The sequence below is a fragment of the Onychostoma macrolepis genome, chromosome 16, assembly GCF_012432095.1.
Source record: "Onychostoma macrolepis isolate SWU-2019 chromosome 16, ASM1243209v1, whole genome shotgun sequence".
NCBI lineage: Eukaryota > Metazoa > Chordata > Actinopteri > Cypriniformes > Cyprinidae > Onychostoma > Onychostoma macrolepis.
In genome coordinates, this window is record NC_081170.1 from 470073 (window position 1) to 611931 (window position 141859).

Below are 141859 nucleotides of genomic sequence, written 5' to 3' on the forward strand. Positions count from 1 at the left end.
AGACTCGTGGCATGTAAACGCCCACATTGCCTCCGCGTAAACAAACAAGTTCATCCCGGCTACTTTTTGTTTCTGGAAGGAGATGCGCTGAGAGGAATAACCCAGAATTTTACCTTAAAAGAAGAAGAAGAAGAACACAACGTGATGCGTCGCGCAGCTTGATCCAGTGGAGGATATCGTTCTGATGAGTAGCCTAAGATTACTTGCATCTGTTGTTATGATGTTATTGTGACATAACTTGTGCACATTTAACTATTTAGACTTTTCCCAAACTATAATTCCTAACTACATGAATGAAATCAAGTGAAACATTTTGAATATGTGACATTTCATTGTCTAAATGTCTCACAGTGCCAGGATGTTTGTGTAATACCTATAAAACCACAAGATATAAAATTAGTGTGAGTGTTAACACTATGAATGAATGTTTGACACAAAGGTGTTTTACTGCTCAAGTCTCAATGTACAGATCAGTGTGTTTGTTATGGTGCTGACGAGACATGAGACGTGCCGATCCATATGCAGACTTTTATTGACAAGAGATGTGGTCATAACAGTGAAGGAGTGGATGCTGAGCTGCCATATCCTTCATATTGATATTAATTATATTATTATATTATTTCTTGTTTGACTATTAATCAAGTTATAGCAAGAGTGAAATGTGTAACCTTATGTGCGCTTATGAGATATTAAAGAATCCTGCTTTATGCTGTACTTCTACTCTCTAAGATGATGACTTCATAGTGTGTAACGAAGGCAAGGCAGCCTTGAAGTTCTGATAAGTGCTCTGTGTGTATGTATGTGTGCTGGTAGCTCTCTCTCTGTGTGTTAGAAGACTGTCTCTGTCAGCTGCCGCCATCCTGACCAAAAATAGGTGTCCGGAAGACATCTATCTTGTATGATCCCTGATCGCTGACGTCTGCCCGATCTGATGGAGATATGTTTGAAGCGTTTACGTCCATATGTGGAGATTGTCTAAGTTTATCTAGGTTTTAGAACCTATCAGAATTTTGATGACATACACATTGACGCAATAAGCAACGTCTGTTAGGGTATAATTGCTGGTGTTTTTGAATTTTATGCAGAGCGGCCTACGAACTCGATTGTGAGTCTTGAAGCTGACTTCTGCTGATGAAACTGCAAACTATCTTCAGTAAATTTTCTTCATTTTTGATCGAATCTCTTGACTTCTGGTCTTCATTCAACACACCTGGTCCGAGGGTCTTTACTGTAAATTTCCCTACAACAGGCAGGGTCGAACAGTGGTAAACAGGTATAACAAGGGGCGAGACAAAGAGTAAACGAAGACAAGCCTGGGTCGGCGATCGGCGAACAGTATCCAAAGGGGCTAGACAGGAGAGGTAATCCAAAACGTAAGCGATAGTCCAGGCAGGGGAAAACACAATCCGACAAAGGCAAGGCGAGGCCAGGCGAGGCCAGGCCAGGTCAGGCCAGGCAAGACTAGGGAAACTAACAGGGGCTCTGTAGGGCAGTGATAAATGCATATCAAATACTCGGCAGAAAGGCTTATAAAGAGTGTCTGATTGGATACAGCTGTGTGCGTGTGATCAGGTGAGCGTGTGATTAGTGAGATGGCTGATGGGAAATGCAGTCCATTGTGATGTGTGGTGTGAAAGTCAATATGATGGCAGGGCGACCTCTTGTGGCAGTCGGACAGAAGAGCAGGCCCAGGATTCGTAACAGTGTTCAATCATGTGTCCTTGACCTTCACTGTGTATATTTTTATTATACTGTTTTGCAAATAAAATACAAATAATAATTAGTTGCCCTAATGTAAAGCTAATTCTTGAATCCAGAGTTAACTGTATAGTATTAGTAAACCTTTATAAAAGTGACTTATTGCCTTTATTTGACCCAATATTTAATAGGCTACAATTAGTCTATAATAATTTTTGTGACATTAATAATAAATGTCATTAATGCAATTTCTACAGTGTCAGTAACTGCATGTTAAATAGCCTTGGTGTGGTGCTGTGGATTATCAGCCAGATGCACGTAAAAATGCATGCTCTCTTATTTCAATGTTGTTGTTAATTAAGTTATTTTAGCTCTGTACATTTAGTTTAACTGCACTGTTAAAGAGGGCGATTTTTTATTTTTTTTAGACACTTACATTGTTCTTGCTCCATATCCATGCAATAACTGTGCTTCTAGCAACCAAGATTTCTATTTACTTATACTGCTGTGTGCTCTGGTAATATCGACGGTATGACCCATTTCAGGAGCTGACAAAATTACGATTTAAATACCTCACATTCATTAAAATATTGAAACGCTATGCTGATTCAAAACGCCAACACCAGTGATTGACAGTCAAAGCAAAGCGCGGGTTGAAAAAAGCTTTTGTTGTGAATAATTTTATCAATATTAAACAAAATTTTAAACAAATTTGCACCGTTTATCACACTAGTGTACTTTAATGTTTTATCAGGAAATTTGTTTTGAAATTTTGAACTTTTTTTCATACAATGGCAAAAAGTCACACTTGTGGTGTTCCCGGTCAAAAAATGACCGGCCAACAGAAATTGCTTAAAAATCTCCCATTATGCTACATTATCACCAAATACTGGATTCTATCTTTTTGTCAGTTTGTTTTCTTTCATTTAGGATTGGTTTTGTGTTTTTTATTTTTTGGTCATATTGGTCGTATGCCCCAGTTTTTGAAGGAAAAAAGTTTTTTGTGAATAAATTTGTCAGTATTAAAGGTAATTTGAAAAATATTTGCACTAGTGTGCTTCAATCTTTAAACAGGAAGTTAATTTTGAAATGGTGTTCCCTGTCAAAAATGACTGGCATACAAAAAAATTGCTTATAAATCTCTCATTATGCTACATTATCACCAAGTATTGGATTAAATTCTTTTTCAGCTTGTTTTTCTTCATTTAGGCCTGGTTTGAAATTTCTTTTTACAAATGATTAATTGCAGGTCTCATTAATCTGAGCATATGCAAGATATAATGTGGGATGAATGAAAAGATACTGGATGCAGTTCAGTGTAGAATGAAAAACAAAACATGTAATACTCCAAATAGTTTGTGTACATGAGTGTTAGAGAGAGAGAGAGAGAGAGAGAGAGAGAGTTAACATTAAACATTAAACATTTCTCCCCAGATTTGAAGCATTGATTCCATCATTTACTGAACTTAGTGATACTGAGAAAATACTCTTCTTACTCGGAGAAGATGATAACAGCTGCACTCGCTGCTAAATATGCATTAACCATTCACAATGTTAGATGTTAAACATGATTAACTGACTTACTTTATCTTTTCATTTATTTAGATGGATTTTATTTATTATTATTTATGTTGTTTTTTTATGTTGTTGTTATATATATATGTTAATGCTTTGGCAACATTGTGCTGCTACTCAGTCATGCTAATAAAGCTGAATTGAATTGAAAAAATTGAGAGAGAGTTATCGTTATTAGAATTATTGCTCATTTATTGTGCACTTTATTACTTTGTTGATGTAATTAATATTCTGTATTTTACACATACTTAAAATACGTTGGCAATACTATAACACAATTTGTTACACAAATGTCATGCCAATAAAACAACTTGAACTTGAGAGAGAGAGAGATAATGTGGGATGAATGAAAAGATATTGGATATAGTTCAGGGTACATTTGTTTTACCAGGAACACCACAAGTGTAACAACGTGAAATAAATCCCTCAAGAAAATTTTTAAATTATCCAAAAAATTTGAGAAGTAGTTATACCATGTGTGACCAAAGTCAGTAAGTTTCAGTCCAGTGTGATAACATAGTATTTTCAGGAAAAAGATCATTTTGACCCGAACACATTAAGAGATTATTTACTACTACTATTCTTATTATTATTGTCATTATTATTATTTTCACTCTTCAAGTAGCATCACAGCAACGGGATTGTACTTGTTAAATCAGCAGTACAATTATTTAAATAGAAAAAGAAAGGTTTTGTTTGGGTCATACTTGTCAAAGTAGTTTCAATAATCGTTTTAATAAACAGTTGGTAGACTACAGTACAAAGTGAGAAGAAACAACATTCTTCCAGTACAATCATACATTAACATGTATTAATACAAGATTAGACAAAATAATTCACTAGAACATAAAATGGCGAAGCTATAGGCTACGTTTATGAACATTAATGCAGAAAAACAACACAGTACAGTGAGAAACAGACCAGTACACAGAGCTAAATGTGTTATACATGCAAAGACACTGTTAAATAATAAATCCTGATCGTAGCCTACAATAAATATTGTGATTAAAAAAATTTGATTAAATAGCTTATTAATTTTAATGACGATGAAAAGCAGGTTTAATGGGAAGAGCATTGTGAGATAATAAAGTTCATGCAGTTAATCATTCCAGTGTAAAATTTGCAGTTTTACTTTGGAAATTTTCCATCCTTTAGCTGCTTGTAGGGCTGTAGCTATCGAATATTTTAGTAATCGAGTATTCTACCGAAAATTCTATCGATTAATCGAGTAATCGGATGAGAATAACTTTTTCTTTATTAAAGAGCAATACTAAATATACAAGAGAAAATAAGACAGGTCTCTTAAAATGAACAAGTAATTTTTATTGCTGAAATTGCATATATTAATAACTGTGAAAACTAAACAGTGCATTTAATTTCCATTTTACAATCAAAATGCAAATACAAATATATCAAAATATAAAAATCAATTTCAAATTACTTTAATAAAGGTAAACATAGTGCAACCTAAAACTAAGACCTGAATCAAAATAATAGTAATAAAATAGTAATAATAAAACCTAAACATTGTGAAACTAACTTTCAAGTTTCAGCCTAACTACATCTCAGCCTTTACTGTCTTCTGAGAAGGCTTTGTGGCTTTTGTAAGAGGCAAACATTAATCCATACACATAACATTTATTAACACATTTTTCAGCAACATGAATTTAAAGTTATTTGGAGAATAAACCCTCTTAAATGGTTCTCTGGATACTGGTGTGTGTGTAATCCTTTAAAGGAGCATGTGGTTGCAAACACAGTGCTCTGTATGTAGTCACAGTAAATGGTAGGGATGCACCGAAATGAAAATTCTGGGCCAAAACCGAGAATTCTGGATGTGCTTGGTCGAAAACCGAAACTGCTTTGTAATAATTATTTATTTTATTCAATAATATAAAGTAGTTTTGTAAGACTTTTTAATTTAACTCAATTTTAATGACAGGGAATTTAAAAAACACAAGCCAATAAAAGAACCACACTTTTATTGAAAGAAAATTGGACAGAAAATATATTAATATTAAATATCAATGTATTATTTTTATTCAGTTCTATGCAACAGAATCAGACATAACTGTTGTCGTTTTTGACTAATTATTCAAATAATGTATAGTCCTGCAAACAGGGTTTTTCCTTCACCTTTCTATTTTTCCTGGTTATCAAATGAAGGCATAAAATATGAATTTTATTTAAATTATGCGTTGAGCATGAACGGTAATTGAGCAGATTGTACATTAACAGAGTGGAATATTGATCGTCACATGGCGCAGTGATGAGAGTGAAACCTGAACACTGTGTCTGCCCTCCTAAGTTCCTGTTTTCCCTTATTTGGTTTAGTTCCGGTTCTTATTAGTTAATCATCATTCATTGTCCCCACCTGATTTGCATTATCTTGTTTGCTCTTTTGTTCTCATTCCGTTATAAGTCCTCAGTTTTCCCCTTGTCTTTGTCTGAGCTACTTGTTTAATAAATGGATATGTGTGTTGATGCTACTTCGTTCTCCTGGCCTTCTTTAAGTTCAACTACAACCACGAACCCGTGACAGCGGTGCGGCATATTTTTTCGGCGGCCGAAAATTCAGTGCATCCCTAGTAAATTCTCTTTATGAAAAATAAAGTGTAGTGAAGTTGAATACTTTAGTTTTATTCTACTCAAGTAAAAGTACCACAATTTAATTATACTCACGAAAGTAGAAAAAATTTAAAAATATACTCAAGTACTGTAACGAAAGTATTTGTAATTAGTTACTTTCCACCTCTGTAAATAAGAAGTGTCTGTATAATGTGTTTTTAATTAGCTTATCATCATCGATCAATTGACTGTGGTTTCAGTTTGATACGCGATCAAAGCGTGTGCAACGTGAAAACACCACCACATTACGGTCTCCTCATCATATGACTGTACAACTCCATTAACATTCTCTGAATAAGATTTAATCGCTCACCAATTAACAACAATGCATTTGCCACCAATCTCTGTTCCACGCGTTGTTCTCGTACATCCTCTGAGATGTACATCCTCATGCTTAGTGCACCAGCAACAATGTCCTCTGCTTCAGGGTAAGATGGTGGCTGTCCAGCCAAGTTGAAAAGTCTCTCAAAGTACCGATTAACATGGCTCAACATATTATAATCAAGCCTTCTGTTTAAATTGTGATCACGGAACAGTTCCCGAGGGATTTCATGAGGTAATTCACTCTCTGGATTGCTGAAGGATACCTGATCCGATGCATGAACCAGTGAATCAGACCACGCTGTTAGTCCTTCCTCATCGTAGTCTTGTTCTGTAAAAATAATAATAGTAATCATTTGTTAATTTATTAAATAAAGTCAAACATAAAACATAATAATGAGATTTTCTGCTTTAATACATACCGTTATTCTCTGAAGTCCTTAAACGCCTGGTGCTTGGTGAATCATCCACTTCGTCTTCTTCGGGTAATCTCCTTCGTTTTACACCCTGTCCTCCTGTGCACTGGGGACTGGTTGCGAGCGATGTGTTAGTCCCTTCCTCCAAAGATGGACCGTGGGAGGGTCGTGTGACGTTGTCTGGTTCGTGACGTGATTCCGTTCCCACCACATCCTCTTGCAACGTCTCCTCTGCAGGTAATGTTATCACCTGGCTGTCAGAACCGTTGTGCTCACCTGCCAAATTTTGTAAACACACTTTTATAAGGAACTGAAACTTTTAACACGTTAAAAAAAAAAAAGGAATGTCTGTATAATGTACTGTTATTAACTCCACCGTCATCACTGTAGGCAAGCAGTTCCGCTTCGTCAACTGGATAAATAAATGATAACGAATGTTATTATTATTATTATTGTTATTAGATGTTAAATGACTTAGAAAAAGAGAAAAGACTTACAGAACTCTTGAAGGATCTGCTCCAGTGTTACGGAAGGAACAGAGGAAGCGTTCGGATCCATCTGCAAAGCTTTATTCAGAGACGTGGTCGATAAACAGGTAAGTTTCAGACAATGGCAAACAGATATATAGAGGGCAAGGCAAGAGAAGTATCCTAAACAGGCGTGGTCAATCGTTGGCTAACAATATCCAGAGGGCTTAGACAAAAGAGGTAATCTGTAAACATAAGCAATGGTCTTGGCTGGGGCAAACAATATCCAAACGGCAAGGCAAAGGGTAAATCTAAGATAAACAAGCAATAATCCAAACACAGGCCCACCAGGGCGGAGTAGAAGATCACCAGGGCGGAGCAGACAAGACTGGAGCCCACCAGGGCGGAGCAGTGACCCCTGGCCGAGACTGGGACCTAGGGAACACTAATACACACGAGACAGACAGAGCATTTATGGCCCCAAGGGCCAAGGCAGGGAACACAAAAAGTTCAATAGTTTCCTGGGCTGACAGTTTACACTCAGGCACATTAGTAGAGACTGGACAGACAGATAAATCAGAATCAGCTTTGACTGGAGAATTTAAACCAACAGACAGTTCACAATTGGGTGCATTGCCTGTGTATACTGGCCTGGCTGAGAGTTCAGTGACTGAAGCTGGATGGGCATATAGTTCATAAATAAAAGCATTGACTAGAACAGGGTAGACAGAGAGTTCGGACATATTATTTGACATAGAACAGACGGATGGCTCAACATTAGACTTACGAACTGAAACAGGAATGGCAGAAAATTCTAAATCTGGGGCATAGACAGAGACTGAAGCAGACAGTTCATTATCAGGCTCTTTGGTCGAAACGGGACAGACAGATAATTCGGGAGTAAACACATTAACTGGAAGGGGACAGACAGACTGTACACTAATGGTTTCTTTGGCAATGACAGGGTTAACAGGACAGATATGGGGTGCATTTATAGTTTCTGAGCTCAATACAGACAGTTCAGGTTTAGATTCCTTGACAGAGTCAGGCAAGACAGACAGTTCGAAATCAGACACATTAGTTAAGACGAGACGGACAGACAGTTCACAATCAGCCACCATGGCTGGTTCAGAACAGGGCGAGAGTTCAGAGAGAGCCTCCTCGGCCGGTTCAGAGTAGGGCAAATGTTCAAAAGCGGCCTCCGTGGCTGTGACAGGAAAGGACAAGGATTTGCAGACGGCCTTCATAGCCGTGACAGGACAGAGCGAGAGTTCACAGATGGATACCACTGACACCTCTGGAGGTTCTGCAGCGGATGCCGCCACCTCTAGAGGTTCTACAACAGTCTTTACCGTCCGGAGGTTCAACAAATGCAGAGAGTTTAGCAATTGTACCTTCGACCGGGACATGACAGGCTGCGAGTGCATTACTGGGCGCAACTACCATGCAAGGAACTGAAGAGAGCACCGCCGCTTCAAGAGGTTCTGCAGCATCAGCCACCACCTCCGGAGAAACTGCAGCGGGCGTCGCCTCGGAGAACTCGGCAGCGCGTGCCACTACACCAGGAGGTTCCGCAGCATCAGCCGCCACCTCTGGAGACATCCTAGTGGGCGTTGCAATTTTTAAAGTTTGCGTGGTGGTATACGCAGCCCAAACACACCAAAAAGCAAGCCCCATCATAGGCAGCACATTAGACAGGGGAATCAGTTCAGGAGCAGAAGGGTCAGAATAAATAGGTTTGGGGATACCAGCTGCACGTGCAGACACCAGCGGTGCATCCCTTGCACTGGATACCAGATTGGGAAGTCGTGAAGTGACTCTGGATGATCAGCGAGACGTGAAGTGTCTCTGGATGATCAGTGGAGACGTGAAGTGACTCTGGATGATCAGCGAAACGTGAAGTGACTCTGGACGAACAGCTGAACATCAACTGTGACTTGACTTGGCTCTTTAAGATCAACTGTGACTTGACTTGGCTCTTTATGATCAACTGTGACTTGACTTGGCTCTTTAAGATCAACTGTGACTTGACTTGGCTCTTTATGATCAACTGTGACTTGACTTGGCTCTTTATCATCAACTGTGGCTTGACTTGGCTCATGACTGGCAGCAATGACATGACGGGGTGTTGTTGCGGCCGCCATTTTGTGAACGGGCTCTGCTGTCGCTGCAATTTTGTGAGTGTGCTCTAGCGCAGCTGCGATCACACAATTGAGTGCAGTGTCGCGTTCCTCCGCGACACCCACAGTAAACGCTGAACCAACAGTCACTAAAGCATAGTCCATAAAGTCACTTAGAGACGAACGGGGACCTTCAAGGGTTAACCGGAAGTGTTATTGAGCACATGCTGAGACTGTTGTTACTGCGTGTTTTGAGTTTGAGCTCCGTCAAGTTAATTCCTTATCGTCTATTTTCTATCTTAAGATCAGTTTTACTACCATTTTCATTTCTATAACGTGTGAATATATCCCCTATAGCATTCTACAACAAAAGCGATCAGAGCGCCTTGTTATCACTAGTTTTATTTTGATTTCCCGAGTCTGCTATTAGCTTATAGCCAGTTAGCATCGCCAGCGTGGTTGCTGCTAATCTCACTTACATTGCTAATACTCTATTACACACATTACCATTGTTTCACTGTTACTTGCTTAAATGGCAGATTTGTGTCTACCCCTGAGTGCAGGTGAGGACACGTTCGAGCTGCATTCGGTGCAGCTGGAGCTGGAGGCCGTGGAGAAGCAGATTCGCAACCTGGTGGAGAAGCAGGCCCAGCTGAGAGAGCGGAGAGCCGCGCTGGAAATGTGATACACACAATGTACACAATTCTTTATTTTCTTCTGATTATTTGTATTGTTTTAAGTTCATTGATCATATTATTTCCTAATGCAGTGTTTATGTGGAAATTAACAATTGTATATTGATCTACATGGAGAGATAAAAGGGGACTCTTATTTTGACATTCTGATTGGAGAGTCGCAAACAGAACGATGAACTGCGCATGCGTCCTCAGATCAGCAGAGGAGCTGTAAAAGAGCAGACGCGACTCTCCCGTTCTTCTGATATTATTCCTGTTTTACAGGTAACAGTAATCTGTCTGCGGGGTCTCTGAAGGCGGGGCCTGCAACAGATTCTTGGGGGCTCGTCCGGGATCGGCTGAAGTACGAGGAGGCTGATCCAAAGATTCCAGGACCGTGGGACCAGGTGACGCTGGGTCTAGAGGGTGGCGGCTGCTGCGTCAATGGTGACAACGAGGCACACAGAGGGTTGGACAGACTGCCTGTCTTCATCCTGAGGTTAAGGAGTTTCCAGAAAGGATGACGGAGAATAACGTCATGGCGGATTGTACAAAGAAACGCTTGGTGTGGGACATCCGAAAAGAGCTGATCACACTACCAGCTGATGAACTGTTCCACATTGTCAAGGCCATCGGGCCTGTACAAGGTAAAGATTCATCTGAACTGGACCTGGAGGACAGTGAAGGTTGTTTCGAGTACATCAATGCCTTCATGTCAAGTGAATCCTTGCTTGAGACTGAGGATCATAGTATGAGTGGACTGTTGTCGTTGCAAGAGACTGTAAAATCAGCAAAACAGATTTGCACTGCTATATGTACATCTGATGTTGATACAAACACTCACCTTACACATGTGTCACATCCAATCACCACTGATGAACAGACACTGACTACTAATGGCACTTACCTGACACCACCTCATGCTGCAACTGATTTAAGGGGTGTTAAGGGGGCTGAACCTAGAATAAACACAGATATAAGTAAAATGATTGCAGAGTATGAAACACTTAGCAGGAAAATACACCAGTACATGACAACACCCACACAGCACACTAACCTGGCCCAACCTGCGGTACAGGGGGGTGCTGCCACACCACATCTGGACAAGACAGAACAACCCAGACACGTAACTGATGACTTTGCTTTCCCCTTGGGGGGACTCCCATGTATCCAGCCACATAAGTTCAAGATACACGGTGGCCAGATTGGTGACCACTCGTCGGACATCACGTATAATAATGTATGCAAACAGATGGATGCTGGCCTCAGAGAGAACTTCAGCGATACCGACATTGTCAGAGGTGTGCTAAGAATCATTAAGCCCGGCATCTTCAAGGACATGCTGATAAATAAAGACGACATGACGGTAAACGAGTTAAAAGGGTTCCTACAGTCACACCTGGGAGATCGGAGCAGCACAGAACTATTTTAAGAATTGATGTGCACCAAATAAAGTGACCACGAGACCCCTCAACAGTTCTTATACCGTGTAATGGGGTTGAAACGGAAAATACTTTTTGCAGCGAGTATAGTGCAGCCACTGTACAAGACGTGTTTTTACACACAGTGTACCAGGGCCTAAGTCACCGATGCAAAGACATTCGCAGCGAATTGAAGCCACTGCTTGCTGACAGTAATGTGACCGATGATGCCATCCTCAGACACGTAATGAAAGTCACAAGCGATGAAAATGAGAGACTGCGACGGCTGGGCCCGCCGACCAGAACTAAACCATCCACAGCAAGTAGCGCTCAAGTCCACAGTGAACCTGGCAGTGACGAGGGGGGAAGGACAGAGGCTGCTGTGAAAAAAAGCCAAAATGACCCAATCAAACAACTGACCGCGAGAACTGATTCAGGGGCAACCCGAACAGCTCATGCAAACACTCACCGCTCTATTAGCTGGAGTTATTGATGTCCCAAACGAGAAGGCACAAACCCTAATTGAAATTATACGGACTGCAGAAGATGATGAATGTGGTCGTCTGAAGGCCGTTCAGAGAGGAGTCATCATTCCAGCAGGGCAGATTGCCTGGGTTCAATGCCGGATCACGCCAAAGTTAGCACAGTTGAGAGGTTCAGTTGAGAGGTTCAATTGGACCTTGTTACAAATGTTAAGAACACTGGTGGACAAGGAAAAGGAGAGGTGGAAAGATCACTTACCTCAAATTGTGCATGCTTACAACTGTACACGGCACGAGTTGACAGGATACTCACCCTTTTTCCTGTTGTACGGGCGGCATCCTCGCCTTCCAGTTGATCTGATCTTCGGCCTTGTGGAACCAACAGAAGAAATCACACCGAAGGGATATGCAAAGCAGTGGACACACAGAATGAGTGAAGCATACCAGATCGCGGAAAGCCACAGTCGACAGTCAAGTGCGAGAGGAAAAGCACAGTATGACCGGAAAGTGAGGGGGGTTGTGCTGAAGGCAGGAGACAGAGTGTTGGTCAGGAACCTTGGGGAGCGAGGAGGCCCAGGAAAGCTACGGTCCTATTGGGAAAAAGCTGTATATGTGGTGAAGGAACAAGTATCAAACAACCCTGCGTATGTCATATATCCTGAGAACATTGACCGTGGAAAGACCAGGACACTACATCGGAACCTGTTGCTACTGGTGAACGACCTACCTGTAGAAGCTCCAGCGACGACACCCGGATCCACGAGACATGAAAGACAGAAAAGGACAGTGAGACACACAAGCAATGACAATATGGATGACAGAGAGAGTGACCTGGCCAGCTCTGATGCAGAGAGTAGTGCAGGAGGATACTGGTTAAGAGCTCCAGTCAACTGGCCGACATTAGGAAGTGACCGACCCCCAGAGCAAGTCCCTGTAAGGGAAAACATTCAGGTTATGCCGAGAAGGGAAAGCTCAGGGCAGATTCAAGACAGAGAAGTGCAAAGAACAAGTGAGAGTCCAGTAGAGAGAAGGGCAGCTACTTACCTTGAGGCAGTGCATCCAGTTGACGCTGGCGAAGGAGACGGAGCAAATACAGAAAGTGAGCTGGATTTTGTTGACAGAGCTGAGCTCAGTTACTGCTTACTCCATCCCACACATGCCTATTTGGGGTTTACAAAACTACACCACACCTATTACTTATCCTCACTGGTACTCACCTTCAGTCCACACACCTTATGGGGTTACAACAGCTGTTTATTAAGAATGGTTAAAGTGTTTGGTAATGGGAAATGAATGGTTGATCACTGGAGCTTTTCTTATTTTGTCAGGGAGAGTGTGATACACACAAAGTATGTACACAATTGTGTTATGTTTGCTTTATTTTCCTCTGATTATTTGTATTGTTTTAGGTTCATTGATCAAATTATTTCCTAATGCAGTGTTTATGTGGTAATTAACAACTGTATATTGATTTACATGGAGAGAAAAAATGGGACTCTTATTTTGACATTCTGATTGGAGAGTCGCGGACAGAACGATGAACTGCGCATGCGTCCTCAGATCAGCAGAGGAGCTGTAAAAGAGCAGACACGACTCTCCCGTTCTTTTGATATTATTCCTGTTTTACAGGTAAAGACTCAGATTAAAAGAGAAACCTATATTGGTAGTACTGCGGTTGCATTATTACAATGTAGGGCGAAGGTAAAGTGTTAATTGTGATGCAGTTTGAGAATTGGTTGTCCGTGTACAGGGCTTAAAGTTCTCCGGCATCGTGCCGGATCTCCGGCGTGCAGCGTTTGGCTGCGCAAAAAAAAAAAAAAAAAAAAATCCTACATTTAAAAAAAAACTTGTTTATCACTTTTGAGTCCATGAGTTCGCCTACCAATGGTATGAGAGGAGCACTGCTTTCACTCTCAACCAAACTAACATTACTAGCCAATCAGAATTGTTTTCTCTTATAAACACGAGACGCGCATAATAGTATCCAGTAGCAGAGTCGCAGCCCTGATGAATGGAGAAGCGCGACACGTTGAAAAAGCTGCGAGGCGCAATGATCAAAGATGTCCATCTAGCACATATTTACCATAGACTGTAAAAAACATGGAAAAATTAGAAAGCAGCAGATCTTTGTAAATAGCTCAGAGCAATCATGTCATCTCCATAAGAACGATGTGATTGCCAGAATATATTTACCGGGATAAAAAAAACAAAAACATAAAATGTTCAATAAAACCATGCAATATCAAAAGAAAGGAAATCCAAGGCACTCTTCTTCAAAACTATTTAAAAAGTCTTTATTATACTGACTATTTCATGATAGAAAATTTAAAAACACGGGAAGAAGCAACCCGCGCGTAGCGGCGCAAACCGCCTTCTTCAGGGTGTAAAAACCATGCAGTTACTTGGTTTTGATATTTTATTTGAGCCAATTATTATTGCCTCATCATTAGTTTATATACAGGTGCTGGTCATATACCGGTAATTAGAATATCATCAAAAAGTTGATTTATTTCACTAATTCCATTCAAAAAGTGAAACTTGTATATTATATTCATTCATTACACACAGACTGATATATTTCAAATGTTTATTTCTTTTAATTTTGATGATTATAACTGACAACTAAGGAAAATCCCAAATTGAAAATGAAAAGTATGAGCATGTACAGCACTCAATACTTAGTTGGGGCTCCTTTTGCCTGAATTACTGCAGCAATGCGGCGTGGCATGGAGTCGATCAGTCTGTGGCACTGCTCAGGTGTTATGAGAGCCCAGGCTGCTCTGATAGTGGCCTTCAGCTCTTCTGCATTGTTGGGTCTGGTGTCTCATCTTCCTCTTGACAATACCCCATAGATTTTCTGTGGGGTTAAGGTCAGGCGAGTTTGCTGGCCAATTAAGAACAGGGATACCATGGTCCTTAAACCAGATACTGGTTGCTTTGGCACTGTGTGCAGGTGCCAAGTCCTGTTGGAAAATGAAATCTGCATCTCCATAAAGTTGGTCAGCAGCAGGAAGCATGAAGTGCTCTAAAACTTCCCGGTATACGGCTGCATTGACCTTGGACCTCAGAAAACACAGTGGACCAACACCAGCAGATGACATGGCACCCCAAACCATCACTGACTGTGGAAACTTTACACTGGACAATCTATACAGACTGTGTCTGTTCCCCGAATAGTGAGGTCAACATATAAATTTAATGCAGGATCTAGAAAAAATTTGATCGTGATTAAACCTGAAAAATGCAAAATAAATGAACAAAAACTATTTCTAAAGCTTGGGCTCCTAAACATTAGATCACTCGCACCCAAAGCAGTTATTGTAAATGAAATTATCTCAGATAATAGTTTTGATTATACTCTGTTTGACTGAAACCTGGCTTAAACCAAATGAATATTTTGGTCTAAATGAGTCTACTCCACCAAGCTACTGTTATAAACATGAACCCCGTCAGACTGGTCGTGGCGGTGGTGTCGCAACAATATACTGTATAGTGATATTCTCAATGTTACTCAGAAAACAGGATACAGGTTTAACTCATTCGAAATACTTATGCTTAATGTTACACTGTCAGATATGCAAAAGAAATCTCTCCTATCTCTTGCTCTGGCTAATGTGTATAGACCACCAGGGCCATGTACAGAATTCATAAAAGAATTTGCAGATTTCCTCTCAGATCTATTGGTTAATGTTGATAAAGCGCTAATTGTCGGAGATGTTAACATTCACGTTGATAATACGAGTGATGCGTTAGGACTTGCGTTTACTGACCTAATAAACTCTTTTGGAGTCAAGCAAAACGTCACCGGGCCCACTCATCGTTTCAATCATACGCTAGATTTAATTATATCGCATGGAATTGATCTTACTGATATAGATATCGTACCTCAAAGTGATGATGTTACTGATCATTTCCTTGTATCATGCATGCTGCATATTACCGATATTAACTATATGGCTCTGCGTTATCGTCTGGGCAGAACTATTGTTCCAGCCACCAAAGACAGATTCACAAATAACCTGCCTGATTTATCTCAACTACTCTGTGTACCCATAAATACACATGAACTAGACAAGATGACTAGCAACATGGGCACTATCTTCTCTAATACATTAGAAGCTGTTGCCCCCCTCAATTTAAAAAAGGTTAGAGAAAAACGTACTGCGCCATGGTACAACAGTTATACCCATTCTCTCAAGAAAGAAACTCGTAATCTTGAGCGCAAATGGAGAAAAACTAACTTGGAAGTTTTTAGAATTGCGTGAAAAACAGTATGTCCAGCTATAGACAGGCTCTAAAAGCTGCCAGGGCAGAGCATATCCACAAACTCATAGATAATAACCAAAACAATCCAAGGTTTTTATTTAGCACAGTGGCTAGATTAACAAATAAACAGACGCCACCCGATCTAAATATTCCCTCACAGTTTAATAGTAATGACTTTATGAATTTCTTCACTGATATAATAGATAACATTAGAAATACAATAACAAATGTAGGTTCTACACCGTCTAGTACTTCAGTTTCATTCACCGCTCCCAAAGAAAAACTGCAGTGCTTTACAACTCTAGGACAGGAAGAACTAAATAAACTTATCACTGCATCTAAACCAACAATGTTTATTAGATCCTGTACCCACTAAACTACTGAAAGAGTTGCTACCTGTAGCAGAAGAACCGCTTCTCAATATTATTAACTCATCGTTATCTTTAGTTCTGTCAGGACCACTATCGTCAAAAGATAGATACTTAGCATAAGGTTTTGGTTTGGCGGTATGGTTCTGTTCTGTGCAAAAACTCCCTGCCCATCCATACAGCCTGTCATGAATGAGCAGGGAGAGCAACAATAATAACCCCCCTAGGGTAAACAGAACAGAACAAGCAGATATCATTAAATGTACATAATGATATTTAAGTGTATTTAAGTATGATTCAGCAAGGAATATCAGAAGACAAGTCCTGACTGCGAAAGGAGGAGTTGGGGATGGAGAAGGGTGATTTGCTCATGAGCAAGCGGAAAAAGCTGCTGATTGATACGGAAGAGAGCTTATATAGGAATGCCGCGATAGGTGTTGTATTCCTATAGGTAGATACGATCAGCTGGGAATCAGCTGATGCAAGCTTGACTCACGTGACCTGCCAGAACTAACGCTAATGCTTCATTTCTGTCAGGACCACTATCGTCAAAAGATAGATACTTAGCATAAGGTTTTGGTTTGGCGGTATGGTTCTGTTCTGTGCAAAAACTCCCTGCCCATCCATACAGCCTGTCATGAATGAGCAGGGAGAGCAACAATAATAACCCCCCCAACACAAACGATAGGCCAGAACCACCCAAACCACAACTGATGGCATCCTGAAAGAAGCATATCCTTCTGAAAATAGCAGAGACTGGGGCAGCAGCCCCTTACGGAGAAGGCAGTGAAGGGGTGCTCTTCTTTATAAGCAGCCAAGAAGAGCAGCAAGCCCCTTTTATGCAATACCTGAAAAAGATGCAGAAAAATTGACAGCTAGTTGACTCACTAAAAATGACAGCCTAATTTGCAGCAAACACATGTACTGCAGCCATAGAAGCGAGCAATGAACGGTTCAGAGAGAGACTGCATATTCTACCTGGCCTAAAAGCTTAAGCATCCATTTAAAAACTCTATAGAAACAACATATAACTCAAATCACTCATCAGTTTACAGGTTGTCGTCTCCCATTGACATTGTGCTCGTTATGTTACGTGTCTTCAATCTGACAACCCACGTGAGTGAAGACAGAAATCCTTACCAATGCACTCGATTGCTTTGCAACAGGCATGTTGCAGTAGTCAGAGAAACTTAAGGAAATAGCAGTCCCAATAACTAGATGAGCCATAAGCAGCAAGCGTATTTCGAGAACAATCAGATGGCCTAACAACAGGTTAAATATTAGCTTATTGCTGTTGTGAATTTACCAAGTACCAGTACTTGCAATACAACCAATAGCTTAAAGAAACAAGCTGGTCTAGCAACAAACATGATACTGAGCACTGGATAAGCCCTAAAAGCAAGCAAAATCCCAATACCCTAACAGCTTTAAAGCAAAGACCTTCTGAAATAACGTAGACTGCGGCAGCATGCCCTTTAATACGAAGAGAAGCAGCGAAGGGGTGCTCTTCTTTAATCAGCAGCTGAGAAGAGCAGCATGCCCCTTTAATGCAGTACAGCATATGGTCAATACCCGACGTTTAGGCAACCCATGTTGCCCTTATCCAGATAATCGTTATCATTATAACCTTTGGTAGCAAGATCTACATACTGCCTGTTAAGTATCAAGCACGTTACAGGTACACTGATTAAAGCAAAAGCATATCAAATAGAAATAAAAATAGATAAGTTTAATGAAACAGAATTCCCAATACTAGATGAGTCTTAAGCAGCAACCTGTTTCATATCAGACAGCCTTAAACAACATTAAAAACAAGCCTCGCTGTGGTAGGTTTACTGGGTAATGTTACCAGCGTGACAAAATACAACCAATGAGCCTAAAGCAGCAGCATGCCTAGCAAACAAACATGTTACTGAACAACTGCCTTAACAACGAGCCATATTTGACGATAGCATAATGCCAACGTAGCATAAGGCAATGAGAATGAAATAAGAACTTAGCTTAGCTTCGTGAAGACATTCAGAGATGAATAAAGGGTTAAATGTTCATTTTACGTGGATGCTTTAACCCTCCTTGATATCTTTACTTCTACCAGCGGGGAAGCAGATCTCGTGTAAAAGCATTGTTGATGCAGTCACATTAGCACAACTTCAGCGATGATTTGCGGGCATTGCAGGCGAAGAGTCTATGTCAGTGATATAACGTTATGAGAAGCAGTACTTAAGAAGCTTATATCGATCGCGGCGAATTCGCGTTCAAGTTCACAAACTTGTTGAATCTGGTGAGAACCCCGTGGGAACGAACCCCTGAAAATTCCTGACTGAAAGCTTTCCTGTAGAGATGGAATTCGCCGTCTGATTTGCTCCTGAGCAAGCGGAAAAGCTGCTGATTGATACGGAAGAGAGCTTATATAGGAATGCCGCGATAGGTGTTGTATTCCTATAGGTAGATACGATCAGCTGGGAATCAGCTGATGCAAGCTTGACTCACGTGACCTGCCAGAACTAACGCTAACGCTTCATGTCACGTCCCAAAACCATTCAAGATGGCGGTTATTAAGCCTCTTATTAAGAAACCACAACTAGATTCTAGTGAACTGGCAAATTACAGACCCATTTCAAATCTGCCGTTTATGTCTAAAATTTTAGAAAAAGTTGTGTCTGCTCAATTGTGCTGCTTCTTGCAAAAAAATTATCTCTATGAAGAATTTCAGTCAGGTTTCAGGCCACACCATAGCACAGAAACTGCACTTGTTAAAATTACAAATGACTTGCCTCTTGCGTCAGACCAAGGCTGCACCTCATTGCTAGTTTTACTTGATCTTAGTGCTGCATTTGACACTATAGACCATGACATACTCATAGATCGATTACAAAACTATACGGGTATTCAAGGGCAGGCTTTAAGATGGTTTAGATCCTACCCATCCGATCACTACCACTTTGTTTTTTTAAACGGGGAGTCATCTCAACTATCACCAGTAAAGTATGGAGTGCCACAAGAGTAGTTGTATCCTATACTGTACGTCAATAATGATTTATGACCATGATTTATGACCGGATTTATGGGCACCATGTCAGCGTTGATTGACAGGTTGTCATATGTCAAATGTATACATGGATAGATTTCTGACCTGATTTATGGGTATATGACCCCTCTGTCACCCTGCCTGTCACGTCACCGGGGTCCTGTCAGCCCTAACTGACGTGACAGTAGGTGTTTGTAAATCAAAAGATCTAAACAGATGACATTTGTTGGATTTATGAGTGGATTTATGATGTTTTTATCACTCACCTGGTGCCATGGGGTTTTTATGGCGTTCCTTCCAGGTCTGTAGCTAACGGTCAGTCTGGAGGTGTTGGGGGTCTTCTTGATTGTGGAAAATTGGCTGAGCAAAGGATGTGTATTGCCACCTTATGTTTGTTTGATCTGTATGTTATATGTTAATGCCTAGTCAGGGGGGTCTTCCTGGTTGTGGAAAAAGTGGCTGAGTAATGGGTGATGTGGTGGCTCCTTAAGAGGACCAATGTTTGTTTGATTTGTATGGCATATGTTATTGCCTAGTCACCAATTTGTTCCTACCGGCTTGTCTACATCGGCTTCTGAATAAGGAAGGTTGTCAGGATGTCTACCTTTCCAGGTTGGGGGTAAAAAAAAAAAAGGTGTCATGTTTGAGGGTTGTTCTTTGTTTTTGGGGGGATGGAAGGCATCCAAACACGTGTCTAACGTCAAACCCCTAAACGGTTCAGTTCTGCTTGATCTATAGGCTAAATGTTGATAGCTAAGACATCGCTGTTTTGATTGTATGAAAACTGAAACATAGAATTAAAGAATTCACCAATTGATGAAAATTTCTATATGCGTCTGAAAAAGGTGCTATGTCTGGGCAAGTTTTTCTTTATCATCTCAGCGTGTGTATGCTAACACCTCTGTAGGATCAGAACAACCTAATCTGTAGGTTGAATAGATAAACTTATGAGAAGCAGTCTTAAGTTAAAAATTATTCAAACCACCAACTATCCATTTACTTCTGACAGTGAAGGTGATTGTGGGGTCTAACTGACAGCGGACGACAGTATCCTCGTTGTGCTCATATAGATGTGCACAGAATCATGCTTGAGTTCAGTTCAGTTCATTTTATTTATAAAGCCCAATAAAACAACAATGGTTGACCATTGTGCTAAACGACATTGTTTAAATGAAAAGTACATAACATGATATGACAAGACAAACAAATAAACATTTTAAATAAGCCCTGCTTTAGACAAATAATCAACACTTTGGCTGATTATTTGGACTCTCTCACACACACACACACAAATCTGAGTATACTAAATTTTAAGTATGAGCAAAAATGTTGTTTTTACTTTTTGTTATTTAATAAATGTTTTCATTTTAATCTAGCCCATAGATAGTATGTGTACTTTAAAAGAACAAATATACATTTCACTTAAAACTTCTCAGTAAAACAATTACACCTACGGTTTTAAACATGTTTAAAAAGTTTTAAACACATTGTCACTAAAGCAAGTCATGCTGTCTATTGTCTTTAAATTAAACTTTAGTTTTTTATTTCTTTAAAACAGCCTGATGATAATGCACCCAAGTGCTTTTCTCACAAGAATAGAAAACTCTTTGGATGTGTTTGTGACAAACACACAATTTTTTACTTCAGAAAAGTTTTTTATTTTTATTTTTTGTAAATGTATGACTGAACCTCTCTCATTTGACAGACCTACGTTTTCAAATGATTTATTATTTCAAATTATGTTTAACAGCCACAGGGAATACATGTTTTTTTCTAATGTTCAGGAAAACTTTATTGGTGTAAATTTCTCACCTAGAACACAAAACTTGGTTTACTAAACACTAAATGGTTTACTAAAAGATTAAAGCACCAGCATCTGTGATTTGCAAAATGAAAGGGATATAAAATATAAGGATGTTTCAACTATTATCATCATTTCCTTTTGACCCTAATAAACTGGTAATGAATTTACTATGACAACCGATACAATGTAGGCTACAGTTCTCATACTATGTGTGTAAATAGCTGTGCTAAAACATTTATGAGTATTTTTGCACGCCAACAGATTGTGTCAGGTATGCGTCTCATCTAAGAAGTGTTTTGTAAATAACATTTTGTTTTAATTTTTTTTACATTACTAGATTTAGACATATTATCAAGATTTCAGATGGCCGTTCACAATTTTTGTTGGACTGTGTATGTTTTTAGGTGAAGACACCTCTTTGTGAGCTGTCATCATAACAGGAATAAATGAAAATTAAGAAATTAAGTAACAGTAACAGTAATTAAGTAACTTTTCTTTTTGAGAAATTTCTTTTAGTGCAACTTTGTGTCTGTCCATGATGTGCGAACACACGAAACATCAACATGAAAATTAAGTCTTGCTGTTTTACCCTTAAAACTATTACAACTGAAACAAATCAAACTATTGCCCTGAAAGCTGCACATTCATTTAAGTTTGAGCATGTTTCCACACTCTTGTATTGATAAATTTAATCCATAACCTTTCATACACTCAAGAGACCAAATCTCTAAGAAAGCGTGTATAGCAAGACAAGAAAATGTTTATAATGCATATAGAATTCGGAAAATCTGTTTCATAAACAATTGTGAAAGCATAACTGAATTTAGTCATCTTGCTCAGATAGCAGATGACACAATTCATATTTCGTATGTTTGGCTGTATTTGTTTTAAGACTCCTCTGCAAGCTCATGCTAATCCATGCATGGGAAAGAGAGCATGACGAGCACATACTTATTCATTTAAGAAAATGATTGAACATTTGACTGAACTTTTTATTATTTTGACAAACCTCCATTTCAAATTATTTCCCTCAAGGTGTTTATCCACAGAATCTTTTTCAACACAACGACATTAAACATTAAAGAATGTCATCAGTCACTGTCACCATCTTCTTTGACTCAAATAAAGCAACATCTCAGGTGTACGTAAGCATCTACAATGTGTGCATGTGCTAAACATCTTTGTTTCTCCACTTCTGTCATATTTATTTGATGTAATGCAAACATATTTTGAGAACTACGATGTTCCACGCTTTTGTAAATGTTATAGAAATAATTCAAACATAATCTATACATAGGAATTATCTTTGCAAAGCAAATTGACTAAAAATCATTGAATTACAAAATGCAAAATGTATACATCATTTAAGAAAAATTGCTATAATGCATACAGAATACAGAAATCCTCCTCTTGATCTATTGTGACTGACATTTTACTAAGTCAGACGGTCAGGATTATGGACGACACGGCTCACATTTTGTTTGTTGGACTGTAAGTGTCACTACTATGACTGTACTGTAGATGAGGCCTTCTCTCTGAGACCCATCAGCATTCAGTGTTTACAGAAATAAATGAAAATTAAGAAAATTTCTTGAGAGTGTTTGACTAAGTCGGTATTTCTTTTAGCTCGATTATTCATCTATTTGATGTGAGACCCCATTAAGTATCGACACAAAAATTAAGGCGTGCTGTTTTACACTTACGACTGAATTGACATATCTTACCATTGTGCTTAAAGCTACACATTCAGTAAAGTTTGAGGTCGTACACAGTCTTGAAAAGGTATATTGATCATGATCATCTGGGTATATTTTTGTAAATGTTGTTTTAAATTACTTTTTTCTTACGCCACTACATCTAGAGCTCTTGTTCAGATGTGCACATTTTATTTGTCGTACTCGTTTCAACATTTCAGCTTGAGATTAAAGCGTAGGTAATGTGACCGCAATTAAGAACCATGACATTATACTACATTCCCTTTGAAAAGGTTATAGACATAGTCGTTTATACAGGAAATATGTTTGCACAACAGAAATATGTATCAGTATAACAAATACCTAATACTGAAATCCTCTCTTCTAAATTTGTTGAAGTTTTTAATGCCGATTTTGATGGCCTACCTGATACCACGCTATACTTTTTCATTGTTTTTAGAGGAAGACTATTCTCAGAATCTGGTCAATCATGTCGCGAGTGTTTGCAGGAAAATATGAACAAATACATTAAGAAAATAAAAGCATAGTCCTTCTACAAGAGATTGTTTAAACCGAGATTGTGATGTACTGTAGAGCTTTTTCTGGTCCGTCTTCGAAGTGGCCACGAGACACACAGATCTTACAGTTTCTCTGTTACATGTACATCTATTTCATTTAGAACTAGAAGTTGCACATTACAAGTTGAAGACAGTGTGGAAACACTATTTTCTTTGTACGCGTCTCTAAACATGACTTTAATAAATAAATCACAGATGTCATGTAGTTAATTCATTGAAAGGTGCATGTTTTTGACCATTTTAGATGGACCGCACCAGCACACAGACACATGTTTTAGGTATTTATCTGACCAAAAGGTTTGATCCTGGGGAAACACGCACAACAGCAGCTGTGTTGTCTTTATAACTGATCCACTTTTATTAAAACAATGCGGCATGAAGTTACTGTATCCAACAGCACAGTTCCTTGAAATATTGTAGTATATATATATTATTTTCCCTTCTAAATATCATGTATTTAGCTTAAATATTAGTTGTTAAGTGTTTACAAAGTTGTCATGCCTGTTGTTGAATTTTATAACATACATTTCACCAAACCTAAAGGACTGAAAAATAGGTTTAGCTTAAGTCTGCATTTCAGCTGTTAGCCTGAAAATGCAAGTGAACTGAGATTTCATACCGAGATAATCTACAGAACGTAAAACAAGCTCACAGTTTTGGATTCTAGTTTATGTTGAATATTGTTTGTTACAGTTTCACAGGTTTAACACCTCATTACTTGAAGACACGTACTGTATAAATCACAAAGTTTTTCACTGCAGTAGGCCGACTCTGAAACCAGGCCAAAAAAAAAAAAATTTGCTTGAGACTTAGCTGTATGAGAATTGTTGTGTTTTTTCTTTCTATGATTTGTTCGTGTTCATCATATTTATCAATATTTATGTGGATTTCCATGATTTAATAAAATATTTAACAAAATGTTTGGGTAATGTGTGTGAGTATAGAATGTGGCACAAGGATCTTTGAAAAATTTGTATCCTAAAATATCAATGTAACACTCGGAATCATTTAAGATTGAGAATAATAATACAATTAACACATTAACATTTTACAGGAGATGTGAATGTGAGTTCTTGGCTGATTTGTACATTATTAAATTAAAATAAATCTATTAGAAATTGTCATGAACTGAAGGTGTAAACAAAAACACTGTGCATTTAACAGCGAGATACTTTTAACGCCTTGTTCGCAAGAAAAACATAAGATTGTTGTGAGATATAAACCGCAAATTTTTTCATAGCGTTACGCTTTGAAACCAGAACCGTTTTTTTACGTTTCCATGACTTTGTTCGCTCTTTCTGTTTGAATTTGTGTACCGTGGTTTCACCATCCTTATCTTATTTTCCCACCTAATTGTAATTGTCAGGCCTTACGCTTTGTCTCGTTAGCTCCTCTTTGTTCTCATAAGTCAATATTTCTACGAATTTGGTTGATTTAATAAAATATTGCGTCTTCATTCGAGACATTTACGTTATATTATCATATCATCCTAGTTTATATCAGATATACAAGATTGTTTCTTATTAAATATTATTAAACTTGCTATCTGTACTGTGGAAATCGTTACATTTAAATATTTTAAATAAAGACGTTTTTATGAAGTCAGAGAACAGAATAACAAGTTAGGTGAGTCAACCTTTTATTTCAACAATAATTGTACAATCGTACATTGAGTGAAGAAAATGATCAAATTTACAAACAAACAGTAGTAACGACATTAAACCGGTGGTCTAGCCAGAAAAGGAAATCTCTGCAGACAAATATGTTTTGCTCAAATATAAAATCAACCAGCGATGCAACAATTTCGCATGTCATAGAATCACAATTTTTAACAGCCAACAACATGCATAGATCTGTCACAGACGTACACAGACAGAGAACCTCATTAATGTCCATCTCATCCTCACATTCAGACATCACATCCAAAATTTTTCTGGTAATTAGACAGACCGGTGTTCCGGAGAATTCAGTTCCCCTGTTTCCCCCTCACAGCGCATGCGCAACTTCAGTACGAAAATCAGTCAGCGGTTTTGTCTTTTTGCAAGCACAAGGTTCATTTCACCATGTTCATTAGAAAATTTATAATTAAATACATATATTAATGTACGTAACGTCCTGTTCAATCGCTACATAGAGTCGATAATTCTAACATTTTGGCCTGCCCTGTTTTATGAAGTGTAACGTCATATATTAGGCTACGATAAATCCCTTCATCATGCTTTTGTTCGGACGCCCATTTCCATTTTGTTGTTGTTGGTGTGTGTGTGTGTTTCTGTCAAACAACTTAAGCCTTGTTGAAATAATAACAAATAGATTATGTTGCACAATGGGTAGTCTCTTTTATTATTGTTGGTAACTCAGAGTGATGATCCAGATTATTTTTAATGTCATAATTAAATACTTAGAAACAAAATTAAATACAAGTGCAATTTGAGAAGAAAAACAAAAAACAAAAACAGTATACAGACTCAACACATACACATTGGGCAATAATAGTCTTCATTCACTGGTGGGTTGCCAACACATGACTGGTGGTACCACCTGTCACATCCATCACAGGCAATCTGAAAGATCATACAATGTTAAATCACCATAATGGATTATATTAAAACAATGTGTAACAACTTCTGCCAGTTTAGCAAGGACCAAACATAAGATAGTACTACGTTTGATTAAAAGCAAAAATAAATAAAATAAAGTCCCCAATTGCCCATGCAAGTGTTACGTCTGAATCACTTTGGTCATTGCGTAGTCCATAAAAATGACAGAGACTGTTTAAATCTTCTATAAAAGAGTATATAAATAACATTGTCACATTTATTATTTAACTCGCAGTAATATAGAAACAAAATCCTCTTAAACATACGGAACAAGAATAATTGAACTTTGTTAATATAACACACTGCTTAAACAGTTGTAAAATTAACAATTTTGCAGTAACTGTAATCCTGATTCCTGAGTATTTACCTGATTCCTGCACAAGGGTGTCTTTTATTTCTTGTCTTATGATTGCAATTCCTTCTCTGAATTGGAGAAGGTGATTGCTTCATTCCTCAAGATTTTATTTCTGCAAACTAAAAAGTGCCATTTTCAAACTAAAACAATTCAAATTAAGGGCCTCATTTTTCCCTATACCTTGCATACAAAAACACCACAAGATGTGCCGTCTTGTTGCAGTGGATAAGGAACTTTAGCACAGGTCCACCTTGAAACTTTGCAGCCTTTACTCCTCATAAAAGCTCTAAAAGGAAAAGAAATATTAATTCATGTTCCACATTGCCATTTTAGCTTTAATACTACAAATTCTTTCCATGTCTTACCTTGCTTTTTCCAGGCACTTCTTTACTTTTGTCGGAGACTCTCCCAATGCATCCAAAAAAATTGTTTTTTTTTTTTTTTTGAAGGAAAATTATTTAAAAATTAAATAATTCAAAAACTGTATGATAGTGACTACATATTGAAAAAGGAGTTACACGCCCAAGTTTTGTGTAATTATTTTTTTAAAAACCCTCTACTTAAATGACAAATTAATATTGACACAAAATAACAAACAAACAAACACTGCATCCAGGTAAATATGTTATGTAAAAAAAAAAACACTGTTCTGTAGATGAAAGTGGTTGCACATAATTATGACATCGAAAACATCACCAGCATGACTGTATTGTTTTGTAATTTAAATACTCAGAAGGTAATATACAGGGAGGAACCACTTTCCTTTAGGTCTCTGAAAAATTGTGTTCCCCCTGTGTTTTAAATGTAAAGACACTGTTCTGCAGCTAAAACTGGTTAGACGTAATTATGGCATTAAAATCATCACGAGCATCAGTTACCTAAAATAATAAAAGAGACTACTCATTGTGCAGCGCAATATAGTTTATTTGTTATTATTTCGACAAGGCATAAAAGTGCACTCGCATACACTACACACACACTAACACAAACAACAACAATAACAATAAAATGGAAAATGGGCGTACGAACAAAAGAATGAAGGAATTTAACTGTCTAATCGTAATGCATCAGGTCACAGTTAATAAAACAGGCAAAAGGTAGAATTAGCAGGGAAATCTGACTTTGTAGCGATTGAAAATGACATTATGTGCATTAATACATGTATTTAATCACAACTTGTCTAATGCACATGGTGAAATGAACCTTGCTCGTTTGCGAAAAGACAGCAAAAGCACTCTCTTCGCCTGGGCGAAATCATGACGTCATGATTTTCGTACTGAATCAGGGTTGCCAAGTTTTCACAACAAAACTCGCCCAATTGCTACTCAAAACCACGAAATCTCTCTACGAAAACCGGCAACACTTGGCAACACTGCTGAAGTTGCGCATGCGCTATGAGGGGGAAACAGGGGAACTGAATTCTCCGGAACACCGGCTCCCTGCTGGTAAGAAACATGTTAGTCAAATCAGGCCATGGATATTTCAGGCTTCTTACAATTTTCATTTCGTTCTTGAGGGTTGTTTCGCGTTTGGTATCTTCCGTACAATCGTGATTTGGATCGCACGCCGTCGCGATGATCTTACGCATCAGGTCGATCATTTGTCCTCCGTAATGTGGTTTAAACGTGGGGTCTACGACGTCTTTTACAAAACACGTTTTCCCCGTACCGCAGTCGCAGTCCAGTTGCTCATCTGCAGCATACCCAGAACTCCGGTCACGATCCATTAGCTTTTGCGCGGCGTCAGACATCCTTTTCAGAATTCAATTCTCTCCAGGAGATAAACTTTGTCCCCTAATCGATATAGAATGTTTTCGCCGTTTCCTAGAATCTGGACCGACTGTTTTAATCCATGACGGCACTGTGGAATTTCGCTTTCAGTTTCAATTTCCGGTTCATGGTTCAGATCCGCCGGAGAGTTATTAGTAGAAAAATTGCAGAGCGAGTCAGGCACAGGCGATTTGGTTTCTTGAAGGTGATTCTGTCGATCCATGTAAATAACATTTGACAAGACCTTACAGTAGCTCACCGTCTGCGCTTTCAAACCTGGTAGCGACGCCGTAACTGAGTTTATCGGGGTCGGTCGTCGTTGGTTTTAGCGTACGGACCCACCCTCAACTTGTTGCGTGGTGTACAGGGGTGGGGTTGTCATCAGGAAAGCCATAAACGCTGGTCAGGCCTAAGATACTTTTTTGTTTGTTGTTAGCAATTTAATAATATTTAATAAGAAACAATCTTGTATATCTGATATAAACTAGGATGATATGATAATATAACGTAAATGTCTCGAATGAAGACGCAATATTTTATTAAATCAACCAAATTCGTAGAAATATTGACTTATGAGAACAAAGAGGAGCTAACGAGACAAAGCGTAAGGCCTGACAATTACAATTAGGTGGGAAAATAAGATAAGGATGGTGAAACCACGGTACACAAATTCAAACAGAAAGAGCGAACAAAGTCATGGAAACGTAAAAAAACGGTTCTGGTTTCAAAGCGTAACGCTATGAAAAAATTTGCGGTTTATATCTCACAACAATCTTATGTTTTTCTTGCGAACAAGACGTTAAAAGTATCTCGCTGTTAAATGCACAGTGTTTTTGTTTACACCTTCAGTTCATGAAAATTTCTAATAGATTTATTTTAATTTAATAATGTACAAATCAGCCAAGAACTCACATTCACATCTCCTGTAAAATGTTAATGTGTTAATTGTATTATTATTATTCTCAATCTTAAATGATTCCGAGTGTTACATGGATATTTTAGGATACAAATTTTTCAAAGATCCTTGTGCCTCATTCTATACTCACACACATTACCCAAACATTTTGTTAAATATTTTATTAAATCATGGAAATCCACATAAATATTGATAAATATGATGAACACGAACAAATCATAGAAAGAAAAAACACAACAATTCTCATACAGCTAAATCTCAAGCAAATTTTTTTTTTTTCGGCCTGGTTTCAGAGTCGGCCTACTGCAGTGAAAAATTTTGTGATTTATACAGTACGTGTCTTCATGTAATGAGGTGTTAAACCTGTGAAACTGTAACAAACAATATTCAACATAAACTAGAATCCAAAACTGTGAGCTTGTTTTACGTTCTGTAGATTATCTCAGTATGAAATCTCAGTTCACTTGCATTTTCAGGCTAACAGCTGAAATGCGGGCTTAAGCTAAACCTATTTTTCAGTCCTTTAGGTTTGGTGAAATGTATGTTATAAAATTCAACAACAGGCATGACAACTTTGTAAACACTTAACAACTAATATTTAAGCTAAATACATGATATTTAGAAGGGAAAAAAATATATATATACTACAATATTTCAAGGAACTGTGCTGTTGGATACAGTAACTTCATGCCGCATTGTTTTAATAAAAGTGGATCAGTTATAAAGACAACACAGCTGCTGTTGTGCGTGTTTCCCCAGGATCAAACCTTTTGGTCAGATAAATACCTAAAACATGTGTCTGTGTGCTGGTGCGGTCCATCTAAAATGGTCAAAAACATGCACCTTTCAATGAATTAACTACATGACATCTGTGATTTATTTATTAAAGTCATGTTTAGAGACGCGTACAAAGAAAATAGTGTTTCCACACTGTCTTCAACTTGTAATGTGCAACTTCTAGTTCTAAATGAAATAGATGTACATGTAACAGAGAAACTGTAAGATCTGTGTGTCTCGTGGCCACTTCGAAGACGGACCAGAAAAAGCTCTACAGTACATCACAATCTCGGTTTAAACAATCTCTTGTAGAAGGACTATGCTTTTATTTTCTTATAATGTATTTGTTCATATTTTCCTGCAAACACTGCGACATGATTGACCAGATTCTGAGAATAGTCTTCCTCTAAAAACAATGAAAAGTATAGCGTGGTATCAGGTAGGCCATCAAAATCGGCATTAAAAACTTCAACAAATTTAGAAGAGAGGATTTCAGTATTAGGTATTTGTTATACTGATACATATTTCTGTTGTGCAAACATATTTCCTGTATAAACGACTATGTCTATAACCTTTTCAAAAGGGAATGTAGTATAATGTCATGGTTCTTAATTGCGGTCACATTACCTACGCTTTAATCTCAAGCTGAAATGTTGAAACGAGTACGACAAATAAAATGTGCACATCTGAACAAGAGCTCTAGATGTAGTGGCGTAAGAAAAAAGTAATTTAAAACAACATTTACAAAAATATACCCAGATGATCATGATCAATATACCTTTTCAAGACTGTGTACGACCTCAAACTTTACTGAATGTGTAGCTTTAAGCACAATGGTAAGATATGTCAATTCAGTCGTAAGTGTAAAACAGCACGCCTTAATTTTTGTGTCGATACTTAATGGGGTCTCACATCAAATAGATGAATAATCGAGCTAAAAAGAAATACCGACTTAGTCAAACACTCTCAAGAAATTTTCTTAATTTTCATTTATTTCTGTAAACACTGAATGCTGATGGCTCTCAGAGAGAAGGCCTCATCTACAGTACAGTCATAGTAGTGACACTTACAGTCCAACAAACAAAATGTGAGCCGTGTCGTCCATAATCCTGACCGTCTGACTTAGTAAAATGTCAGTCACAATAGATCAAGAGGAGGATTTCTGTATTCTGTATGCATTATAGCAATTTTTCTTAAATGATGTATACATTTTTGCATTTTGTAATTCAATGATTTTTAGTCAATTTGCTTTGCGCAAAGATAATTCCTATGTATAGATTATGTTTGAATTATTTCTATAACATTTACAAAAGCGTGGAACATCGTAGTTCTCAAAATATGTTTGCATTACATCAAATAAATATGACAGAAGTGGAGAAACAAAGATGTTTAGCACATGCACACATTGTAGATGCTTACGTACACCTGAGATGTTGCTTTATTTGAGTCAAAGAAGATGGTGACAGTGACTGATGACATTCTTTAATGTTTAATGTCGTTGTGTTGAAAAAGATTCTGTGGATAAACACCTTGAGGGAAATAATTTGAAATGGAGGTTTGTCAAAATAATAAAAAGTTCAGTCAAATGTTCAATCATTTTCTTAAATGAATAAGTATGTGCTCGTCATGCTCTGTTTCCCATGCATGGATTAGCATGAGCTTGCAGAGGAGTCTTAAAACAAATACAGCCAAACATACGAAATATGAATTGTGTCATCTGCTATCTGAGCAAGATGACTAAATTCAGTTATCCTTTCACAATTGTTTATGAAACAGATTTTCCGAATTCTATATGCATTATAAACATTTTCTTGTCTTGCTATACACGCTTTCTTAGAGATTTGGTCTCTTGAGTGTATGAAAGGTTATGGATTAAATTTATCAATACAAGAGTGTGGAAACATGCTCAAACTTAAATGAATGTGCAGCTTTCAGGGCAATAGTTTGATTTGTTTCAGTTGTAATAGTTTTAAGGGTAAAACAGCAAGACTTAATTTTCATGTTGATGTTTCGTGTGTTCGCACATCATGGACAGACACAAAGTTGCACTAAAAGAAATTTCTCAAAAAGAAAAGTTACTTAATTACTGTTACTGTTACTTAATTTCTTAATTTTCATTTATTCCTGTTATGATGACAGCTCACAAAGAGGTGTCTTCACCTAAAAACATACACAGTCCAACAAAAATTGTGAACGGCCATCTGAAATCTTGATAATATGTCTAAATCTAGTAATGTAAAAAAATTAAAACAAAATGTTATTTACAAAACACTTCTTAGATGAGACGTATACCTGACACAATCTGTTGGCGTGCAAAAATACTCATAAATGTTTTAGCACAGCTATTTACACACATAGTATGAGAACTGTAGCCTACATTGTATCGGTTGTCATAGTAAATTCATTACCAGTTTATTAGGGTCAAAAGGAAATGATGATAATAGTTGAAACATCCTTATATTTTATATCCCTTTCATTTTGCAAATCACAGATGCTGGTGCTTTAATCTTTTAGTAAACCATTTAGTGTTTAGTAAACCAAGTTTTGTGTTCTAGGTGAGAAATTTACACCAATAAAGTTTTCCTGAACATTAGAAAAAAACATGTATTCCCTGTGGCTGTTAAACATAATTTGAAATAATAAATAATTTGAAAACGTAGGTCTGTCAAATGAGAGAGGTTCAGTCATACATTTACAAAAAATAAAAAACTTTTCTGAAGTAAAAAATTGTGTGTTTGTCACAAACACATCCAAAGAGTTTTCTACTCGTGTGAGAAAAGCACTTGGGTGCATTATCATCAGGCTGTTTTAAAGAAATAAAAAACTAAAGTTTAATTTAAAGACAATAGACAGCATGACTTGCTTTAGTGACAATGTGTTTAAAACTTTTTAAACATGTTTAAAACCGTAGGTGTAATTGTTTTACTGAGAAGTTTTAAGTGAAATGTATATTTGTTCTTTTAAAGTACACATACTATCTATGGGCTAGATTAAAATGAAAACATTTATTAAATAACAAAAGTAAAACAACATTTTTGCTCATACTTAAAATTTAGTATACTCAGATTTGTGTGTGTGTGTGTGTGTGTGTGTGTGTGTGTGAGAGAGTCCAAATAATCAGCCAAAGTGTTGATTATTTGTCTAAAGCAGGGCTTATTTAAAATGTTTATTTGTTTGTCTTGTCATATCATGTTATGTACTTTTCATTTAAACAATGTCGTTTAGCACAATGGTCAACCATTGTTGTTTTATTGGGCTTTATAAATAAAATGAACTGAACTGAACTCAAGCATGATTCTGTGCACATCTATATGAGCGAATGCTGTAAAGCCATTAACACAAGCACAAAGAGGATACTGTCGTCCGCTGTCAGTTAGACCCCACAATCACCTTCACTGTCAGAAGTAAATGGATAGTTGGTGGTTTGAATAATTTTTAACTTAAGACTGCTTCTCATAAGTTTATCTATTCAAGCTACAGATTAGGTTGTTCTGATCCTACAGAGGTGTTAGCATACACACGCTGAGATGATAAAGAAAAACTTGCCCAGACATAGCACCTTTTTCAGACGCATTTAGAAATTTTCATCAATTGGTGAATTCTTTAATTCTATGTTTCAGTTTTCATACAATCAAAACAGCGATGTCTTAGCTATCAACATTTAGCCTATAGATCAAGCAGAACTGAACCGTTTAGGGGTTTGACGTTAGACACGTGTTTGGATGCCTTCCATCCCCCCAAAAACAAAGAACAACCCTCAAACATGACACCTTTTTTTTTTTTTACCCCCAACCTGGAAAGGTAGACATCCTGACAACCTTCCTTATTCAGAAGCCGATGTAGACAAGCCGGTAGGAACAAATTGGTGACTAGGCAATAACATATGCCATACAAATCAAACAAGCATTGGTCCTCTTAAGGAGCCACCACATCACCCATTACTCAGCCACTTTTTCCACAACCAGGAAGACCCCCCTGACTAGGCATTAACATATAACATACAGATCAAACAAACATAAGGTGGCAATACACATCCTTTGCTCAGCCAATTTTCCACAATCAAGAAGACCCCCAACACCTCCAGACTGACCGTTAGCTACAGACCTGGAAGGAACGCCATAAAAACCCCATGGCACCAGGTGAGTGATAAAAACATCATAAATCCACTCATAAATCCAACAAATGTCATCTGTTTAGATCTTTTGATTTACAAACACCTACTGTCACGTCAGTTAGGGCTGACAGGACCCCGGTGACGTGACAGGCAGGGTGACAGAGGGGTCATATACCCATAAATCAGGTCAGAAATCTATCCATGTATACATTTGACATATGACAACCTGTCAATCAACGCTGACATGGTGCCCATAAATCCGGTCATAAATCATGGTCATAAATCATTATTGACGTACAGTATAGGATACAACTACTCACAAGGATCTGTCCTAGGTCCTCTGCTATTTTCAATATACATGTTGCCCCTTGGTGATATTATTAGAAAATATGGGATTAGTTTTCATTGTTATGCTGATGATACTCAACTATATATCTTGTTAGATTTTGCTGTATTTGGTTGAGCAGTAGTTTAGGTGGCTCGCCAATGTACTAGATTTCTCTAATACATAAAATAAGTAAGCTTGACCAAAGTTCTTGTGGGGAGAAGAATTTATTGAAGGTAGCAGTGTAGCAGTTCTTCAGCAGTGATGTTAGCATGTCATCCTTCAAACAATCTTAACCCAAGGTACTGCTGTGAGACCAGACCTTTATACCTGGTAACAAATGTGCTACAAACAACACAATAACACCCCATGGAGAGCCAATGATAGTGTAACCTCATGATGTCCTGACAGGATGGGCCATTTGGTTCACACTTTAGAACAGTTCATACACAGTCAAATACATTTGACTAAAGTTAATTAAAAACAAATAATCTTTCTGGTTCAAAGTTTGTTTTTTATTATTTTTAACAACATAAATCACATTCACAATCCCCCACCCCTTAGGTCAGCGTCCATACTGTCCGTTAAATCCAACAAAATATACATACAAACATGCTCACATACATTAACCTCCAACCAAATACATCAAATACATACTTACATAAAGAATAATAATAAAAAATAATAATAACAATAATAAAAATAAAATAAATAAATAAAATAAAATAAATAAATAAAAATAAATAAAAAGTCCATAGTAAAGGCATTGATTAACCAGATTTATCAACATAGTCAATAAAAGAGCGCCACAGCTTAAAAAATTGTTTTTCCGACCCTCTTAGCGAATACCTAATTTTTTCAAGGCTGAGACAAGACATCATATCTTTGATCCATTGAGTGTGAGTGGGTGGCAAGGGGTCTTTCCACTTTAATAATATTGCTCTACGTGCGATCAGGGAAGAGAAAGCAAGGACCTTACACATTGATGCTGACAACCATATCTCCTCTGGAGCGACTCCAAATAATGCCACCAGAGGTTCTGGCTCTAATCTGTGCGGAAGGACCGCAGACAGGGTGAGAAATACGGATCGCCAGTAATGCTCTAATTTGGGACATGTCCAAAACATGTGAATTAACGTTCCCTCAGCACATTGACATCTATTACACACAGGATTAGTACCACGAAACATTTGAGCTAGTTTAACTTTGGATATATGAGCTCTGTGTACTACTTTGAACTGTATAAGCGAATGCCGAGCACATATTGAAGATGAGTGGACCTGTTTAAGAACAGAGTTCCATGTGTCTTCGGAGAGTGGTCTATCAAGGTCTTCCTCCCAAGCTCTTTTAATGTTATCCAGAGATGAAGATGCCAAATTCATCATTAAATTATAAATAATAGCAATTGAGCCTTTAGCTATTACATTACATGAAAGGAAACTATCCAAAGGATTTTCAGGAGGCATCAGTGGAAAGTCTGGTAAAAGTGACTTAACGTACTGTCTTACTTGCAAGAATCTAAAAAAATTTGACTTAGTAAGACCAAAATGTAATACCAATTCCTCAAAAGAAGCGAATACATTATTCACAAATAAATCTTTGAAACATTTTATCCCCTTGTTAGACCAACTCTTGAATGTACCATCCTGCATTGAAGGTGAAAAAAAATGATTACGGAACACAGGGCTAAGAAGAGAGGGATCCCTAAAACCAAATGATCTCCTGAATTGGATCCAAATCCTCAACGAGTGTTTTACCACTGGGCAGTCGACAGAAGTATAAGAGGCTGACTGTAGATTATATGCAAGAAGTGCTGGAAGGGAAATTAGCTTACAAGCATTTATTTCCATGTCCACCCAGGACGGTCTATTGGGCAAAAGGTGATAATGCCACCAATAAAGTGTATTTCGTATGTTAGCTGCCCAGTAATAAAACTTAAAATTAGGTAAGGACATACCACCATTGCATCTAGGCCTCTGAAGGTATGCTTTGCGTAGACGAGGGTGCTTACCATTCCAAATGAAAGAGGAGATAACAGAGTCCAAAGATTTAAAAAAAGACAGGGGAAGAAATAAAGGTAAACACTGAAAAAGATAAAGAAATTTAGGAAGCACCACCATTTTAATGGAATTAATGCGTCCAATGAGGGAAATCTTTAAAGGTGACCATTTAGAAAGATCTTTCTTAATCCGTTCAAGAAGCATGCCAAAATTATGTTTAAAAAGATGCTTATGATGGCGAGTGATACAGACCCCAAGATAAGTGAACTTATTCTTGACTAGTTTCAGTGGTATGTTGGAATATTGTAATTGCATATCTACCTTGTTAATTGGAAAAAGTTCACTCTTGTGCAGATTAAGCCTGTAACCGGAAAACCGACCAAAATCCTCAAGCAAAGATAGAGCTGCGGGTAAAGAAGTTTGTGGATTTGATACAAAAAGCAGTAGATCGTCTGCATATAGAGTTACCTTATGTACAGTCTCACCTCTGGTAATTCCAGTGATCTGCTGACTCTGGCGTAGGGCGATTGCCAAAGGCTCAATAGCTAAAGCAAATAGTAGTGGGCTTAGCGGACAGCCCTGCCGGGTTCCGCGATGCAAATTAAATGGCATAGAGTACAAACCATTGCTTAGGACTACTGCAGAGGGAGCACTATAAAGTAATTTAATCCAAGAAAGAAAGACTGGGCCAAATCCAAATTTTTCTAAAACTAAAAAAAGGTACTCCCACTCAACCCTGTCGAACGCCTTCTCTGCGTCTAAAGAGACAACACATTCTGGAACGGCCTGATGCTGAGAGTATACCACATTAAGTAAACGGCGGATATTAAAAAAAGATTGACGATTTTTTATAAACCCTGTTTGATCAGGAAAGATGATAGTGGGAAGAACATCTTCGAGTCTTGAGGCAAGTACCTTCGCTAAGATTTTAACGTCGCAGTTAAGCAAAGAAATGGGCCTATATGACGCACAGTCTAAGGGGTCTTTATCCTTTTTCAGTAACAAAGAGATACAGGCTTGATTTAACGTTGGGGGAAGAGTCCTAGTCCTAAGAGACTCAGAGAAAACAGATGTCAAAAAAGGAGCGAGTTGTACTGAGAATTTTTTATAGAATTCTGACGGAAAACCGTCAGGTCCTGGGGTTTTACCAGATTGTAGAGAAGAGATAGCAGCCGCCACTTCCTCCTGAGAAATTGGTGCCTCTAAAAGGTTGCAAACATCTAAGGATAAAGTAGGGAGATTTAATCGGCCAAGAAAATCTTCGATATCCCCCTGCGAAGAGGGTTCAGATGTATACAAAGTAGAATAAAAATCTCTGAACTTGTCGTTAATAGTATTTTGATCAGTTGTGACCTCCCCGTTATCTAGACGAAGACCACTTATAATTTGTTTAGCACGTAGCCCTCGCAGCTGATTAGCTAAAACTTTTCCGGATTTTTCCCCACTTTCATAAAAAACGCTCCTGGTTTTCCTCAAAAGGTCCTCTATATCGTTGGTTGAAAGCAAATCGAGCTCTGATTTAAGTTTAAGACGTTTCTTATACAAATCTGATGTGGGAAACCTAGCATATTGTTCATCTATTTTTGAAATATCATTAGCGAGTGAAATTTGCTTTTCTTTAGAGAGCTTTCTTGTATTAGCACCGTATGAAATAATTTGGCCTCTAATATATGCCTTAAGGGCCTCCCATACTGTTGAGTCTGAAACTTCCGCTGATTTATTAACGCTCAAGAAAAAAGGAATTTGGTCAGCAACAAAGGAAATAAAATTATCATCTGCCAAGAGTGAAGTATTAAAACGCCAGTTCCTCCTAGGTGGAGGCAAATTTGAAAAGGTCAGATCAAGAGTAAGAGGAGCATGGTCTGATATAATAATACTTTCATATGCACAAGACTGAACTTTAGAAATTAAACCATTATCCAGAACAAAGTAATCAATTCGAGTAAGAGTGATGAACATTTGAAAAAAAAGAATACTCTCTTTTTTTCGGGTACAAACGCCGCCATACATCTGATAGACCATATTCAGAAAAATAATTATTTAGAAAAATGGATGATTTATTTGCAGCGCATGGTCTAGATGATGACCGGTCAAGCAGTGGGTCAAGGACACAATTAAAGTCTCCCCCAAGTATAAGAGAGTGTGAGTTTAGATCAGGAATAAGAGAGAGAGAATGTTTAAAAAAACTGACATCATCAAAATTAGGAGCATAAAAGTTAGCTAAAGTTATATTCCTATTGCATAGCGTGCCTACAACAATTATATAGCGGCCATTCTTATCTGATATAATGTCTTTTGGTATAAAGGGTACATTCGTATTAATCAAAATAGCTACACCTCTTGCCTTTGCTTGGAAAGAAGAATGAAAAATCTGCCCCTTCCAACCACGATTGAGGTGATTATGATCTACGGTGCGTAAATGGGTTTCTTGCAAGAAAGCAACCTCTGCTTTGAGCTGTCGAAGATGAGCAAGAACTCTATTTCTCTTAACTGGATGGTTTAAGCCCTTGACATTCCAACTCAAAAATCTCAACTCTCTACCCATTAGAGTATCTATCAGAAGTCTGTGATCGGAAAATGAAAATAAAATAATTGCAAAAAACAAAAGGACAAAACAGCAAAAAAAGAACAGCAAACATAAAAGTCGTAAGGTCAGCATGACACCATCCCATACAGAAACCCAACCCGCCCACAAAATCAACCCAACCCTCAAAGAACTTTATAGTGACAGTAAAATTACCCACTAGAAAAATAACTAAGTATCCTGAACACTTCCTTATTTCCCCTTACCTTATATAAACCTCAATCCCTTAAAGTATCCTCATTATGCAACACATAGATAACACAACAGTATCAAATAGTATGCTTAACAGGAGCAGACCCATGGTATAACGATCCTTGGATCAAACTTAAACATTTGACCAATGTATTGATCACAGGGCAAATCAAAAAAAAAAAAAAAAAAAAAAAAAAAAAAGGAAAAAGAGATACATCATACGACAAATCTAACTCAACGATGGTATCAGATTAAATACTACAGCACCAATCAGTCATTAGAAACGTAGAAACGACCGCATGATGTACAACACTTTCAATGAACAGTGAGTCGTTTATGTATAATGTCAAAGAGCTCAGGAGAGTCTGGCGTAGTTAAGTCAATGTTGTACAGCGGGCTCCCTCGAGACATAAAAAGTAAATAAAGTCAAGCTCGACCGATCGCGTTTATTGGACGGCCGTCATAGAACTAAGAGGCACTACGGTGAGCCGCCAAAAATTCCTTGGCCTCATCCACCGATGCAAACATCTTTTGCTCACCTTCCTTAGTCAGGATCCTCAGCCTTGCAGGGAAAAGAAGGGAAGGTTTAAATCCAAGATTGTAAAGCTCTGCCATTGCTTCACGATATTGAGCGCGCTGTTCCAGAACCTCCGGACTGTAGTCATCGTAAATGGCGATCGGGTTACCACGGTACTGCAATGATCCTCTCCTTTTACAGGCCTCACGTATCACCGCATCCTTGATCTGATACCGATGAAAACGGACTATTACCGCTCTCGGCCTCCCTCCCTGTTTCATCTTAGCGACCAAAGCCCGATGAGCCCTGTCAAGTTCAGGAGGAGACGGCAAAATCTGCTTGCCCATAATCTCCGACAGCATTTCAGAAAAGAACACTGTGGGCCGAGGACCCTCAACAGACTCCGGTAGACCAATGATCCTGATATTATTACGCCGACTGCGGCCCTCCAGGTCTGCTGTTTTGGCCTTGAGTTTAGCGTAGTTCTCAGTCAGATCGGTACACACCGCTTCCAGAGAGTGAATTCGCTCGCTGAGGTCGTCTGCGTTGGATTCCAATGATGTTATTCGTGGTCCGTGGTCTGACACCGCAGCCTGGACGAGGTCAAGTTTAGCCTCTAAAGACGTCAAAGCGGTTTTGAAATCGGAAGAGAGAGCGGCTCTGTGTTCCTCCAATAAGCTAGTCAAGGCTGACATGCTAACCTCGCCATGAGCCGCGATCGCGTCGTCTTTACATGTGTCTTTTTTCGCATGCTTGGTTGATTTGGATGCCATTTTCTGCTTCCGTGTGTATTAAACTTGTTATCTCATTACATTCGGAAAAAATTAATCGGTAGAGGATTATAAACTGATAAAGTAGAAGATGTGTGCAGGGAGCACGAGGTAGACGCGTCTACTCCATTCGCGTCCAAAACCGGAAGTCAAAACAAATAATCTTTCAATCCCCCCTTTGATCATTTTTGATCACACATAATAAAAAGAACATAAAAACAAATAGTTATCATTTTAGTAATCGTGTACACATGCTGTATACAGGTCCCTGCTTGCAATAAAAGTAACAATAATTCATGACAATTGATGCTAGGTCATCACAAACTGTATAATACATGGCTTAGATTAGATGTGCTGCTGATGTTCTATCAATAGCCTGTGCTTTATCCTTCTTAGCTGTACTGCAAATTAATGATTTTCATTCCTTTAATCAGTAAGGTGAACAGAGTCAACCCAATTAAGCCTAAGAAAATGTACTCAACTGCTGTTTTTCCTAGGTCTCCTACATATTTTGTTATCCAATTGAAGAAGCCAGAACTTGAAATTGTTGATATTTCGTGTACTACCCTGGAGACATTATGAATGTTAGAAATCACTTTTTGCAAATCTTCATTATTATTTGGAATGTAAGAACAGCACTTTATTCCAATAATTTTGCAGGTCCCACCTTGTGCAGATAGTAGATAATCCAGTGCTGCTCTGTTTTGCAAGGCAATTAATCTAACAGAGGTTAATTCTTCTGATATCTTGCTTAAGCCCAATGCTGTGTTATTAGCTAGTATTTCTACTTCTTTGGAGAGGTCACCAATTTGGTCCAAGGCTGACATTACTCCATAAGTGGGAAGAAGAGTGCCAAGTGCTCTCTTCCACATAGACTGATGGTGAGTTCCAAAAAGACCTGTTGATATTTGATACCTGATTCTGTCAGGCAAACTTGAAACAATCCTCATGGCTGGAACTAGATGGCCTAGTGCACAGACGCCCGACCATATGCTAGGAAGTTGAGAATATGCATTGTTACCACACATCCAATAAACTCCCACAGCAGTATGATACACTTCTGGAAGGGTTTGATTGTCTATAACCTTATGACAATCCACAGTCTCTCCAACAAAAACAGAGCCATTTTGTTTAACACACCAGGGATATGGCCCAAGGGACAGAACAATGTTTACAGGTTGATCATCTAGCCTCTGGTTAGACCTGACAATGATTTCATTAGTTCCAGAATTTTCACCGTTATACTTGGGAGTGACAGGTACAGACATCATAGGAAAACCATGTGCAGCAGAATGTGGTATTAGTCCACAGATATAACAACCAGTCCTGTTAGCATGTTTGGCTGTCATCTGTACCAGCTGCATGTAAATGTTTTTGTTATCCACAACATTCATTTTGGCACTCAAAACACTATTGATTAATGAAAGTAATATTGCTTGCATGGTGAGTGATGCCATTCAGGGCTCGCAAAATGTCAAAATCCCTGGTAGCCCTTCGGGCAGGTACTCTTCAGATTTTGGTAGCCTGAAAATGAATTTAACTAGCCCGAATTAAAAAATTACTATTTTATTTTATTTATTTTTATCTTTTTTAAATATAGAAAATCAGATAGGAGTTTAAATGTCAATCAAAAATATTTTCAATACACAAATATCAACAAATATGAAGGAAGGAATTTTATTTCACTATTTACAGGGTATCTGCAGAATTTTAAAAAATATATTTAAGGCAATTTATGACCCATTTTAAGAGCTGCACAAGTAAAATGAACACAGAATGAGCGGCGTTGGACAATGTCTATAGTAACATACCGTTTTGAGCCATAAAATTACATGATTTGCAGTTCAGATACAGGTTTTCACAAAAACAAAAATCTTATACAACAGCGTTTCAGGCTATAGACCGTTTTTATGAAAAGGGATCAATCAAGCATATAAATTATTATGTTAATTTAAAACGTATAAATATTACTGTCTTAATTGTTTAGATTTTTAGAAGGCACATCAACTTCTTTCTCATTTACAACTCTATGTGTTTGCTGCGTAAAAACATGAGTTGATATTTGCATTGATCTGACCATAAACAGCAAGAAAGGTTTATTGGAAATGCAGATTCACTCTCTGCCAGGAGGTGGCGCTTTAGGAGCGCTGAAATATTGCGGTTTCCCCGGAAACGCTGTACACAAAACAGCTCAGCGCTCATAAACGCTGCTTTATCAGGAATTATAGGTAAAATGAAATTAAAATGCCAACGACACGTTTCTGAGGACAGTCGGTTCCCTTCAGATACATTCACATAAAGACATCCGCGCCGCGTTTTGACTTGAAACGTGCAGCGTTCATATTTATTCAATGACATCATTGCCTTTTGAAGTTTAATCCTGCCGTATCGCGCGACTCTTGTCTTTCCGTCCCCAACTGTAAGACCTCTTGAAATTATAATTAAGACATTTCTTATACCATTTAACGTATTTAAAACTTTTTATGGCCTTAATTTTGATACAACTCACTTTCAGAGTTTATAAGGACCCGCGGGAGATCTGTATTTAAGGAGCCCGTCGGGCAGGCAGTGATACATTTTGGTAGCCTGACTGGAAAACACAATAGCCCCGGGACGTCGGGCTAGCGATTTTGCGAGCCCTGCCATTCTCTGAGGTGTCTTGGGGTATGGTCTTGTGATAGCATTCACTTAACAGGTGAATTTGTGTTATCCCAATCTTGCAGCAGGTGCCAGCTTAAAGACATGTGCGGAATGGTGTAGATCCTTAGGACCACTGAAGACCTGCAACACACAAGAAGGAAAGAAAAACATATCTTGCCATAGCACTTAGATTTGAGCAATTACTTCTTTCTAAAAGAGTGGAATCAAATAACTTTGTATGGACTCTGATAAACACCACTGCCACCTATCCCTCTCCTCTAGGTGGATTAGCTAATTTGCAATGGTTCACATGAATCCATTTATTCTTTCCAGATACTTTAACTGCTGCATTAGTTACTAAAAGAACCTGAAATGGACCTTCCCACCTTGTTTCCAATGGTAATCTCTGAGGTTTGTGAATCATTACCCATTGACCAGGAATTAGACTATGCCCCCCTTCTGGAGGAGGCTCCCATGCTTCCCGAACTTGCTTCTCGGTACCCTGTACTGCCAGGCTTTCACAGTATTGGACCAGGCTGTCAGATATCAAGTGTACATCGGCCTTTCGTAAATCTATGGTTCCAGGTAAAGACATGGGACGGCCTGTGATGATTTCAAAGGGGCTTAATCCAGTTTCCTTGTTGTGTGTTGCCCGAATGCTGCAGAGCACAGTGGGTAGGGCAACCGGCCAGGCAATTCCTTCCTGATGACATTTTGATAATCGTTCCTTTATGATTCGATTCATCCTCTCTGTTTGTCCTGAGGCTTGTGGTTTGTAAGGGCAATGTAATGACCATTGAATGTTCAACATTCTACACACTTCCTTGCACACTGCAGCTGTAAAGTGTGTTCCTTGGTCAGAATCTATACATTCTGGTAGACCCCACCTTGGAATAATGTCCTTGACTAGTCTTTTGGCTGTGTGTGTTGATGTGCCATGTTTTGTTGGGAATGCTTCAACCCATCTTGAAAATGTATCTATTATGACCAGCACATCCTGAAATCTCCCACACCTAGGAAGTGTTATGTAGTCCATCTGAAGGTGTCTGAATGGACCAGGTGGAGCTGGTGTTGCCACAGCTGGAGTCTGGATTCTGGCTCCTGGATTGTTTTTTTCACATGTGATGCAGTTTCTAGTGACATGACGTGCTTGTATGCGGAACTTGGGATTCCACCACACTTGATTGAATCTGTAGATCATTTTGTCATCACCTACATGGCCCAATGAATGAATTTGGGTGGCTAAATAGGGCAAAAGACATTCAGGAGCAACGGTTCATGTATCATATCGCCAAATATTATCATTATGTAGTTTTGCTCCATTTTCCATCCATGACCATATTTCTTCTCTTGGGGATTTACTCTGCATTTCTTTGATGTCTGAAACAGTTTGTCTATCTTTTCCCATGTGTCTTAATAATACTGTCTCCAAACTCCTCTCTTTTGAGGCATGTTTAGCAGCATAGTCTGCTAGGGCATTGCCATTGGCTTCAGTTGTTGTGTCTTTTGTGTGTGCTTTTACCTTAAGAATAGTGATTTCATTTGGTAACTGAAGAGCTTCTAGAAGTTCTTTAACAAGTTGTCCATTTTTTACAGGTGTCCCAGCTGCAGTCATGAATCCTCTTTGTCTCCACAACTGTCCAAAATCATGAACAACGCAGAATCCATATCTAGAATCTGTGTATATGTTTGCTGTTTTATCTTGGGCTAGTTTGCATGCTTCAATCAGGGCCTTAAGTTCTGCTTGTTGAGCTGATGTTCCTGGAGGCATTGATCCTTTTGCCAAAACTTCAGTGTCTGATGTTACAGCCCATCCAGTTTTTCTCACCCCCATCTCACAAGTTGATGATCCATCAGTGAAGAGAACCAAGTCAGGGTTTTGCAGTGGAGTTTCTTTGATATGTTTATCAGTTTCCAAAGTGGTGACAATCTCTTCACACTTGTGATCATCTTCATTAATCTCTGTCGCCATCATCATGGTGGAGGGATTAGAGACACTGGCTTTCTAAATTACAATGTTACTTGCTTCTAGTACTGCCAGCCAATTTCCCCATCGGCTTGCTGTTACTTGTGAAGCTCTGTGCATTGTTAGTAGAACATGTACTGTATGTGGACATTTGACAATCAATTTCTGATGAAGTGTCAGACTGGTAACTAGTCCAACTGCCAGGTAAACTGCTTGCACTGCTCTCAGACAGGGTCCAAAGCCTAAAGCTACATTATCCAATTTTGCTGAGTAGTAACCCACTGGTCTCTGCTCACCCCCATGTTCTTGTGTTAACATGGCTGTCATATATCCATCTTTCTCATTCACAAACATGGTGAAAGGTCTACCTGTGTCAGGTATTCCGATGGCAGGTGCTTCGCTTAAAGCATTTTTTAGCTTCTGAAAGGCTGTACATGCTTCTTCAGTGAGGGTGATGTTTTCTTTGGAATGTGGATTTCCCTTTAGCAAGTCATAAAGAGGCTAGGCAATTTCTGTATATGAGTCTACCCAAGATCTGTTGTAGTTACAGAGTCCTAAAAACTTTCTTAGTTCTTGAACCGTTGTAGGTTCAGGGGTTTCTTTAATTGCCTTAGTTCTATCTTGGGTTTTTGTTCTTTCACACTTGGATATCTTCTGTCCTAAATAGATCACTTCTTTCTGCATAATCTGAGCCTTTTCTAAACTTGCTTTATGACCTTTAGAGCTTAGATGATCCAAAAGAGCTCTGACATCCTTCTCATGTTCTTGTGCAGTCTCTGAGGCAATGAGTACATCATCCACATACTGTATGACCTCCGATGTCACATTTGGCATTTCTGGAGATGTTAAATGTGTTCTGGGAGCTTGATGGTAGACAGTAGGGCTGTTGTGGAACCCTTGTGGAAGATGTGTCCATTGATATTGTTGTCCATCAACAGTAAAAGCATGCCAGGGCTGACACTCTGCTGCCAAAGGCACTGACCAAAAGCCATTAGCCATGTCAATCACCGTGAACCATTTATGTTCTGGTTTCAAGGTGTTAAAAGTGGTAGCAGGGTTAGCTACTAGAGGTGTCAGTTTATCTACACATTTGTTAGCTTCTCTGTAGTCTACTGTCAGTCTCCATGTGCCATTAGCTTTTCTTACAGGCCAAGTTGGGCTGTTGGATGCACTTTGAGTTTTCTTCAAAATGCCACGTTTCTCTAGCTGTTGAACAATTGGAAGAATTCCCTGGATAGATTCTTTGCTGACAGGGTATTGTTTTGTGCTTGGTGGTGTCCTCCCAGTGAATGATACTGGTGTCATTTGTAGCAATCCACAGTCATCTTTATCTTCTGACCAGATACTATATGCAAATCAGTCTTTTCAAGCCTCCTCAAGTTCCATGTTACTTTGCCGTCTTCAAAAGTTAGAGATGAGTTGAATTTCAACAATACATCAAGCCTTAATAAAGGCTGTGTAGTTTGTCCTACCCAAATTTTGGTTTCCACTTCATGAGGCACAATGCATAGAATAATGGGTTCTGTTTTTCTTAGAGTGATATCCACCCCCCCCCTGCTCCATTTGCGATGATGTGCTCCTGACTCAGTGAAAGTTCAGTCTTGCTGGCCAAAGATGTAGGTATGACCGTTAACTCTGCTCCAGTATCCAGTAAAAAATGGATATCAGAATCATTTATTTTTGCACATACATAAAGTCCATCAGATTTTTGATGAACTGCCACTAGCGGGTACTGCAGAGAGGGGTATTTTAGTTTCCCTGTGGTTCAACCGCATTTAGGAGGGATTGTTTTTGTTCTTGAGTAAGCTGCTGAAATCTCTTGTCCAGGTCATTCACATCTTTATTTTCATCTCTCAGTCTTATTTTGCATTCACGAAACCAGTGTCCTTCTTTGTTGCAATAATTACATCTTCCTTGTCGTTATGGTTTTGTCTGTGTGTATCTCCATCCTCCTTTTTCTTGAAGATCATTCTCTGTGCTCTTGTAACTGTATGTTGAGGGTCTAGATTGCAGAGCTCTGAGTTTGACTTCATATGTCCTTTAAATTTTTACTGACCACTCAACAATCTGATTGAAAGCTGTTCCAATGCCGTCCCAGTCATCATATCGGATTTTTAGGGCTTTTGAAGTTTCAGATTTCAGTCCATTTACAAAAGCAGTTTTTAGAGGCATGTTAGTATCCTTGTCCAGATCCTCATTGCCATTTAAACCAGCATGTTCCAACCAAATCTGTCTGAATCGTTCTTCATATTCTACAACACTCTCTCCTGTTTTCTGCATACAGGAAGTAATTTTAGCCCAATTAACTTCTGCAGGTTTCAGTTCGAACAAAAAGGTTTGTACAGCTTCCCATCCAGCCTCAGTGTTTTCCCGAGACTCGCCTAACCTTGGTTTCAACACTTTTTGTCAACCTTTTTTGATCATTGTCCCTTAGATTGATATTAATTATCATTGCCCCGTCTAATGGATGCAAGGTGTAGATTTTCTGCAGGCGTTGTATAACTTGCCAGACTCTTCGTGGTTGTTTGTACACATCTGGCAATTCCTTTGACCACTTGTCAACTTGCTCCGATGTAGCTGGCTGGTATGTCTTACATGGAACATATTTCTTAACAGTTTTTTTTACAATTCGGGTTCGTCTCTCACCATTCTCCTCATACTCTTCTTCATTTTCAACATCAATTTCAGTCCTTCTGTTCTTGACAATTACAGGAGCAAGTCTAACCTTTACCTTATCCTTAGTGACATGAGCGTGTGTGTCAAGTTCAACATCACTGTCATCAGGACTCCCAGTTGAACTGCTGTCACTTCCTCCTACCAGATTATAACGTTGTTGTTCCTCAATCTTCTTGAGCTCTTTAAATGGGTAAAGAGACTGTTTCTGTGCCTCTTGGACAGATTTTATGGGTGGAGTCTTTAGCCCAGAACAGTCATTTGATTCCACTCTTTTGGAAAGCAAATTCAGCTACTTGTCATTATCATTTAGCAGTCTTTCTTTGTCCTTTTTTTCATTCTGCAATTGTTTGGCTAGTGCTCAAACTTTTGCCTTTTCTGCATTGATCTCTCGTTGTAATTTGTCAGTTTCACACTTCTGCAAGTGTTGTCGGATTTGTTTGCCCAAAATCACAGATAATCCATCTCTCTTAGTATTTACCCTTAGACGATTTGTCTTTCCATAAGCCTTTTTAATGTCCTGCAAGTCCCATAATCCACTGTTAGATTGTTTAATTCCATATTTCTGGCACATATCATCATGGCACTTTCTCAGTCCCAGCCTTTTGTTCAAATATTCAGACATCATCTCATCAATGGTTACATTTGGAGGTTCTATTCCATGTTTTTCTGTGGTTGGCCTCTGTGCAGGGTCCTTATTTTTGACTTGTGTAGACTCAGCCATGGCAGTACAGCAGATGTGCCCTCAAATGTAGAGAAGCAGAACAAAAGCTGTTAAGAGTCGTTAAATGTGCTTATTCAGATTTAGATTAACAGCAGTCTTTGAGACTGACCATTTCAGTTACACAGACAAATCATTAGTTTGATAACTCAGCGTAGTTATCAAAACTATATTTTAAACAAGACATTCACATTCAGGTTTGTTTTCGTTGTTTAATTTCTGAAAATTTCTGAGTGATAAAACTTGTTCAATTCATTTTGAGTCTTTACTCAAAAGGCTGAATTAGTTTTTCAAATTTGTCCCTCAGACAGTTTACTTTAGAGCTTTCTGTATCATTTAACAGAAGGCAAATAACTTAGTTCATCACTTTATGCCATATTCTTCTAACCTAGTTAGAACATATATTTCAAATCTAAAATAGTGGCTACTGAATTAGCACCCAGTCAAGAATTCACAATTCTTACAGCAACATCAGTCCCAATTATTTCCAAGGCTCCTACAGTCAATGGACGAATGGACTAAATTGTTTTTTTATACAATTCCTACAGACAAAAAGAGAAAGGACCAAGCCTCTGCTTCTACAATCTCTTGATGAACGGGCTAAATTGTTTCTTAAACAATTCCTACAGACTCCAGAGAACAGGACTAAGCCTATAATTACACATCTATAGCTCCTACAGTCTCATGAGAACAGACTAAACCTCTTTCTTAAGTAATTCTTACATACTCAAGAGAACAGGACCAAGCTATAAACACTTTTTCTATAGCTCCTACAGTCTCAGGAGAATTAACTAAATCACTTAAAAGGTTCCTACAGACTCAAGAGAAAGGCCTAAGCCAAAATTTCTTAAACAGCGCTACACTGGTTATTATGGTTACACTACATACATCAAATGATCTGCTTACTTATGAAAGAGTGTTCTTTAAGTTCTTTTAGAGAGCTGATAGTTTCACTCACCAAATTAGGATCTTTGAGACAGGATCCAGTTGATTCAAATAACTTATGTCCACAGGTGCGGTCTGTTGATCTTCAACACAAAAACTGTAGAATCTCCAAAACTCTTTTGTTCACTTCTTGTTGCAGTTAGTGAGTTCTCTTCTTGTCAGTCTCTCCTGGCTCGCTCGCCAAATTGTTAGATTTTGCTGTATTTGGTTGAGCAGTAGTTTAGGTGGCTCGCCAATGTACTAGATTTCTCTAATACATAAAATAAGTAAGCTTGACCAAAGTTCTTGTGGGGAGAAGAATTTATTGAAGGTAGCAGTGTAGCAGTTCTTCAGCAGTGATGTTAGCATGTCATCCTTCAAACAATCTTAACCCAAGGTACTGCTGTGAGACCAGACCTTTATACCTGGTAACAAATGTGCTACAAACAACACAATAACACCCCATGGAGAGCCAATGATAGTGTAACCTTATGATGTCCTGACAGGATGGGCCATTTGGTTCACACTTTTAGGCTAATTATATGGGCCATTTGGTTCACACTTTAGAACAGTTCATACAGCTGGCTACAGTTGATTCAAATACATTTGACTAAAGTTAATTAAAAACAAATAATCTTTCAATCTCAACAAGACCAGATGAAACTTCTGAACTATCTAAGCTAATAGATTGTGTTAAAAATGTAAAAGATTGGATGACCAATAATTTCCTCCTATTAAATTCGGATAAGACAGAGATATTACTTATTGGACCAAAAAACAGTACTCAGAATCTCTTGGATTACAATTTGCAACTAGACGGATATACTGTTACTTCCTCTAAAGTCAAAAATCTGGGTGTTATATTAGACAGCAACTTAGAAACATTGCCAAGCTTCGAAACATGCTACCTGTTTCAGATGCAGAAAAGCTAATTCATGCATTCATGACCTCTAGACTGGACTATTGTAATGCACTGTTAGGTGGTTGTCCTGCATCTTCAATAAACATGCTACAGATAGTCCAAAATGCAGCGGCTAGAGTCCTTACCAGCTCAAGAAAATATGATCATATTACCCCAATTTTACAGTCTCTGCACTGGCTACCTATTAAGTTCCGGATCAGTTACAAAATATTATTACTTGCCTATAAGGCCCTAAATGGTTTATCTCCTGCGTACCTAACTAGTCTTCTACATTACAATCCAACCCGCTCCCTAAGGTCGCAAAACTCTGGACTTTTGGTAGTACCTAGGATAGCAAAGTCCACTAAAGGAGGTTGAGCTTTTTCACATTTGGCTCCCAAACTCTGGAATAACGTTCCTGATAACGTTCTGTCACAGATCGGCCAGGCTCCCCCCTCCGTCAATCACAACGATCCGCATCACCTGACTTCTAATCATGCTCACCTGCAACTCATCACCAAGATCATCTCACCCAGTATTTAAGCACACGTCACTGATCACTCCCTGTCCGATCTCGTAAAGACGAAGTGGACTCTATGCCTACGACTATCCTACTGAGTATAACTCTAAATATACTTACCCATAGTGTCTTACCTCCTGTTTCTCCTGTTTGTGTGCTCCTCTCCCGCCAGAGTGTTGGTCTCCGTGGTCCGTGTGCTCCTTTGGATTCGCCCACATCATCAGTCATCCGTATCTGTGGACAATAGGACATACTCATTCATACTCCAACCCTGCTTCGGTGCTTGCCTCCTAAGTTCTCCGTTCATCTCTAACCTTTGCCCAGTTAAATAAACTTTGGTTCCTTTTAATATCCTTTGTGTCTGGTGGAATCTGTTACAGAAGATCGGACCGAATACATACCGACGGACAGGATGAGTTCTCCAGACCCCTTTCAGGAGCTAGTAGACTCACTGAAGAAGGTTTTACTCCATCCACCTTCACCGCCGGCACCGCCCGCTCCAGCACCTCCACCTACCGCTACAACAACCAGCACTCCTTCTCCGATCGTCTTCCCCAGTCCCATGACCCGACCAGCGCACTTCTCTGGTTCGGCGGAGGAGTGCAATGGCTTCCTTCTCCAATGTACTCTCAACATCAATTTACATCCACAGATGTTTCCCACAGATCAGTCAAAAATCGCCTTTGTGATCACTTCCCTTACAGGCCCCGCACTTCAGTGGGCGGAGACTATCATGAATCAGGCCAGCCCAGCCACCCAGTCATTCTCCAACTTCCTAGCTCACTTTCGGGAAGTATTCAGTAGTTCGCCAGGGGATTCTTTCAAAGGGGAACAACTGTATCGGTTGCGACAGGGCTCAATGTCGATTCACCAATATTCCCTCAAGTTCCGAACCCTTTCGGCTGTCAGCGGCTGCAATGAGCCGTCCCTCATTACGGCGTTCCGTCAGGGTCTTAATCCGCGCCTTTTCCTTCACCTCGCTGCCTACAATGACACATTTGGTCTGGAACGATTTATTCAACTAGCCATCCGCTGCTCCAACCGTATACAGTCTTGCCCAACGGACTCCGCAATAGCCATTGCCATTCCTCCTACTTACCAACCAGAGACCAGTGACCCTCCAGAAGCCATGCAAATGGACTTCACCCGCCTAACACCCGTGGAAAGACGGAGACGACTCCTCGGGCCTTGGTGAGTACCATAAAACCCTCTCTTCCCAAACTGAATCCTCTTTCCACCTGTGCTCAACTTACTGCCGGCCATTGTGTGATTTCAGTTACCATCCTCCTCGACTCTGGTTCTGCGAGGAACTTCATCGCCGGAGGTCTCTGCCGGCAGCTCAGACTCCCGACCACGAACACGGAAACCACTTACGAAGCCCAGTCCATAACGGGCAAACCCCTCACTCGACATCATATCAAGCACAAGGTGGGACCCTTACAACTGCAAATAGGACAATTACATCAAGAAAAACTTCATCTGTTGGTTCTGGAGGGTTCCACTGTGGACATCATTCTGGGCCGTCCCTGGCTGGTGCAGCACGACCCACACCTATCCTGCAGCACAGGAGAAGTCCTAAAGTGGGGTGAGAGCTGTTTTCCTCGTTGCTTCCCGCAGCTGCCACGGCCTCTTCCTGCGGTTCCCGTCCAGCTCCCGGTTCACTCCACATCCATTGAGAGCCCTATTGATAATCTACTGATATCCCATCCTGTTACTCCCACTTCAGTGACATCTTCTGCCCCAAGAAAGCTGCCCAGTTACCACCACATCGGCCATGGGACTGTGCGATCGATCTTATACCGGGTGAGCCAGTACCTCATGGACGAATTTACCCTCTTTCACTCCCCGAACAGAAGGCCATGGAGGAGTATTGTATTAGAGACTGTATGAATGCGTTGGTTGCTGTTACGGTACTAAATCACCTTAGAAGGCCGGATACCCAATTAATGTCCAGGGACCAAGAGAGGAGTAAAGAGCCAGAGCCTTTGAATTAGAATTCACTCAATGTATTGTTCACCAAACAGAAAATGTAATGATTACTCACACTTGAAAAATGCCCATATATAAATTCACATCCGTATTGATTAAAATACAAACTGCGTAGGCCTGCGCAAACAATAAGCAATCAATATAAAGAAATAATATACAGAGAAAGGATTCAAAGATACAGAGATACTTAGATCTTGCAATGAGATAGTTCTTAGTTCTGATAAGTCCCAATAGTTCCAGGGAAAAGTCTACTTGAAAGGAGGGATAGGTGCAGACAGATGTTAGGACTCGGTGTAATCTTCACACGGAGACTTGAACAGGCGGATGTCCGTAGATATGTCCTCGTCTGTGTAGTGATGTACTGGATGTGTGATGTGCTGACAATTCTTGTATAATTCGTGAGATGTGTGTGGTTCTAGAGTAAATAGATAAAGTGCAATTAGTTTCTAATGCGATCGGTGTAACAGGTACCGAGTCATTATAGCTTCACATGACTAAACACGTGAGAGAAAGTAAACAAAGATACACGAAAATGTTGCAGCATTTCTTTCATAATTGAAGAAATGTGTCAAGACATCTGATAACATATCAGATCACAATATTAAGATGAATAACAAATAAACAACACTTACAATCGCCAATGACGACACGGAAAACCCAACGGGTAATACCAACGAACTCGAAGCAAATCACAGCATCAGCCGACCATCCGCGTGGAAAACTTCAGTCAGTGTACAATCTGTATACTTATGTCCCATCCCCTACGCGAAGGCGTCAAGTCAACCTCATTTTTATCATTTCGGACAACAATTGCAAGTTATCGTCTTCTCTCTGCAGCTGCATCTGATCTCTCAATCTCTCTGAACTCGCGAGACTCTCTCTAACCACGCCTACTCAGCTGACGCAGTAACTAGAATAAACTGATTGCGATAGAACTATTATAATAAAATAAATTGAAATTAAGCATGTCCTTTTGCACAAGTATATTGAGGAGGCGTTAAAACAAGGCTACATTGTTCCATCTACATCCCCTGCTGCTTCCAGTTTCTTCTTCGTGGCCAAGGACGGAGGCCTGAGACCCTGTATAGATTATCGTAAACTCAGATTACCGTCAAGTTCCGGTACCCTCTTCCCCTTGTCCCAACAGCCCTGGAACAACTGCGTGGTGCCACCATATTCACCAAGTTGGACCTCCGCAGCACCTACAACATCATCCGCATCCGTGAAGGGGATGAATGGAAAACGGCTTTTGTAACACCCACTGGCCACTATGAGTACCGGGTAATGCCGTACGGGCTAGTCAATGCCCCTTCAGTTTTCCAAGGTTTTATGCATGAGGTAGAGCCCTGCACGGGCCTAAAATTTAGGCCCTAGCCCGGCCCTGGCCCGAGACGCTCAGGCCCTAGCCCGGCCCGTGTCCGACAGCTTATCAGAATTCTCGGCCCGAGTCCGACCCGAGCCCGTCTTTTTTCCCCCTTCTCCCAAAACAGCTTATCTACTACCGTTTCAGCTATTAAAATAGTTCAGTTTTTTATGAAATGGCAAAGTGATTGTAATTCGTTTAGTTATTTTATTAAGTTAATTTAGAAAAACGTTTGGAGCATTTTTTTTATTCGTTAAATGTAAGTTTTGTTTTTAAAGTTACGATCAAGCGGCCAGCGGCAGACAGCGAGTTGATCATTGCCTACGTTTGATAAATTTAGCTTTCTCAAATCATCACGACTTCTCTAAAATTAAATCTATAATTATAAAACAGCTCCACAATGTTAGTTTAAACGCTTGAGCTAGATAAATGTGCACTGATGCATATCCAGTAGTTTGTGCGGAGAGTGGAAGCTGAAGCGCGCTTTAGAGGACGCGCAAGAATGATCACTTGCATTGGAAACATTTCAAAATACGCTGTCATTTTTGCTCATAAAGGTAAGAGTAAAAGGCTACGTTGTTCGGAACCGTAAAGGGTCTACTTTTATTTGCGTGCACTCACAATATCAACAAAACGTGCTTTCATAAAAATAAAAAAATAAAAAAGTTTTGGTTTTGAGCAAGCGGAGCGTTTCTGAAAAACCGAAACACAGCATATAGCCTACTTGCCTCACTGACTTGATAAATATAGTATCTATAGAAAGCTTTGAATTACTACTTTAAAACGAAATAATTTGAATCGAAAACAAAAACTCTTTCATTATAAAATCCCTAAAGATGCATTTCTCTCTAAAGGCGCATCCAGTGAGGAGATGGCGTGGATCATCATAAAATGCATGGCTGATCAAAAATGCAGCTTTTCCCGAAGCATTGGGAACTTTTTGTAATTCCACGCTCCATGCTAATGTGTGCGTATGCGTTGCGTATTGCTTAGGCGATGTATAATATTTATAAAATAATCAGTATTTAATTAGCCATGTGTGCTCTGCGCGTAAATGGGCACAATAAAAGGAGAGAAGCTAAATGAGCCCGAGCCCGACCCGAGCCCGATCTGTAAAAAAAAAAAATGGCCCGAGCCCGGCCCGAATGGACTCGGCGTGTCGGGCCCCGTCGGGACCCGACGGGCTTGCAGACCTCTAGCATGAGGTGCTCTGGGAGTTCCTCCATCGGTTCGTCATCGTCTACATCGACGACATCCTCATCTACTCCCGGAGCCTGGCCGAACATCGCCAGCACGTTGCGGAGGTCCTCCAACGTTTAAGAGAATTCCACCTATACCTCAAAGCCGAGAAATGCACCTTCCACCAATCCACAGTCCACTTCCTCGGATACATCATAACCAGTGGTGGCATTCGCATGGACAAGGGGAAGGTAGAGGCTATCACTTCCTGGCCCCTTCCCTCCAACATCAAAGAACTCCAAAGATTCCTAGGATTCTACAATTTTTACCGTCGTTTCATCTCCAATTACAGCACAATCACCAGTCCCCTCACAGACCTACTCAAAGGTAAAACAAAATCCCTGACCTGGAACCCTAATGCTGTGGAAGCATTCAATAAACTCAAACACGCTTTTACCAGTGCACCTCTCCTGGTTCACCCCAATCCCAGATTGCCCTTCGTCGTGGAAGTGGATGCCTCAACAACAGGGGTCGGAGCCGTACTGTCTCAGCAGCAGGGGACGCCTCCCAAACTCCATCCAATGCGCCTACTTTTCCCGTAAGCTCAGCCCGGCTGAAAGGAACCATGATATAGGCAATCGAGAACTCTTGGCCATCAAGCTTGCCTTAGAGGAATGGAGGCACTGGCTAGAGGCAGTAGCACACCCCTTCCTGGTACTAACGGACCACAAAAACCTGCAATATTTCCGTGAGGCCAAAAGGTTAAATTCACGTCAAGCTAGATGGGCTCTGTTCTTTACCCGTTTCCAATTTAAGATCTCTTATCGCCCAGGCCCCAGAAACGTTAAGGCTGATGCTCTTTCCCGCATCCACGCTCCGGAGGAAGGTACGGAAGAACCAGAAAAGATACTACCAACCGAAATCATCACCAGTCCCATCCAATGGACCTCTCCACCAGCCGCCGCTACCAATCCACCAACCAATCTGCCGGGCTGTCCCCCAGGTCGCCAATACGTTCCTAGAACTCAGCGCACTCCTCTCATCCACTCCACTCACACCTCCCTTGGTACTGGCCACCCAGGGCCAACGCCACTAAGAGAGTGGCGTTGGCCCTGGGTGGCCAGTACCAAGGAGGTGTGAGTGGAGTGGATGAGAGGAGTGCGCTGAGTTCTAGGAACGTATTGGCGACAGGGGTCTTTTGCAAGAGGCTGCTGCAAAATCACTTCTGGTGGCCCAATATGGCCAGGGACCTGAGAAGGTTTGTGCAAGGCTGCCCCGACTGCGCCATTTCCAAAAGTTCCCGTCACCTCCCTGCTGGCAAACTCTTTCCATTACCCATACCTCACCGTCCTTGGTCACACCTAGGGGTGGATTTCATTACGGACCTACCTGCCTCTAATGGTAATACATGTATCCTAGTAATCATCGACCGTTTCTCCAAGTTCTGTCACCTCATACCCCTTGCAGGCCTTCCCACAGCACTTCAGACTGCTGAGCTCCTCTTCAATCAAATTTTTCGTTATTATGGTATCCCAGAAGACATCGTGTCAGACAGAGGCCCACAATTCATCTCCCGAATCTGGAAAGCCTTCTTCTCACTCCTAGGTGTGACCGTGAGCCTCTCCTCTGGTTACCACCTGCAATCAAATGGGCAGACCGAGCGCAAGATCCAGGAAGTAGGGCGCTTCCTGAGAACCTTCTGCCATAACCGCCAGAACTCTTGGAATCAGTTCCTTGGCTGGGCCGAGTACGCACAGAATTCCCTGTGTCAGAGCTCAACTGGACTCACTCCCTTCCAGTGCGAGGAGATCCTGGAATCCCGGCGCCGTGGTGGTAAACTGGAATACCTTTTGGACTGGGAAGGGTATGGTCCGGAGGAACGCTCATGGGTTCCCAGAGGTGACATTTTGGATCCAACACTCCTGGAGGAATTCCACTCGACTCACCCAGATCGTCCAGCACCCCGGGGTCGGGGTAGACCACGATGCCGGAGTTGGCCCTCTGGAGCGGGCCGTGGAGAGGGGGGTACTGTCACAGATCGGCCAGGCTCCCCCCTCCGTCAATCACAACGATCCGCATCACCTGACTTCTAATCATGCTCTCCTGCAACTCATCACCAAGATCATCTCACCCAGTATTTAAGCACACATCACTGATCACTCCCTGTCCGATCTCGTAAAGACGAAGTGGACTCTACGCCTACGCCTATCCTACTGAGAATAACTCTAAATATACTTACCCATAGTGTCTTACCTCCTGTTTCTCCTGTTTGTGTGCTCCTCTCCCGCCAGAGTGTTGGTCTCCATGGTCCGTGTGCTCCTTTGGATTCGCCCGCATCATCAGTCATCTGTATCTGTGGACAATAGGACATACTCATTCATCCTCCAACCCTGCTTCGGTGCTCGCCTCCCAAGTTCTCCGTTCATCTCTAACCTTTGCCCAGTTAAATAAACTTTGGTTCCTTTTAATATCCTTTGTGTCCGGTGGAATCTGTTATGCCGAGTTCACACTGCACGATTTTCAAACTCGTCGGATCGCTGTTGTTTTCACACTGCGCGACTATCTGGGGTAGCATTCAGTCGCTGCTGTGTTCACACTGCACGATGGATCGGCGACAGGGGCTTTCACATTGCACGATTTCACAATAGGAAGAATCGCCGACAACTCTGTCTGATCCGCAAACCACGTTTCACAACAAAACAGGAGGGAGATGCAGGGAACAGGGATTGTGTTCTGCAAAGAGTGGTAAACAATAATTTTGCAGTAACTGTTATGCTGATGTTGCGGCTGGTCAAGCGTTTGTGCTTGTTTCTGTATGATATAATTGTACATATTAAAATACTGATATGGTCTATAACTCCTCACCGAGCTTCCCTCTGCCCTGTATCTTTGTCTCTCATTGGCTGAAGGTCATCGTGATGTAGTTTTCAGTCAGAAATCATTGCACACAGCGTGATTGTGAATTGCAGACAGCTCCAGATATTTAGCATGCCAAATATTTCGCGGGCGTCGGCGATTCTCTCTGATCGCGTCTTTGATAATTCACACTGCGCGATTGTCACTCGCGTGAACGAGCTCCGATTTGCCTCCAATGTCGGGCGAGTGAAAAATCGGGCTAAAATCGTGCAGTGTGAACTCGGCATTACACGTTCGGGGTTCAGACACAGTCTCTCTGTTTAAATCTAGATTAAAGACACATCTCTTTAGCCAAGTGTTACAGCCCTGCCCTTTTCTTTCATTTGTTTTTTTTTGCTGTGAGCTTGCAGGAACAGAGGCTCCTCCCTGATGGGCGGGACTCTAGAGCTGATCATGGGCCACACCTGTGACACACTATTTAAGAGGCTCATGGATTCTGTCTCTCTCTCTCATTTTATTTTGTGTTCTTGTTTGAAGAGTGGGTTCTTGAGATTGTGTGTTCCCATATTTTTCCACAAGCTCCACAAACCCCATTTCCAACAGTTATTTGATTTGTTGTTCTTTTTAGATTATTCTTTATTATCTTGACCCTAGACATCATTTGTTAAATTTAAATAAACTTATATTCTTTTTGTTGAAACTAATTCTGTGAAGTGTCCTCTTTATGTTGTGACTTTGAGCCGGGTCGTAACACCAAGCATTCACATAATGCATCTTATAATCTTGTACTGCATTTATATTTGATCAAATGTACATTATAATTCTTTAGCTTGGGTTGGAGAAATCATTTTTGCTTGAATAGAACAGCAGCTATGCTAATTATGTCTCTATCTGTTTCTCTGATTCTGCCGTAACTAGAAATTACTGAAGCGTCAGTCTGGATCCAACCCTTAAAAAGATCTGAGATGACCAAACACCTGAGAAGAGATGATGGCAACCCTCAGAGGACCACGGAGGATGCCAACCCTCAGACAACATACAGAATTACCAAGTTAAGTTTGTCATAACTTAAATATATTGGGTTTCTGCTGTGTGTATGTGTATATACAGGGCTTGACATTAAGCATTCTTATGTGGTTGTCCTGCGGACAAGTAAATTTGTCATTTACTTGTCCGAGTATAAAAGTTACTTGCCCGGAGAGAAATAATTAAGTTAAATTGAGTTATAAATATAATTATTTATTGTAGTTATACAAAACACATTTAGTTTATTTAGATTTTTCTTTTTAAATGAAATAATGAACAAAATAATAAAGTGTGATAATACTATTATATTTTAAAATAAAAAGTTAGAATTAAATACAAATACAATTATTTTATAGTAAACTTAAAAATAAAATGCTAATATTTACTTATTAGCTTTAACCTGCAGTTACAAATGAATAAATAATGTTTTGATACATAAAACGTTGAATACTGATATTTGAAATAATTTTTTTTTTTTTTTTTAAATACTGTAAATGTGAAATTAAAACCACCAGTAGGTGGCATCAAGTCACTGTTAATAAGTGAGTCATTGCGACTGAACCGAATCATTTAAACGGTTGATTCATTCAGGCACAAAACACCTTCATGTTGCTCAGAGCCGCAAAACAGCACTGTGGCTGTGTTTGGAGTTATTTTTGTTGGTGAATAGAGCAAAAACAGGCAATATGGTGTCTAAAACGTAAGTCTCTTAATGTTAACTTGTTTATTGAACTGTTATCACATTTGTAATCATGATGATTTTTGAAGCAAAAAAAAAAAACGGCGTTCGATCTTCATGTGATATTAACTATATGAAATGATATAAATGCATTCATTTTCCTCCCCCATATCTTGAATTTTCTGATCATTCTTCATGCATTGTAATTGTAATACTGAATCATGCAGTGAAAGAATGCATGTGAGCTAGTCTAACCTAGATGACTTTACGTAATTATGCGTGCACTCTTTGTTTGATTCTTGCAATATACTCGTTAAAACAACAATTACGAAATTATCGCAAACGATATATAATCGCACACCCCTATAACAAAGGCTATATCACAAATAAAGGCAGTTATTATTGTTTTTGGTATTGACTTTTTCAAGTTACTTGTCCGATTGGGCAAGTAAATTTCTCTTTCACTTGCCCGTCCAAAACATTCACTTGACAAGCAGACAAGCGTTAATGTCGAGCCCTGATATATATGTGTGTGTGTGCGTATGTATGTGTGTGTGTATATATATATATATATATATATATATATGTGTGTGTGTATACACACATATAGTAGAAACTTAAATTTCCTGTAAAGCTGCTTTGCAACGATTGTATTGTAAAAAGCGATATACAAATAAACTTGACTTGAATTGAATTGAATTAATCGTGATTTGAGTGGCTGGTTAATGCCCTCACAAAAAAAATCAATGAGCACACAGTCAGGCAAATCAGAATAGTTAGCGATCTCTAAATATTCTAGAATATAGCTCTCGAGTGATCGAGTGTCCTGCTTGAGAGCTAACAGCAGTTTTTCTGTGTCCATACCTGGCCAGTGTCCATCTGAAAAGCTGCTGGATCCTTTTGTGGCCGAGTATTCTGTTACGGAAGGAACAAAGGAAGCGTTCTGATCCATCTGCAAAGCTTTATTCAGAGATGTGGTCGATAAACAGGCAAGTTTCAGACAATGGCAAACAGGTATATAGAGGGCAAGGCAAGAGAAGTATCCTAAACAGGCGTGGTCATTCGTCGGCTAACAATATCCAGAGGGCTTAGACAAAAGAGGTAATCCGTAAACATAAGCAATGGTCCGGGCTGGGGCAAACAATATCCAAACGGCAAGGCAAAGGGTAAATCTAAGATAAACCAGCAATAATCCAAACACGGGTAAACAGGCTAGGCAAGACTAAGACTAAGAAACTAGGAAACTAGGAAAGGCTCTGTAAGGTAGCTATCAGCAATGACTGTGATAAACGTTAAACAATACTCGGCAAAGAGGAAGAGGAAGTCCATGGTTTATGTAGGGTGTGTGATCAGTGTGATCAACTGTGTGTGTTGTCAGTGCAATGGCTGATGGGAATTGTAGTGCAAGATATTGTGAAACAGTCTGTGTAGTGTGAGAGTCAATATGATGGAAGGGTGACCTCTGGTGACAATCAGACGGAGTGATTCGGATTCGTAACATCCAGCCTCTTGCTAAACTCGAGATTCCCAAAAGTACCTAGAGATAATAAGGACATTGTGTTAACTCCGATGAAAAACACATCGAACCATCGTAATTGTCGGCCATTGTTCCGTTGATTGATGAGGTATATCAGTGTTGCACGACAGGAAGATAGAGTTTACAGGTAATGAACGTTGTACAACTTTTGCTTTTTAACGTTTCGGGGTGGCTCCTGAAAACACTTTGTAAAATCCGATAACTAGCAGCCTAATACCACAAATCTTTAGTACACTATACATGGTATAACATTAATTTGTGAAGTAGTACGGTTAAAAATTGTGAAATTCATGTTTAAACAATAATAAATATTCTATAAATAACACAATCATTCATACATGATATGATTGCATAAATTATTTTTTTACACACTTTTATTATTTTAAGCTTTAAATACCAGTTTCGCATCTGTTTACCATAATTTACCTAACGGCGTGATAAAGATCTGCAATACGTTTGTTAAAAACAAAAACTCTGGATGTATTATCAAGTCAAGTCAAGTTGAGCTTTATTGTCATTCCGCTACATGCGGGGGCATACAGTGGAACGAAATGTTGTGCCTCACAGGAAATACAGGCATACAGCAATGAAGTAAAACAATATAAATCTATACGCAACTATCCTACTGATAGATTTTGACTATAAATATACTATATATAAAAAACATTTTTTACCTATACATAAACTAAAAAGTACAAACTATACGAGTGCTTCAGATAAATATTGTACATGTGCGAAGAGAAACATTGTGAGTCAGCAGCTGGCTGGGGAACAGTGCAGGATGATTTGTAGTGCATGAGCATGTAAACATACGTGTATTACTGAGTCTTTTTGTGGGATTTGTATACACAGCAGTGTGTGTGTGAAAAGTGACTAGTGCGCATAGAGGAGGAGAGTGTGCTACTACAGGTGGTTTGTACAGGCCCACTCACCTGCGTGTAGCACACTTCAATTGCACAAAAAAAAAGTTCCATAAGTTTCAGATGGTCCATGTTTCAGGAGGTAGGGGGTTTTGTATGGGGTTTCAGAGAGGGGCGGGGTGATTTGAGTTCAGGGCTCTCACAGCCTGGGGGAAAAAGCTGTTGAGCAGTCTGGCAGAGCGGGCTCTGATGCTCCGGTACCGTCTTCCTGATGGTAGGAGCTGGAAGAGACTGTGGGAGGGATGTGTGGAGTCCTTCACGATACTGTTGGCTTTGCTGGAGCATCGTGTGAGGAAAATGTCCAGGATGGAGGGGAGAGGGGCACTGATGATCTTTGCAGCTGTGTTCACTGTCCGCTGGAGGGTCTTGCGGTCTGCTGCGGTACAGTTCCCGTACCAGACAGTGATGCAGGTGGTCAGCACACTCTCAATGGTGCCCCTGTAGAAAGTGGTGAGGATGGGTGGAGGGAGAGTTACTCTTTTCAGCCGGCGGAGAAAGTGTAGGCGCTGTTGTGCCTTCTTGGAGAGTGACATGGTGTTGGTGGTCCAGGTGAGATCCTCTGTGATGTGCACCCCCAGGAATTTAGTGCTGCTGACTCTCTCCACAGGCGAGCCGTCAATGGTCAGTGGGGGGTGATCAACAGAGTTTCTTCTGAAGTCCATCACAACCTCCTTTGTCTTACTCACATTGAGGGACAGGTTGTTAGCACCACACCATTCAGCCAGCTGTGCCACTTCCTCTCTGTAGTGCGCTTCATCATTGTTGCTGATGAGACCTACCACTGTTGTGTCGTCAGCAAACTTGATGATGTAGTTGGAGCTGGACTTGGCAGTGCAGTCGTGGGTCAGCAGCGTGAAGAGCAGCGGGCTGAGCACACAGCCTTGTGGGGCACCTGTGCTCAGTGTGGTAGTGCTCGAGGTGTTGTGGCCGACACGGACTGACTGAGGTCTTCCGGTTAGGAAGTCCAGAATCCAATTACAGAGGGAGTTGTTAAGGCCCAGCAGGTTTAGTTTGTTGACGAGCTGTTGTGGGATTATTGTGTTGAATGCTGAGCTGAAGTCAATGAACAGCATTCTAACATAAGAATCTTTGTTTTCTAGGTGGGTAAGAGCCAGGCGGAGGGTGGAGGAGATTGCATCATCCGTAGAGCGGTTCGGACGGTATGCAAACTGGAGCGGATCGAGTGTGTTGGGGAGGCTGGTTTTGATGTTGTGCATGACTAACCTCTCAAAGCACTTCATTATGATTGGAGTCAGTGCTATGGGACGGTAGTCATTTAGACAGGACACAGGTGATTTCTTTGGTACCGGTATGATTGTTGTGGATTTGAGACATGTGGGGACGACTGCCTGGCTCAGCGAGGTGTTGAAGATATCTGTTAGGACATCTGTCAGCTGTTCAGCACAGTCTTTCAGTACACGGCCAGGTATGTTGTCGGGACCCACAGCCTTGCGTGGGTTGATCCTAGATAGGGTCTCTTCCTTACGTCGGCTGGAGACAGACAGAGCGCCTGGTCATTGGGAGGTGTGGGCAGTTTTTGTGCAGGTGTGTAATTCTGCATTTCAAACCGTGAGTAAAAGTGGTTGAGTGTATCTGGGAGGGATGTGTCATCATCACAGGCCTGTGGCGGGGGCTTGTAGTCTGTGATAGTCTGAATGGCTTGCCACAGACTCCGTGTGTCTCTGCTGTCTGTGAAGTGGTTGTTGATTTTTTTGAGCATATGACCGTTTTCCATTTTTGATGCTGCGGGACAGATTGGCTCTTGCTGTTTTGAGGGCTGCTTTATCTCCTGATCTGAAAGCTTCATCTCTGGTCTTTAGCAGCCCACGAACCTCTGCTGTCATCCATGGCTTCTGGTTGGCGCGTGTGGTGATGGTCTTGGTGACTGTCACATCATCAGTGCACTTTTTGATGCAAGCAGTCACAGTTTCAGTGTACTCCTGCAGGTCTGTGTGGTTGTTGTAGGTGGCCGCCTCTTTAAACATGTTCCAGTCTGTGTCCTGGAAGCAGTCCTGCAGTGCTGAGGTAGCATTTTCTGGCCATACCGTGATCTGCATTAGAACCGGTCTGGCAAGTTTGAGAAGTGGTCTGTATGCTGGAATTAGCATAACAGAGATGTGGTCGGAGTACCCGAGGTGGGGGCGGGGTTCGGCTTTGTATGCCTTCTTTTCTGTTGTGTAAACAAAGTCCAGTGTGTTATTTCCCCTTGTTGCAAAGTTCACATGTTGGTAGAACTTTGGCAAAACTGTCTTTAAGTTTGTGTGGTTGAAGTCGCTGGCTATGATGAAAAAGCCGTCGGGGTTATTTGTTTGTTGTTCGCTGATAGCGCTGTACAGTTCACGAAGCGCGTTTGTTACAACGTTTTTAATGTCTAGGGTAAGGGAGCCGTAACAAGAAAATTATTCCCTTCCCCTTTCTCTTTTAATAGTGAAAAATAATAGTTACATATTTCCTCATTGTTATGATGCGGCAATAAATGATAAAAACAAACAAATATTCTCAAAAGAGAATTTATTGTGATGTCCAGGAGTAGTTAAACATTGAAGTTCAATACTGAAGTTAAATATAAATATACAAAATAAAGATATAAAGAAAAAGAGAAAGACAATCTCCGAGTAGTGCCAAAGAAAAGAAATAAACAGAAATAGAAAACCAATCTACCTAAAGTAAATAGTTCTTACCTAACTAGAAACAAAAATAAACTAAACATGACATCATAATCTATCGCTTTCTCTGTTATCCACAAAGATCACATAGACGAGAGACTCACAACACAGCTGTAATGAGAAAAGGCACAACAGATGAAATGTAGATCGATGTCAGTTAGAATCGATCTATTTGAACACATGATAGTCAGAATGTATGTGCGTTTTAACTACCAGTCCGCAAATCTTATGGCAAGAAAATCAAAGAGGTCTATTCTCTTGTTTTTATTACCCGTACGCGATCACATAATTGTGTATACGTTTAACTAAAATAAACTAAATCAGTAACACAGGTCGTTTAGTTCAAGAGGTAATATGATGCGATTTCAAGTTTTTCTTTCTCTTTGAAGTGTTACAAGCTGTTTGTGCATAGATAAGATCCCTGAAGTTGCATAGACTGAAGTCTCAAAACCAAAGAGATATTCTTTATAAAAGTTAAGACTCGACCATGTCCCCCTAAAACAGCTCATTCAAACACACCCCCACATGTCTACGTCACGGTGTGGGGAGATTTCATAACACCACCCAAATGTATACGCAGAGAAAGAGGGCGGGACTTTTATTCTCTCTGTAGTGTTGTTGCTGCCGCCGGTGGAGCCATGTCCTGGAGACGCTGTGTTTCATTGTGAAAGCGAAAATGTTTGGGCTTCCAAAAGGACACACCCCGGGGAGAGGGGTCCGAGAGTGGGAAATAGAGATGAGTGGGCAGTAGAGATACAGGATCCTGCGGGAGCAGGCACTGCTGCGGCGGTAGGGAAATGCATGACACTGGGGTTTGTGGCATTCGGAGAGAAAAGCTGTAGAGCCTGTGCAGCCTGCACTGCTAGAAGAGGCGGCCTCGCGTTAGTATCTGCTACGGGATCTGGAGGGTGCTGAAAAGGAAAGGGGTTAGGGCAAGTAGAAGGAAATTCTGAGATGGGCCTGTGTTGCAAGCGGAGGCAGCCACATGCTTGCTTCTGCTGCTGTAGCTGTAGGCTGTGGAAAAAAGGGGAGTGGTTTGTGACTTTGGCAGGACATGCTGAAATGTCCAGGTAGCCTGCAGTGTTGCCAACTTAGCAATTTTGTTGCTGGATTTAACAATTTCTCAGACTACTCTAGCGACTTGTTTTCAAAGCAACTAGCAACAAATGTAGCCATTTTAAAAATTTTATTTGGAAACCTTTATAGTGGAAGAGATGTTTCACTGTTGATTGTCTGACTTATCTATCCATTTATCAAAATAAAATGAGTAAATTAAATACGGGTAAAATGCTGGTGAAAAATAAGCGAGTAATTTCAGTGTGTATTCTAAGCACTTGCGTCATGATTACGTAATGACATTAACATCCGATGATGTCGCGACGTCATTTAACAACTTTAACAGGAAATTATCTGCCTTTAGCGATTTTTAAATTTTTAATTTTTTTTACCTGAAAATTGTTTGGCAAGACTGGTGGCCTGCGCCGCTAGCGGAGGTAGCCTCGCGCTTGCATCTGGAAACAGAAGTTAGGGGCCCGGCTGCATGCGGCACTGTGGCCAGAAGAGCCCAGGTGAAGGCTGAGCCGAAGCGGGAAGCGAGTGAGGCTTTGCTGCGGTAAGAACTGGGCGCGGCCCAGGCTCGTTGAAGGCCTGCTTCTGCGACCCGATGCTCACGGAGAGCCGGGTCTTGTGCGGGACAATGGTGGTGTCAAGCGAGACTAGTTCGGGGCTTTGCTCGATCTATTGGCCGCCTTGGCGGCTGGAGTGGATTTAGGAGTGAGGTTGGCTGATTTGCAGGGTGACGAATAGATCGTACAAATCTGTTTGTTTATTCTCTGCGAGAACAGAGCGTTGGAATTAATCAGCGTTGGCCTCTGGCTTAAATACTTACCCCTTTCCGATCAGAGAAATTGTTGGCGCAGCCGAATGATACGAGGATGCTGGGGAAGTTGAAAGTTTCGGCAGTGGAGGCGAGGTTAAGCCTCGGTGTCGGGGGAAATCTTGTGGCTTGTCGAGCAGAGCGATGGTCACGATGGAGCCTGGGGCTCGGCGGCGATTACTGGTGGAGAAGGAGTGATCCTGGGGCCGGCGGATTTGCTGCAGAGGATCCGAAAATCCAGAGTATAGGTCTCGTTGTTTGGATGGGGGCAAATAAAATGATATAATGGCAAAGGAGCGAACCGAATGCTGAAAGACTAGAGCTGATGGAGGTAAGACTGCTTTGATTATTTATAGGGGTTCTCTCTCGAGCTGATTGGATAGATGGTGTGATTACTGATGATGAATTGGCTGTGTTAATTATCTGCGCGTGCTCCTCCCGAAATTTGTTAATAAAACATCACTTCTATAAAGTGGGGCAATTCCAGCTTTGCAAGGACAGTCTGGCGCTTCTGACTCGCAGCCTGTAAGTATGTTTTCATATTTAAAGAATTTGCCACTGACTATTAAAACACGAGTTTTGAGCTGTGTAGAGTAGTGATTGTTGTCTGTCGTTTCTCCGATCACAAATGCAGACATGGTAATGTTTATAAAAAGACAGTATAAGTCATTATAATCAGTAATTATGTCCCCAATGGATGCAACAAATGCCTCGTTTATAATGGGTTTTATTGTTTTTGTGTCGTTGCGCCGGGACACGGCATCACAATATGGTAAGGGGCGTAACATTTCTGTCACACGCTTGAGGTATTCGGCCAATCATAACGCACTGGATAGCTGGCCAATTAGAGCACGCCTCGCTTCTCAGAACAATGAGCTTTGTAAAAATCGAAGCGTTTCAGAAAGGCATAATGTACAGTACATAATGTACAGTATGTGGAAAATGTGTTTTTTGAACCTTAAACTGCATAAACACATTGCATTACACCAAATACACAAAATAATGTTCTTTTTAGCAACGTCATATGACCTACGCAACCCTCCAGATGTGTCGTAAAAAAGGTTCAATAGACTACACTTCCTTTAGACCACTCACTGAACTTTAGCCTGAACTTTTGGCAAAGAAAACATCAAAGCCAGAAACATCTTTAGTGACATCTTCAGCATCTTTTGATGTTTTACAATCTTTTGAAATACAGTACGACGATATGAACGCATCAGTAATCATACAACCCAGACACCCGTCGCCATTCTCATTTCGTTGCACTGCATGAGATGAAATATTTGCATTTCGTAGTATGTTGTAAAAGTTTAGATGTTTAATTACATGCATATGTAGGATTTAACTAGCAATCCGCAAATCTTGTGGCAAGAAAATCAAAGGGGAATACTGTCTTGATGTTATTATGCACTATGAAACAAAAACATTTGCTTAATGACCGACTGATTAGAGGAATAACCAAATTAAGTGTGAATAACTAAATAAAATAAAGAAGCATTTCCTGTGGCTAAGAGATGTTTGTTCAGAAGAAAACGTGTATAGGCTAACATCATTTTTAAAATGAAAAACTCTAGGATGAATGATGAATGCTTTCATCAATTAAGAAATGTCATTGATTTATTAAACAAGTATTTTTTTAATTTTAAAAAAGATAATTTTGTTTAATTCTTTTACCATACATTTAAATCTTTGTGTTGGTCTCTCCTTACAGTGTTAGGGATGTTTTAGGGGTTAGTGGGTGTGGTTTGACCGGACATGTATCTGCCGGATCAGCGTGAGATGCTCGGTTCTTTTTATTTTCTAACTTATAACAAACGCTAGCTTCTTAAAACTACGACATTTTGACAACTACCGTATGCTGTCATTTTAACGAACGTATCTGGAACTTTTTGTTTTAGGTATTTTCAACCTTTCCTAAAATTGTTTAACAACACTTTAATACTTGTCTTGACTTGTTTTACTGTTTTCTGGAAAAAACAGTCAATACATTACTCATATTGCATGCATGTTTGATGGTGAAAAAACTTAAATAAAAACTTCCCTTGATCCTGTTTAACAACAAATACATCGTTTCACATTTTAAAGTTTAAAGCACAGTTTTTGAACAGTTTCAACGGCCCCACACAAAAAAAAAACACATTCCCAAACAATAAGAGAACGGTCCTAAATTCCTTCATATCGCTGGGGTGAATAAACAGATGCTGTAAATACAAATATTCATTAATTCAATTTCCGTTGATTTGAATCGTGTTGTTCTATTTTCCACAGAAGCAGATAATCAAACGTTAGATAATCTGAGCATTTCTCCCCTCCGTCTCTAACTTTAACTTATCATTTACACTTTATTATTTCAGCTGCACTGTATTTACACGCAATACACAAACTAGTGAAACACATACAAGCTCTACATCAAGACCTAGTGCGTTTTGCTTTATAATTTTCAACCCAAGTTAGTAACTCAATATGTTTCATAGGCCTATCTATCTGAAATAATACATAGTTGGGTTTTCCATGTGAATATATGTATGTGTGTGTGTGTGTGTGTGTGTGTGAAGAAATTCTACAATTCTTAAACTATTAAACAGTGAATTGAAGAAAAAACAAAGTTGAATTTGGGGTGAAGCAGCAAAGCCGGGGATGTCATGTGACTCACTGTTATTCTGATTGGCCGTCTCGAGCGTCAGGTTCTCCTGCTGGAGTTTGTGGTTCACCTGCGAGGATTCGATGTATTCGATGGCTTTCTGCAGAACACCAGACTTGGGCACCTGTCAATCAAATCAAACAGACCGTCAGACAGTCGCCTGAGCTCCACGCGTCCCAGCATGCAGTGCGGCACACACACACACCTTGGGGTCGATGTTCAGTAGGTCCCGCAGCTCCTGAATTTTGTCGTTGATGGACGATCGGTAGCGTTTCTCGTTGATGCTGTGCGTCTTCCATCTCTTGCCCTCTTTCACTGCTCCTCCAGTTCCCGCGGTTACGGCCCCGGCCCCCGCGGTCAGAGTGTTGCAGCTCATCAGCGTCTGTGAGAGAGAGCGACAACATTCAGAACCATATTCTGACATGAAAGCAATAGATAGATAGATAGATAGATAGATAGATGCATGAGTATGTCTGACTTTCCACTAAATACTAAAATAAAAAATGCTCTTATCTTAAAAAGATATTTTTAGCTACTAATTTTTAAAATTATTTATAATTATATATAAATATATTTACATTGATTTGTAATGTATTTTAAATAAATATTATTTAAATACAATGTTAAAATATTAATCTATTGCTTAAGATCATATCAGCAGCAAAAGCTAATTTTATAGCAAATACAGAGTAGAGGAAATTAAAATAATAATAATAATGATATAGCTTTATTAAATAAATGTATACTATTATAAAAATATTAAATTAATATTTAGTCGAAAATCTAAATATTTCCCAGAAATCTTTTTAAATGATGATTTCATAATCTTATCTATTTATTTGTTTTTATTTATTTTTATTTAACACCATATCATCGACAAAGGCTATTCTGATGAAAAAACTGAGAGTAGATAATAAAAAAAATCATAATAAAAAAATAAAACTTTAATAATTAAAAAAAATGTGTTAAAATGTATCAATACATTTTTATGAATATATTAGCAATATATTAGGAATAATATTTAATAGAAAAATCTAAAAACAAATAAGTTTAATATTTGTCAGAGTCACACATTTTCTCTTACATTAATGAGACTTCTCTGTGATGTTTTTTCTGTCAGTGTATCCTGACTGTACTGTGTGTGTGTGTGTGTGGTGTGTCAGTGAGTCTGTCTTCAGGATCTGCGGCTGGTGCTCCAGAGCCTGACAGCCAATCAGAGAGCAGCGTCACACATGACATCATAAGACACACTAATTACAGTCTGCAGTGAGCGTGCAGTAACGTACAGGCACCTGCTGCGGTGCGGTGTGGACCGGAGCAGTGGACGGCACCTGACTCTGGATGAAGTGGTGTGACGGTGTGGCGGCCGGCACGATCATCACCGTCTGCGGCTGCGCTGGAGTCTGCAAGAAGAAATCACAGAATCCATTCACAAAAATGAGGTGTGCTCAGAATGTGAGGGGTGTGGTCATGTGAAAGGGGTGTGGTCAGAGAGTGAGGGGCATGTCAGTGTGAGGTGTGGTCAGGTGTAAGGGGGTGTGGTCAGACTCACCTGTGTGATCAGCTGTGGTTGCGGCTGGAGCAGCGGCGGTGTGTGTGTCTGTGTCTGTACGAGCGTGTGTGAGGGCGTCACTATGGTGCTGGGGGCCGTCTCTGTGATGGGCCCCATGGGAGCCACGGCTCCGTCCCCCATCTGATCCTCAGAGAGATCCAGATCCTGGATCTCCGGGTGATTACTGTTGAACTGCAGCATCTCTGACAAACACAAACACACACAGATTACCGTCTGAATATGACCGATATTAATAACTCTGGCGGTGTGTTGATAAACTGCTTCTGTCTGTCTAAATGTTAAAGTTCCCTTTAGTCACTAATTCTATTCCTTAAAACTCATCTTTGATAATCAAAATTACATATTTAAACATTTTTCCCATGAAAACATTTCTCTTGCGGATAATCATTAATATCTTACCAGCTAAATGTAAATTCTAAATGGCAATTTTATTAGCCTAATGCTTATAGCAATGTCAATCACTATAATTTTAAGAGTGAATCAATGAATGAATTTAATTACATTTTTAAAAAATTCTCAAAAAAAATAAATAATAGAATTCGGAGATAAAAATTCAGAATTTTACAATATTAACTACAATATTCTGACTTTTTTTTTTCAGAATTACTTTTTCTCCATTGCATAAAAAAATCTGAATTTTCAAGTATAAAGTCAGTGTTGTGAGAAAAATTCAATTTTTACAATTCCATTTTTAAGCCTTGTTGGAAACAAGCTTCCATATTAATTCTATGTGTTTGTTACTTGTTGTTTTCTGTGAAATTTACTAGTAAAAACTCTTATAAATTCTAATTAATTACCATTTTCTGAACAGTTGATGAACACCATTGATTCCATAGTAGGAAAAAAAATACTATGGAAGTCAGTGGTGCTCATCAACTGTTCAGATCCCAACATTTTTCTAAATATCTTTCTTTTGTGTTTAACAGAAGAAACTCATACAGGTTTGGAACAAATGGAGGGTGAGTAAACGATGACAGAATTTTCATTCTGAAAGTGAACTATTCCCTTAAGAGTTATTAATACACAAATTATAATGTATGATGAGTCTCTACGGACAGCTGAACACACGAGAACACGGATCTGATCACACACACACACACACACACACACACGCGTTAGGTTTCAGTCGTGGTTATACATTCAGATTTTTGTATATATGTAATATTTCTGTGCTATTTGCCTAGGGTTCTGAATGCAAGTTTACATTTAGTACACTGAGAGGACGTAAGGACTCGTATGTGAAAGAGATCGCTGCTTCTGGTTGTGAACAGCTGTGGATCCAGTCGATTAAAGGGAGTTTTCCATTGAGTTTAAAACAGTTGTCTTTTGATGAGTAACACACACACACTCAGATATCTGCATTATCATAAACGCAGCATTGTTTATAATCGACATCATCATCTTCCTCACTCACCGTCGAAGACTTCCTGATTGTCCTGCTCGGACTGGTTCGGGTCTACACTCTCCACGGACGACAGTATCCATGCGGTCCAGACTAGGGTCCATAATATCCATGAACTCGGTGACATCCTTCCTCTCCGTATTGTTATTCGCTTCTCTCAGCGCTGACTTCGAGCCGCAAAGTAGCCAGAGCTTCAGGAATAAGGGCCAGTGACCATCACAGCTTTTATCATAACGCCCCGCCCAGCAATCACGCCATAGACTGGCGTGATCGCAGTTCAAGTTCGTGATCTGAAAGCGAGACATCAGCGAGTCTGCTGAAACCTCAAAAACACTGTGCAATTCTGAGTGGTCTGGACAAACCACCTATAGAAACACACGCTTTTCTTTCTTTTCTCTCTAAATGCACCAGACACTTTCTTATAAACAATCCATGTTACATGAACTTAATAAGGACTTAACAAATGTTTACTTGTGAATGCATCACAAATCATATTGCACTATTTACTTCTTAACCTTAAATATCTCTTTTGCACAATATCACGCACAGTTATTATGTAAAGTACATGTGTAGTCTGTCTTAGGTTATGTGTATAGTCAACTATTTATAGTATATGTATAGTTAGATTACTGCTTTCAGTAAGATTTGTTGAATCCAAATGGAAATAAGAGAATAACAGATTTTACTGTCACTATATAGTAAAGGTCTATTTCCTGTGATTACAAAACCTAGTAGAATAACTAAGAATACTGCTACATTAATAGATAATATATACACAAATGACATTGGAGGAAAAATAGTAGGAGGATTATTTATAAATGATATGACTGATCATTTTCCAGTTTTTGCAATCCTTCAAAGATTATTTGACAAAACAATAGGTAGTAGGATAAATAGTTTTAAAGTAATTCGATATAGAACACCAAAAATGATTGCTGCTCTCATTGAGGACTTAAAGAATCAAAATTGGAGCGAGGTTTATGCAAGTAAAGATCCAAATAGTGCTTATGATGCTTTTTTGTCCATACTAATTGAAAAATACAAAAAATATTGTTTGTTTAAGACTGTAAAGAAGCAAAAAATGAGGATAAACCATGGATTATTAAGGGAATAGAGAAAGCATGCAAAAAGAAAAATGCATTATACAGGAAATTTATAGCGACTAGAACTATACAAGCGGAAAATAAATACAAAAAATATAAAAATAAATTAATAAGTATTATAAGATTTAGTAAAAAGGACTATTATAAAAAGTTATTGGACAAACATAAGAATAATATACAAACAACATGGAAAGTACTTAATAGTATAATTAAAAAGAATACTGGAAAAGTAGATTACCCAAATTATTTTGTTAATGATGATAAATTAAGTATAAATAAAATGAATGACATTGTCAATTAATTTAATGAGTATTTTGTAAATATTGGGAGCAATTTAGCAAAAGTGATCGTGCAGCAAAGAACTGGGGACAGGATAGATGAAAAAGTTGACGAGCGCTATTTTAGTCAAATAAAAAGCTGCCAGCGTTTTGGTTACAAATAGCGTCTTTTGTTGCTTTAACAATAGCTGCAACGGTAGCCTAGTGCTGTGCGCTGCAGAAATGTCGGCTTTTGAAGTTAACGGGGAGGGTGTCGGTTGTGGGAGCGCGACATTATACGGGGAAGGAAACCGTATGGTGCGTCCAACAATTTAGTCCAGGAGCTCGGGTTGGATGATGCACGGTTTCATACAACTCCTGGTGCTCCGAAACTAGTATGATCTGTCTACTGGCTATCCTCTTTTTTTCTTGTTGATTTTGTTGTTATGGAAACCACTCGCTATTTTCTATTTTCAACTATTTTCAACTTGAAAAGACGCTCTGAGCTGCAGAAAAACACGCCGGCGGTGGCGTTTTAAAAAGCTCTTAGGACTTTTTTTGAAAACACGGTTTAACTCCATAGGATTATAATTTAAAACAGACACTGGCAGCTTTGAAAAAGACGCTAAGTGTACCTCTCGGTAAGTGAAGAGAACAAATGGTAGCCACTTGTCCCAGTCCCTTCCTGTGTCTGCAACGAACTTCCGAAGCGTGTTCTTGAGAGTTTGGTTGAATCTCTCCACAAGACCGTCCGTCTGCGGGTGGTAGGGAGTTGTTCAGATGGCTGTAATGCCCAACTGCTTATTCAGCTGCCCCATCAGCCGTGACGTGAAGTTCGTTCCCTGGTCCGTGAGTATCTCCTCGGTTATGCCAACTCTGGAGAAGAGTTGAACCAAGGCATGAATGATCTTAGGTGTGGTGATAGAACGGAGTGGGAAGGCCTCAGGATACCTTGTGGCATAGTCTCTGACTACTAGGATGTAGCGATGTCCAGCACTGCTCTTTTCCAACGGCCCCACAATGTCCATGGCGATCCGCTGGTTCCGCTGATCCGCATGGCGAGGTTGCAGGGGTGCTCTGCCCTGTTGGGACACAGCACTTGTGTGGGCCAGTAAAATCGTGAGCTAATGCGTGCGTATGTTTTCTGTTGGCCCAGGTGGCCAGCCCATGGAACAGTGTGCGCAAGGTGCAGAACAAGAAGACGACAACAAAATGGTACAGTTAAACGCATCATATCATTGGTTCGCACATACAACACATCATTCATCACTACATATTCTTCATTGCACAGATTTGATGGTTTGTTACACTCAGCTTTGACAAATAAAGGTTTCAGAGTTTCATCTTCCCTTTGAAGTTGTGCTATGTTCCCTGGGACCTTCCAGCCATTGAGTTCAAGACCCCCCACTGAGGCATCAGAGGCTGGGGTACCCAGGTACTTCTCAAGCTGCCGTTGGCGTCGTGACTTTTTAGAGCCTTTAGTCCTGCCCTGCAGCAGACTACTATCCAAGTCTGGCAGCGGCTGCAGACCTGCCCTGGCTTGAGCTCTAGTAAGAGCAGTACATGATAAATCGACAGTGGTGGTGGTAACTGAATGTTCAGAGTCCTTGATGATGGGTTGCAAGAGTTCATAAAGCACTGGCAAGTCTCTTCCTAGAATCATATCAGCTGGTAAGTTGTCAACTATGGCAACATTAAGTAAGTACATTTGTTCTTGTACCTCCACCATTACCTCACCTCGGGGATACTGCTTTACGTCCCCATGCATGCACTGAACAGAGGTAGTATTCACATAATTGACATTATTTACAAAGCATGATTTCAACATTGACAGAGGACGTCCAGTGTCCAAGAGTGCTTTCAGTTCACGTCCATTAACAATCACATCATATACATTCTGACTCTCCCCCACAGAGTCAAAGTCACAGTCCCCTTCTCTAGGCACATAACAAAACCCCGTAAGTTTCGCTTTGCGAGCAGGACACACAGCTGCTTTGTGACCTGGCTGCTGGCAGTAAAAGCAAAGCAAGTCTTTGGCCATTGACTTTGGACCTTGTGCATTGTCAGCAGTGATGGGAATAACGGCGTTATAAATAAACGGCGTTATTTTTTCAGTAATCGAACGAATTACTGTTTCCCCCGTTACAATGCCGTTACCGTTACTGACAATAAAATGCGGCGTTACTATAATTTATAATATTATTATTATTTTATTTTTCAGTTTATCTGAATGGACAGTGTAGCTGTATTTGACGTACCGTAAACTCTAGTGTGAAGGCGTATGACTCGCCGTCGCTTTGTCTCACACAAGCAAAGAAAGATACAAGATAGTTTTTCATAACATGCAGAAGTGACACGCTACATGTAAACGATATTCTTTGTTGTATTTTCCTGTCAAAATAACGGAGTTCCTTTGGAATTCTTCAGCTTTTAAGAATTGCCGGTTTCTCTGGTAGTGGGCGGAACTTATGCGCAAGCGACAATCTCATTGGCTGGCGCTCACCTATTATCGTCCCTGTTTTGATTTCAGCAAATCAATTCGAGCGAACGCAGACAACGTGATTAATATTCATGAACCCAGCAGCTCATTAATCCTTAGTGCGTTTTATATTGTTATTAGTAGTAGAATTCGTAGTAGTTTTGTTATCAGTATTATTTTTAGGGGTTTTTTCTCACTTTTTTTATCAAAACACTAAATGACAAACAATGTCTTAAGCACCACCACCAGTCCTAAGTTCAGTCAACATGACAAATAATTACTAAAGTTCTATCATCATATAATGCTAAATGATCATAATATCTAATTATAATGCTTGACTGACTGATGCTAAGTGTCAGATATTTAAAAAAAAAAAAAAGAAAAGAACTGTTCCATTTTACAAACATAAGCTTTATATATATATAATTGGTTGATACTATTTACAATAATATATTGAATTTGATAGGTGTCTCTCACATTGTCCCACAGAAATATTAAAATAGATTAGTGTACAATGTTTTATAATAATAATTTATTCTATTTAGTGTCCATTTCAGTAATTTAATATTGGGGGCATCCAAGTTATTTGACACATTTGAATATATATATATTTTTTTTAAGTAACGCAATAGTTACTTTCCCTGGTAATTAGTTACTTTTATAATGATGTAACTCAGTTACTAACTCAGTTACTATTTGTGAGAAGTAACTAGTAACTATAACTAATTACTTTTTTAAAGTAACGTGCCCAACACTGATTGTCAGATAGTTCAACACGACCCCTTTCAGACCCAGAGTTATGAGGAAAGCCACGTACAGTACCTTTGAGTGGTTGAGTACGAGGACCACCGAGCATTCAGGTACTGCTGTGCCAACTTTGCTGCCGCCCGTCCTGACCTCAGCTCGTGCTCTCTCACCCAGGTGCGTGCGTCGTAGGGTAACACACGAAGAAGCTGTTCCAGGATGATGGCCTCGCCGATCTCCTCTTTAGAGTGCTCCTCCAGTCGCACCCAACGCTTGTACAGATTATTTAGCTGTTGGTAAGTCTCTGTTGGCGACTCACCAGCTGGGACTGTAGTCGATCGGAAGCGCTGATGGGTAGGTCTCTGGAGAAATGTTGAATTTCTCCAGCAGTGCTTCCTTCAGGACCTTCAGACCTCCACCTGCTCCTCGTCCATTGCCAGGTACACCTCCAATGCCTGCCCTGTCAGCAACGGAACCAGATGATAGCTCCACTCCTCCTCAGGCCACCTCCAGGTCCTGGCCAGACGCTCGAACTGCCAAAGATAATTCTCGATGTCTTCCCCCTGCTAGAAGCTTGGCATCTTCGGATCAGCCCACTGCATTGGTTCTCTTGGCGCTGTGACATTCGGGGAGCCTTGGACGTAGGCGGGTCTGTGCCTTGTGGATACCTTTGGTGCTGGTGTCGGCAGCTCCATTCGGACGCTCTCTGCGTCAAGCGAGGTCTCAGCAGGACGAATCGACTGCAAGATGGACTCATGAAGACCTCGGAGCTCCCGCAGATATCAATCCTCTCTCTGCTCTTGAGTGTCGAGATCTGTGCATCAGGGAAACCATTCCCTCGCCAGCTGTAGCGTCAGGAGTGACTGGCTTGGTCGGTGGTTGACTGGACTTTGGGGAGACTTTGGGAAAACACAATCCCTTTACAATAAATAAGACTCGCAACACAGATCGACAGACACACACAGAGTAGCGGTTGCTGAATGACAAAAAGCTGATGCTGGTTCCACCGGACGTGCTTTTAAGCTTCCTGGTCGATTATGTCACCCGCCCGTGAAGTCTCGCCCATCCTTTGGACTGATTACACATGTGATTCAGAGCGTGGTCACGCTGAAGGCGTTCCCGTAGCGTTTTCGGACGCAGCTCGAGTTCCTGAAGAGGAACTGGTTCCTCGACAAAAAGCCAATGGGATTTGTCCATAGGCTTTTGGTTAATCGCAAAAAATAAGCTCTGTGTTCAATCATAGTTCATGAACCTTACACATTTTGTCCATCAAGATCTTCACAAAATAATATAACTTTTATGAATTTTAAAGCCTAAATAAAAGAGCCAGAATTTAAAAGCTAAACTTAGGCTATAAACGAACTACAGCACCACGGTCGCTCGCCTTCAGCGTCACCACCACCGCGTTCCTGACAACTTATTTTTAACATGTTCAGTGAAGGATTTACTCTGAATGTTAATCCACGCTACATTAACCTTTTCATATAAACTGGAATAAATACAAAACTAGAGACAAGCTAAAACTGAAATGAGACATTAGTAATAAATAATATAGTGGATAAATGAAATAATCATAACTAAAGGACATTTGAAAGCACGTATTTCTGTACATTTCGAAATTAGGTGCATTAAAAGTCAATAAATCCTTGATTAATATTAATAATATGAATATTTGAACTAAAAACGTGTCTCCACGTACTATTCAATAAAATTCTAGTGCATTTAATCTATTAAATAACAGCAGAGTGAGCGAGTTTTTGGATATGGTAAGATTAAACTTATTTTAGTGAACAAAGTACCACATTTCAGCTATCGTTTTGTTAGGAATGGTACACAAAACGTTATTTTATCCTTGCTGAAAAGCTTCTTGTGGCCATAAACATTTAATTTTAACTTGACTTTAAGCACTATGCATCATTAAAGTTTCACTTTCACCACATAAAGCCGGTAAATGTGGTGTTTACATGGATTAATCGTAATATGAGTTAACTTTATGGTCCGAACCCAGAGTCTCTGTATCAGTAGGAAAGCGATAAACTCGAGCTTCTTCCCTCTGAAGACTTGTGTCGCATTTCGGGAAAAAGCAAAAAAACATTGTCAAACAACAATATAAAATGCGGGAAACTATTCATTGGTTCTTCTACAATTAATTCAATTACAAATTATGCTACAACTGGAAAATACTGTATATTGATAAACTGTTCGGCGTGATGACGTTGAATGTCTCCGGCAGCGCCTGTAGTCCCATTTAACAACTTGTTAGCAACAGTCTTTTTTAAGAAACGTAACAGTTTAAAAAAATCAGGAGTGTGGTGTAACTGGTGTGTTTTATGTCGTAGAATAATCTATAGTCTAACTCATAGTGTAAAATAGTCTGACTGATTGCTTTTAGATGGAAAAGCTGCCCATAACTCCTGGTCTAGGATCTGTTTTCTTCGTAATAATAGCATAACGAAATAGATTTGGCAAACAATCCAGTGTATCTGCTGTACTACGGAGCCCGGGAAGTCACCTGTAGGAGAAAAAACAATCCGTGGCGACGGTTTTGCAATCCGTTCCCTCAGTTGATAAACCGTACCCACAAATTCATAATCCGCGCGCACGCTTTCGCAATCCGTTCCCACGGGTTTGTAAACTCACGGATTCATGCAGCAAGCTCCTAGGTAGCCTACGTGTTAACAAATCATATTGTGTATTGTTTTATTGCATATTATTATGTGGAATAGGCCTACAGCAAATTGTAATGGACACGAGTTCAAATGCAACAATTTAATAAGAAAGATGTGTGTCAAAATTTTGTTTAATTTGTGATCATCTTAGACTTGATTATTATTGTATAATAAACCTGGCATTGTGACTGACTTTGGAGTCATTTGTTACTCTTTTGTAAGTCATTTGGATAAAAGCTTCTTCTAAATGCATGTAACCTAAATATATAACAACAACAACAACAATAATAATAATAATAAAATAATAGTTATTATTATTTTAATTCATAGGTTAAATAAATGAGTGCACTTAAGACAGTAAAATGTTTGTCATAAAATAATTCATGAATGCTTTATTTTTAATAACATTTTACAGTTTTGGAAATGTGTTTGTGTACTATTCATTCTTAACATGAAGACTTATTTTGGTTATTTTATTATACTAAGCTTTTTCCCCCAGAGTTAGATATGCTTCACTGTTAATGTTATTATTAAATAACTAGGCCTATTATAACATTACATTCAGTTAGAGCACAAAGGAATGAACACATAACCGGTACATTATTTGTTTTGTGTTGCCTTTTACCTTCTTCTCTCAAAACTCTATTGTTTTTTAGAAAATTCAGGAAATTTTCTATTCTTATTTTTAGTGTTCATTTTCAGCTACAAAACACAGGCGGCGGTGTTTTATCCTATTGGTGATTAATGTAAAATAAACTCTAAAAAGAAGACTATTTTGTGAGTGCGGATCGTGGTCTCATAGGCTACTATGAAAAATAATATTTAATAAACACAATACAGTGCATCCCGCACCTAAACAGGTGGCATGGCTGAATCTGCCGGTGGGGGCGGAGCCACAAATCCGTTACAGACCCGTGGGAACGGATTGCGAAAGCGTGCGCATGGATTATGAATTTGTGGGTACGGATTCAAAAACCGAGGGTACGGTTTACTAAATCTGAGCGCACGGATTGGAAATTCGTGAGTACGGTTTATTAATCCGTGGGCACCAGTGTTGGGCAGTAACTAGTTACTGTAACTTAGTTACTGTAATAATATTACTTTTTGCAGTAACTAGTAGTGTACCTAATTACTAATAAGATTTCAGTAATAATATTACAGTTACCATCCATAAAACAGCTTAGTTACTTATGATGCCTCAACCCCACTGATTTAAATTCCAGCAATCAAAACATTCCTAGATTTATTTTCATAATTTTCAGACTCGCACATGCATGCAATGTCCCCAGTGCAGCAGGCAAGCTTGAAATATGGAAAAGCTTATTCAGCAGATAGAAATATTGCATTATAATGATTTTGTCAGGAAAAAAGATGATCTGAACACTGATGTGTAAGTTGTGGCTTTACATTACTCTGGCATTACATCCCTCTAATCAGCATGTGGTACATTATATTACTATAATTAAAATATTTTTAGAAAATTAAACAGTTTCTTACAAACTTATGTGATTTCATAAAATACATAATAAAATATAATCGTATATGGGTAACGGAGATATTAAAATTAGCTTCAAGCTACACATGACATGTCACAATCAGTCACTATCGAGTGTTTGTAATAACTTCTGACTGCGATCCGATGTGGATTTTGTTCAAATTATGAGGCAGAAATATGTTGTTAATAACATTCTAGAATAATTTTATCTGGAAGATACACAGTTACTGCTTCTGTGGGGCGTGAAGAAACAGTAATGTAACTAGTAGTGTAACTAATTACTGTTGCCAGAAAGTAATAAGTAACAATATTACTTTTGAAAGGAGTAACTAGTAATAAGTAATATATTACATTCTTTTGAGTGACTAGCCCAAGATTGGTGGGCACGATTTGTTAAACCGAGGGAACAGTTTAAGAATTCGTGAGTACGGTTCCCGGGCTCCGTAGCCCTTCTGCTTTGGAAAGCGTCAAATAATTTTACAATGCATTTCAAAGAGGGGCGCAAAGTAGGCAATCACAGACATGTTTGTTGATTTCTACAACGCAATAGCCAATCAGCGGTGTTTAGGCTGGAATCCATGCACTCACCGCTTTTTGTCCAGCGCTGAGTTCTATCATGCTCCTAACTTCATAAAAAAAATTATAAAATAAAAGGTTTCATTATGTGGTCACATTCATTGGTTAAAACGGAACTTTGTAAGATCGTGATGAATAAGTGACAGTTTTTAATACATTAAAGGCAGCGCTCTTTGCGTGCTGTAGCCCAGTGTTTCTCAACTGGTGGGTCGCGGAGTGTGAGCTGAGGCCAAAAAAACACACATCAGCAACAAAAAACGTAATTCTAAATGTTTTTCTGATGCTAGACTTTTATTTTAAAAGACGTGCATGAAAGCTGTTGACACTTCTATCAGATGCAGTTAAAGTGAAGAGTGCCTGAGAAAAACGCTCTGTCCCGATTCAGTATCTGCGGTCAGATGAGATGTTGACAGGTTTAATGTCAGTGTCATTATTCTATCGTTAATTACATAACTTGTTATGAAATAAAAAGTCTCTCACCTCAGAAAAGCGAACTATCCTTTCCTGCCAGATGTTATACCGTGTTCGTAGTGCGCACTCTTCAACAGCACGTGCGAACGCGGCGCCACGCTGCATATCACTTCACTAAAGCACAGAAACTATGAGCATGCAACGCATGGAATAGAAGTACAGTGCTGATAAATCACATACTGGTACTGCGTGCGTCAGCTGGGAAGGATTTGCACGAAGGTATGATATTCATCCAGCCAACAAACTTATGTTGGGCCCAGATGGGTGGCACCTGGGCTCTCTAACTGGGGGATCTCTAACTTTCCATGAGGGTCCCACATGGGTCAGCCCAGATGAAACAATGAAATGAACTCAGTATGCATACTACAGAGTGCTAAAAATAAAACTGCAGTGCTGCTTCAGTCTGTACTGATTGAGCATTAGTGACGAACACCTGCTTAAAAAAAAAGATACGAGCAGAAACACAACAACTACTATTGAGTTCCAGCCACAGCCTGCAAAACAACTGCAAATAAAAGACATTAAATCTCTGAAGATCTCAGCAGAGGAGGATTAAACAACTCCACAAACAGCATTACTAGCATCATTATTACTAACCAGACTGACTTTATTTCAGTTAGACTTCTACAAAAGTTTTTGAGAATTACAGAGGTACAGATGCTGGTTTAATTGAAAAGTATATTTGTCACCATTATGGAGAATAGTGTTTGTATTAGTTGCGTGGTTGGCCCTTAAAGCTTTAACTTCAGTTTTTCTCTGGCTGCTTTAACTGTGTTTGTTATGGCAAAACAAGCGAGAAAAACTGTGATGAAGATATAATCATCAAGTATTGGCCTGATTCTAGAGATTGATTTCTAATGGTACAGATGATGTGATAATAACTACACATTAATAACACTTGACATGTGAGTGTACACGCATACATTCAACAGTGCAGAAGAATATTAAAATATATTTTTCACAAAATGCTTTGAGCTCCTGCCTCACAAACACACAGACATCAAGAATCAGTGTATGAATCTCAACAACGGTGACGTGATTCATGCTGCAATGCATTCTGGGTGCAGCACACAAAAGTCAACCATGGCTCCCAGAATGCATTACAGCATGAATCGCGTCACCGTTGTTGAGATTCGTACACTGATTCTTGATGTCTGTGTGTCTGAAAGAGCTGACAGTTAAAAACCCAAATTCAGAATTTCAAATCTGTGTTTTTCCCTCAGGGTTAGTAATATGAAAATGTAATTTGTTGATCATAACAAGCCACTTCCAAACAGTGATGAGCTCTATGAGAAAGACTGCTTTATAATGTTAAAATCTATACAACCATCAATGAACAACCATTATCAGCTGATAACCTTTGAGGCTAACTGTCTTTGCACACAACATGTTTTCTAAACACATTGTGGCAAAGAAAACAAGCATATAGAGTAACATAAGAGTCAAGAGCTCTATTAAAGCAAACGTTATTCACCATAATGGTGACTTCAAACCAAACTCTTACTTTCAATAAAACATCAACATCTGAACCTCTGTATTTCTCAATAAGAGCTTCTCCAGACAATCTGACAGAAGTAAAGTCAGTCTGGTTAGTAATAATGATGCTAGTAATGCTGTTTGTGGAGCTGTGTAATCCTCCTCTGCTGAGATCTTCAGAGATTTCATGTGTTTTATTTGCAGTTGTTTTGCAGGCTGTGGCCAGGGTTGGGCTGATAATCGGGCATAACGGGCATTTTCCCGGTGGGCCGATGCACTGAAGAGGCCGACAGAATTTTTTTTTTTTTTGCCAAGGACCATCACGCAGGGACAATGAGCAGCCAGTGGCCCATTGGTTTGTCTCCTGTATTGACAGCGTAAACCAGCCAATCACAATGCGCTACAGACGGAGCCATGAAGTGTTTTGCTCCGTCTATAAAGAACGCTTCACTCCAACTTCTTCCTCGTCGGCTTTTCCCACGTTTTCACAGCAGCTTCATCAAGATCAGGCTTGCTCTGCGGTGAGTGATGCGGCGTAAAGAGCCAGCAGGAGGAGGAGAGGAGAGCAGCTGAATCAGTGCTTGATCGGGACTCGCACCGGAGTCTGCATCTGTCCTGTGCGCGCGCGACATTAGAGCAGAATACACAAACACTTCTTAATAAAACGTAAATTCGTCCACCGTGATTTTTTGGCCAAGTCATGTCAAGTGTGTTCACAGAGGTTTGCATGGGCCAATGCGAATAAATCTAGATTTAAATTCGAAAAGACACAATATTGTAATGATGCAATGATACATATCTACTCTACCAGTCAAAAGTTATCGAACAGTAAGATTTAGAATGTTTTTTTTTAAAAAGAATTCTCTTCTGCTCACCAAGCCTACATTTATTTTATTCAAAATACAGCAAAACCAGTAATATTGTGAAATATTTTTACTATTTAAAATAACTGCTTTCTGTGTGAATATCTGTTAAACTGTAATTTATTTCTATGATGCGCAGCTGTATTTTCAGCATCATTACTCCAGTCTTCAGCGTCACATGATCTTCAGAAATCATTCTAATATGCTGATTTACTACTCAAGAAATATTTATTATTATTAATGGATTCTTTGATGAATAGAAAGATCCAAAGATCAGCATTTATCTGAAATAAAAAAAGCTTTTGTAACATTATACAATACACCATTCAAAAGATTGGAGTCAGTATAATTTTTGTTTTGTTTTTTTGGGAAAGAAATTATGGAAATTAATAATTTTATTTAGCAAGGATGCTTTAAATTGATCAAAAATTATGGTAAAGACATTTATAATGTTACAAAAAATTTCAGATAAATGCTGTTCTTCTGAACTTTCTATTCATCAAAGAAACCTGAAAAAATATATACTCAGCTGTTTTCAACATAATAATAATAATAATAATAAATATATTTTGAGCAGTAAATCAGAATATTTGAATGATTTCTGAACGATCATGTGACTGAAGTAATGATGATGAAAATTCAGCTTTGATCACAGGAATAAAATACATTTTAAAATATATTCAAATAGAAAACAGTTATTTTAAATAGTAAAAATATTTCACAATATTACTGTTTTTGCTGTATTTTGGATCAAATAAATGCAGACTTGGTGAGCAGAAGAGACTTCTTTCAAAAAAAAAAAAAAGAAAAATCTTACTGTTCAAAAACTTTTGAATGGCAGTGTATGAAAGTCAATAGTAGTTGTGTTTCTGCTCGTTTCTTTTTTTTTAAGCAGGTGTTCGTCACTAATGCTCAATCAGTACTAGATTAATCACTTAATCATCTAATGAACTGCAGTGCTGCTTCAGTCTTATTTTTAGCACTCTGTAGTATGCATACCGAGCAGAGTTCATTTCATTGTTTCATCTGGGCTGACCCATGTGGGGCCCTCATGGAAACCGAGGACAGAACTGGCTGGGGCCCAGTTAGAGAGCCCAGGAGCCACCCATCTGGGCCCCACATAAGTTTGGTGGCTGGGCATTCTATTCAGGAGCAGTTTCCACGTTTCATTAACAGTTCATGTTGGTATTGTATAGGCAGGCTAACTGTTGTTTCCATAACCCAAAAATACCACGTTATTTTCACTTTGTGTCATTTTGTATATGTTTAAATGACTGTGGTGGCCCATACCAACTTGTATTAACACAAAGTAGTTTGGACTGCTGTTTAATAGCCTTTCATTATGGGCTGTTTATACAGTATTAGTCATATTCTTAACAGTCTTAATTTTTGTGAAATAAATTTGCTTTGTTTTGTTTTAACATATATATATATATATATATATATATATATATATATATATATATATATATAAAAGTGGGTCGCAGCTTGATGACCATCATGAGAAAACCAGTTGAGAACCACTGATGTAGCCTATACAATAATATATTCAGAATTTAAATAAAACTTGTGTTTTTCATGCTTGACAAGTGGCCAGCGATAGCTAACTACTCTATATAGATCAAGATCATCATTTCAGAAGCACAGAGTGATGTGATTCTGAAACTGAGCCCGGTCCAAACGCAGGGTTTAGGTAAAGAAATGCTTATTAATTATTTGTATTGTCTGCCTGCGAAATCATGCACCTGCTTGCTTTTCTGTTTAATTTAAGTGTTTTTGTGAACGTATATGCTTTAATAACAAATAATTGTAACATTTTACAATAAGGTTCCATTAGTTAATGTATTAAAGTGTGTTAATTATTGTAAAGTGTTACCCAAATAATGCATTTTGTTCATTTTTGCAAAAAGTGTGGACTCTCCATAGGCGTAATGGTTTTTATACTGTACTTACTGTATGTGCTATTGACCTACACCAACCCTACACCTAAACCTACCCCTTACAGGAGACTGTGCATTTCAACTTTCCCCAAAAAAACCTCATTCTGAGTGATTTATAAGCGTTTTGAAAAGTGGGGACATGGGTCTGTCACGGCACGGTAGGGATGTGCAAGGAAGGAACAAGGTCTGGGTCCAGATGCAGGGAAAAACCACTTTAATAACCAACGAAAAAGCCAACAGGGCAAAAACAAAACAGGTAAAGGAGTGGGATACACGAAACGGCAACACAGTGCATGTATCCCCAGAGTCAGAACAGCAACTACACAAACAACGAACAATTATTATTTCACCAGACAGAGTGGCGGGAGTGAGGTGTATAAATAGTCCATGGTGATGGAGAACAGCTGGGAGGTGATGAGTGGCAGGTGTGTGGAGTAATGGTAATTGAGTCCGGGAAGACGGGAAGTGGCGACCTCTGGTGGTGAGAGGGATCATTGCGGACCCGGACTCATGACAGGACCCCCCCTGGATTCCAGACGTTCCCAAGCACCCAACCAAGGGGAAGGCAAGGCGAGAACGGAGCAGGGAAGGGAGGGATGGGGGAGGGCCAGGTCCGTACGCTGGAGGGGGACCTGGGGACTGAGGCAGCGCCGGCGGGATGGGGACCCAGGGCAGAACCCGCGGCCACACCAGCGGTGTGTGTAGAGCTGCCACCCCGTAGCGGGCAATGGCTGGCTCCACCTCCTTGGGAGCCTTGTGAGCCTTGTGAGCGGGCACCACCGCCTCGGAAGGACCGGAAGCGGACACCTCCGCTTCGGGAACCTTGTGTGCCGACACCGCCACCTCGGGAACCTTGTGTGCCGACACCGCCGCCTCGGGGATCCTGTGAGGATCGTGGCGGACACCGCCGCCTCGGGGATCCTGTGAGGATCGTGGCGGCCACCGGCGCCGGGGCGATCGTGAACGGCCACCGCCGTTTCGGGACGATCGTGAAAGGCCACCGCCGCCTCGGGAACCTTGTGTGCGGACACCGCCGCCTCGGGAACCTTGTGTGCGGACACCGCCGCCTCGGGGATCCTGTGAGGATCGTGAACGGCCACCGCCGTTTCGGGACGATCGTGAACGGCTACCGCCGTTTCGGGACGATCGTGAACGGCCACCGCCGCCTCGGGAACCTTGTGTGCGGACACCGCCGCTTCGGGGATCCTGTGAGGATCGTGGCGGACACCGCCGCCGGGGCGATCGTGAGCGGCCACCGCCGTTTGGGGCGATCGTGAGCGGCCACCGCCGCCTCGGGAACCTTGTGCCGACACCGCCGCCTCGAGGATCCTGTGAGGATCGTGAGCGGCCACCGCCGCTTCGGGACGATCGTGAACGGCTACCGCCGCCTCGGGAACCTTGTGAGCGGACACCGCCGCCTCGGGAGGACCGCGAGCAGACCACGCCGCTCGCAATGACATCAGCGGGGGTTCCTGCACGCAGCGTATCAGCCCGGGACGCTCCGGGAGCGGGCTGGAGGTACTGGGTGCGGCAGGCGAGGCCTCTGACGCCTTTGATCGCCGCTTCAGGAGCGGGCTCCGCAGCTAACTCCACCCTGAAAGCTGAGCCGCTCAACTGCAGAGCCAGGTTGATGTAGTCCTCCAGCGATTCCTCTGGGGCCCAGTATGGCATCATGGATTTAAAGGGGTCGGCCAGGCCTCCCCAGAAGATGACCATGAGGCAGGTCTTCTCGGTAGCCGACTGGCGAGCCATTCCCACAAAGTCCCCGGCATAATCCTCGATGGTCCGGTCTCCCTGCCGGATATCGAGGAACTTCCCTGCTGGACCCATGTTTGCTGGTGAAATACTGTCACGGCACGGTAGGGATGTGCAAGGAAGAAACAAGGTCTGGGTCCAGATGCAGGGAAAAACCACTTTAATAACCAACGAAAAAGCCAACAGGGCAAAAACAAAACAGGTAAAGGAGTGGGATACACGAAACGGCAACACAGTGCATGTATCCCCAGAGTCAGAACAGCAACTACACAAACAACGAACAATTATTATTTCACCAGACAGAGTGGCGGGAGTGAGGTGTATAAATAGTCCATGGTGATGGAGAACAGCTGGGAGGTGATGAGTGGCAGGTGTGTGGAGTAATGGTAATTGAGTCCGGGAAGACGGGAAGTGGCGACCTCTGGTGGTGAGAGGGATCATTGCGGACCCGGACTCATGACAGGGTCAATGTCCTGAGATGTCACCTTCACCTTGTAATACCTGCCATACCCTCGTCATTATACACATCTATGTCCTGACTTTTCACAAAAACACACACACACACTCACACACTAACACACACACACACTCACTCACACGGTTCCATATGTGAATCAAAGCTCCTGCTGTGTCTGGCTGTGAGCAGAAGGGGGCACTACTGAGAAGTGTTTTCTGCTCCTGCTCGCTGGGTCATCTGTGATTATGGTCTGTTTCTCTGAGCGCCGTGGATGTGCTGCATGGATAGAAACCTTACAAAAGATCCCTAATAAACACACACACTTCCACTCGCTCAAATGATATGAAGCACGTTTTATTACAGACAACATGTACTATAGAAACAAGGATATTCATCTCATACAAAACAACTCAAGTCATAAAATAAATACTGAAAAAGTGTTCATCTGCTGAGAACCACGACATGTGCAAAATCCTGTGATGATCCCAAAACAACCTTAAGACGTCCCGCCCCCTGGAGCTGTCTGTCTAATGTAAAAATCCAAAAGGCCTCACGTTGTAAAAGTAATTTATTAAAACTCGAGACATTCCGTTTCCACTCTTCAGTACATAGGAATAGAGGTAGTTAAGTGTCCACGGTGCGGTGGTGACATTAATAAATTACTTTTACAACGTGAGGCCTTTTGGATTTTTACATTAGATACTTTGTTCCCGAGAGGTTTAAATGAGGATTTTGATATTCGTCCATTTCTTTAAATATGGAATGCCTATCCAATTATGTGGCTTTTTATACAGCTCCAATAAAGGTTTTGATGGTATTGGTTGAATTTATGTATGTAGGCAGGTATTAATTAATGTTGTTGTATTGTGTATCGAGAATTGTATTTTGTTATTTTGTTATTTTGCATAGTTCGTTGTTGTTGTTGTTTTTTTCTTTTTGACTGCGGTAATTTTGGTTTATTCATTATTATCATTATTATATTGGTTATATTGTGTTAGGTCATGTGACCTTTTGTTCACATGTATAAATGGAGGCATATCAGTGTTGCTCATTTGTCTGATGAAGAGCCTGTGTGCTCGAAACGTTACACTCTATGTGAATTTTTAATAATAAATTTTTCTTTGATACTTTTGGAGCTTAGGTGTTGCCGACTTTGCATTTTCAATATGCTTCTACTTGTTTTTTAGTCGAGCACCCATTTGAGATAGATGTGCGTGCTGTTGTTTGCTTTTTTTGTCATAACATTATTATGCAATTATTAAAAAAATTATACAGTAAAACAACATGAAAATCACCTCAGTGGTACCTGGGGAGATGCAGAACAAGAATCTGGTGGAAGTGTCAGAAAACAATTTGATTTTATATTTATATGAATTTTTAAAATATGTCTATATATAAATACCATTAAACAAGAAGTGCCTATAAAGTGTTTTTTAATCAGCCTATTATTATCGATTAATTGACTGTGGTTTCAGTTTGATACGCGATCCAACCCACTCTGATTTGCAAAGGTTTTGAAGCTTCACGGCTATCACTACCACGCAACGCCATGTAGATGCACAACAAAATTTTCGGCGCAGATGGCGTGACTGCAGTGCGCTACTGCGCTACACTACGGTAAAGTTCAAAATAAATATATAAAGTTAAACATTTGTGCTCAGCCAAAACGATATGACCAGGAACAAATAATAGATTCATAAGGGCCAGTTAAATATACCTAAAACGAATTGTATCTCATGTTTAATCATAAAAGAGACATCAGAGCCAGCGGCAGATGTCGGGAGGACTAACCGAGCTGAGGCTGCTCTCAGTGGGATACATGAGCGCTGATCGCCCACTGATCGCCTGGAGCTCCGAAATCAGCTTAGCAAATTTTCAAATAAGTGCTATCTTTATAAATAAACCACAGATTTTATTTTTAAATAACTACATTCTCGCCTGAAAAACTCTTAAAACTACATTTCATGACACAATAAGTAATATTTTGAAAATTTGCGGGTTTTTGGGCAAAGTCCACAAGAACAGAAAAGAACGCATATTGAGAAACGGCTATTGTCTGTGTGAAAATATAAAATTATGAAATACACGGTTGTATTTTTTTTGTGTTTGATGTAAATAAGCCGAACACTCACAGACAGCAGAGCGGAACGAGTGAAGGAGAAGCTTGTATCACACACAAGTGACGGTTCTAGTCAACCAATCAGCATTCTGCAGTGAGTTTAGCTCCACCCTTTTGGTAACCTTTGCTGTGCTGCGTACCCCAACAGAGGGGTACCAGAAAAGTGGTACGGTAAGGTTCGCTATTTTGGTAACATTCACAACTTCTGACAGTGGAAACGGACATTATTGCGTACCATACCATACTGTACTGAACTGTATACATCATTTAGTTAGTACATTGTCCCATCTGCTAACATGCAGGCAACTTACAATACTGAAGTCACATTTCACAGTTTCAATTTCTTTACTTTAACCATATGCTCATGAACTACATTACCCAAAATGCACCACGGATTACTGGCGCGCATTTCACTCTTTGCAGTGATGAATTAACCACTAACAACGAAATGAAATAAAACTCAAATTAACATTAACAGCCGCTTCATTCTTATGAAAATAGGACATAAATTAATACGTCAGACGTACTGTTCATAGAAATACAATCACACGTTTAAAGCGATACAGTTTATGCCAAGTGTTAAACATGTATAAGCTTTAATTTTACACACAACAGGGTCAACAACAGTATTACCAAAGTATTTTGTTCTGATCTCATTGTAACTTCTATTTAATATACTCTAGGAACATGTTTGAATTTTTCAGTGTTTCAGGCGCAGACTGAAGAGTGCAGCACCAGGGGAATATACCATTGATCAAGGTGGGGGTGTTCCACATCGGCAACACAGAAGAACATACATATTTCTCTAAACAAATACATGCAGTACAAGGAAGTAGTGCAGTTATAATGTGTGATAAACACCCAGATTAAATGCTGTGCAAAACAGTCGCAATTTCCATTCTGCATAAGTTTTATATATATACTCCTAACTCCTCCCCAATAAAGAAATGATGGACCATCCCTTACCCAGTCTTTCTGCACCTGGCTAAGAACCAAAGTTTTTCTTAAACTATTATATTAAAGATTAAGCAGACATTTGAATTAAATGTTTGGTCAATATTAAACAAGGATTAGTTCGCGCAGTAAAGTGTAAACCAATCGTCAGGCCGTTGGCGCCCTCTGCTGGCATTTGTTATAATGCGTAAAGTACATTAGCTCTATTGTTTATAATGGCTACATAATGTATTTTAACAGGTTTGCTTTTGATACTTTATTAAACTAATTATTATTGCGTCATTGCTATTACATACTATTACATATGTATTTTAAATCATTTTAAAGGCTATTGTTCACTTAGGTCTATTTATATTACTACAAAAAAATGTATTATAATTATCCAATTAATGGTCAGAATAATCTGTCACTCACTCTCAGAGGCCTGCAGTTTTTTATTTTTTATTTTTATTTTTAATATGTGTGTATAGCAACGTATATGGCATTGGTCATGACTTTGGTATGCAATTACTAAAAAATGATCAAAGTAAAGTAAATGATAAAGTAAACTAAAGCAACATGAAAATCACCACAGTGGTACTTGTGGAGATGAAGAACAAGAATTTGGTGGAGTTTGCAGAAAACAATTTGATTTCATGTTTTTATGATTCTGAATGTCTGTAGAATGAGTTAGTAATAGTATTGGTCATGATTTTGGCATGCAATTATTAAAGAATGAAACAGTAAAACAACATAAAAATGACCACAGTGGTACTTGGGGAGATGTAGAACAAGAATTTGCAGAAAACTATTTTATTTTATTTTTTATGAATTTTTTAAATATGTATACCAACACCAAGTGTCTCAGGCCAAAACATGCGTAAAACATCTTACAAACCCATTGCAAATGTTTTATTGAAAGTTTAACCCCCTGGGGTCGAAGCCAGCACCAGTGCGGTCTGTCACATATTTTCTTTATGATACATACTCTCTATCTACAGGCCCTTCTGTTCTCATATCATCTATAAACTGTGATGTTTTACAAAAAAAAAAAAAAACAAGCAATAAAACTCTTTTTTTCTTACTGCTGAAAATTAGATCATTTACTATGAAATCCGTTTTCTCTCTGGTACATCACTCTTGTCAACCTAGTCCATAGTTACAATAAAAATTGATCTTGACTTTATCTTGTGGTTATTTTGAAAAAACAGAAGGGGGCCCCCCCCCCCCCCACTCTACCCATCTAATGCGGTCACGCCCACGCGCCAATCACGCTTTTCAAATTCAAATATCCACATGAGACTCGTGGCATGTAAACGCCCACATCGCCTCTGCGTAAACAAACAAGTTCATCCCGGCTACTTTTTGTTTCTGGAAGGAGATGCGCTGAGAGGAATAACCCAGAATTTTACCTTAAAAGAAGAAGAAGAAGAAGAACACAACGCGATGCGTCGCGCAGCTTGATCCAGTGGAGGATATCGTTCTGATGAGTAGACTAAGATTACTTGCATGTGTTGTTATTGTGTTATTGTGACATAACTTGTGCACATTTTACTATTTAGACTTTTCCCAAACTATAATTCCTGACTACATGAATGAAATCAAGTGAAACATTTTGAATATGTGACATTTCATTGTCTAAATGTCTCACAATGCCAGGATGTTTGTGTAATACCTATAAAACCACAAGATATAAAAGTAGTGTGAGTGTTAACACTATGAATGAATGTTTGGCACAAAGGTGTTTTACTGTTCAAGTCTCAGTGTTTAGATCAGTGTGTTCAATCATGTGTCCTTGACCTTCACTGTGTATATTTTTATTATACTGTATTGCAAATACAATACAAATAATAATCAAAAACCCACATTATTTTACTCTCTTAATAATCAAAAACCCACATTATTTTACTTTCCTCACACTCTTTCTTACCTGCCTCAGTCACATTCATATTGATGGCCCATTATGGGAGGCCCTTTGTCTCTCAGGTGTGAATCACTAAATATTCATGGCCATTGTCACTCCCTCGCATACAGGCTTCCGATCACAAAACATGTTTTACAAATGTTAAATCAATATATTGATTTCTGTCAAGGAGTGAACAGGATCATTTTTCACTTCATTTTTTTTTTTCAAAAACTCTAGTCTACCACATCCAGTTCTCAAACGTCTTGCAATTAGCTACAATTAGCCTATAATAATTTTAATAATATTAATAATTAATAATAATTAATAATTAATAATAATGCAATATTAATGCAATAGAAATTGCATTAATAATAAATGTCATTAATGCAATTTCTACAGTGTCAGTAACTGCATGTTAAATAGCCTTGGTGTGGTGGTGTGGATTATCAGTCAGATGCACGTAAAAATGCATGCTCTCTTATTTCAATGTTGTTGTTAATTAAGTTATTTTAGCTCCGCTGACATGTTATTTTAGCTGACATTTAATTTAACTGCACTGTTAAAGAGGGCGATTTTTTTTTTTAACGGTGTGCATGTATTTTAAACACTTACATTGTTCTTGCTCCATTTCCATGCAATAACTGTGCTTCTATCAACCGAGATTTCTATTTACTTATACTGCTGTGTGCTCTGGTAATAGCGACGGTATGACCCATTTCAGGAACTGACAAAATTACGATTTAAATACCTCACATTCACTAAAATATTGAAACGCTATGCTGATTCAAAACGCCAACACAGTCAAAGCAAAGCGCGGGTTGAAAAAAGCTTTTGTTGTGAATAATTTTATCAATATTAAACAAAATTTTAAACAAATTTGCACCGTTTATCACACTTGTGTACTTTAATGTTTTATCAGGAAATTTGTTTTGAAATTTTTAACTTTTTTTCATACAATGGCAAAAAGTCACACTTGTGGTGTTCCCAGTCAAAAAATGACCGGCCTACAGAAATTGCTTAAAAATCTCCCATTATGCTACATTATCACCAAATACTGGATTCTATCTTTTTGTCAATTTGTTTTCTTTCATTTAGGACTGGTTTTGTGCTTTTTATGTTTTGGTCATATTGGTCGTATACCCCAGTTTTGGAAGGAAAAAAGTTTTTTGTGAATAAATTTGTCAGTATTAAAGGCAATTTGAAAAATATTTGCACTAGTGTGCTTCAATCTTTAAACAGGAAGTTAATTTTGAAATGCTTTTATTTTGTGCAAAAATGCACAAATACACACTTATGGTGTTCCCTGTCAAAAATGACTGGCATACAAAAAAATTGCTTATAAATCTCTCATTATGCTACATTATCACCTAATATTGGATTAAATTCTTTTTCAGCTTGTTTTTCTTCATTTAGGACTGGTTTGAAATTTCTTCTTACAAATGATTAATTGCAGGTCTCATTAATCTGAGCATATGCAAGATATAATGTGGGATGAATGAAAAGATACTGGATGAAGTTCAGTGTAGAAACTCACCAAACCGGTTCAAAAGCAAATCACGGTATGGCCAGAAAATGCCACCTCAGCACTGCAGGACTGCTTCCAGGACACAGACTGGAACATGTTTAAAGAGGCGGCCACCTACAACAACCACACAGACCTACAGGAGTACACTGAAACTGTGACTGCTTACATCAAAAAGTGCATAGATGATGTGACAGTCACCAAGACCATCACCACACGAGCCAACCAGAAGCCATGGATGACAGCAGAGGTTCGTGGGCTGCTAAAGACCAGAGATGAAGCATTCAGATCAGGAGATAAAGCAGCCCTCAAAACAGCAAGAGCCAATCTGTCTCATGGTATCAAGAAGGCAAAACATCAGTATGCTAAAAAAATCAACAACAACTTCAGCGACAGTAAAGACACTCGGACCCTGTGGCAAGCCATCCAGACCATCACTGACTACAAGGCCCGCCACAGGCCAGTGACGATGACACATCCCTACCAGAGGCACTCAACCACTTCTACTCACGATTTGAGATACAGAACGACACACCTGCAAAGAAACTACCCACATCTCCAAACGACCAGGTACTCTGTCTCTCCCCAGCCGATGTAAGGAAGACCCTATCCAGGATTAACCCACGAAAGGCTGCGGGCCCTGACAACATACCTGGACGTGTACTGAGAGACTGTGCTGCACAGCTGACGAATGTCTTAACAGACATCTTCAACATCTCGCTGAGCCAGGCAGTCGTCCCCACGTGTCTCAAATCCACCTCCATAATCCCAGTACCAAAGAAGTCACATGTGTCCTGTCTGAATGACTATCGTCCCATAGCACTGACCCCAATCATGATGAAGTGCTTTGAGAGGTTAGTCATGCATCACATCAAGTCCAGTCTCCCAAGCACGCTGGACCCATTCCAGTTTGCATATCGTCCAAACCGTTCCACGGACGATGCAATATCCACCACTCTCCACCTAGCTCTTACTCACCTGGAACAGAAAGACTCCTATGTAAGAATGCTGTTCATCGACTTCAGCTCAGCATTCAATACAATAATCCCACAACAGCTCATCCACAAACTAAACCTGCTGGGCATTAACACCTCCCTCTGTAATTGGATCCTGGACTTTTAACTGCAAGACCTCAGTCAGTCCGTATCGGCCGCAACACCTCGAGCACTACCACACTGAGCACAGGGGCCCCACAAGGCTGTGTGCTCAGCCCGCTGCTCTTCACGCTGCTGACCCACGACTGCACTGCCAAGTCCAGCTCAACCACATCATCAAGTTTGCTGATGACACAACTGTGGTAGGCCTCATCAGCAACAACGATGAAACGCACTACAGAGAGGAAGTGGCACAGCTGGCTGAATGGTGTGGTGCTAACAACCTGTCCCTCAATGTGAGTAAGACAAAAGAGGTTGTGATGGACTTCAGGAGAAACTCTGTTGACCACCCCCCACTGACCATCGACGGCTCAACCGTGGAGAGTCGGTAGCACTAAATTCCTGGGGGTGCACATCACAAAGGATCTCACCTGGACCACCAACGTCACGTCACTCAACAAGAAGCGACAACAGCGCCTCTACTTTCTCCGTCGGCTGAAAAGGGCATGTCTCCCTCCACCCATCCTCACCACCTTTTACAGGGGCACCATTGAGAGTGTGCTGACCAGCTGCATCACTGTCTGGTATGGGAACTGCAGTGCTGCTGACCGCAAGACCCTACAACGGACAGTGAACACTGCCGCAAAGATCATCGGTGCCCCTCTTCCCTCCATCCTGGACATTTTCCTTGCACGATGCTCCAGCAAGGCCTCCAGCATCGTGAAGGACCCCACCCACCCCTCCCACAACCTCTTCCAGCTCCTGCCATCAGGAAAAAGGTACCGGAGTATCAAAGTTCGTTCTGTCAGATTGCTCAACAGCTTCTTTCCCCAGGCTGTGAGAGCTCTTAACTCCAATCTCCTGTACCCGCTCTGAAACCATGAACACCTCAGCCCCCAACTATAAATAACTATTGACAAATTTCTCCTAAGTGCAATTCTGGGTGTGCTACACACAGGTGAGTGGGCTATACAAACCACCTGTAGTAACGCACTGTCCCACTGTATGCACACTAGACACTTTCTATAAACACTCCCTGCAACAAAGACTCAATAAGATAATATATGTTTACTTGAATATTGCACTATAAAATAATGTTTACTGGAGCATTGCACTACTAAGTCTTTTGCACTATGCGCTGCTTCCCACAAAATCTCTCTTCTGAACAATTTAATGTAAAAAAATATATATTTCCTGCACAATTTCATGTACAAATATCTCTTTAGCACTATTTCATGTACAGTATTTATGTAAAGTTCTTGTACAGTCTCAGTTTGTGTATGTGTAGTCAACTAGGTATAGTAGTATTTATAGTATATGTATAGTCAGATGGTTAAACTGTTGTATAGCCCTATTGTGTTTTTTGTTTTTTTCCCCCATATTTGCATTGCTGTATGTGTATCTCATGTCTAACTAGTATGTAGCACCGTGGTCCTGCGAGACACGACATTTCGTTCCACTATATGTCCACACATGTAGCAGAATGACAATAAAGCTCAACTTGAACTTGAACTTGAACTTGAATAAAAAACAAAGCATGTAATACTCCAAAGAGTTTGTGTACATGAGTGTTAGCGAGAGAGAGTTATCATTATTAGAATTATTGCTAATTTATTGTGCACTTATTACTTTGCTGGTGTAATTAATATTCTGTATTTTACACATACGTAAAATGCTTTGGCAATACTATAACACAATTTGTTACACAAATGTCATGCCAATAAAGCAACTTGAACTTGAGATAATGTGGGATGAATGAAAAGATATTGGATACAGTTCAGGGTACATTTTTTACCAGGAACACCACAAGTGTAACAACGTGAAATAAATCCCTCAAGAAAATGTGAAAATTATCCAAAAAATTTGAGAAGTACACTCAAAAAAAAGATGGTTCTTTAAAGGTTCTTTACATGTAGTAACAGTTATATTTAGAACCATAGCATTCTGAAGAACCCTTTTATGCTGAAATGGTTCTTTGTGTTAGAGTTTAGGGTTCTTTATTCCCGCCCTTTTGTTTTTCAGATCTGTAACTGTCAACGCACCTCATTACTGATTCTGGAGTTCAGTGATACAGCTACACAGACCGTCAACACACTCTCAGCAGGTAAATTAAATACAAATTTAAGTTTAAAATTTTAACTGGTTTCCAAACAAACATGTTCTTTTCTCTTTTTAGTTTTTTGGTCACATGTAAGTGTGAGCAGCTCTTTTAAGCGGAGGATACTTCTCTCCTCTTCTCCACTAAGTAGGTAACAGAGATATTTAATTAATAATCCATACTGTTAGAATATTTTTAATTATTACTTGGTTTTATAAAGGTATCCCATGACTTTATATCACTTTTTTTCTTTTAAGATTGTGAAGGGCTCACATACTGTCCATTTTTTGCTACTTTTGGCCTTCGTGAACTTGTTTTTACATAAACAAATGCACACACTGTAATTCTAAACTCAGTTGTGTATTTCAGGTGCATCACATCCCACAACCTCATCATCTGCAGATAAACGGTCACTCGGTCACACCATAATGATGGACTTAAAGGCATATGAAGATATTCCACTGGAACTTGGTCTACATCACATCTATTTTTTGTTTTTATTTTGTTTTACTTCTTTGTGTATTTATTCATGTTCATTGTCAGTTGTCATTTTTTAATGTATTCAGCTAGTAACAGTTGTTAAGAGCACTGACATTTTTGCTACAATATTACATGTCAATAAAAAAGCACCCAATCCACACAACGTTGTTCTTGTTGTTTTAATGTAAAACCCTAATAGGCTACACTACTATATACGTATATATAAAAGGCTTAATACTGCTTTTCTGGAGCTCAGCCATTCAGCTACACAGACTGTCAACAGGTAAATAATTTCTTTCTTAAAATGTCTATAATTTAACTTTCAAATTGTAACTGGTTTCCTACCAATGTCTTTTTGCCTCTTTTTAGTTTAACAGAATATGTCAGTGTGAGCAGCCCTGCTCAGTTAAAGATGCTTATCTCCTCTTCACCACCAAGTAGGTAACAAAGATAGAATTTATGTGAGATGATGATTATTATTACTATTATTATTACTTGGGTTTATGCATAAACATACCCAGTCACAGCTATCCCATGACTTTATATCACTTCTTCCTTTTAACCTTCATAAACAATTGTTTTAAACCAATGGAAGGAGACACATTGTAACTGTAAACTCAACTGTGCGTTTCAGATGCTGTCACATCCTACAACCTCGTCATCTGCAGAGAAGAGAAACTGCCACTCGATCACACCAAAATTTGCATAATGATGGACTTTCAGGCATCATAGAGGAAAATACAGTATTTCACTGGAACATGGTCTTCATCACACTATTTTCTGTTTTTATTTTGTTTTACTTTATGTTCAATGTCAATTGTCATTTAATGTATTCTGCTGTAACTGTAATATAACTAATGTAACCGTTGTTAGAGCACTGTCATTTTTGTTACAATTTCGCATGTCATTAAAAATAAATAAAAGTACCTAATTGACATGCTATTGTTGTAAAAACCCTAATTGAGGCTACAAGATAATATAAGACCAGGCAGATAGAGGGGTAAAAAAAAAAAAGGAGTAGGAGTAACTTCAAAATAATAGTCTTTAATGAGGACATCAGGACAGGGCAAGACAAGGCAAGGTTCACACAGACAGGAACACCGGGGAATAACGAGTAGACCAGACGAAAACTAACTAAACAGGCAGGAACTAAATACACATGACAATCACTGATAAATACTAAAACACAGCTGGACAAGACTTAACTAATAATCACACTTAACAAGTACAGGAACAAGACCAAATATGGACACAAGAGGTGGGAACACATGACAGACACGACAGAGGACTGACAGCATGGTTCTTTATGGAACCCTATAAAAAGGGTTCTATTTAGCACCAAAAAGGGTTCTGCTATTGTTACAAGCCGAAGAACCCTTTTCTGGTACTGTTTAGAACCATTTTTCTTAAGAGTGTAGTTATACCATGTGTGAGCAAAGTCAGTAAGTTTCAGTCCAGTGTGATAACATAGTATTTTCAGGAAAAAGATAATAATTTTGACCCGAACACAAGAGATTTACTACTATTCTTATTATTTTCACTCTTCAAGTAGCAACGGGACTGTACTTGTTAAATCAGCAGTAGAGTCATATAATTATTTAAATAGAAAAAGAAATAAAATAGAAAAATTTCAAAAAATGTCAAAGTGGTTTTAATAATCGTTTCAATAAACCGTTGGTAGACTACAGTACAAAGTGAGAAGAAAGTGAGTTCTTCCAGTACAATCAAACATTAACATGTATTAATAAAAGATTAGACAAAATAATTCACTAGAACATAAACTGGTGAAGCTATAGGCTACGTGTATGAACATTAATGCAGCAAAACACAGTACAATGAGAAACAGAACAGTACAGTGGGAAGAGCATTGTGAGAAAGTTTGTGCAGTTAATCATTCCAGTGTAAAATTTGCAGTTTTACTTTATATTACTTTATACTTTAAAATATTTAATATTTTAGCAATTGAGTATTCAACCGAAAATTCTATCGATTAATCGGATAAGAATAACTTTCTTTATTAAAGAGCAATACTTTGCTTCCTTTAGACAAATGAACATTTTTAATCGCTGAAATTGCATATAATAATAACTGTGAAAATTAACTTAGTGCATTTAATTGCCATTTTACACTGAAAATGCAAATACAAATGTATAAAAATCTATTTCAAATTACTTTAAAAAAGGTAAACACAGTACAACCTAAAACTAAGACATGAATCAAAATAGTAACAAAATAATAATAAAACCTAAACATTGTGAAACTAACTTTCAAGTTTCAGCCTAACTACATCTCAGCCTTTACTGTCTTCTTAGAAGGCTTTGTGGCTTTTGTAAGAGGCAAACATTAATCCATACACATAACATTTATCAACACATTTTCCAGCAACATGAATTTAAAGTTATTTGGAGAATAAACCCTCTTAAATGGTTCTCTGGATACTGGTGTGTGTGTAATCCTTTAAAGGAGCATGTGGTTGCAAACACAGTGCTCTGTATGTAGTCACAGTAAATGGTAGGGATGCACCGAAATGAAAATTCCGAGAATTCTGGATGTGCTTGGTCGAAAACCAAAACTGCTTTGTAATAATTATTTATTTTATTCAATAATATAAAGTAGTTTTGTAAGACTTTTTAATTTAACTCAATTTTAATGACACAGAATTTAAAAAACACAAGCCAATAAAAGAACCACACTTTCACTGAAAGAAAATTGGACGGAAAATAGGCTATATTAATATTAAATATCAATGTATTACAACCCCAAATCAGAAAAAGTTGGGACAGTATGGAAAACGCAGATAAAAAAAGAAAGTAGTGATTTCTAAATTTACTTTGACTTGTATTTCATTGCAGACAATATGAACACAAAATATTTCATGTTTTGTCTGGTCAACTTCATGTCATTTGTAAATATACATCTTTTCCTGTCATTCAGACCTGCAATGAAATACAAGTCAAAGTAAATTTAGAAATCACTACTTTCTTTTTTTATCTGCGTTTTCCATACTGTCCCAACTTTTTCTGATTTGGGGTTGTATTTTTATTCAGTTCTATGCAACAGAATCAGACATAACTGTTGTCGTTTTTGACTAATTATCCAAATAATGTATAGTCCTGCAAACAGGGTTTTTCCTTTCTCCTTTCTATTTTTCCTGGTTATCAAATGAAGGCATAAAATATGAATTTTATTTAAATTATGCGGTGAGCATGAGCGGTAATTGAGCAGATTGCACATTAATAGAGCGGAATATTGAACGGAGCGTCACACGGTGCAGTGATGAGAGTGAAACCTGAACACTGCGGTGCGGCGTGGCATATATTTTCGGCGTAAATTCAGTAAATTCTCTTCATGAAAAATAAAGTGTAGTGAAGTTGAATACTTTAGTTTCATTCTACTCAAGTAAAAGTACCACAATTTAATTATACTCACGAAAGTAGAAAAAATGTAAAAATATACTCAAGTATTGTAACAAAAGTATTTGTAATTAGTTACTTCCCACCTCTGTAAATAAGAAGTGTCTGTATAATGTGTTTTTAATTAGCTTATCATCATCGATCAATTGACTGTGGTTTCAGTTTGATAGGCGATCAAAGCGTGTGCAACGTGAAAACACCACCACATTACGGTCTCCTCATCATATGACTGTACAACTCCATTAACATTCTCTGAATAAGATTTAATCGCTCACCCATTAACAACAATGCATTTGCCACCAATCTCTGTTCCACGCGTTGTTCTCGTACATCCTCTGAGATGTTACTCATGCTTAGAGCACCAGCAACAATGTCCTCTGCTTCAGGGTAAGATGGTGGTTGTCCAGCCAAGTTGAAAAGTCTCTCAAAGTACCAATTAACACGGCTCAACATATTATAATCAAGCCTTCTGTTTAAATTGTGATCACGGAACCGTTCCCGAGGGATTTCATGCGGTAATTCACTCTCTGGATTGCTCGAGGATACCTGATCCGATGCATGAACCAGTGAATCAGACCACGCTGTTAGTCCTTCCTCATCGTAGTCTTGTTCTGTAAAAATAATAATAGTAATCGTTTGTTAATTTATTAAATAAAGTCAAACATAAAATGTAATAATGATATTTTCTGCTTTAATTCATACTGTTATTCTCTGAAGTCCTTAAACGCCTGGTGCTCGGTGAATCATCCACTTCGTCTTCTTCAGGTAATCTCCTTCGTTTTACACCCTGTCCTCCTGTGCACTGGGGACTGGTTGCGAGCGATGTGTGAGTCCCTTCCTCCAAAGATGGACCGTGGGAGGGTCGTGTGACGTTGTCTGGTTCGTGACGTGATTCCGTTCCCACCACATCCTCTTGCAACGCCTCCTCTGCAGGTAATGTTATCACCTGGCTGTCAGAACCGTTGTGCTCACCTGCCAAATTTTGTAAACACACTTTTATAAGGAACTGAAACTTTTAACACGTTAAAAAAAAGGAATGTCTGTATAATGTACTGTTATTAACTCCACCGTCATCACCGTAGGCAAACAGTTCCGCTTCGTCAACTGGATGAATAAATGATAACAAATGTTATTATTATTATTATTATTATTATTATTAGATGTTAAATGACTTAGAAAAAGAGAAAAGACTTACAGAACTCTTCAAGGATCTTCTCCAGCCTCTTGTCAAACACGAGATTCCCAAAAGTACCTAGAGATAATAAGGACATTGTGTTAACTCCGATGAAAAACACATCGAACCATCGTAATTGTCGGCCATTGTTCCGTTGATTGATGAGGTATATCAGTGTTGCATGACAGGAAGATAGAGTTTTTTTAGACTTTTGCTTTTTAACGTTTCGGGGCGGCTCCTGAAAACACGTCCTAAAATCTGATAACTAGCAGCCTAATACCACAAATCTTTAGTACACTATACATGGTATAACATTAATTTGTGAAGTGGTACGGTTAAATATTGTGAAATTCATGTTTAAACAATAATAAGTATTCTATAAATAACACAATCATTCATACATAATATGATTGCATAAATGGACACTTTTATTATTTTAAACTTTAAATACCAGTTTCGCATCTGTTTACCATAATGTACCTAACGTCGTGATATACAGGTGCATCTCAATAAATTCGAATGTCGTGGAAACATTTTTAGTGAATTGTTGGCCTTCTGGAAAGTATTAATTTACTGTATATGTACTCAATACTTGGTTGGGGCTCCTTTTGCTTTAATTACTGCAGCAATGCGGCGTGGCATGGAGGTGATCAGTTTGTGGCACTGCTGAGGTGGTATGGAAGCCCAGGTTTCTTTGACAGTGGCCTTCAGCTCATCTGCATTGTTGGGTCTGGTGTCTCTCATCTTCCTCTTGACAACACCCCATAGATTCTCTACGGGGTTCAGGTCAGGCGAGTTTGCTGGCCAGTCAAGCACAGTAACACTATGGTCATTTAACCAACTTTTGGTGCTTTTGGCAGTGTGGGCAGGTGCCAAGTCCTGCTGGAAAATGAAATCAGCATCTTTAAAAAGCTGGTCAGCAGAGGGAAGCATGAAGTGAATGAATGAATGAATGAATGAATGAATGAATGAGGCATTTATATAGCGCTTTAATGTGTATTGCAATACACCCAAAGCGCTTTACAATCATGTGGGGGGTCTCTTCTCAACCACCACCAGTGTGCAGCATCCACTTGGATAATGGTGTATCCATTATAAAGTGCTCCAAAATTTCTTGGTAATCAGGTGCAGTGAATTTGGTTTTCAAAAAACACAATGGACCAACACCAGCAGATGACATTGCAGCCCAAATCATCACAGACTGTGGAAACTTAACACTGGACTTCAAGTAACTTGGGCTATGAGCTTCTCCACCCTTCCTCCAGACTCTAGGACCTTGGTTTCCAAATGAAATACAAAACTTGTTCTCATCTGAAAAGAGGACTTTGGACCACTGGGCAACAATACAGTTCTTCTTCTCCTTAGCCCAGGTAAGACGCCTCTGACGTTGTCTGTGGTTCAGGAGTGGCTTAACAAGAGGAATACGACAACTGTAGCCAAATTCCTCGACACGTCTGTGTGTGGTGGCTCTTGATGCCTTGACCCCAGCCTCAGTCCATTCCTTGTGAAGTTCACCCAAATTCTCGAATGGATTTTGCTTGATAATCCTCATAAGGCTGCGGTTCTCTCGGTCGGTTGTGCATCTTTTTCTTCCATACTTTTTCCTTCCACTCAACTTTCTGTTAACATGCTTGGATACAGCACTCTGTGAACAGCCAGCTTCTTCGGCAATGAATGTTTGTGGCTTACCCTCCTTGTGAAGGGTGTCAATGATTGTCTTCTGGACAACTGTCAGATCAGCAGTCTTCCCCGTGATTGTGTAGCTTAGTGAACCAAACTGAGACCATTTTGAAGGCTCAGGAAACCTTTGCAGGTGTTTTGAGTTGATTAGCTGATTGCAGGGTTACCACTCTTTCATGAACACCAGATTCAAGGACTTTCAAGGAGTTTTTTAAGCACCATTTATTTTATATCAAGCACCTATCAAATTCACACGCCAGCATATGTAGTGTCATGAAAGACCTTACAGTACTAAACATTTTACTTACACTTAACATTTACATAAGAAATTTCAGAGTAATAATGTTTTGAATGTGTAGGTTTCATAAATTTAGACCGTTCTGAGCAGTTCAAAGGAATTTAATGAAATCCACTGAAGTTAATACTGGTAATATTCAAATACAATTTCTAAAATATTGATAAAATATGCATCAAACTGGATTTTGCTGTAGTTCTTGTACTAGATTTAAATTTGAAAGAATTTCGCAATTTTAAATTTATAAAAAGTGGTTAAATGTTGTAATAACACTGTAAAACCTGTTAACATTAAAAATGTGCACATTCTCTCAATGGAGACATTACTCATTAATAAATAACTGAAGTCAAAATTATTTTGTAAATCCCATTTTTTCATCTTTGACCTAGAGGAAGAGATTGCAGAGATTGACTAAAAATGAGCTCCTAAAACTTACTGCTATTCTGGAAGATAAATTCTTCAAACAGTGGCACACGAGGATGTGCTGCTGGTCCTTCAAGAGTCACTCTCAACTCATCTGTCTATAAAGCCTACAGAAATTAGTCTTCATGTATTTCACAACACTTCAGCATGTTATTCTTATTAAGTGAGGGTCATGTTTTAGGATGTTTTACCCAAGCAAAGACTCTGAGAACCTGACACATTGTAATTCTAGAGACTCCAGGAAGGTGGCAGTTCTGGAAAATGGTGGCGCTGGAGAATAAAGGTAATTATTTTGCAGTTACCGTGTGTCTTTTCTTCTCCACCTGTTTTTGTCTGACCCCGCTGACCCAGTGAGCATTTCGCTGACCAATGGTAATTTCTGAACTTTACAATTTCTGTATTGCATTAGTTTTGAATATTTCTCATTGGGGATTTAATCATTTTTGACTTTTCAGTTAAATCTCTTTTTTGGCTCATTTTATCTGTAAAAGAAAACGTGCCTAATAATTCTGCACACATGAATATAAGAAGATTTTCACTTCCAGCCTTCATGGACAATTATACATCACTTATATATGATTAAATACAAAATGAATAGTAGTTATTAAGATCAATGTGGTTTGGAATTGGTAAAATGTTCTTGGAAAAAAATATGATCAGAATATCAGCGTGCCTAATAATTATTCACGCACTGTAAGCTGTGCTCACTTTACACAGAGTGTGTGATCGCGAACTCAAATGTGAAAGTGAACTGCGAGCACTCATTCAAATGAGATTTCAATACCCCGCATATTAATAGCATGAAAATGATATACAGTATAGAATGTTTGCGGGAGCGGGACACACGTTGCAGGAGCGGGCGGTGGTCAGAAACTCAGCGGAGCGGCTTAAGAAAACTCTAGGCTGCACATCAACACACGCTGGTTTTTTCGCGCTACCTCATCTCCACCCAATCATCTGTGCCGTTTCCTTCTGTCTTCGACGGCACATATAGGACAATTTTTGCAATAGCGCCATAAACTAAATTGTTTTCAAATTTAATTCAAGCACTTTCAAGGACCTATGTTTGTTTTCAAGTACTTTCCAGGCCTTGAATCCATATGTCTGAAACTCAAGTACTTTCAAGAAGCGTGGGAACCCTGTGATTGGCATGTCACCATATTCTAATTTGTTGAGATAGTGAATTGATGGGTTTTTGTTAAATGTGAGCCAAAATCATCACAATTAAAAGAACCAAAGACTTAAACTACTTCAGTATGTGTGCATTGAATTTATTTAATACACGAGTTTCACAGTTTGAGTTGAATTACTGAAATAAATGAACTTTTCCACAACATTCTAATTTATTGAGATGCACCTGTAGATTTGCAATACATTTTTTAGAAACAAAAACTCTGGATGTATTATCACCAGGATGTGTCTACCATATATTTACTCATATTCTGAGTGTGTGATCAAAACCCCACGCAAATTCATCAGGCGTGGTTACCCACATATCTTCATCAGTTTACTTAACACAGCGGGAGATGCAACACCGACAGGATAAACATCTTTTAGATTTTTCTTTTACAACTTAATTGCTCTGATATTAGCGCCACGACCTACACCAGATCCCGTCTGGTCTTTATTACGTATCCTGGTGCGCAGACGTAGGCTTTCATCTTGGGTGTAGATATATCCTTATCTAAGTGTGTTTGAACACAACAGGGTTTTAACCGCCAAAAAATCACAGCTCGAGTATCAGTTTATTGATCTCACATGATGTAAGCCATTCATTCAGATGGTTTAACTACACGCACGTGTATGTGCGTTTTAACCACCAGTCCGCGAATCTTATGGCAAGAAAATCAAAGAGGCCTATTCTCTTGTTTTTATTACCCGTACACGATCACATAATTGTGTATATGTTTTAAGCATGACAACAATGAAAGAATGAATAAAGAAATAACAAAAACTAACTAAAATAAACTAAATCAGTTCAAATTAAACAATGTTTTCCTGTAACATAGGTCGTTTAATTAAAATACAAATACCTTGATCGGTTATTTATTTGACCTTGTTGTTATCAACAACTTATTTTTCTAATATCCTGAACATCACTTTGAAGACACATTATTAACATTCCTGTTTTTCTTAGAAAAAAATATTTTCTTCCTAAACTTTACCTAACTTTTAACCCTTTAACGCGTACGATCACACCGGTGTGATTTATTGAAGGCCGTCGGGGCCAAAACTGAACGCGTGAAATTTAACCGTGTCTACACGCACAATTTGTCCGCATTAACGCGGCAAATTTAAACGCGTATAGACACGCACATTTTGGCCGTGTTAAGGTGTCGATTTTTGCCGCGTTTATTTGGTGCGTGTAAAGACGCACAGTTTGACCTCATTAAGACGACATATTTGAACGTGTTTCTCAACGCGCATGTTCTGGCCGTGTTAAGGTGGCAATTTTGAACTTAAGGCATTACAATCTATATTACCCTCATATTAATGCTTGCTTTAGTTTATGGTGTCATTAAGTAGGCCGAATAAATGTAATGAGATGTAAAGAGTTTTGTTGTTTATTTTATTTTTATAGGATTCTCTCCCAGGTCCGTGTACCTTCTGGTCATTTTAACAGAAATTAAGCTAGATTTGTCTCTTTTTCTCATGGGTTAAAAATTGGAATATGCTTTAATATTAATTGTTTTATCCTTAAACATGTTTTGAATGTGTGAGCGGCTCTGAAACACCTTGTATGCATGTACATCCCTTCAGTTCATAATTCCAAAGTATAGCCTATAATTGGGATTTAAGACATTGCAGTAGACTAATTATTACTGTGAAAACTTAAGTAGGCCTAAAGTTTTATTATAAATTATTAATAAAAATAAATATTAGTTATTTTTACGTGGGGTTTGGGTTTTCCCATGAAACACAAACTGCTATTATTATTATTTTATTTATTTTTTACATAATAACAGTTAAAAGTATGAAAAATGTCCAGAGTTGTCATGTTATTAGATTAAATGCAGATTAAAGGTAAAATGTCCCCCAGTCTGACTGCAAAATTATAATAGCCTATCTGAAACATTGTTAGCTGATGCTAACTAGCTACCTGATGCTAGCTTGAGGTAATTTTTAAATATAAAATCCAAATATTTCTATTAAACCAACTAGTTAGAATGTATTTGATGGAAAAACAGGATTTGATGTACAAAACAGAATAACTACAGTAATTGTCCATTGCTCCCTGGGGGCATTTTACCCCACTGACTATGTTTGATAAAAAAAATATGTCATTCTGAAAATATAATTATACTTTTATTAAATAACACGTAGGCTATAGGCTACTCTCTTTCTACAGGGCTTACTGTTCTCATATCATATATAACTGTAATGTTCTACAAAACAACAAGCTTTAAAACGATTCAAAATACAAATTGCTCCCAGAGGAATAATCGGACTGATTTACATTTATTTTTGATATCATTTAGCTTATTCTTGCATTATATTTATTCCGATTAAACTCCCGTTTTTTGTATGTTCTGTCATTGCAGTCGATCACGGAGGATATGACAAGTTTGATCAATCTAGCAGGGCCGCTGCTGGCCAAATGGGTGCCCTAAGCAGAATTGTATTATTGCATTTTTTATAATTGTATGTGTGGTAATATTTAGATATTTTTTTATGTATATGTATAATTATAATTTTTATTATAATTTTAGTACTAATATAGAACGAAAGTTTTATATTTATTTATAACAAATTATAGTTTATTTTTTGATGTAGTGTAGGCCTACTCAGTTCGAAAAATTAACATCAATACACTAAATACGTTGACCATATTTTCTTCTTTACTGTAGGAAATAATGTTTCTAAGAGACACCTGGGGCATCATTTATAAGCAATCATTTATTAAATATGCATATGATTCAGACAAACTAAAGTGCATATAGGACTATAAATTAGGACTATAAATAGGCCTAAATTTTCACTTACAGATAATGGAATTAAATTCATCATTACATACGTTTTATTAGCCATCCATCTATTGTAAGAGGAAATTTTTTCCATATCATCTGATTTCAAGTTGCATCAAGTCAGCCATCGTTCATATAGGCTAAACGCAGCATATTTTGGACATACTTATTATCACATTCACAACATTCAAATCTTCATCAGTGTGGTTAGAAGAAGCCAGCTGCACGCAGTCAGAAAAGGTCCTTTGGCAGCGTGCTAAAACATTTTTAAAAGAGCCATAAATTGTTGGTTTTTCTACCCGCGAAAGACCGTTAAACTAAAGAGAGAAAAAAAAATCATGACATAAGACTGACATCACACACAAACGTAGCAATGCATTATACTCACGAACAAATATTACGTCTGACGTTTGTATACGTATACCCCAACGTATACAAACGTTAGACGTCAAGTTTGTTCGTGAAGAATGGCGTAATGTTACACTGCCGTATACGTATGTAAACGTCAGACGTAATATTTGTTCGTGAGGATAATGCATTGCTACGTTGTGTGTGATGTCAGTCTTGTGTCATGATTTGTCATACTACATCAGTGCATGTTGCTTGTTTTGCTTAACTTTAGCTATAGCCTCAGTTGCTAGCAGCAATCCTGTTCATAGTTTTTAAGAAACATCATAGATTTTCAACACAGGACCACATGAGTTTTAGCAAATATTTATTATATCCACTTAAATTCCTTTTGCTCGACAGAATTGCCTGCTTTAATACTGCAGAGACAACAAACCCACAGCCCACTCACAGAACCATTTCACACGGGCTGTGTTTGCCTGATCGGACTACAGAGAATAAAACCCAAATGCAGATGTGCAGTTTACCCTTGCGGGTTCAAAGCTGATGGTTTAAGTCAATCACTGTATGTAAGCGTGGAAAACAGAATCCATGCGCGACTTCAAAATGCAGTAATAGGCGTTCTTTAAAAGACAATGTGGGGAATTGTTGCAGTAAAAACATAAGCAAAGTTTTATAATTAATAATAACATTAATAATAATAACCATAGGCGTAATTTGCGGGTGGGTGAGACATGCCCCCACCAAAATCGATTCTTTCCCCCCACCGCTTTTTCAAAGCCGCTGAAAAAATATAGCATGCAGAAGGCTTATGAGGCAAAGTAAAAGTAAAATCATCTCCAATCAGTGGTTCTTCGTAATTTAATTCTTACAGGCCCAGATCTATAAATCTTGTCATGCACCTAACAGGATTTAACAGTAAACGTTGTAATTAGACTATGAGCGCAGCAGCACTCTTTTACTGTGTAATAGATAAAGTAAACAATGCTTTATATTTACACATTTAGATTAAATATAACACTTTTAACTGTTATTATGTAAAAAAAGATTTAGGCTACATAATAACAGTTTGTGTTTCATGGGAAAAACCCAAACCCCACGTAAAAATAACTAATATTTATTTTTATTAATAATTTATAATAAAACTTTAGGCCTACTTAAGTTTTCACAGTAATAATTAGTCTACTGCAATGTCTTAAATCCCAATTATAGGCTATACTTTGGAATTATGAACTGAAGGGATGTACATGCATACAAGGTGTTTCAGAGCCGCTCACACATTCAAAACATGTTTAAGGATAAAACAATTAATATTAAAGCATATTCCAATTTTTAACCCATGAGAAAAAGAGACAAATCTAGCTTAATTTCTGTTAAAATGACCAGAAGGTACACGGACCTGGGAGAGAATCCTATAAAAATAAAATAAACCACAAAACTCTTTACATCTCATTACATTTATTCGGCCTACTTAATGACACCATAAACTAAAGCAAGCATTAATATGAGGGTAATATAGATTGTAATGCATTAAGTTCAAAATTGCCACCTTAAAGGGGTCATATAATGGTACATGCACTTTTACAAGTTGATTGTACTGAAATGTGTGTTCGCAGTGCCTGTACACAACCATCATAAAATGATAAAAATCCATCCAGTGTTTTTTTTTTAAATCTCTTTATTTGTTTTACCCTGTCTCAAATCAAGCCGTTCGACTGTGTGACGCCACACGGTCGGACGCCCCTCCCACGATGGTTGATTGACAGCAGTGTTTCAACACAGACCCGCCCTTGCTCGTGAGCGAGCTGTCAATCATAGTCCGTGCGTCATTGTTGATATACGCTGGAGCTGTCTATGAGCAGAATGGCGTCTAAGCGATTGTGGTGTTCTGTTCTCGGTGCAATAATGAACACAGCAGTCGCTTTGATGTTCCTAAGTCCGAACCGCTGAAGACACAGTGGCTGAGTTTCGCTTTTGAAGGAATATTCCCCACGAGCAACGCCAATGTTTTCATGTTTGCGCCGAATCATTTTCACCAGACTGCTTTATAAATGAAGGTCAGTATAAAGCTGGTTTTGCTAAGAAGCTGCTCCTGAAAAAGAATCGGTACCAACTATTCGTGTTCCTGCTGAACCTCCAGAAGAAGTGAGTGTAACGCTTAATTAACCTTTATATTAATCTTTGCAAATCGCTAGCACGCTTCACGATGTATGTGGCTAATGTTTACATTCAGGGTACATGCATGTTTTCTATTTACGACGTTCTCAATATAATGAATAATCCCACGCTTATAATGAACAAAACGTTACAGTTGCACAGTATCCTCAGAGACTCCGCTGCCATTCTTCAAAATATACCCTCAACTGTTGTCAAGGCAACACTCCACGTGTGTTGTGTCAAAACGCCCCACAGAACAGAGGGCGGGCGAGCAAAGCTCATTAGCATTTAAAACACACGCACTAAAACGGTGTGCTGAAAACAGAGCTGTTTTTGAGCAGGTAAAATGAGTGTTTTCTTACAATACTAATGAGAATTTTTAATTAAAGTATATTACAAACTTTCAATTTAGACCCTAAAGAATCATATTAGCTTGTACAAAAATGGCATTATATGACCCCTTTAACACGGCCAGAACATGCGCGTTGAGAAACACGTTCAAATATGTCGTCTTAATGTGGTCAAACTGTGCGTCTTTACACGCACCAAATAAACGCGGCAAAAATCGACGCCTTAACACGGCCAAAATGTGCGTGTCTATACGCGTTTAAATTTGCCGCGTTAATGCGGACAAATTTATGGAAGGCCGTATTATTAAATTTGTCTTTACACGTAACGTGTACAGACGAAATAACGCCTGTACACGTTATTGCGTCTACACGCGTTATTTCGTGTACAGACGTTCTGACGTGTAGACGCGCAATTACGCATAGCCGCGTAAACACAAGATTTCCGGTGTCAAAATAAAAGTCCACTAGCACTGCAAACCCTACACTTTTTTCTAATCTTTAACCTAAATAACCTAAATACTAAATTGTGTAACATAACATCATTTTTGGATTAATAAATACAATAATTATATTAATAAAAAAGAAAAATTAATACATTTATAATTCCTTTTTTTAATCATGACCCATAAGTCTTTCATTCATCTTCAGAACACAAATGAAGAGTATTTTTAATGAAATCTGGGTGCTTTCTGTCCCTCTAATGATACCACTTTCAAGGTCCAGAAAGGTATAAATACATCATTAACCCTTTAAACCCGATGTGTCTCATACGAAAAACATCATAATCAAATTAAGCAACCCCTGCATGGAATAACACAAAAAAGGTATAATTTTAAAGCTTAGAATCTCAGAATTACTTCGATAAACTCTTAACAAGCGCTGAGCAGTCCCTCTAAACCGAAGTGTACCATGGGCGAGACGCCTCCGTGAAAATATTACTAATCATATTATATGTTTACAAAATTCCTCAACGCCATAACTCTACTGCATGTATTTTGAAATGCCGCCTCTTTCTAGGTTGTAATACAACGTCATTATCATGTGACTATAGATAGTGCTGACATATCCGGAAAGAGAATGACATACGACCAAGTGCGTTGGTATGTATATTGGTATGTCACTTTTAAATGTATTATTTATTAATTTACATTTACATTTACATTTAGTCATTTAGCAGACGCTTTTATCCAAAGCGACTTACAATTGGGGAATACATAGAGCGATTAATCTTGAAGAGGCAATCAGACATACGAAGTGCTTGCAACACCAAGTCTCAGGCATTGTTCAAATAAATACAAACTACCAAAGGAAGGAATAAGTAAAGATAATTTTTTTTTTTTTAAGTTTAGGATGAAGTCAAGTGCTGTCGAAAGAGATGAGTTTTCAGTTGTTGCTTGAAGATTGACAGGGATCCAGCATTCTGGATAGAGGTGGGAAGATCGTTCCACCAGCCAGGAATGGTGAATGAGAATGATCTAGAGAGTGATTTTGCGCCTCTGTGATGGTATCACGAGGCGCCGCTCACTAGCAGATCTCAGATTTCTGGAGGGATGTAGTTTGTTAATAGAGAGTGCAAGTAAACGGGTGCTGAGCCAGTGGTTGTTCTATATGCAAGCATCAGTGTCTTGAACTTGATGCGAGCCGTGATTGGTAGCCAGTGCAGGGAGATAAAGAGAGGTGTAACATGGGCTCTTTTGGGCTCGTTGAAGACCAGTCGTGCCGCTGCATTCTGAATCATTTGTAGAGGTTTGACTGTATTAGACGGAAGTCCAGCCAGAAGAGCATTGCAATAGTCCAGCCTAGAAATGACAAGGGCCTGGACAAGAAGTTGTGCAGCATGCTCTGTCAGAAAGGGCCTGATCTTTCTGATGTTATATAGTGCAAACCTGCAAGATCGAGCAGTTTTGTAATGTGGTCTTTGAAGGTCAGCTGATCATCAAAGATTACACCAAGATTTCTGACCGAAGTTGATGGGGTTATTGTTGATGAACCTAACTGGATCGTGAAGTCATGCTGTAGAGTCGGAGTGGCAGGGAGGACAAGAAGCTCAGTCTTTGCCAGGTTGAGCTGCAGGTGATGTTCTTTCATCCATGCCGAGATGTCCGCCAGGCAACCTGAGATCCTTGCAGCTACCGTTGGATCATCTGGTTGAAAAGAGAGGTAGAGCTGTGTGTCATCAGCGTAGCAATGGTATGAGAATCCATGTGCCTGTATGATGGGACCCAGTGATGTAGTGTATGTGGAGAAGAGGAGGGTCCAAGAACTGATCCCTGAGGAACCCCAGTGACCAGTGTATGTGCTTTGGATACCTCACCTCCCAGGCCACCCTGAAAGACCTACCAGTGAGATAGGATTCAAACCAGCGAAGTGGAATGCCAGAGATGCCCAGTGATGAGAGGGTGGACAGGAGTATCTGATGATTGACAGTGTCAAAAGCGGCAGATAGGTCCAGCAGAATGAGGACTGATGATTTGGAATGGGCTTTTGCAATTCGCAGGGCTTCAGTGACCGAGAGAAGCGCAGTCTCAGTTGAATGGCCCCTCCTGAAACCTGACTGTTTAGCATCCAGTTTGTCGTTCTGTGAAAGAAACAGTGAGACTTGGTTGAAGACAACTCGTTCAAGTGTTTTCGCTATGAACGGAAGGAGAGAGACAGGTCTGTAGTTTTCTATAAGAGAAGTGTTTAATGTAGGTTTTTTGAGCAGTGGGGTTACCCGAGCCTGCTTGAACGCAATGGGGAAGTTACCTGTGAGTAGGGATGTGTTGATGATGTGTGTGAGTGCAGGTAAGAGTGTGGGTGAGATTGCTTGGAGAAGGTGTGAGGGATTGGGTCAAGAGGACATGTTGTAGGATGGTTGGAGAGGAGAAGCTTGGATACTTCAGCTTCAGTGAGTGGACAGAAAGAAAAGATGGGAGTTTTAGCAGTGGATGTGGTAGGGTGAGGGTCCTGTGTGCGTGGAGGTGAAAACTGACCACTGATTGATCTAGTTTTGTCTGTAAAGAAAGTGGCAAAGTCATCAGCTGTAATAGAGGTGGAGGGAGGAGGTGGAGGGGACAGAGGAGGGAATTAAATGTTCTGAAGAGATTACGCATGTCTGGAGCGCTGTCGATCTTGTTATGCGGAAATGTGAGGATTTGGCAGTGTGGACTTTAGCAGAGAAGGATGTGAGCATAGACTGGTACCTACTGAGGTCCGACAGATCGTTTGATTTGCGCCATTTTCTCTCTGCCGCTCTGAGTGTAGTCCGATGTTCACGAAGAACCTCGGATAACCAGGGGTTGGAAGGAGCAGCCCGTGCGGGCCTAGAGGAGAGAGGACAAATGTCGTCTAGACAAGAGGTTAAGGTAGAGCATAAAGTCTCAGTAGCTGCGTTTACATCCAGAGATGAGAAATGGGTGGGTGAAGGAAGAGAGGAGGATACTACAGAGGAGAGATGGGAAGGAGAAAGGGAGCGCAGGTTTCGTCTAAAAGTAACTGGTAGGGGGGTTGGTGGCACAGGAGAAGCAAAGTGTAATGTAAATGTAATGAAGAAATGGTCCGAAGTATGTAGCGGTTGTACCAGAATGTTATCTGCAGTACAATTGCGTGTGTAAATTAAGTCAAGTTGGTTGCCTGATTTGTGCGTGCTAGTAGTGGTAAGGCGTTTGAGATCAAACGAAGCTAGGAGTGCATGGAAGTCTGTAGCATAAGGCTTGTCTAGGTGAATGTTGAAATCACCAAAGACTAGGAGTGGAGTGCCATCCTCCACGAAGAGGACAGCAGCCCGTCCAGCTCCTCTAGGAAGGTGGCTAGAATTTGGCTAGGGGGACGGTAAATGACCACGATCTGGAGTTTTATCGGAGCTGATACAGTAATGGCATGAGATTCAAATGAGTTGTAATTGCATAGGGAAGAGCGGGTTGAGTATTTCCAATTGTTAGAAATGAGCAGACCAGTGCCTCCACCCCGCCAACTTGCCGGGGTGTGAGAGAAAGAGAGATTAGTAGAGAGAGCAGCTGGGGTTGCTGAGTCTTCTGGACGAATCCAGGTCTCAGTCAAGCCCAAGATGCTGAGCGTGGATTTTAAAGAAAAGAGAAATGAAGTCAGCTTTGTTGACAGCTGACTGACAATTCCAGAGACCCACAGAGAAGGAAAGAGGTGTAGTGAAGGAGGTAGAGATAAGGCGCAGGTTAGCAGGATTACGTTGCCGTCTCGTGGGACGTTAGAGCGTGGTTGAGAGAGAACCGAATAGTTTGGAAACACATGATAGAGGTGGCAGGAAAGAGGATGGAAACGGAGAGTGTGTAAGGGAAGGGGAAAAAGAAAAGATACTTAAGTGTGTCGCCGAGTCGTTGCTCGGTTAAAGTCGCGCAGGAAAAGTCGATGGTCTTTACCCTCGCCGGTCTTCACACGAGGAGGCTTGAACGCTCCGCTGATGCTTCCGCGTCAGCGCCGGACCTCTGATAAATACAGCCTAACACACTACCGTGAAAACAGCTGTGGCGGCTTCTGATTGGCCCAGCCAATAGCCTTGTGCAAATAACTCAAGACGAAACTAACACTTCGCTTGCAAGGAGCACTGAAAATGATCCAGGTTCCTTCTTAGCCGAGGTGCAAATTATTATAATTAACAGAAAGTGCAATCAAACAACGAAACCTCAACGAAAATGCAGAATAGAAATAGAAGGGAAACGAAAGTATTCCTTCCCAACAGCAAGTAAATAATTTAAACAACAGATCTATGACTAAGTATCGCAACACTTACGAGCTGCTGTCCGTCTCTTCTGGTGAATATTCGGCTTCAATATCATTATGATGAGATTTACGTGACTATTATATGTTTAATCAATTTTATGCAAATTTGGATGACTTTGGCCTTGCCATTGGCCAAAACACTAACGTCTGTACACGAAATAACGCGTGTAGACGCAATAACGTGTACAGGCGTTACTTCGTCTGTACACGTTACGTGTAAAGACAAATTTAATAATACGGCCTTCCATACAAATTGTGCGTGTAGACACGGTTAAATTTCACGCGTTCCGTTTGAAGACTTTTGGCCCCGACGGCCTTCCATAGTGATTAGAACTTTCAGTGAGTCACGTCATCAACTGCTGAAATTCAAATCTGCTTTCTGGCGCGGAGCCAGATCAGACGCGCGAGCGCTTGTAATATTATCACTTATTCAGTGTTTTCAACCATATAATGCTTATTTAAGATTTCAGACATTTAAATACACATAAGTACTAGCAAAGCCACACATTTATAGTTTGTAAAATATGCGCTGATGTCTATGGAAGCAGCAATAATGATCCTTACAAATATAATCTGACGACATGTTTTATTGATATCATATACACATAGTGTAGGTAACAATAAAGTTTACTCTGCTCTTCTCCCAGTTTACTGGAGACTTATTTTAACGTGTTTCGGGAGGAGAGGATGAATTTACCTGTTGTAAATCCCACAGCTGGATTCAGCGCGAGCAAACATGGCGGCGCCCATCACCCGGTATAGATCAACTAACACGATCATTATAAACGTGTTTAAACAACCAAACACATTTACTTGCACATATTTCAGAATCGGAATATCAGATATTTAATAATATAGCGAGTATGTTTGTGAATATTAATAATAAAAAGGAAAAACGAAATAAAAGCAATCCATGTGTCATACCAGCGCTATTACGGCTGCGGTGTGTCACATGACAAGCATGACGCGTCGCCATGGAAACAATAAGGCTATAAGTTCTAAAATAACGGTCGCCTAAAAAAACTCACGCCTGGGGCTCAGCTAGAATATTTTAAACTCACGTGCGAAAGGGTTAACTTCACTAGATGTCCCTAAGCAACCCGCCAGATGTGTCGTAAAAAAGGTTCAACACATCCTTTAGCCCACTCACTTAACTTTAGCCTGGACTTTTGGCAAAGTTCACCAGGATACACTCGCAGGTGCATAACATAGAACGGATATCCTTTAATCACTGAACTTTTTACCTGATAACACCAAAGTTCAAAATGCCAGATCCCTCAAAAACTCATTAGATTGTAAATAAAGCCTGGAATACACTACGCAATTTCCCCCCCGATTTTACAGTCTGAACAAGTTGACAGTAGTTGAGGAAAGTTAGAGCCAGTCTGCAGATTAGCTGACAGATTCCACAGAAAATCGCGTGGGGTATGATGGTCACAGACTCCGATTTTTAGCTTCAGACTTTGATTCTATCCAGTCGGAGGACTTTGAAGTCGTGTAGTGTATGATGCCCAGTTTTCTTTTGTCACTATTTACAAAGTCAGTAAGTGTATGATGCCTAGTGTTTTAAAATCTGTTCAGATTTTAAAAATCGTGTAATGTATTCCAGCCTTGAGTCGCATCCCCAGAAACATCTTTAGTGACTTTAGTGACATCTTCAGCATCTTTTTATTTTTTATAACCTTTTGAAATACAGTACAACAATATGAACACATCATTAATCATACAAGACACCCGTCGCCATTCTCATTTTGTTACACTGCATTAAATATTAATGATTAAATAGAATAGCAAATAAGATTAAATATTTATGTTGTTAAATATATATGTTGTAAAAGTTTAGATGTTTAATTAAGTGCATATGTGGGATTTAACTAGCAATCCTTAAATCTTGTGGCAAGAAAATCAAAGGGGAATACTGTCTTGATGTTATTATGCACTATGAAACAAAAACATTTGCTTAATGACCGACTGATTAGAGGAATAACCAAATTAAGTGTGAATAACTAAATAAAATAAAGAACCATTTCCTGTGGTTAAGAGATGTTTGTTCAGAAGAAAACGTGTATAGGCTAACATCATTTTTAAAATGAAAAACTCTAGGATGAATGATGAATGCTTTCATCAATTAAGAAATGTCATTGATTTATTAAACAAGTATTTTTTAATTTTAAAAAAGATAATTTTGTTTAATTCTTTTACCATACATTTAAATCTTTGTGTTGGTCTCTCCTTACAGTGTTAGGGATGTTTTAGGGGTTAGTGGGTGTGGTTTGACCGGACATGTATCTGCCGGATCAGCGTGAGATGCTCGGTTCTTTTTATTTTCTAACTTATAACAAACGCTAGCTTCTTAAAACTACGACATTTTGACAACTACTAATACAAATATTAATTAATTCAATTTCCGTTGATTTGAATCGTGTTGTTCCATTTTCCACAGAAGCAGATAATCAAGCGTCATCAGCACATTTCTCCCCTCCGTCTCTAACTTTAACTTATCATTTACACCTTATTATTTCAGCTGCACTGTATTTACACACAATACACAAACTAGTGAAACACGTACAAGCTCTACATCAAGACCTAGTGCGTTTTGCTTTATCATTTTCAACCCATCATTTTCAAGTTAGTAACTCAATATTTTCATAGGCCTATCTATCTGAAATAATACAAAGTTGGGTTTTCCATGTGAATATATGTGTGTGTGTGTGTGTGTGTGTGTGTGAAGAAATTCTACAATTCTTAAAAAACTATTAAACAGTGAATTCAAGAAAAAACAAAGTTGAATTTGGGGTGAAGCAGCAAAGCCGGGGATGTCATGTGACTCACTGTTATTCTGATTGGCCATCTCGAGCGTCAGGTTCTCCTGCTGGAGATTGTGGTTCACCTGATGAAGATTGTGGTTCTCCTGCTTGAGATTGTGGTTCACCTGCTGGAGATTGTGGTTCTCCTGCTGGAGATTGAGGTTCTCCTGATGAAGATTGTGGTTCTCCTGCTGGAGAATGTGGTTCACCTGATGAAGATTGTGGTTCTCCTGCTGGAGATTGTGGTTCTCCTGCTGGAGATTGAGGTTCTCCTGCTGGAGATTGAGGTTCTCCTGATGAAGATTGTGGTTCTCCTGCTGGAGATTGTGGTTCACCTGCTGCGAGGATTTGATGTATTCGATGGCTTTCTGCAGAACACCAGACTTGGGCACCTGTCAATCAAATCGAACAGACCGTCAGACAGTCGCCTGAGCTCCACGCGTCCCAGCATGCAGTGCGTCTCACACACACACTCACACACCTTGGGGTCGATGTTCAGTAGGTTGCGCAGCTCCTGAATTTTGTTGTTGATGGACAATCGGTAGTGTTTCTCGTTGATGCTGTGTGTCTTCCGTCTCTTGCCCTCTTTCACTGCTCCTCCGGTTCCCACGGTTATGGCCCCGGCCCCGGCCCCCGCGGTCAGAGTGTTGCAGCTCATCAGCGTCTGTGAGAGAGAGCGACAACATTCAGAACCATATTCTGACATGAAAGCAATAGATAGATAGATAGATAGATAGATAGATGGATGGATGCATGAGTATGTCTGACTTTCCACTAAATACTCATAAAATAAAAAATGCTCTTATCTTAAAAAGATATTTTTAGCTACTATTTTTTTAAATTATTTATAATTATATATACACTGAACAAAATTATAAACGCAACACTTTTGTTTTTGCCCCCATTTTTCATGAGCTGAACTCAAAAATCTAAGACTTTTTCTATGTACAGGTGCATCTCAATAAATTATAATGTCGTGAAAAAGTTCATTTTTTCTTGTAACTTATTTCAAAAAGTGACACTTTCATATATTTTACATTCATTACATGTAAAGTAAAACATTTCAAAAGTTTTTTTTGTTTTAATTTTGATGATTAGAGCTTACAGTTCATGAAAGTCAAAAATCAGTATCTCAAAATATTAGAATATTTACATTTGAGTTTGAATAAATGACCATCCCTACAGTATAAATTCCGGATATCTCTTGTTCTTTGAAACCACAATAATGGGGAAGACTGCTGATTTGGCAATGATCCAGAAGACGAACATTGACACCCTCCACAAAGAGGGTAAGTCACAGAGGGTCATTACTGAAAGGTGTGGCTGTTTACAGAGTGCTGTATCAAAGCATATTAAATGCAAAGTTGACTGGAAGGAAGAATTTGGGTAGGAAAAGGTGAACAAGCAACAGGGATGACCGCAAGCTTGAGAATACAGTCAAGCAAAGCTGATTCAAACACTTGGGAGAGCTTCACAAGGAGAGAACTGAAGCTGGAGTCAGTGCATCAAGAGTCACCACGCTCAGACGTCTTCAGAAAAAGGGCTACCAAGCCACTTCTGAACCAGAGACAACGTCAGAAGCATCTTACCTGGGCTGTGGAGAAAAAGAACTGGACTGTTGGTCAGTGCTCCACAGTCCTCTTTTCAGATGAAAGTAAATTTTGCATTTCATTTAGAAATCAAGGTCCCAGAGTCTGGAGGAAGAGTGGAGAGACACAGAATCCATGTTGCTTGAAGTCCAATGTGAAGTTTCCACAGTCAGTGATGATTTGGGCTGCCATGTCATCTGCTGGTGTTGGTCCACTGTGTTTTCTGAAGTCCACAGTCAACGCAGCCATCTACCAGGAGATTTTAGAGCACTTCATGCTTCCTTCTGCTGACAAGCTTTATGGAGATGCTGATTTCATTTTCCAGCAGGACTTGGCACCTGCCCACACTGCCAAAGGTACCAAAAGCTGGTTCAATGACCATAGTGTTACTGTGCTTGATTGGCCAGCAAACTCACCAGACCTGAACCAGAATTGAGGCAGTAATTAAAGCAAAAGGAGCCCCTGCCAAGTATTGAGTACATATACAGTAAATGAACATACTTTCCAGAAGGCCAACAATTCACTAAAAATGTTTTTTTTATTGGTCTTATGAAGTATTCTAATTTGTTGAGAGTGAATTGGTGGGTTTTTGTTAAATGTGAGCCTAAATCATCACAATTAAAAGAACCAAAGACTTAAACTACTTCAGTCTGTGTGCATTGAATTTATTTAATACACGAGTTTCACAATTTGAGTTGAATTACTGAAATAAATGAACTTTTCCACGACATTCTAATTTATTGAGATGCACCTGTACACAAAAGGCCTATTTCTCTCAAATATTGTTCACAAATCTGTGTTAGTGAGCACTTCTCCTTTGCCGAGATACTCCATCCACCTCACAGGTGTGGCATATCAAGATGCTGATTAGACAGCATGATTATTGCACAGGTGTGCCTTAGGCTTGCCACAATAAAAGGCCACTCTGAAATGTGCAGTTTTATCACACAGCACAATGCCACAGATGTTGCAAGTTTTGAGGGAGCGTACAGTTGGCATGCTGACTGCAGGAATGTCCACCAGAGCTGTTGCCCGTGAATTGAATGTTCATTTCTCTACTATAAGCTGTCTCCAAAGACGTTTCAGAGAATTTGGCAGTACATCCAACCGGCCTCACAACCGCAGACCACGTGTAACCACACCAGCCCAGGACCTCCACATCCAGCATCTTCACCTCCAAGATCGTCTGAGACCAGCCACCCGGACAGCAGCAACAATCTGGTTGCATAACCAAAGAATTTCTGCACAAACTGTCAGAAACCGTCTCAGGGAAGCTCATCTGCATGCTCGTCGTCCTCATCGGGGTCTCGACCTGACTGCAGTTCGTCGTCGTAACCGACTTGAGTGGGCAAATGCTCACATTCGATGGCGTCTGGCACTTTGGAGAGGTGTTCTCTTCACGGATGAATCCCGGTTTTCACTGTACAGGGCAGATGGCAGACAGCGTGTATGGCGTCGTGTGGGTGAGCGGTTTGCTGATGTCAACGTTGTGGATCAAGTGGCCCATGGTGGCGGTGGGGTTATGGTATAGGCAGGCGTATGTTATGGACAACGAACACAGGTGCATTTTATTGATGGCATTTTGAATGCACAGAGATACCGTGACGAGATCCTGAGGCCCATTGTTGTGCCATTCATCCACGACCATCACCTCATGTTGCAGCATGATAATGCACGGCCCCATGTTGCAAGGATCTGTACACAATTCCTGGAAGCTGAAAACATCCCAGTTCTTGCATGGCCAGCATACTCACCGGACATGTCACCCATTGAGCATGTTTGGGATGCTCTGGATCAGCGTATACGACAGCGTGTTCCAGTTCCTGCCGATATCCAGCGACTTCGCACAGCCATTGAAGAGGAGTGGACCAACATTCCACAGGCCACAATCAACAACCTGATCAACTCTATGCGAAGGAGATGTGTTGCACTGCATGAGGCAAATGGTGGTCACACCAGATACTAACTGGTTTTCTGACCAATTTCATAGCAAATTCAGAGAGGAAATTAAAATAATCATAATAATGTTATAACTATAATAAATAAATGTATACTATTATAAAAAATATTAGAAATAGTAGAAAATCGAAATATTTCCCAGAAATCTTTTTTAAATGATTTCTTAATCTTATCTATTTATTTGTTTTTTGTTTATTTATTTTTATTTAACACCATATCATCGACAAAGTCTATTCTGATGAAAAACTGAGAGTAGATAATAAAAAAAATAAAACTTTAATAAATAAAAAAGGTGTGTTATAACTTATCAATACATTTTCATGAATATATTCTCAATAACGGAATAATATTTAATAGAAAAATCTAAAAAAAAAGTTTAATATTTGTCAGAGTCACACATTGTCTCTTGCATTAATGAAACGTGTGTGTGTGTGTGTGTGTGTCTGTGTCTGTGTCTGTGTCTTCAGAATCTGCGGCTGGTGCTCCAGAGCCTGACAGCCAATCAGAGAGCAGCGTCACACATGACATCATAATGCAGTAACGTACAGGTACCTGCTGCGGTGCGGTGTGGACTGGAGCAGTGGACTGCATCTGACTCTGGATGAAGTGGTGTGACGGTGTGGTGGCCGGCATGATCATCACCATCTGCATCTGCAGCCAATCAGAGCACTGCATGACCGATTCAAATCAAAATAGAGAACAAATCACAGAATCCAGCCACAAAAATGAGGTGTGGTCAGAATGTGACGGGCATGTCAATGTGAGGTGTGGTCAGGTGTCAGGGGGCATGGTCAGACTCACCTGTGTGATCGGCTGCGGTTGCGGCTGGAGCAGCGGCGGTGTCTGTGTCTGTACGAGCGTGTGTGGGGGCGTCTGTGTGAAGGGATTCATGGGAGCCACGGCTCTGTCCCCCATCTGATCCCCCAAGAGATCCAGATCCTGGATCCTCCGGGTGATTACTGTTGTACTGCAGCATCTCTGACAAACACACACACACACACACACAGATTACCGTCTGAATATGACCGATATTAATAACTCTGGCGGTGTGTTGATAAACTGCTTCTGTCTGTCTAAATGTTAAAGTTCCCTTTAGTCACTAATTCTATTCCTTAAAACTCCTCTTTGATCATCAAAATAACATATTTAAACATTTTTCTCATGAAAATATATATTTTTTGCAGATAATCATTAAAATCCTTACCAGCTAAATGTAAATGCTACACATTGGTGAAGTGGCAATTTTATTAGCCTAATGGTTATAGCAATGTCAATCACTGTGTGTGTGTGTATGTATATATATATATAGCAGTATAACAGAACTTTGTCAGATATATATAAATATGAAAAGGATCCAAGGAAGGAAGGGGGAAAATTTGAAGATCTGGACATTTGCAGTGTGATCATTCGTACGTATAAAATTTTTAAGACGGACAGAATTAACACCTGATATTACTGTAAGATGCGTTTACAATTATCATATCACTAGTGGTCAGCCAAGACAAATGTGTAGTTTCAGCGATCAGTTTACAAAACATTTTAGACCCTGTCACAAAAAAACTAACGGTTAATTGTTGATCGAGCTCTAAATCTAATTATGAAGCCTTTAAATAAGTGATTGAGAAGAGCAACTAAAAACAACCCTCAGCATTGAGTCTGTCTGCGCCGGCAGATTTTCTTCTCCTTTTTCTTTTTGTGGTGAGTATTTATGAGAAAGATGAGTATTGATTACCGCTCTCTCTCTCTCTATCTCTGTTCATCCAGAGCGTTTCTTCTGCTGATAAACCTCATCCACAAACCTACCAAAACCGACCAAACGCAGCACAAAAACCAGAGAAACATCACAAAAATAGACAATTTCTGTAAGACCATTCATCACGTCATGTACAGTATGTTGATGAAGGCAGGCTCACGCATGTTCTGAGAGCGCGAGGAGATCTTCACTGATAACACACACCTCATCTGCGAGAAAACACACTTGCAAAGCACTTTCTCCAGTCTCACATGGACAAACGAGCTCACAACCTGCCGTTCACATGCAGCTTCAGAGCGTTTAATCCTGTTACTTACAGCACTGACCACACCACAACATTCAGAAACACACCACAGATAGAACGGCACATGAACTAGAAGTGAAGAGTTAAAAATGAGTTCTAGAAGTAAATAAAACAAGAAAATACTATGTCAGCCTTTCAACTTCTACATTTCATGTTTAATTCAATGTTTTACTTGCCGTTTCTTTGTCTTTTTTTTTTTGTAAAATTTTCTAGAAACTTCTGATTTTTCACATCAAGTTTTTTCAGACTTTTTGCTTAAAAATTTCATGTTTAATTTATGGAAGGCCTTTTCCACCATGGGAAGAAAAAAAAAATGTAACTGCAAACTTTCTCTCACAATTCATACTTTTCACAAAATTCTCAAAAAAAAAAAAAAACAGAATTCTGAGATAAAAATTCAGAATTTTACAATATTAACTACAATATTCTGACTTTTTTCCTTATTACATTTTTTTTTTTTTTTTCAAAATGACTTTTTCTTCAAATTGCATTAAAAAAAAAAATCACTATTTTTTTTATTTTTATGCCTTGTTGGAAACAAACTTCCATATTAATTCTATGTGTTTGTTACTTGCTGTTTTCTGTGAAATTTACTAGCAATTTCTGAGTAAAAACTCTTATATATTCTAATTAATTACCATTTTCTAGGAAAAAAATACTATGGAAGTCAATGGTGCTCATCAACTGTTCAGATCCCAACATTTTTCTAAATATCTTTCTTTTGTGTTTAACAGAAGAAACTCATACAGGTTTGGAACAAGTGGAGGGTGAGTAAACGATGACAGAATTTTCATTCTGAAAGTGAACTATTCCCTTAAGAGTTATTAATACACAAATTATAATGTATGATGAGTCTCTACAGACGGCTGAACACACGAGAACACGGATCTGATCACACACACACACACACACACACACACACACACACACACATTAGGTTTCAGTCATGGTTATACATTCTGATTTTTGTATATATGTAATATTTCTGTGCTATTTGCCTAGGGTTCTGAATGTAAGTTTACATTTAGTACACTGAGAGGACGTAAGGACTCGTATGTGAAAGAGATCGCTGCTTCTGGTTGTGAACAGCTGTGGATCCAGTCGATTAAAGGGAGTTTTCCATTGAGTTTAAAACAGTTGTCTTTTGACGAGTAACACACACACACTCAGATATCTCCATTATCATAAACGCAGCATTGTTTATAATCAACATCATCATCTTCCTCACTCACCGTCGATGAGCTGATTGTCCTGCTCGGACCGGTTCGGGTCTACACTCTCGACGAACGACAGTATCCATGCGGTCTAGACTAGGGTCCGTAATATCCATGAACTTGGCAACATCCTTCCTCTCCATCTTGTTATTCGCTTCTCTCAGCGCTGACTTAGTCGTGAAGTAGCCAGAGCTTCAGTAATAAGGGCCAGGAAGAGGAACCATCGCAGCTTTCATCATAACGCCCCGCCCAGCAATCACGCCATAGACTGGCGTGATCGCAGTTCATGTTTGTAACTTGGAAAGTGAGGAGTCACCTCTGACGAAACCTCAGAAACACTGTGAGTGGTCTGCACAAACCAACTGTAGAAACACATGCTTTTCTTTCTTTTCTCTCTAAATGCACCAGACACTTTCTAATAAACACTCCATGTTACAAGAACTTAATAAGGACTTAACAAATGTTTACTTGTGAATGCATCACAAATCATATTGCACTATTTGCTTCTTAACCTTAAATACCTCTTTTGCACAATATCACGCACAGTTATTATGTAAAGTACATGTGTAGTCTGTCTTAGGTTATGTGTGTAGTCAACTATTTATAGTATATGTATAGTTAGATTACTGCTTTCAGTAAGTTAGTTATGTATTGGTTTAAAAATTGTTCTTACTCTTGTGTTGTATGTTCATATTTATGTAGCACTGTGGTCCCGCGAGACACGACATTTCGTTCCACTGTATGCTGACCACATGTAGCGGAAATGACAATAAAGCTGGACTTGACTTACAGCTGATACTCCAGATGTCACACAGCTGACTCCAGCTCAGCTCTACAGAAACGCAGTCAGAAAATCACACACACACACACACGTTTGTTTTTGTGAAAAGTGGGGACTCTCCATAGGTGTAATGGTTGTTATACTGTACTTACTGTATGTGCTATTGTCCTACACCAACCCTACACCTAAACCTACCCCTTACAGGAGACTGTCTGCTATTTCAGATTCTCAATACACTCCATTCTGTGTGATTTATAAGCGTTTTGAAAAGTGGGGACATGGAGTAATGTCCTGAAAAGTCACCTTCTCCTTGTAATAGCTGTCATTTATGCCCTGATTAGTCACAAAAACGTGCACGCACACACACTCACTCACACACACATAACTCACACCATATAAGGAAGCATGTCGTTCCTGCCTCCAGACTGAGGATGGTCTCTATAGACCCTTTTTGCGCCGACGTCACGATTACGTCACCGCACTAGCTGGAGGCAAAACAAAGGGAAAACTGACTCCAGTCAGTGTGTAAAATAGTCTTACTCAGGGATCGTTGAAGCGGAGGGCCGCCTGGGACCGGGCCTGGGTAACTTTTGAGGTCTGGTACAAATTATGACACACAAAAATAAATAGGCTACAGGCTCATATGGATTACTCTTTAAAAGATCGCAATCTCGATTCAAACACACTCGATCTTATTGCTGTCGATGAGACCATGTCTATTAAACCATTAAAATCACAATCACATCGGAATATTAACCTGCTTTTGTGCAGCCGCTGATCCAGAAGAGAGCAGCTCTTCATGAACCTTACGTTTGAAACAGATTTACAAACACTCTACATTTCTGTGTTGCAAACATTAAATAATAATGAAAGTATTGGGATAAAAGTTTATCCACCTTTTTCTTGAGGTAAAAATGGGCGCGGCCATTTGTAAATTCTATGGGTCTAGCTTCCGGTCTCATCGGAGTCCAGCTATTTTTAGCTGTACAAAACAGTTCGTTTTGATGCTTGATATTGAAAATTTGTGTCTTATCATATTATTTTAATGTATTTTCTTAATTATGAACACACTGGTTTGTAGTGCAAACATTTTTACCGTTTACTGCATGTTGTTATTCTCCTCGTTATTTACCTATAGCGGCTAATGAACCGGAAGTCTCACCCATAGGCTTACTTCCGCGTTGAAGAAAAAGGTGGATAGTCCGGATACAGACTCTGATGTTACGGCGGCTGCATTCAACATGAGAAACTGACCTTTGGATCTGACGTTACGCTTCAGATGATTGTAATGAGCGGCGCTGTGGAGGGGCTATAGGTGCTCCAGCACCCCTAAAAACACCTTTTAAGGAATTGTGCTATAATAACAAACAAATACAAATACAACTCATTATATACACTATAAACACTTTAAAAGAGACAGACATGTAGATGTTTGTGGAAGGTTTTTTCTCTGTTTTGGAGGGATGATTGTTTTTAAATCATACTCTATTGCATCAACATTTGTTAATAGGCCTACTGTACTATAGTTTGGGGTGGATCATTTTATCAGTTGTTTATTATTCATGCAACAATGTATTACTGTTATAGCTTTTATTAATAACCATTGCTATATAGCTGATAACTTTGTCTAGTGCTCTTATGAATGTTTATAACATGATTTGTGGACATTTAACTACTATACTGAATGACATAGCATAGACTTCTTCGTGCCGCTAGTGTTTGCGTATTTCATTTCATTACGTAACCTTGTTCTACAGATCTGTGTAGTGTTAAATACAACGTGTTTTTGACAGCGTTGGTAACGTTTCTGACAGATAATATCATGATATTTTTGCTTTTCCCTGACCGAATGTCGTATCCTGTCAGCCAGGGACGTGCAGACATTCTGAGGGGCAGGGGCTCAAGTGGAAAAAAAGGCACGTCTCATATTTATTTATTTATTCTAAACAAAACGTTAAATATATTAGGGGTGTGTGATATTGACAAAAAATATATATCAATATTTTCTGGGATTTTATCGATAACGATATCTTAAGGACTATCGTGGACAGCTGACTCCTAAAGTTTTTGATATTCTGCATACTCTGTGGTGATCAGTTCACAGCAGTGATAGAAATTAATCTTTTCCAATAAGTTTAAATAGTTTTTTTTTTTTTTTTTTACCTTTTATGGGCATTTTTACCTTTATAAAGCCCTGCACGAGTGTGCATCATATTTTCAGTCAAATTCTTAAATTGAATCAGTCAGTTAGAATAAGTAATTTAAGCTGTTACCAAACAAATGAAATCAGTATTGACAAAATTAATCTTTGCAATGCAGAGAAAACAGAAGCTGCATCTGAAGCGGCATTTAGATGTGTTTACACACTGTTTAATGCAGGACACGAATGCATTTAACCTGCAGTTACAAATGCATTAATACTGTTTTGATATTTTAAACATAAAATGATGAATACTGATATTTGAAATTATAAAAATAAATTTAAAAAAATGAAAAGTTACTTTAAATGTGAAATTAAAACTGCCAGCAGGTGGCAGCAAGTCACTGTTAATAAGTGAGTCATTGCGACTGAACCAAATCATTTAAACGCTTGATTCATTCAGGAGCAAAACAGCAATGCTCACCCTTACAAAAAATGACTGCAGTACATTGAAGTACAACTGAAGTACAATGAAGTGCAACTGTAGATTTGCAGTATAATGAAGTACAGATACAATATAACTACAGTTGAGTGATACGCTGAAATGCATGTGAAGATTTCAGATGCAAAAACTTCTAAGTCTGTCTGATTAAATTAATTTTATTTTTATGATTAGGTGTGATAATTTCACTTTAATGGCAATGAGGTTCTTTTCATTGACAACATCGTTCATATGTGAACTATCACAATTAAAGCACAAAGACATAACAACATTACACTCCGAGACCTTTCACAAGTGCTACAAAAGAGAAGAAACGCTTTCCGGAAGAAGTTCATCAGGCGAGGTGGAGACTAGTCGACTCATCCAGTTTAGCGGTGAGTATAATGTCTAATGTCCTCATATATCTTTAGTTATAATTTTAGAGAGATGTAAAATGACTTCACGGATATCTTATTCAACCCGCTGAGATGAGAAGAAAGGCCGCTTCAGTGCTGATCTGTAGCGCCCGCGGGTCTGTGCGCGAGGTGCTTATATTTATTTTATATTTGATGATTTTTAACACTGATCAGTCAACATTGATTTCAGCTGAACAATGATACTTTTTACTGTTTAGAGCTGCTTCACAGCAGAAGTGAATTTTGTTTGCATCATCATTTTTCTTTTTATCACTGTAAAGTAATTAAAATATATCTGACGATATTTAGTACTGCATATTCACAAAAATAGAATAAATCAGGATTTATTTTTTCACAGCACAGTACACCAGCATTTATGTTTAGTGTGACATTAATGTGTGGAAATGGACTTATTTTTTTAGTGTGTGATTGCTATTTTCAGGAAATGCACTGGTAACAACTAAAATAAAGACCAAAAATATAATTCAGCGGAAGATGATGGCTGTGGTGAAACAAGCACTCAAATAATGGTGAGCAGTAATCTACTTTATTTAATTGATCTTTTATTAACTATTATCTTTATAGTTTATAATGCATAATAACTGCTATTGTATTTCAGGAACTAAGACCTGTGGGAGTGCTGGAGAAATCAAGTGTATGAGTCCTCTGTCGTCTCAGCCATGGAAGAGATCTTCAGACATGAAGAGATCGAGGAGTTAAATGAAATCAAAGAGCTAAAAGAAGAATATTAGTGCCAATTCAGTATGAAAACAGAGAGAGAGCTGAGGCAGTGGAAAGGTAATCTAATTATATCAGCAATTATTCTCAATGCTTAACATCAGCTCTGAATAGTTTGCTTGTGGACTCTTTGATTCTCTCTGATTGACCGGAAGGTGTGCATTAAAACAATGAATGCAGATAATTATAATCAGTTCCATCGCTATTTTAAATCAATGTGCTGCTTGTACTGTAGCACACACATACAGTCAGAACGCTAGATCTAAAGACCTGTAACCAAATAAACTCATGAAAATTAATTTAGTTTTACCCTTCCAGTCAAATTGTACTCCACAAACATTAAAGGACTAGTTCACCCAAAACTGAAAATTCTGTCATTAATTACTCACCCTCATGTCGTTCCAAACCCATAATACCTTTGTTCATCTTTAAAACACAAATTAAGATATTTTTGATGAAATCTGAGAACTTTCTGACCCCTCTCTATAGGAAGCAACGCAACTTACACATTTAAGTTCCAGAACAATAGGAAAGACATTGTGAAAGTAATCCATGTGACTCCAGTGGTTTAACCTCAATTCTGTCTTCTGTCGCATGAACACAACACTCATGCTTTGTGATGCTCTCATGAATGCACATTACAGATCAATATTTTTTGTAAATAAGTGGTAAAGTAGTTTTTATTTTTTGGATGCAAACTCACTTTTCATAAAATTGATTTAAAACAACTGGAGTTGATGAATTACTTTAATGATGTCTTTCCTTCCATTCTGGAACTTGAATGTGTAAGTTGCGTTGCTGTCTATGTAGGGTCAGAAAGCTCTCTGATTCTTTAAAAATATCTTTGTTTGTGTTCCAACGAGGAATGAAGGTCTTACAGGTGTAAAACCACACAAGGGTGACTAATTAATGACAGAATTTTCATGTTTGGGTTAGCTATCTCTTTAAAGGCAGCTTTAACTTAACTTTTTAAACTAGCTGTAACAGGTGTGTATTACACAATTTTAAAGATACTTATCTCCTCTTCACCACTGTAAGGCTCCACCCGCTAGCCCAAACAACGGAATCCAGCGGCCTGGTCAAAGGTTTAATGCATGTTCGGTCTTTTACTTGCGCTTCTGAATTTATCAGGATTTAGTTTCAATTTTGAACCTAGCTCCAATTCTGATCTGACTCCAATTCCAAGTGATCATTAAATTTAGACTAATTAAAAATTTATCACAAATATCGCTTATATATTAATTTAGATATTTGATTATTCTCGACATACCATATTTTCAGTTATCCGTTCACTGGGGACCTAATGTCTCTTTTGAGCCTATAGAGTCGGCCGATGCGCCGGTCTCACGATCACAAACTCGCCAGTCCGATGTTAGTCAGAGGATGCAGGCCTCCTCACAGTCTAATAGTCATAATGATTTCAGGACAGTTCAGAATAAATCAAATATAACAATTTATTATTAGTCAGGTAAACGTGTCGTGCCAATTACATAAAACAATAAGCCAATTCAAAAATAAGAAAATACATAATATCAGTTGTTCAAAGATGAATCTAAGTGTAAAATGTTTACCTGAATTCAAGAAGAAGATACATAGTATGGAACATATTAAATACCCTCCACACTACGGGCTGATCTGACTACAAATCGCACCGACTGATTTGCAACTTTCCCTTAAATACTACCAGAACAAAAGGCCCATAAACATTTATTCTCTGCCCCAAAACAGATTAGATCTATGGGGGATGAGAAACCTCTCTGGGAGCTGTTCTCATGCCCCAAATGGTCACACCTGTAGAGCAATGTTTATCAGGTTTTGAAAGGAGACCGCCCCCAAAACAGAGGTACAGAATTCACTTAAGTTTCCAATATTTCCCATAATATAAGTGACTGCTGTGAAATTGAGACCAGTTTACCCATCGCACCGAGACCTTTAAAATGATACCAAACATGAAAGGGAAAAACAACAGGTTCACAAGATACATGATATGTGGTATTTGCATATTCTTAATGAACTTTGAGCGAACCCTTTTGGGGAGAAAGAGGGAGATGCAGAGATGGCAGGGTGAAGAAGGGGGTCGTAAATGATCAAAGAAGATAAGTTTGGTTAGGGTGGTGTTGTCTGTTCTCTTTGGGGATCTTTTGTTGTCTTTGGAGATCTCTTCTCCAGGTTAGTTTCATGGCTTTATTGCATGACACCTGTGAGTTCCTGAGTTAATTTCATAAAGGAAATTATTTCACTCCCTACACCACCAAGTAGGTAACAAAGATAGAATTTATGTGAGATGATGATTATTATTACTTGGGTTTATGCATAAACATACCCAGTCACAGCTATCTCATGACTTTATATCACTTTTTCCTTTTGACCTTCATAAGCAATTGTTTTAAACAAATGGAAGGAGACACATTGTAACTGTAAACTCAGTTGTGCATTTCAGATGCTGTCACATCCTACAACCTCGTCATCTGCAGAGAAGAGAAACTGCTACTCGATCACACCAAAATATGCATAATGATGGACTTTCAGGCATCATAGAGGATTATGAAAATACAGTATTTCACTGGAACATGGTCTTCCTCACACTATTTTCTGTTTTTATTTTGTTTTACTTTATGTTCAATGTCAATTATCATTTATTAATATATTCTGCTATAACTAATATAACTAATGTAACTGTTGTTAGAGCACTGTCATTTTTTTTTACAAATGTCATTAAAAATAAATAAAAGTACCTAATTGACATGCTATTGTTGTAAAAACCCTAATAGAGGCTACAAGATAATATAAGACCAGGCAGATAGAGGGGTAAAAAAACTATTAATAAATCATATATACGAATAATATTAATAATACTATTAAAGATATAAATACACTAATATTAATGAATATAAACTATCATTAAAAAGACCATCAAGGTCCTATATAGCATTTTCAAAACATGGTTCCCTTTCAGTCGGTCACTCCGAGTCACGTCGGATGACCGACGAATTGGGATCTCGCCAGAGAGACCAATCCACTTCGAGTGTAACTAAACGAGCCAATGGACATTGGCATGCGATCATTGCATCCAGCTGCCGCTGATCACAGCGTGAGTATAAGAGGCAGCGGGTGCACCGCGATAATTCATCCTTTCGCTCGAGCCGAGCGGCGGTGAATCACTGCTGCTCTCCTATCCTGCGAGTGAGAAGAGCGGCGAGTGAGTGCGGGCGTTACAGCGCAGCAGCGGTGGTCGCGGTCTCACGGGAGAAGAGGTCGATTCCGTGAAGACAGTCACACTCGAGTGTGTGGTGGCCAGCTCCCTGCGTGCTTCAGCACTTAATAAAGAGCAAATTTCTCTAAAAGAGCAACACGGGTGATCACGTCTTTTTAAAGATGTCTTATCACCCGTGCGTTTCTGGGTGTGGTCGTTTCCTGGCGCCTCAGGACGGTCACGATTGCTGCCTCACGTGTCTGGGCATTCAGCACGCTGAGGAAGCTTTCGTGGATGGTTCATGTTCTTCTTGTGGGGACATGACCATCTCGGAGTTGCATAATAGACTCCGCTATGTCAAACATGGCGGAGTCCTCTGCCTCTGCCGCGATCCAGCGTTCGTTCCCGGGCGGCGCTGTATCCGTGCAGTCAGAGGTGATCTGAGGGTGACAGTGAGGGCTTCCCAAGAGGAGTTCCTCACCCTCAGGCGCTCCGCAGCCGGTGGGGTTGCCGTTGGAGCGGGCTGGGACCTCTGCAGAGCGGGTATACCGCCTGTTTCCTTCGGTGCTCCCCTGACGACCAGATGTCGGTCGCTGCATTGAGAGCGAGTCGCCTCTGGGGATGACGACTCGGCTGCGTTGCTCTTCGGGTGTGGTAGCGTTGTCGAGCCAGACCCAGAGATGACGGCTATGCTTTCCCGGGCCGCCGAGAATGTCGGGCTCGTGTGGAATCCTCCACCGCGTCCCGATCCTTCGAGGCTGGACGAGTGGTTTCGGTGGGGGTCGCGCTGGTTCTCAGCGCCCCCTCGGTGCCATTCTTTCCGGAAGTGCATGAGGAGCTTACAAGATCGTGGAAGGCACCTTTACTGCCCGAAACAAATCTTGTGGCTCCTCCACCTCACCACCCTCGATGGTGGGGCCGCTTTGGGGTATGCGGGCATCCCTCAGTGGAGCGGTCTGTGGCCATGCAACTATGTCCAACAGCCGCTACCACTCTGCGGGTGACCCGTGTCTCTCGCGGGCCTGTAAGTATTCGTCAGGTCTAACTGGCAGTGCTTATAGAGCCTGTGGGAGGCGGCTTCTGCCCTTCACGCCATGGCGTTACTGCAGGTCCACCAGGCCAAAGCCCTGAAAGACCTGCACGAGGGTGGTCACGACCTGGCGGTTCTACATGAGCTGCGTGCTGCGACAGACCTCGCGCTTCGAGCGACGAAGGTGACCGCACAGTCTCTGGGTCGTGCGATGTCCACGCTAGTGGTCCAGGAGCGCCATCTCTGGCTGTGTCTTGCTGACATGAAGGAGCAGGAGAAGGTACAGTTCCTGAATGCTCCCGTGTCGCAGACCGGCCTTTTCGGCGACGCTGTCGAGAGCTTTGCCCAGCAGTTCTCGGCAGCCCAGAAGCAGACTGAGGCGATCAAACACATCATGCGCCGGAGGAAACCTGCTGCTTCCACTCCGGCTGCAGCCCCTCAGCCTGCTCGTCGCCGTGGGCGCCCCCCTGCGGCTGCCCCCGCTCCCGCGCAGCAGCCTTCCACCAGGCAGCGTCGTGGAGCCGGTCGCAGGCAGGACGCCCAGCCCGTCCAGGCCCCCTCCAAACCTGGCGGCAAGCGCAAGTGCAAGAGGCCCTGAGACGGGCGACCCGGAGATGGTGGAGACTGCTTGTCGGGAGATGGTGACTGCACCACTCCCTCCCCCAGAGGAGGGCCGGGCGGAGAATCTTTTGTTTCGTTTTGTTTTTGTTCCGCCGCTGGCCCAGCAGCCAGCGGTACCCAAAACATCAGTAAAAGAGCAGTTTTCTCAATCTCTTGGTCTCAAGAGGAGGAGAGTGGTGAACCGTGCATCATGGGAACACTTCCCTTCTCCTCTCTCGCCAGCGGGCAGCAGTGGGTTGCCCAGGAGCACCCCTCCTGCCCATTTGTGGAACCAGGTAAGGGCGGTAGCACTCGAGTCCCCGCTTCAAGTCGTCACACGCCAGGCTGTCACAAGCCTCAAGCCGGGTTCCTGTGTTTCCTCCCTCACGAGGAGGAATCAGGTGAGTGTTACACTGCACACCCAGACCCCGCCCCCTGCCATCACAGGCCAAGCCGTCACAGGCTCCGGGCCGGGTCCCTGTGTTCCACCTCGCTGCCCCACCGCGGGTATGTCGGTGGCCTCGTTGGTTCCGCTGGCACGGTCTCTCGGAGCCTGGATAGCGCTCCCCAGTCCGTCTCGGTGGCTCCTGCGGACCATCAGACTCGGCTACGCGATTCAGTTCGCCCGGCGTCCCCCCAGGTTCGGGGGCATCCGGTTCACTTCAGTCAAGGCCGTCGATGCCCCTGTCTTGCGTGCGGAAATTGCAGTCCTGCTGGCGAAGGACGCGATAGAGCCGGTCCCTTCAGCCGATATGAGGTCGGGGTTTTACAGCCCTTACTTCATTGTGCCCAAGAAAAGCGGTGGGTTACGACCGATCTTGGATCTGCGAGTTTTGAACCGTGCACTTCACAAGATGTCGTTCAAGATGTTGACGCAGAAACGCATCTTTGGGTGCGTCCGTCCCTAGATTGGTTTGCAGCGATCGACCTGAAGGACGCGTACTTTCATGTCTCGATTCTCCGCGACACAGGCCATTCCTGCGATTTGCGTTGAGGGTCGGGCATATCAGTACAAGGTCCTGCCCTTGGGCTGTCCCTTTCGCCTCGCGTCTTCACCAAGGTCGCAGAGGCGGCCCTTGTTCCCCTGAGAGAACGGGTGTGCGCATCCTCAACTACCTCGACGACTGGCTCATACTTGCACAGTCTCGAGAGCAGTTGTCGCACACAGGGACCTGGTGCTCAGGCACCTCAGCCAGTTGGGTCTTCGGTCAACTGGGAAAAGAGCAAACTCGTGCCAACGCAGAGTATCTCTTTTCTCGGCATGGAGTTGGATTCGGTCAACCAGACAGCACGCCTCACCCAGGAACGTGCTCAGTCGGTGCTGAACTGCCTCAAGACTTTATCAGGCAGGACGGCGGTCCCACTGAAACTCTTTCAGAGGCTCCTGGGGCATATGGCTGCAGCTGCGGCGATAGTTCCGCTCAGTCTGCTCCATATGAGACTGCTTCAGCACTGGCTCCATGGCCGAGTCCCGAGGTGGGCGTGGAAACGCGGTACTCACCGGGTTCAGATTACACCGGCCTGCCGCAGAACCTTCAGCCCGTGGACAGATCCCTCGTTCCTTCGGGCAGGAGTGCCCCTGGAGCAGGTATCCAGGCATGCTGTGGTATTCACGGATGCCTCGCCACCGGCTGGGGAGCCACGCATAACGGGCATGCAGTGTCAGGGGTGTGGACGGGTCCCCAACTGCGTTGGCATATCAATTGCCTCGAGTTGCTGGCAGTACGCCTTGCCTTGAGCCGCCTCAGAGGGCGCCGGGCAAGGACGTTCTGGTCCGTCACGGACAACACTGCGACCGTTGCGTATATCAACCGGCAAGGCGGTTTACGCTCCGTCGCGTATGTCGCAACTCGCCCGCCACCTCCTCCTCTGGAGTCAGAAGCATCTGAGGTCCCTTCGTGCCATCCACATCCCAGAAGTGTTCAATCAGGCGGCCGACGAGCTGTCTCGGCGGCACTTCCTGGGAGTGGAGACTCCATCCCAGGCGGTCCAGCTGATTTGGAGTCGGTTTGGAGTTGCTCAGGTAGACCTGTTGCGTCTCCAGAAACCACCCACTGCCAGTGGTTCTATTCCCTGTCCGAGGCAACGCTCGCACGGATGCACTGGCACACAGCTGGCCCCTGGGCCTGCGCAAATATCGTTCCCCAGTGAGCCTGCTAGCACAGACACTGTGCAAGATCAGGAGGACGAGGAGCAGGTCTTGTTAGTGGCTCCATATTGGCCCAACAGGACCTGGTTCCCGGAACTCATGCTCCTCGCGACAGCCCCTCCTGGCCGATTCCTCTGAGGAAGGATCTGCTTTCTCAGAGACGGGCACCCTCTGGCACCCGTGTCCAGACTTGTGGAAACTCCATGTGTGGTCCCTGGACGGGACGCTGGAGGTTCTAGGTGATCTGCCCCAGGAGGTAGCTCTCACTATTGCTTCAGCACGAGCACCGTCCACAAGACGGGCCTATGCGCTGAAGTGGAACCTGTTCGTCGAATGGTGTTCCTCTCACCGTGAGGACCCCCGGAGATGTTCAATCAGAGCCGTGTTTTCCTTTTTGCAACAAGGGTTGGAGCGTGGGTTGTCCCCTCCACCCTTAAGGTTTATGTTGCTGCTATTTCCGCTCACCACGACCCGTGAGGGAGGTCGGTGGGGAAGCACGATCTGGTTATCAGGTTTCTTAGGGGGGCCAGGAGGTTAAACCCGCCTAGGCCTCCCTCCCTACCCTCTTGGGATTTGGCATTGGTGCTAAGAGCCCTACAAACTGCCCCCTTCGAGCCTTTGCAGTCAGTTGAGTTGAAGTTTCTCTCTATGAAAACCCTGCTCCTGACTGCGTTGGCCTCGATCAAGAGGGTGGGGGACCTGCAGGCATTTTCGGTCGACGAATCGTGCCTTGAGTTTGGGCCGGCTGACTCCAGTGCAACACTGAGGCCCCGGCCCGGCTATGTGCCCAAGGTTCCTACCACTCCCTTCAGGGACCAGGTAGTGAACCTGCAAGCGCTGCCCCTGGAGGAGGCAGACCCAGCCCTAGCTTTGCTCTGTCCTGTACGCACACTGCGACAGTACGTGGATAGAACTCAGAGCTTCAGGACCTCAGAACAGCTCTTTGTCTGTTACGGAGGACAGCAGAAGGGAAGGCTGTCTCCAAGCAGAGGATGGCCCACTGGATAGTGGATGCCATCACCTTGGCCTATGAAGCACAAGGTGTGCCCTACCCGCTCAGGTTGCGTGCTCACTCCACTAGGGGTGTCGCATCGTCCTGGGCGCTGGCTCGTGGTGCCTCGCTAGCAGACATCTGTAGAGCTGCGGGTTGGGCGACTCCTAACACGTTCGCTAGGTTTTATAGCCTGCGTGTCGAACCGGTTTCCTCCTGTGTTCTCACCTCAAGCGGGTAGTGGCATTGAGAGGCCCGGCTCAGAGTCGGCTGCGGCGTTCTTCGCCTAATTCTCCAGAGAGTTCCTTAACCAGGCAAACCCTGTCGAGTCCTCCAGCACTCCGGCGTCCGGACGTGGCGGAGCGTCCGGCGCCAGGCCTTTCAGCCAATGAATTCTTGAAATCTGATGTGAGGCTAGTGCCCATATGAGAGACCCTGCCGATCCCATATGTGTATTCCACGGTATGCTTATTAGAGCCATGTTTCCCCTGGCAGACCACGTTCTGCCATCTCTAGTGATGCAGCCTGTGCCATCTCAGAGACTTCCATGTGCAATAGGGCCCTACGGGGTTACTTCACATGTCTAAATGCCACTTAACCCCCTCTGGGAGGAGGTGACTCCGCAGTGTGCCTCTTCCAAACGGAAGGGCATGCTTCCCAGTGTTTCCAAGTCCTACTGTCTGGGTTGTCCAAGGAACAACAGTAGTTGACCTTCTCTGTGTAGAGCCCGGTCCTATCGTCTGCCTTATAGGAAGGATCAAGAGGTCTACACAGGGCACTGGAAGGGGCAGCTCCTGTGGCGTTTTGGTAGGGATCCCAATTCGTCGGTCATCCGACGTGACTCGGAGTGACCGACTGAAAGGGAATGTCTCGGTTACGTATGTAACCCTCGTTCCCTGAAGAAGGAACGGAGACGCCACGTCCGTCGCCACAGTTTGCTGTACCACCGCTGAGCGGCCGGGTCACCGGCTCGGCTCCTCAGCGAAAGCATGAATTAATGCGGTGCACCCGCTGCCTCTTATACTCACGCTGTGATCAGCGGCAGCTGGATGCAATGATCGCATGCCAGTGTCCATTGGCTCGTTTAGTTACACTCGAAGTGGATTGGTCTCTCTGGCGAGATCCCAATTCGTCGGTCATCCGACGTGACGTCTCCGTTCCCTTCTTCAGGGAACGAGGGTTACATACGTAACCGAGACGTTCTTTATGCAACCCTATAAAAAGGGTTCTATTTAGCACCAAAAAGGGTTCTGCTATTGTTACAAGCCTAAGAACCCTTTTCTGGTACTGTTTAGAACCATTTTTCTTAAGAGTGTAGTTATGCCATGTGTGAGCAAAGTCAGTAAGTTTCAGTCCAGTGTGATAACATAGTATTTTCAGGAAAAAGATAAAGAGATTTACTACTACTATTCTTATTATTTTCACTCTTCAAGTAGCATGACAGCAACGGGATTGTACTTGTTAAATCAGCAGTAGAGTCATACAATTATTTAAATAGAAAAATAAATAAAATAGAAAAATTTTGTCAAAATGGTTTTAATAATCTTTCAATAAACAGTTGGTAGACTACAGTACAAAGTGAGAAGAAACATTCTTCCAGTACAAATCAAACATTAACATACAAGATTAGACAAAATAATTCACTAGAACATAAACTGGTGAAGCTATAGGCTACGTTTATGAACATTAATGCAGCAAAACACAGTACAATGAGAAACAGAACAGTACAGTGGGAAGAGCATTGTGAGATAAAGTTTGTGCAGTTAATCATTCCAGTGTAAAATTTGCAGTTTTACTTTGGAAATTTTCCATCCTTTAGCTACAGCCCTACAAGCAGCTATCGAATATTTTAGCAATCGAGTATTCTACCGAAAATTCTATCGATTAATCAGATAAGAATAACTTTCTTTATTAAAGAGCAATACTAAATATACAAGAGAAAATAAGACAGGTCTCTTAAAATGAACAAGTAATTTGCTTCATTTTTAGACAAATGAACATTTTCGCTGAAATTGCATATAATAATAACTGTGAAAATTAAACTTAGTGCATTTAATTGCCATTTTACACTCAATATGCAAATACAAATGTATAAAAATCTATTTCAAATTACTTTAAAAAAGGTAAACACAGTACAACCTAAAACTAAGACATGAATCAAAATAATAATAACAAACTAATAATAAAACCTAAACATTGTGCAACTTAACTTTCAAGTTTCAGTCTA

At 40.1% G+C, this 141859-nt stretch overlaps 2 protein-coding genes and 2 long non-coding RNA genes across 4 annotated transcripts; 1 reads left to right on the forward strand and 3 right to left on the reverse strand.

Annotated features, from left to right (window-relative positions):
• Nucleotides 1-4758: 4758 nt before the first annotated feature.
• LOC131521332 (sterol regulatory element-binding protein 2-like) lies at nucleotides 4759-72806 on the reverse strand. The gene is made up of 9 exons (XM_058745947.1): nucleotides 72524-72806; nucleotides 71089-71291; nucleotides 70823-70939; nucleotides 69742-69918; nucleotides 69549-69660; nucleotides 7136-7204; nucleotides 7000-7050; nucleotides 6645-6914; nucleotides 4759-6553 (listed from the first exon to the last, which is right to left on the reverse strand). The coding sequence occupies exons 1-9, from the start codon at nucleotides 72636-72638 to the stop codon at nucleotides 6147-6149; spliced, it is 1521 nt and encodes a 506-aa protein (XP_058601930.1). The 5' UTR covers nucleotides 72639-72806; the 3' UTR covers nucleotides 4759-6146.
• Nucleotides 70711-72406, forward strand: LOC131521340 (uncharacterized). The gene is made up of 3 exons (XR_009266267.1): nucleotides 70711-70978; nucleotides 72036-72068; nucleotides 72294-72406. It is a non-coding gene; the product is annotated as an uncharacterized LOC131521340 (long non-coding RNA).
• A 29167-nt stretch (nucleotides 72807-101973) lies between the features above and the next one.
• Nucleotides 101974-120952, reverse strand: LOC131521627 (G-box-binding factor-like). Its single transcript, XM_058746553.1, has 6 exons — nucleotides 120776-120952; nucleotides 120320-120686; nucleotides 103557-103613; nucleotides 103415-103465; nucleotides 103064-103333; nucleotides 101974-102972 (listed from the first exon to the last, which is right to left on the reverse strand). Exons 1-6 carry the CDS (start codon nucleotides 120950-120952, stop codon nucleotides 102569-102571), a joined length of 1326 nt encoding a protein of 441 aa, XP_058602536.1. The 3' UTR covers nucleotides 101974-102568.
• A 3444-nt stretch (nucleotides 120953-124396) lies between these two features.
• On the reverse strand, nucleotides 124397-127270 carry LOC131521341 (uncharacterized). Its single transcript, XR_009266268.1, has 3 exons — nucleotides 127132-127270; nucleotides 124644-124820; nucleotides 124397-124493 (listed from the first exon to the last, which is right to left on the reverse strand). It is a non-coding gene; the product is annotated as an uncharacterized LOC131521341 (long non-coding RNA).
• Nucleotides 127271-141859: the final 14589 nt, after the last annotated feature.

What these genes read in the sequence shown, in the direction of transcription:
- LOC131521332 (XM_058745947.1), bottom strand. Translation starts at nt 72,638, where the DNA reads ATGTCACCGAGTTCATGGATATTATGGACCCTAGTCTGGACCGCATGG. An exon ending in AACCACAGCTGATCACACAG is followed by an intron (nt 70,940 to 71,088) that starts GTGAGTCTGACC and finishes TTCTTCTTGCAG; the next exon opens with ACTCCAGCGCAGCCGCAGAC. An exon ending in GCAGATCCTTCAAGAGTTCT is followed by an intron (nt 7,051 to 7,135) that starts GTAAGTCTTTTC and finishes TTATTTATCCAG; the next exon opens with TTGACGAAGCGGAACTGCTT.
- LOC131521627 (XM_058746553.1), bottom strand. Translation starts at nt 120,952, where the DNA reads ATGAGCTGCAACACTCTGACCGCGGGGGCCGGGGCCGGGGCCATAACC. An exon ending in GATGGCCAATCAGAATAACA is followed by an intron (nt 103,614 to 120,319) that starts GTGAGTCACATG and finishes TATTATCTCTAG; the next exon opens with GTACTTTTGGGAATCTCGTG. An exon ending in TGACGGTGGAGTTAATAACA is followed by an intron (nt 103,334 to 103,414) that starts GTACATTATACA and finishes AAAATTTGGCAG; the next exon opens with GTGAGCACAACGGTTCTGAC.